General features: G+C 43.1%; 2 protein-coding genes across 8 annotated transcripts; both read left to right on the plus strand.

Moving 5' to 3' along the window:
* The first annotated feature begins 12,292 nt into the window (after positions 1-12,292).
* On the plus strand, positions 12,293-82,109 carry SHOC2 (SHOC2 leucine rich repeat scaffold protein). Of its 7 annotated transcripts, none has more exons than XM_075155046.1 (9): positions 12,293-12,374; positions 38,605-39,542; positions 54,608-54,745; positions 67,479-67,609; positions 71,251-71,439; positions 72,736-72,858; positions 74,831-74,968; positions 75,462-75,579; positions 77,454-82,109. In XM_075155046.1, exons 2-9 carry the CDS (start codon positions 38,840-38,842, stop codon positions 77,660-77,662), a joined length of 1,749 nt encoding a protein of 582 aa, XP_075011147.1. In that variant the 5' UTR covers positions 12,293-12,374; positions 38,605-38,839; the 3' UTR covers positions 77,663-82,109. The 7 variants fall into 7 exon arrangements, with proteins under 7 accessions (XP_075011147.1, XP_075011149.1, XP_075011145.1 ...); XM_075155048.1 differs by having other exon boundaries at positions 12,326-12,343; XM_075155044.1 differs by having other exon boundaries at positions 12,374-12,453.
* A 14,783-nt stretch (positions 82,110-96,892) lies between these two features.
* ADRA2A (adrenoceptor alpha 2A) lies at positions 96,893-100,159 on the plus strand. The gene has a single exon (XM_075155476.1). The coding sequence runs from the start codon at positions 96,893-96,895 to the stop codon at positions 98,225-98,227; it is 1,335 nt and encodes a 444-aa protein (XP_075011577.1). The 3' UTR covers positions 98,228-100,159.
* Positions 100,160-144,179: the final 44,020 nt, after the last annotated feature.

Here is a 144,179-nt window from a genome sequence, read left to right on the forward strand (position 1 = left end):
GCCGCGGGGCCGGGGCCTCGGTGGGGTGGCCGCGGCCTGGCTCGCTCCGGTGGGAGCGCGCAGAGCCGAGGCGGGCCGGGCCGGGCCCGGGCCCCCGCGGCTGCTCCCCGCCTCCCGCCGCTCTTCGGTGGGGCGGCGCCGTGAGACCTGCGCGGGCCCGCCCGGCCCCGCGGCGTGCCGCTGCCTGCCCTCCCGCGCTGGCTGGCGGGGCTCTCCGCGCCTCCCCCGCCCCGCCGGGCCTGCGCTCCTCCTGCTGCGAAACTCGGGCTTTGCGACTCTTTTTGGTTTATTTTTTGTTTTTTAAATAAAACCCCCAGCAGACACCGTCCCACAGAGGGGCTTGGCCAGGGTGTACGTGTTCCGATTTTCATTTTCAGGCAGCGCCTCGGGATTCGCCATGTGAATCACGCTACTGTTTAAAATGTACGCAGTAGCAAAAGCCGGTGTCTTTCTAAACGCTGAGGGCTTAAATGTCACCAAACCTGATCGGCCAGCGCACCTGAGACCCCCCCCACCAACAGGTTCGCGTTTTGGGGGATCATGGCTGCTCGTAGCAGCTTCCCTCAGAAATCCTCCGCCGCCGAGCCGTGGAGTGACCCGGGGTCAGCGGAGAAAGATTCACCTGAGTGTCCCTGTGTCTGTGCGATGCCCCAGCACCGCCCCAATTCCGGGATGTGTTGTAATTTTAGATTTTGCTAATGAGCTTGCCTGTGTGCCCTGTACACATTGTCTGCCTCGGCCTTTGCCTGGGGATTGGCAGTTAAGGCTCGTAATCCTGCTAACTTAGCCTCAGCAGGCGATGACAATTCCTTTAATTGTTCTGAGATTGAGGGCTTGCTGCTTACTACTGCACAGGGACTGGCTGTGGATGAATAAAATGAGGGAGAAAATGATTTTTGCTAATCATTCTGTCCCATTCTGCCTTGATGCTTCCCTCTGCTAGCTCAGGCACCACCCTGTGGACCTGTCAGCTATGGGATCCAAGGCTTCGGTTTGCTGGGAGACCCGTGATAAAACTTTTAACTTCCAGTAAGCGGCACCTCTCTGATAGTTATTTAAAGCCTCTGTCTGCATTGTTCCAGAACTATTTCCTTTTTCCTCTAAGGCAACCTACAGTAGGAAACCGTCGGTCCCTCAGGTAGCCCGCTTCCACCTCACTTGAAGTCTCGCCTGCTCGTTAGGTTGGAGGCCAGCAGAGAACCTGCAGAGGGTGAGAGCGGGTCTCCTACTTCCTGCCTTTTGTGGCGTCAGCCAAAGATAACACTTCTGGTTTGGTCCGGGGCAGCACAGAAGTGGGCCTGTTTCTGTTGTGATTCACATATTCCACTTTCAGGTCAGAAGATTGGCATTGATGAGGCTATAAAATGGTCGTGCTTGCTTGGGACATCCTTCTCTACCCTTTGAAGTGCACAGAAGTGGTTTCAATGGGAAAAGCTGCCTCTTTGGTGTGCTAGTCTGTGTGCCAATTAGTATTTCATACTGATTGGAAGGGAAGAGGACTAGGGACTGATTTACGAAGACTGTGGATGTTTGTAGACCGGCGCATTTTAAACAGTACGTGCAATTTGCAGATCAGTAATTTGGTAGTTGATTGCTTGCTTGCTTGTTTGTTTAAAAAAACCAACTGATCCAGTTAGCATCTTAGCTATGGCTAAAACTGAATGTAAAAGACAGCCAGTTACGACTGAAAATCTTGCCCTGTGAAACCAACGGTTATTCCTGTGGTAACGAATATGGCCTGCAGAGCAACAGAAGATGAACTGAAAGCAAGATGTTGGAATCAAACTGCAGGCTAGGTTTTTTGACAGTGTCCTTCATTGTGCCGATGACCACCTGGAGTCCAGCATTACGTGAGGATTGGCATTTATAGCAACCAGAGCCCATCTCAGTCATGTAGAGAATCACTTTCCAAACGCAGTTTTCCTGCCAACGGGGTTTGTTTGCTTGGTGATTAGAAACAACGGTCAACTCAGTTTGTTACTTGAGCATTTTAGTGATTGAGAAGTGGAATCTGGCATCGTGTGCTAAATCCATTTTCTTAGCTAGTCAAATGCCAACTTGGCAGCCTATCTAGAAAGCTGATAGCACTGGGACATGCGTGATTGTGGGGATTGTTTTCAACAGTCTCTAGTAAGTCTGCTTTTAAGACACCTCTTTCCATTGGGAAAAAACACAGTTACCACCTTCAGGACTGGAAGGACTGGATGAGAGAGAGGAGAGAGGCATGAGCATTGTCTGCAGCTTAATATCGTGCTTTTCAAAGTGCCTTAAAAACAGGAACGGGTTTAGCTTTGAGTAAGGCTGGTATTTATTCACTAGAGTGATGTTAGCCATAGTTGAGGGGAGAGGAAAGTGTGGCACAGAGGACCTAATTCCCCTTGTTTTGTTGAAAGGGGAACAAGAGAAGATGTGACTTTTCCAATTACAGATGAGGGACCCAGTGTTTTCTTCTGTTAAAGAAAGCGTTGTTATACCCCATTTTTTGCCATTTTCTGCCTTTCGGGTCGACATGTGCTCTAACATACACTCATTTCTCTCACGGGCCTTTTCAGTTGCCAGAAATAGCTAAAAAGCTGAAATACTTTGCCAAAACCCTTCAATCTGGGAAAAGCACCATGCACTTGCAGCAGGACTGTGCTGAGTCAGTGCGTTGTCTTGGTGCCACCCCATGTGGCTGAAGAAGTCAGAACAAGGCTGTCCTCACGCACGGTGTAACGATGCCCAGGTCTCGAGTTGTGCCCCCATGGCATGCAGCTTCCTAAAGTCCTGAGACTCGGACCTTCGGATGAAACCCAATGTTGTTTAACAAAGCGTGAGAGTGGTATCCACGGAGAGGACAGTGCGCTCTAGGTTGCATATCCTTATTTTCCTGATGTCACAAACAAGTTATTCTTGTACACTGCAGAAAGCCTCTCAACCACAAAACCAGCAATAATTTTATAAATGATAAGCTTGTTTTCCTCCTCCTCTTCCCAGATACTCTGAGTGCAGCAGACAGCAGAGATGTGCATTGCTGGAATCCAGAGAGTTTCGTAATGTGACAGCCACTTGCTGAAAGCCTTGCAGATAGAAAACAACACTTACTTTAAGTCTTGAGAAACTTCTTCTGCTAAGCAGAAGAAAAAAGCATTTAGGTGAAGCAATGTTGCCAGTCCCATTTCTTTATGAGGCTTGGGTTTTGCCCTTATACATTTTAAATGCTTTTTGTTTTCATTCTGCTTTTTGAGCCTTTCAAGTTCATGTTTTCCATTTTTTTCCATATGACAAGAAAATCTGGAATCAACTCCTTACTTTAAAAACAAAAATCTGGTTGAGAGTCTCATATAATCATGTAGCTCCAGGCATGGGGTGTTTAAAAATAAAGCCACTTTCATGAGAATTACCCATCTTGAAGGTGATTTTCTGTTCTAAGTAAATACTTTGTTGACAGTTCAAGAAGCTTTTAACACCACCTGATCTGTGTTTGCTTTCCAGGCAGATCTCTCTCTCTTTTCTTCTTCTTTTCTAAAAATCTAGAGCTTGTTTCGCCTCTGTATGTGCTGAGAAGGTCAGAGATGTAGTGTACCAGCATGACTATGTCTTATGTTGAATAATGCAGACCAATGCTTTCAAAAATACACGTGCAGATTTCATGCGATTGTCCCCTTAAGCTGCTGAGTGGTACCATGGGATACAGAACCCATCTTCAGAGACAGGAGGAGGAAGGTGGTTTGGGTTTACTGGGTGGGGTAAGGTGGGGAACAGAAAGCCTCGTATGACTCCCTGAGGGAATCACAAATGCCTTCAGAGCCTGAAGCTTGATGTTTAACCTAGTCTTTGTTTTTGGAAGGGAGTTGACAGATGAGTGATTTCTTTTAGTTGAGCTTTCTGAATATACTTATTTTAAATCTGTTGTCGTTTGATGCAGTGGTATCCTCAAGCTGTACGCACAAGGCAAGGAGACATCCTTATTCAGTGTGAAGATTTGCCTTTCACTGCTACATACATGAAAGTGCCTGGAAATGTATTATCCAAGGGAACACAGAAACAGCTTTTTGATGGGCTGCTCTTCCTGCTCTATCTCTAGCCGTAACGTCCACTTAACGCAGAGACCTGACTGCCTGTTTTATTGCTACGTGTAGGTCCCATTCTGGGCTCCCAAGCCAGATGCTCTAAACTGGCATTTCTAGGAGGTTACTGCTCTACTTGTGTGGTTTGAATCACTTAAGTCTTTGGCCTTGTGCCTTAAAGTGCCAGCAGAGGCATGCTGTAATTGCCCGTAAGTGCACCGTCTGTCATATTATTGTTTAATTATTCCAGCTTCTCAACGCCACACACTGCTCAGTGTCTCTCCTGCTATCTTTATTTAATTGAGTGGAAAAAATCTGAGACTTGTGCTTCATTTACGTCACTTTGTATTTACCCAGCATCGCTGGATCCTCCTATGAAGTCCCAGCTTTTGTATGCAGAAGTCAGTCTTCTATACGGAAAAATTAATGTCAATATCTAAAGCATATGTTAGAAAGAGAATCAATATTTTAACACATGGTAAAGTCAGGCCATAAATCTCTTAACACAGTGAAATGATTGTATTATTATCCCTTGAAACACCGCTCCTCCCCCTGAGAAACAAGAGGGGGAAAGAAAACTCTTTATTAACCAAGCCCTTGTCCTCACAATGGAGGACTGTTCTTAGCCTGTTGCTCAGTTTGCGTTGCTTCTTTCTTTTCTGTCTATTAACTCTCTCCTTTCTTGTGTGTCAAACGCCTGCCTCTTCAAGACCTGTCCTTCCCTAGCCCAGCCCAGTTCATCTGTTTCAGAGTATTACCAGGATGTCAGCTCTTTCCTGAGATCAGCTTGTGATGACCAGTTCCACTCCTACTTGTTACCATTTCAAACATCTCTACGCTTCCTCCCAGCCTTGCAACCAACCCCTTATTAATGTGTGTTGAAAAAATCATCTTTCAGAGCTCTCGCCAACACTCTCCTTGACTGTATGGCCTATAAAAAAACTTGGCAGCACGCTGACTGCTTTTCTTTTCTCATGCTCCCTGCGTCTGTGACAAATGTGTGTCATTTTTCTGGTCTTACATTTAGCTTTCAGTCTCTGAATCAGAACACACTTTTTGTACAGCACCCCCCACACAAGATCAAGATCAAGATCAAGGCTCCTGTGCACTACCACAATAATAATAAATATTAGGGTTGCTTGCACTCATTCTGCTCTAGTTTTCATGGCTCTGAGCAGAAGGAGTTTCATGATGTCCTTTTGGAATATCATTCTGCACCTGAAAGATCTAGTTTTCAGGGTTTTTTTTCAGAAATCCTCAACTGAAATTTTCCTTTACAGGTGTACTCCCTGTAACGCCTGGCTCCCTGACTGAGCCAGCATCATTGTTAGGGTTGTTCTTTTCGCTTCCCTTAACTGAAGTGTAAGATTACTCATTTCATACTATTTTCTGATTTGTTTTATTTTTCATCCATCTCTTTCCTGCAGGAAAGAGCAATTTATATAATGATTTCACTGTGGAATTGACTTCAGGCTTTACTGCTATTTGTCACCATTCAGGAAATCCATCCCTGGCTCCAGGAGAACACTCAATCCCTGCTGACAGTCTGGAAGAGGGAGAGAAAATAGATAGCAGAGCTGCAGCTATTAAGACCAACAGGCAAATATTTTATTTCAACTCAATTTTCCCTTCCCAAATTACTTTTAAAGACTTTTTTTCTCTTTGTGAGAATGTGAATGAGAGTTGTTTGTTTGTTTGTTTGTTTTCCTGGGGACTCTCCTGAGTTCAGCTGATCTTCATCTTCTTCCACGTTTCAGACAGCGGAGCTTGCGGCAGTGACAACGTGTATTCCCGAGTAAAACTGCTTCTGCCTGTGGCCTTGATAAGCTGCTGGCAATGATACTTGCTTGGGCATGGGGCAGCTGGCTTTTTTACGCAGCTCAGCATGGATGTGCTGCCACTCCCAGTCACTTTTAGGACACAGTTGAGTTGTTTACAGTAATCTTAAAAAAACTTGTAATAAAATTGTTCTGCCTTCCTGGGGCTACCACTCCCAGAGACCTTTCCCCTTTCTTGGCTGCTGTGGGAGCCTCTTTCCTTCGGCTTCACACCTTTATCAGCTAAAAGTGATAACAGTACAGAACTGGTTGTCTTCAGGCTCTCTCTCTGAAGGACGGGCTACATTGCTACCCGGTTGTGGCTGTTGAGGACTGGAAGATCACAGAAGACAAGAGGGAAGTGGAAGCCTGCTCCCTGTTTTATGCAGAACGGAGGCGGGATATGCCCTTTTATGAAGTTCAGCAGAGAAAAACTTGGGCTGCTTTCACACTCGCATTCCTACATACCATGCCATACCAGTCAGCCTTGTACTAATCTTCACGGACCTTTGAAGGCATGAAACGACATGCAGTATAAATGACATCTAAGCCACACCATACCAGATTATTAGTGCCAGCCAGTTTTAGAAGGCTAACACAAGAGCCAAGTGAAACAGGTACAATGGTAGGAGATGTCTTGTACCACCTGCAGGCATGCAGATCTACGCAGTGTCGGAGTCCAACAGCAATGCGCGGCATGTAAAAAGCTGGTGAACCCACGGCCACTTAGGCTTGAATGCACTTTCCTGGGGAGGAAGTGGCTTTTCCCTTGGAAAGCTCAACTCCCCAGGGTCTGCGTGAGGTCAATGGAAAAAGTGATTTCTTCAGAATATGATTCAGAGTGCCTAAGCACAGGCTTATCTTATTGAGTACATAGGAAGCTTAACCTCTGTAGATTTAAACTAGCTTTTGTGAACAGCCATCCCCTCTTGCCCCTTAGTTTTGGGAGTTATGATAGTCCTGGACATGGTTAGTCCTTGGTAGGCACACTGCCTACCAAAATTCAGGTGCTGCAGACCCAAGCTAAGAAAGCTTATCCACCAGAGCACAGAATGTTTTGTTGGACCCTGCTTTGTCCTTTTGAGTTACCCTGGGATGTCAGAAATGGATTTGCAAGTACCAGAAGAATGAAATGAAGTCAAGAAAGGTTGGTTTCTTTAGGGATGGCCTGACTGGAGCTGGAATAATCAGCATCTGTTTCAGTTTAACTGAGTGTTTCATTCCAGCCTTTCTCCTCTTTCAAAGTACAGACAACTGAAGCCTTTAATTTGCCCTGTCTTTCACTGTAGAGAAAAGTAGGAGTTTCTAACGGCTGGTACTATCCTGTCTAGAATATCTACACTAAAAAAATACAGTTTATTGTCTGTTGTGAATGAAAAAGCTCTTGCTTGTTTCGGTTGTTTGTAGTGTTGACTTTGAAAGATAAATTGTTTGAACTGGTTGACTCTCCGTTTGTATAACTGAAGATCAGCTTGCTTGATAGCCTGCTGGATTTGCAGTTTTCCCTCGCACTAAATAAACTGAAGAACTGCTGGCCCTGGGGCAGTTAGGACACAGTGCATACTTGAAAACGTTTGTGTGCATACAAGTAAATAAGGGAAGATAATTTCATGCATGGCATTCTGGATGTGCTGTTTCAGCGCTGATATGTCCTGTCTTTCCACCTGGAAGAGCTCCTGTAAGACCTAGGAAGTCTGTTCAAAAAATTGCTAACAGCCTTACAGACATAGATAGGCGGCTAATGAGTTGAAAGTTGAAGCTGGCAGGACCAGATTTGTTTTTTACATGATAGTTTTACAACCTTAAATCATGCTACTTGGTTTTGAGAGCATAGGTACCTTAATCAGCCTTGTCCTTTTATCATACATTTGCTTTGTAGAACCAACTGGAGGAAAAAGCAAAAATAATTTCTTGTCACTCAAGTAAGCAGACCTGACTCTGAACACATAAAAGGAACAGACAGTAAAAATAGCAACATCTTACTGTTCTGTAGTCCTTCCACAGAGAACCACATTTTGAGGTTCCCCTTCTTTGTATCCTTCTTTGTATTGCAACAGCATCTCGCACCAAGCAGAAGCTTTCACTCTGGTGGGGCAGTCTCTGTTTTCAATGTGACGGATCTCGTCAGCCACTCCGTTGCAGTATTAGCTTCTAGACATTGACAAGGGCTCTGAATGTCTATGTGCATCCTTCAGGTACGGTTTCTGTGCCTAGCACCCTTCCTTTTCCTCTGAGTTCTGCCAACTCTTCCAGCCTTCCCAGTTTTTGCCATGATAAAGGCAGCAGAGCCAAGATTACATTCCAGGGGAAGATAGAAAAGCAGTGACGAAGGCATACACTGTTTTTGTGATCGGTATGATGCTCACAAAATGAAATGGGCTTCGTCACGCCATCAGTCTTCAGAACATGCTTCTCTCCCCCAGAGCAACTGAACACGCTGCAACCCTTGGCTAGGAGACTGAATCCAAACTTCTGGTAAACCGATGATTCAAGAGAAGGGAAAGGAACAGGACAGGGCAGGAAGGTCTGGGTAGATTGAGGTGTAGATGAGAGGAAGATAAAACCTGGGACTGGGAATTTGGAGGTTTGTGATGTGCTAGAGGGAGATTGAGAGTCACAAAGAAAGTGAAACTGGGAATTAGGGGAGTTTTATGCTGAGACTGGCTGGCAAGGAACTAGCAGCAGGGGAGGGACAAAAGACACAGCAGGATTCAGTTTGCCAGTACAAGGAGATGAGAAGGAAGAGACAGGAATGTCAGGGGGATGGGCAGTGAGATGAAGAATCAGACAAAAGGCTGAACTAGGACATGGCATGAGGAACCAAAGTTGGAGGTCCTGTTGGAGGTTCAGAAAGGAGAGACAGGCTGGGGAAGGAACAGGTGATTGACATCTGAAAGTGGAGGTCAGGAAGGAATGGAATACCAGGGGAGAGCTGCGGGAGGCAGCCCCACACAGTGCAGAGCAGAGGGGCACGCAGGTGGAAGGGGGCGCAATGGGCTGTGCTCGCTGGGACACCCTGACTTCCAGAGCTGGAAGTGGAACAGAGCTTCCCTGAGGTTGGCCTTCGCGTTGGCTCAGCCGGCAAGGAATTTGCCTCTTGTGCTGTCTGCCCCAGTCCGCAGTGCAGAAATGACTAGAATTGAGTGTCCTTGGATGAGGCAGTGGCAGCTGCCTGCCTGGGGGAGGAGAGCGGGCTTTCTGGTAACTAGATGACAAAAATTTTACAGTTGGGAGGAGGTAGTGAAAAGGCCACATGACCAAGAGAGAAAGGGTCAATTCATTAGTCTGGCAGCCACTAAATTAAGAAAAGGCAAGTGGAGCTATTATATCAGAGGTATCTGAATTTAGTCAAAGATGATTCTGAAGTTGCTGGATTGATCTAGTGGTCAGTTTAAGCAAGCTTAACTAATTAATTGCTTTATTTTAGTTCATTGTGTAAGAGCTAGCTCCTAATAGATCACATTGCTTTGTAGAAACATGCTTGAAACAACTGTGTAAATATTAAATAGCCTTAGGAATGGTCTTCTGAATCCACTGAATAATCCAAATTCCAACGCTCATCCCCCTCCGCTGCTGGTCTAGCTGGAGGATAGCAGTCCACTGTTGCTATCTGTTTCTCTTTGAGTAAAAGGGGCAGAGGTCTGCATTGGGCATATAAAGGTACCAGCACAGCTAATAACCCATGGAGGGGCTGTGATGCTGCGTGATCCTGCACGGACAGCTCTCCTTTTCAGGAACACAGGAAATGCTACAGGTGTTATGAAGGTTACAAAGCCAAGTGTTTAAAAGTTAGGCAATGTCCAAATGAAATTGCCAGTGAAACCTTAATTCAGAACCTATATGCAAGTAGGTTATGAAATGCTCATTGATTATATTTCCCCTGCTGTTCACTTCAGTGTGAATGGCAGTAATTCAAGATCTATGGGTTTTCTGGGGCAAGGGAGACGGAGGAACCTCTGACTTACTGTCTGTGGATCTATGTTAAGGAGAGGTACTCAGTCGCAATACCACAAGGTTCAAAATATGGGCTTGTCAGCGTAGTCTCCTGACGCTGCGGCCCTTAACTAATACTTCTAAGGATTGTGATGCTTATACTCACCTTCTACATTGGACCAGGTCTGTGTTGATGAAGATTTGGGGACAAACAGTGCTGATGAAGGCTGGGAGTAAGTTGGAGCTAAGCTCTCCAGCATCCAGTAGGAGGGTATAAAATTAACTACTCCATTTGTGCAGATTAAAAACAAATCTTGCGTGTATGAATTCTGCCTTTGCAAAAATGTCTGTTAGTTCTGATTGTTGGCACAAGTATTATCGTAGCATCAGTTTAATCTCATAGGACATATTTAAGGAATTGCAGCAGAAGGGTGGAGTTACCAGTGTAAGTTTCTTGGCCGATTCAACACCTTGTGACAATTGTCCTGCTATGCTTTATATGAGCTTTTCAGTTTTATGTTTCATCATGAAAAGAGCAAACCAGTTTTTCTGAGTATAAAGTAACATTTTTTTAGATATCAAATCATACTTTTAAAAGCAAAGCAAGTACAAAAAGAAGTGAAATCTCTAACAGAACCAGAGTACACATAGCATGTATCCTTTGTACATACTACTTCAATGCTAAAGCAACTGCGCAGTGGCACTTTGCACACAAAGAGCCTGAGAAGTGTAAAGGTACAGTACAAACAAAACATTCAGATCCTCCCTATGCATGGTGAATACACACTATGGTCTTTAATACAGAAGATTAGTAGTTATATGTAGACATCTGTGTGTGTTCAAATAAGCTACACAAGAAAAAATTCTTTCAGACTCCAAGCTTTTCAGGGCAAAGCGTGTATTTCCGTGACTTTGTAGGGGATTGGTGCAGTGTCTGCACTGGACATCTTACTGAGTAATAACAACAAATAAACATCCAGTCATTGTAAGAAATATTGTCACTAGGAAATTTCACCTGGTTTCTGCCTTGTGACCCATTATGCCGAAAAGCCAATTCTGCTTTTAACGCTGTCCAGCATTTATTAGTAAAAAAGCGTGTAACCACATTGAACTGTCTGGTTTGCCAAAGAATCACACAAAGGAAACTGGCAGAATAATTGTATATGAATAGCCTTGTTTCACTGAAACTAGCCTCCATGTTTGCCAAAAGTTGTAAAAAAATGACGGAAATAGCAGATACTTAGATCTGACTATCTGATGTAGGAAACGACTCCCAAATTTACTCATGGTTTTGATTCTGCTGAGGTGGCTGCTGTTCTTTTCGAACGTGAGCCAGTGGGACCAGTCCAGATCAGCAAGTACTGAGATCAAATAATAGACTCCCACTAGCTTTAACGTGTTTTAGAAATTAGAAAGTTGAGCTACTGCTGCAGTGCAGAATCCATCTAGGCTTGAAAGGGGAACTGATTGCAACTGCCTGAGAATTTAGCATTAAAAAGAAGCTAAACCTTTCTCAGCAAAATACCGAAAGATCTGTTGTAACAGGCCATCAGGGAACTTGCTTTTAAATCTCATCCAAAATCAAATGACGACTAATCGCAGATGCTCTGTCACACTTGAGTGTATTTGTCTACGCAGAGGTATGGTTGCCACCTTCTGAATGGCTACTGCTGTTTCTTGCAGCTCCCAACATATTCCTTGCAAGGGCAGCTTGGTTGTGCTTAGCTTGTGATACCTCCTACAGAAAGAATGGTCAGCACATCGGTGTGAGGTTATAGTAGGTGCCAACTGGGGATGGTCCCAATTTTGTAGGAAAAGGAAACATGGGAACGTCACAGTCCCCTGGTCCATCTTTGTCATAATGTCCCAGTAGCTAACGGTGACCCACAGCGAGAGTGGGGTACAGCACTGAGAAGAGCTATTTCATACGAACTCATTATATTAGAATTTCTGATCCTGTCTGTCGCGGGGGGGACAGGACACAAACTCTCCAGTTAAAGTAGCACTGGTGGGAAAATAATTCCTATTTCTTTTAATACTTTAATGAGCTGCAGTCAGTAACCGACGGAGCTATGGGCTGTCCTCCTCACCCAGGGAAATCTTGACGAAAGTTTCTCCCCGGTGTCGCAGCGGTGACATGACGGAAGGTTTCACCGGGATGTGCGGCCACAGAGGCTCCGGTGTGAGGCACCGCAGGGCCGGTTACTCCCGACAGCCGCAGCGGTGGGCGCTGAGGGGCGGCAGCGGGCCGGCCGGGAGGGCGGCCAGGCCCCGCGGGGCTTACGGACCCCGAGACAAGCGGCAGAGAGAGCGGTGAGCCCTGCCTGAGCGCGCCTTGCCACCGCTCCCGCCCTGGGAGGCCGGCGGGCAGCCCGCACGGCCGGTGCGGAGCCCGCACAGCGCCCCTTCCCGCCCCACCGCCTCGCCGTCGCCAGGGGCAACCGGGCCACTTCCGCCCGCCGCCAAGATGGCGGCGGCGCCGTAACCTGGAAGCGGTCGGTCGCCCCGCGCCTCGGCGGGCCCGCCCCCGTGGTGCCGCGGGAGGTCTGTGGGCGGGGAGTCCCGTGACGGCTCGGTGCGCAGAGACGGTGGCCGGCAGGGGCGGGCGGGGAGGGGGGGCCGAGCGCGCCTCGGGAGGATGGCGGAGCCGCACGGTACGGGGCGGCCGGGCTCGGGGCCGCGGCGGGCCGGGGGGCGTCGGCGGGGCTCGCCGCCGCCGGGGGCGTCGGGGCGCGCTGAGGCGGCGGCTGACAGCGGGCGGGGTGGGCCTGGTGGCGGCCGGGGGCGGCAGCGCCGGCGGGGGAGGCGGGAGGCCGCGGGCACAAAGGCGGGGAGGGCCTGGGCGGCAGGTAACCGCACGGGGGGCGCGCCCCGTGCCGCCCCAGCGCGGGGGGGAGGCGGCGGGGCAGCCCGCCCGGCTCCGCGCACCGGCACCCGGCGAGTGTGTGCCTGCGTGCCCCGGCGGGGTGCAGCCCCGCCCGGCAGCCGCGGGGCCCGGGGCAGGTGGGGCGGGCCGGGGGCCGCCCGCGGCGTGCGGCGGGGCGGAGGCGGCCGATCGCCCCGCTGGGCTCGGCGGCGGGGCTGCCCCGCTCCTCCGCGCTGCCGGGCGATGGCATCGGCCAGCCACCGCCACAACAACAACAAAAAAGAAAGAAAGGAGGAAGCTCCGTTTCACAGCCTCACCTCTCCTCCCCCCCTCCAGCTCCCGGTACCGAGAGCTGGCGAGGAGAAATTTAAGAGACTTCGCGTGTGTGTAGTGGCACTGGCGCTCAGGGTAATGATTACCGGCGTTCAGGGTAATGATTACATCTGCTCCTGTGTGTGCGAGTGCTGTCCCCCACCCTCTCGTATAGGCGTGAGGCTCTTTTCCTGTTTCACCCGATGTATTTATTGTGGCAGTTCTGATGGAGCCGGGCAGGCAGAATCTCGTTTCAAAAGTCGTCGCCTTCTTGTCTAGCCAGGTGATTTTCCCGGTATTTAAAACGGAGAGGTGTCGCAGAGAAAGCGGCGTGACAGCTTCCCACGTCTACTTCTGGCTGTAGAAGGTGCTTTCACCGAGTTGCACGTATCTTTCTCTAGGAAATGGTTAAAAAGCTGTAGTAACCTTAGGTAAGGTGAACGACCGTGAGTGTTGACTAAAATTGCGACTGGGCGTGAGCTATACAGAAATTCAGCAGAACTGAAGTTTGGTGAAATTGTGTCGCTGCTTGACTTTACCGGCTTATTTAGGAGCAGGTATGGAGATGGAATAAAAAATCGCAATGTGAGAAAACAATTACAAAGTACTGCAATAGTACTAGTAATTTTTAACTCATGTATTTGAGATGGGACTATGGAAGCATATGTTTTATTCAGTTCTGCACATGTGCAGACACTTTCGAGGCAGAATATTCATGATCAAGGAGTTGTAATGGTGTGTATTGTCATTGCTGCAGTACTTGGTCTGGATTTTTTTGGCCTATAAAAATAGAAATTAAGATGGTTTTAGTAATTACCTTCAGAGTCTTAATTTTCTACTGTTTCTTGTTTGCATATTTGACTTCCTTATTGTTTCTCCTTTTTATCTTCTAAACTGTTTTTTTTAATCACTAGTCATTATTGGATGCTTCTGTTTATAAAATCAAGGGCTTAAAATAGGTGGTGGTCAAATTAAGTCACACTTATTTACAGCCATATTTCAGGCATATGTTGTATGGTGATCTTGATATAATCCTAGCCTGGTTTTGGGCAAGATTTACTGTATCCTATGAATTTGTTATTACACTGTTGTGCATACATTTTAATTTTAGTAACACTCTTATCCTCTTAATTCCTGTTGAATGATTTGGGTTTGACTATTTTGGTTTTCTATGTAATTATTCTTTGCTCTGGATGAGCAAAATGGGAGATTATTTTAGTAATTTGAAGCTGGATTCCTTTTAATTTAGGATTTCTGTACATGTGGCAAGGCAAAACACGTACATCAGGAAAAACTAATTTTATATATAATTTTGTAATACAGAAAGATGATTCCAGACAAAGCTCTCCTTGTGTCCGCAGCCTGCCTTTGAGGAACAGCAAGGAATCCTCAGAGAGGATGCTGTCTTCTGCCACATCCCTCTATTCTGCTCTTTCTAGAAATGTTAAACAATCCCCAACGTTTTTTCCTAGGGGTGATGGCAAGGGTAGGGTCGATAAACAGTGCTGATTGCGAATAGCTGCTTTTCCCGGTCTAGTTTTTCCTTTCCAGCGTGACATATCTGTAAGGCAGGAGGTGCTGGGAGGGGCGTTCCTTTGTTATGTTGACACTTAAATCGCACCGATGGGTGTATTCTCCGCCAGGAATTCTGTGTGATTGAAGGGATTCCTTCAGACGACGAATATTTTCTCCAGCTGTCTTCCTGCACTCTTAGCCTATGTACAGAAATTAATTACTCGGAAGATCGCTGTGCGTGTGCCTTTTAGGAAACCCTTGGATTGATTGTTACTTGGCTGTGGCTTTCTAGAAAAGAATGTTTCTGCTGAAGCGGTGTGTGTGGGGCGGTCCTGGCTTGTCACCGCGCGAGCTGGCTGCTGCTGACCTGTATACAGCACCTGTGAAATAGGTGGATGTATGTGCTTGCATGTGTGCATGCTGCTCATGCATGTTAATTGAATTGAGGCTGTAAAAGTATCTTCTGTTTGTTATGAATGAGAAGGATCACATTTTGTGATCCCCTCCGGGCAAGGCTGAGAAAGCCCTGCAGATAACCGAACTCTCTTTCGGGAAGGTTTAGTATGATGATAAGGAAATAAAACTGCATTGAGACATCTCAGACGTTTCCAAAATACTATTGTGGAGCATCTGGGTGGGTGCTGAAAAGGAGCCCTTTCTCTCTAGCAGCAGGTTCTCCTTCGTGTCTGAAGAAAGATGAAAACTTGTGTGCGTGGAGGGAGGGGAAGGCAGCGCTCGTCCCTTCCCCTCGCCTGCCACAGCCCCGGGGATGGCTCGCCCCCGATGCCCACCTCACCCCTGCCCTCCTCCGCGGGTGGGTTTTGGGTGGCCCTGTGCTTTGCCTGGGTGCAGGGTAGCTCCCGGCCCGCGGCCCGTAACGTTACCTGCCTCCAGCTGCCGTGCCCTCTCGCTCAGCTTGGCTAGCGGCATTTCCCACCCGAAATGCTTCGAGGCTCGTTGGTTTTTATTTTATTATTTTGTGCGGCATCTTTGTGGATGCTCTTTTAATTGAAGCAAGGCTTGCTTTTGTCTCTGTCATTGTAATACCTTGGATTTATTTTTACTGCATGCAACTGCATCTCAGAGGAGATATTTCTGGTCGCTCTCTCTCTGGTGGGTTTGTGTGTGTATGAGAGGGCTGGGGAGGACACAGTAGTGAAGATTAAACAGCCAGCTGTAACTAGATTGTACAGATAAAAAGAACCCTTGTTTACATTAAAATTGTACCGGCTGATATAGTCTAGTCTGTTTGATACAGTAGTCTTGCTATGTTACAAAATGTACCGGGATAAAATGTAACAGGTTGTATAATAAGCAGGTAATGTTTGCAGTATTAGCCGTTGACCTTAATTTGCCTTTTTTTTGCTGCATTGCTTGGGCTTGACTGTGTTGTGAAATACACATAATGTACTATTAAATCTGGGCATTCTCCGACACCAAATTTGGTTCAATAAAGGCGTTTTCAGTATAGCAAAACAATGGTCTCTGGATAAAAAGGGAATTTTAATTACTAAGAATTTTTCCATCATTAACCTCTAGGTAATAGATATATTTTGTACAGAAATTATGCACTGTTTATAATTTCTTTTAAAAAAGTAATTTTATACCACGTAGTTAATTTAGGCTGTTTTAAGATCGTTGCAGTTTGAGAAGTGCTTTATCTGTATTGCTCTACAAGAGAAATACATGAGAGAACAGAGCCTATCATATAATTGTAGACATGCTGATTAGCGTGAGAATACGTTAAGAGGCTGTGAATTGGTGTAGGTAAATACTAGGATGCTGGTCAAAGAACTTCTTAAACCAATCTGGCATGCCTATATGCTTGGTTCTTTTAGTACTATTTTACCATTAAGATGTACATGTAAAAAAAAAAAATAGGAAAGACTTGAATGTATTTGTTTGCTTTTTGGTTTCTCTACGCAAGGGTAGTCTGTATTCTCAGAGTGGATGTATGTTAGATCCTAATTTGCACGCCTGCCTCCCTTTTTGTTCCAAAAAGTGCTGGAGAGTATTTTTTGCCACAGGAAAGTAGGTAGCTGTTTTTTCATTTATTATTTTTTAGCATAGTTGAAAGTTCCCTACTTTCTGTCAGTGGTGTTGGGGTTTCTGCAGAGAGGAGTGGCCCTGGGGAGGCGAGCTGTGCTCCAGCCTAGTTGTTCATCTTGAGAAACATGCGACTGGTGCTCGCAGTAAATTGGTTGTATCTTGCTCTTACCTTTGCCATGCTAATCCTCTACATGCTTTTGTGTCTTGAAATGCTTCATATTCTATGTATGAGCAAGGTGTATGGAGTGATCCAGCAGATGGTATTTCCATGGAGCCCTGTTGATCCCGTAGGTATCGTATCCGGTTCAGTGGACCTGCCTACCCTGTGGTCGGAGGCTTTTTGTTATGCATGCACCCTAATTGTTCTTTCTGTTGGCATTGTACATAGACTGAAGGGGCTGTGCACCAATGCAAATAGCGTTTCTAATACCTTACGCATTTACATTATAATGGCTGCATAAATATTGCAGCACATTTCAGTTCACTCTCTTGCTGTTTTGATTGCTAGGCTTTAAAATAGGTTCTTTCGGTAGCACAGATCTTGTTCGTGGTTCGTATTGCTTTGGAGAGGGGTTCTGAAGCGCATTTTTATTAAATAGTGAAGCCTGTTTGCAATGAGGTGCAATTTTAACTTATCCATGCTCGAGTCTCCCACTCCTTTCAGCCCACAGGTTGATACAGGCGCTTGGAGGAAAAAAAATTAAAGCTTGAGCAGTTTTTTACCAACTATTTCTAAACTCACTATATTTGGGGTTGGAAAACATGTTTGCTTGAGACTTGGTTTTGCATTTATTTCCAGAAGTCCTATAGATGTCTGTGGGAATATTTTATAAGGAATGTGAAATACTGTGCCACCATTGTTTTGGTGCCAAAACATTCGGTGACTTATGACTAACTTTACCAGAAGCACCCTGAATTTCCTTTGAAGGTGTCGATACAGTGATGTGACGGAAAGCAGACACTCTTTTTGGGAACTGGTGGCAGATTGCCATCACCTATCTGTCAAAAGTTTGCTTTACAAAGTTGTTAAACAGAACAGTGATTAGTATCACTTACTTGACTCTTAGTGATTAGTAGATGCATAGAGACTTTTAAAAATCATCATAGAATGCCATCTTTTAAAGGTTTGAATTCATTTCTTGTAGCTACAGCCTTGTTATTAATGTATTGTGTCAAATTTTGGGAAGGGTAATATATTAAACTATTATTTATATTTTTGGCTAATCAGTTGTAATCCTAGGGTTTGCTCTGTCTTACATGGTTTAGTTTGTGAAAACTGCAGCAAGAAAAGTATGTTTAAATTAAATGTTCATTTTTTTTATATATCTGATGTTAGTAGTTTGTCATTCTTTCACTTGTTTGCACATATTAAAGCTACTACTGTTGTTCAGGTTAAGGATATGATGAATGACCCTGTTGTTGGAACTAAAGTTACAAAAACAGTTTTCTGAAACAGTAAGTGATAGTATTGCAAGAAACCATAAATTTACTTAGACCTTCTATATTATGATTCACTTCATATATGAAGTATTCTGTATAATGCTGCAAACAACATACATATTACTATAATGCAGTATTTTTAACACTTATCCTGTCAAAAACTTGTGTTGTGTCTACTAGAAGTTTAGAATAAGTATTTATAGTGATGGACATGGAAATACAAGGTTAAATAATGTTAAGTGAAAGAATAAAAATAATCTTGAAACCCTGACACCTGAGAACCTTAAGCTGTAATATATTTATACTTTACGTGTACTTGGATTTTAATTATCCATTAGATATTACAGATAATGTTGGTTTAGTACCTCAAAGAATATGGCAAAACCACTTTAGGATTTGCTTTTGTATTTAGATATATGCTTTCGGTGTTTCCATCCTAATAGGAATTAGTATTAAATCAGAAATTGAAGAGGTTGTTCATGACAGTTTGAATGGTCAGAACGATCCATTGGTCTGTCATGTTGTGTTGCCTGGAAAGGAAAATAAATATATATATTACTTTTAGGAAGAAATACCTGACTGGCAGCCAGAAAGACCAGGGCTCGGTATTTTTTGTAGCTGAGGTGCGGCAATGATCGTGGGGAGTCGGGCTTCTCTCTCTCTCTCCTCTGTGTCCCAGTCATCTAGATCTTGGCAAATAGGGGATTTTGCTCTCTATTCGATATGAGGCTTCTCTCCTGTGACTGGCAGTAGTGGTAACCTGTGTAATTGTAGCACGTGAACTGCCCAGTCTTCTGTATAATAAGATTTCTCACTGTTGTTTTTTTTTTGATGCTGAAAGCTAGGTTATAATCTGTTTTGTAATACACAGCATTAATTGTGTTTATTGATAATTGACCTGGGAGGAAACACTCGTGTTGTGTCAAAATACTTAAAGCAAAAAAAATACTCTTTTTTACTGTTTTAACTGTTGCATAGATTTTTTTTTAAACAAAAGAAAGCAATTCAGTATGTCATTGTAACTTAAAGCTTGTATAGCACAGCAGTGAAGATCCTAGTAAATTTGTAGATAATTGGCTAAAGCTATACATACTGTGCAACTGCAGGTGCTGAGTAAAGTGCTTTGTGCTGTGGAAGGGTTCATGTTCTTAGTTTCAGTCTTATTTTTCCTTCGTGTATACCTAATCCAGCAAAATACTGGAGTTTATTCCATCCTTATTAAAAAAAAAAAAAAATCCTATAATCTCTCTAAATGCCTTCCCCCCCGCCCCGCGAATCAACCCTCAGCTGTCCAAGGCAAGGAAATAATTGAGTAATCCTTATTCTCTTCATTAGATGAACTGTTGTATTTCTGAAATTGTAATGGTAGAATTTTGTGCTCTTTTATATTCCCCTTCCCCCTCCTCCTTGAGTCAGCTGCTGCAGAAAAGCAGAACTGTGCGTTTCTTTTAATTCTAAGGGATAACCGCGCAGAGAGGAGTCGTCTTCAGATTTCCGTAAATGCTAAGTCCTGTTTAGAAGCATTTAGCTACATGGAGTCACTACGTGTAGCAGAGAGAAAATGACTTCACTAGCAAACTATATGGCTCCTGGAGGCATCAGGTGGCTTAACATGTAAACAAAAGTCCACAGCAGTCAAAAATAGATCTTTATAAAAAGAAATAGTGCAAAAAAAGTGACCTCCTAAACAAGGAAGTGAAGGGCTACTGGAGAATCCATCTATATAGGCCTGCAAAATGCTGATCATAGCGGAATATGAAGGACTTGTCATGAAAACCCATTTTGCTGTTACTTCTGACATAGCACTTAGAGTACATGACTTTTAAAAATGTTTCTTGTAGAGAAATGATTGTACAATCAAAGGGTTTAAAGCCAAGAAAAATCCTGTAAAATATGCATAATTTGGAGTGATTTGCACAATTTTCTTATTGAAGAGATGGGTGGGTTTAATGAAGCCTCAGTTCAGATGTTCTTGTTTAACATACTAACTCTGTGACAGTTACTTTTCTAATAGATTTTAAAATCTAATGGCTATTGTACAGCATTTGCAAAACCTAAAGTATTTCTTATTAATGTGAATTTTATAATACTGGCAGTTACATGAGTTATATTGAATTTAAGATTTTAGATTATTTCCTTTCATTAAAAGGGAAATTTATGTTAGTAAATAACATGAATTAAGATACCTGGGAACTTGTCTTTGTGCAGCAAATTTCTGGTAAGTCCCTCTAACTCTTCTGAACTCTTGGACAGTGTGCAGATGACGGCAGATTTCAGGTTATGATTTTTTTTTTCATGGTGGGCTACATAATTGCTTTTTGGAATATTCAAACAATTGTTTGGCAGCTTTCTTGATAGCATATTGTGTGTGGCAGGCCTAGTTAGGAAGGAAACAAAAGTTTAAATATTATAGCCATGAGTTGTAATTCACATAATAAATACAACTTGATTTTTTTTTTTCCCCCCATGACTTCATCCATAAATTTATTTTCTGTGTTTTAGGTCATCATTAGGCATGTTTTTACAGTAGTAATTTCTCTTCCCTCTTCCCCATAAGGAGTCTTCGGAGAAATGTTGGTAGTTATTTCTTGCATTTAAACTGTATACTGTCTTGTCTTTTAAAACTGGCTCTTTGCAGTCCAGCTCTTTTGAGAAGCCCTAAGTCATACCCAAACAGATATCGAGGTTTCAGTTACATGCTCTCACTGTGGTATCATGTTTTCTTCTTCTTCTAAACCGAGATGCTGTTTATTGAACCAATTAGCTGTTGGGTGCAAGCCAGAACTTTCTCCTGAAATCAGAATTAATGAATAAACAAATTACACTGGAAAGATTTCTATTCTCAACGGGCAGTGACAGTTAATGTGTGACAAGGACGCGGTTCATATCCTGCAGCCTCGGTGCCCGTGTCTGTGTCTATACTCCGTCCTGCCGAAATCAGTGGGGTAAACTTTTGAGTACGGACCACACGTTTGCATCGTATATTTGATGGTATGTCTGTCTTGGAATGTTTTTGAAACCGTTCCAGCTCTTCTGTAGCCAGCAGATGGGATGCATACGCCTTCATTAACAAGCAGTTAACTCCGCTGGTATGACTGAATTTTCATCACGCTCCGGGTCTCTGACTTGGCTCTTTCTGCGTTCCAGCTCCCACTGTTTGTTCTGCTCTCTCTAAGAAGATATCAGCACTAACATTACATGCTCCTGCCCTCCTGTGGTAACTAAAACCTAAACATTTTTCTCAAAATCAGATTGTGTAAAAATAAAAGAGAAAGAGAGGAGAATAAGGAACTGGTTTTTCTCCTCTGGAGCAGCTGCTCGCATCTCTCAAGATGTACATTTGCTTTTGGTGAAGTGTTCTGCATCAAAAGCCCTGAGAAAATCAAAGTCATTTCTAAACTTGCTGTTACAGTACCAAAAAGACCTTGTAGCCTTTTATAGCTTTGAATTAACCTTCTGGCCTTTTTACATGATATGCACTATCCCTTTTGCATTAGGGTAGAGAAACTAAGGCACAGAAACTACGGTGAAGATTTTTAACAGCAGCAATGGTAATGGGATTGCTCTGCCTTCCCCGCTGTGAGTTGGTGGGAGCTGAAACCCAGTTCCAGCACTTGCCTTGGAGAGCCCGCCTGGCCGGGTGACCCGCACCAAGCTCACCACGGGTAAGGAGCAGAGGTGGATCCCAACCCTGAACTCCTCACTCCTTCTGGAGAAGCGAAAGGTGGAGCGAGGCAAATGGGTGTGAAATGGTTACTGCCGTGAAATTTTTGTGGGTAATGAAAGCCACGCAGAGTAGCGTGTTAGATCTTTGAACATGTGGTGTGATAACAAGTAGTCGTGTTGCCCGAAAGGATCCTGAAGTGGTTGTAGTCTGTATGTGACCTCTCGTTTCTTTAGTGATCCTCTGTATTAATAATACTAAAAGAAGGCCGCTGTCATCTTAGTTTCAAAGCTAATGGTGTATATAAACTATGGACATATAACTTCAGTCTCTTTAGGCAAATGTTTATGCGTTATTCTCAACATGTAAAGTCTTGGAATGAGAAATCTGTGTTTGTCACAGCTTTCACTCCTGTGACTTCCAGTGTCTACTGAAACTACTTAAACGTGCTTCATGTTAGCAGGAACACTTTCACAGTTTGCACACCGTTGATTCTTTGAGCCAGCTTGTTGGCTGTCTTTCATAAATATTTAAGATAAACTGATCAGTTGTATACCATGGTAATCTAAAAGTATGCTCTAGAGCTGCATCTACTGATTTTTCCCATCATTTTGTACTATTGCAATGTAATTTTCGGTCCTTCTTCATTATGAAGCCACTTAATTAACAGTGAAAATACACTACTCAGCGTTCCAACAAAAAGAAATGCTCTAGAATAAGTTTCTGTAATCTTTGCTGTAAATTTCTTATTTTGTGACAGAAACAAGTTAACGCAAGGTAAAATGGTGTGTAGAGCATGAAAGCTACTCACTGCAACTGCTTGTCTGTGTTCCCTTATCCCGGGGTAACGTGAGTTACACTGCCAAGTAACTGATATGCTGGAGCATTTGACTATTGAGTTATTCTGTTCATGAATCTATCTAGAGATACAAAATTTTCAAACAAAGTAGAGGGAGGGAGCATGGAAGGTTTGTATGTGAGTGCTACTTTCAAAACGCTGCTGATTGTTATCTAATGCTTTTGCTAAATAGGAATCTAATAATGGTGTGAACTTTTCTCTTGCACTTTTTCCAGTATCAAAGCCATGACTTGTTTGTCATGTTTGGAGATGATGAGCAAAGGATGATGAGCTGCAGAAAGAGTTCTGCATGGGTTGTGTGTGGTTGTAAAATTTTCAGGTTCTGTTTAAGGACAGAGTGTAAAATGACTGCTCAGACCCTTGTCTCCCTATCAAGAGTAAGTTTTCTTTCCTCTCTGAGCAACTTTCTCAAGCAGCGGAGGGTGAGATAGGTGACAGCCTTGGCTATCCATTTTAATTATGATTTTTATATAAATTCAGTGTTGTATAACTTGGTTTATGGACTAAATAAGAGACTAAGGAACTAGTTAATAAGTTTACACTTGTGGGGTTGTACTTTGATGGCTCTTCTACATGTACTGCAGGTGTGTGTGTATATTCATCCAGTGCAAACGCGTGCTGCTTTTCACCCACCAGAAGTAAATGGGCAGGACTTGATTAATAGAATAGAATTAATGCTCGAAATGTTACTTTTCGTCCAGTTTTTGACCACTTTTCAGATGGCTGCTGTAATACGAGGTTTACATTGATCCATTATGGAGATGATAATTCCAGAACCCCAACACTTAGGATTAATTTGGATTCTGATTTTCCTTGCTGCCAAAACTCTAATTACCAGCTAGCGAGCACTGTAAGTTCTGTTATCAGTCAGATGGGGGGGACTGGTTGTATGGTCCTTTTTCTTCATCTAATGTGACCATTGGTGCTTTACATCTGAGAGCACTGTTTGGTTTTGATTATTATTACCATGCAGCTTTTAGCACTGCCTAGTGCTTGCAGCCTAATGTAAATAAAATATCCTAGTGTGAAAAGCAGTGACAAAGTGAAATGAGTTTTTCTGATGAGAAAGCTTAAACATGTGATCACAGAGCAGACTAATTAGCCAGTGCAAGGAATTTGGTTCTTTTAAGTCAAGTTTTTCATTTGCCTGTAAGGTTCACTTTTCAGTATGAGGTGTTCTGATATACTGACACCATTGTAATTGTACCATTATAAGTGAGATATATAGATATAAAAAAAAGAAGGGGGGGGGGGAGATTATTTTGCACTGTTTGTGAAGTTCACCAAATTCACTTGTGGATCACTCCCAGCTTTATTTTGGTACTTCTGATGGCATGTAGTGGTTCTTGAAGAAGTAATGTGGCTTTTATGCAAGTCTTTCAATATTTGAAACAATATCTAGAAATAATAAATAACAAATTGAGAGCTCCTGATGATAATATAAGTGAGGAAGAAATTTTAACTGGAACAGACCGTATTTTTTTTTCAGCTCAATTTAGATTTGCTGTTTTATCTCTCTACTATTTTTTATTTATTTTAAATAAGACTTCAAGACTTAAGCATGTTCATTGTAACGGTCTTGGTCTCTAGAAATATCTGAGTTTTTTTCCCTGTGTTTAGGGAAATTATTTTCTTTGGGCTTGATGTATCTCTTAAGCTAAGCAGTATTCTGTTGATTTTATTTAAAAGGAAAATCCAGGAGATGCTGGGTTGGTGTTGGGGTATGGCTGTAGCTTCTACTTCTTGTAAAAGTGTTTATGTTAGTTCTCCTAAGAAGACATTTTAGTTGCTAGGTTCTTAATAGTTAAATTTCAGTGAAAGCACAGATTTTAACGGCTCAAAAAAACCACTTAACCAACCATGATCGTATTTTCTTGCAGTAGTCTCGAACTTTAATGTTTTTCTTGAGATATCTATCGTGAACAGCTGGTAGTTTCTTTAGTGGAAAGATTCAGGTGTCCTCTGTTAGCTTCATGCTTGCTTTTTGACTGTAAGGACATGTGCAAGCTTTTGAATCTTCTCGTAAAAGATAAAAGCAAAGCACTGTGTTGCTTAGCTGAAATAGTAAAATTTTACATTCACATTTTACTTTAGCACTACACTAAATAATGATTTTGAAAAATAATCTGATTTCACTGCTGATTGAGTTGCTGTTGTGTTTTGTTGTGGGTTGTGGTTTTTTTTTTTGAGAGTTGCTTCCTAGTTCTATGCCTGTGTTTGGGAACTGTTTATTGATATATGAATACAGATCCCAAAAATAGTGATCAAACGCAATTACTATTTGTAATTATTTCTGATCCCAGAGGGGAAACCCAAATAGGTGCAGCCTGTAGGGATCTTCCTTTGCCCTAGGGGTCTGTAACAGTTCCAGTTTTACAGTATATTGGATTTGTAGTAGTATTAAATTGGTTGCTGATAGCTGATAACTGAATCCCAAATTCGGAGAAAGATCAAACTAATTAACTGATGCTTTTCTTTTTCATAGATGCTCGGTTTTTTTTTTGCTGATCTAATGTAGTGTGGAGAGTGAAACAGCCATTTCCTTCTTGCTTTTTCTGGTCTCTCCCAGATGTTGAAGTGCACATGTGCAGGTATTCAAAGTCTGATTTATGTCACAGGAACTCTATAAGGCTTGTTCTTAAACAAAACCCCAACTTAATTTCCTTGTTTGCATCACGTCTGAATTTGATCCCTGTAGGATGCTGATTTAGTATGAAGTGATTTTACGTGTATCTTCATTTTTAAAAAAAGAAATTTAAAATGCATGTTTATAGCATTTAATTTTACTTTAATACTAAGCCAATACTGATAATTGTCAGACCAGTTATGTTACTCGCTGTCCATGTAAGAATTATGGAAGCTTTTGGTTTGGTAGGAAAACAGACAAGCGATATTCAGCTCTTCAGATTGCAGCTTCTTCTCCACCTTCTGTTTGAAGAATTATTGTCAGAGAATGGAAGAAGGGGGGGAAGGAGGAATTGTGGGGGAGAGAAGCTGCCCCCATTTGCACAACCTTATGTCCAAGAATCACAGGAGCTGGAGGCTGCTGGGGAGGAGAAGGTTTCATCAGACATGTGCTAATCCTTCAGACCCGCATAGGAATAAAAGACTTGATGTAATTTGTCTGTTTCTTGCCTTGCAGCAAAGGGAGGGATGGAGAAATGCTTGGGACAGGATGGAGGAATACAGCACTGGCATGCTGTGCCTTGCTGCAAAGGGAGCGTATGCAAAGGGTGGTGTTGGCCATGCCCGTTGCAGGGGACAGACCAATTTAGGTCCTACTCCCCGCCTCTTCTCTAGCCTGTCTGTCTTCTACTGCTCTCTGGTCATTATTCCTGTATGTTGTCATACTTATAGTTCCTTGCAGTCTGTACTCAGCACTCCTGCTCTCACTTCAAGTAGACGCTGGTGGTTGTCGTCTGTCTTCTACCTGTACCTGTGCTCACGCTCCCTTTCTTGTCCTTTCTGTTTTCCTTGGAAGTGTCACTCCGTGGGTTTTTTTTTTCCTTCCCTTCCCACTATTTTGGGAATGGCTGAATAAAAAAGGAACAAATATGTAGCAAGTATTTGTTAAAATTAGTTGATCAACTTCCTTGTTAAACTAATTTTTATTTATTTATTTTTAGAGGTTCAAGTACCTCTCCAGTGTTTCAGTTTCTTCTTTTTCCTTCTGTTCAGGGGCACTTTTCTCACTTCCTCAGGTATTCTCCTTCTATCCTGATAGTATTCGTATATAAATATAGTACCTTGATTTTGAACATATTGTTCTGGAGCATATTGTCATACTAAAATTTGTTCAGTCCTTCTAGTTGGTTCGTGAGTCTGTATACATTTTCTGAGTGCTTTCTGTATATGCCTAATACTTTTTGGACTCTCTTTCAACGTGGATTACTTCAACCTGTACTAGTGTGAATGTAACTTAGGTGGTTGAAATACTCATCTCCTGCCCTGTGCGTCAAAGGGAAAATGCAGGCGCCATCACTTTGGCGAGCTGTGCAGTGGAGGACTGGTGCGGTACAGGAACGTGCTGTGAGGAGCTCAGAGCAGTCCTCACCTTTGTGTAAGTCAGAGAGGAGCCGATGCGGGCAATCTGAATGCAGTGAATCACCTGTTCTCAGCTTGCACCATCTAGTGCAATCCTCTGGTCCGTTTCTTTAATACGTACAGATTTTGCAAGGTACAAGTATCTGGAGACAGCAGGTCTGGTGAGGCACTATGTTGTGCCTGAGCTAGTGTAAAGGTTGCATTTTTCTTAGTCATTTGTCTTATGATAACTTTGAAATGTTCACAAATAGATCGGATGATTCCTTGCTGAGTTACTTAAACATTTATAAGTGACATCTGTTTTTTGTCTAAAATGAAGGGCAATAAGGTGCAAGAGTGTAATTCATTATAAATAGTCATACAGTACAATTTTTTTTATTTTGCTATGATAGTGGTATGAACTTTCACGTAGCTCTAAGCTAGCCTGCTTTTTCATCAGTTTTTTCAGATTTCCATTATCTTAATTTATTAGAAAGTGGTGAGGTAAAAGGCTTATTGTTGCCTCATATTGGTACAGTGTTGTTTAATTCAGTTTGTGTGTTTAAATTTTTTCCATGACTTTTTTCAGATTAACATTGCTGCTACTTTCTACTTTTACAATACATAAGCCTTTCAAGCGTGCCAGAGAGTATATCATCCAGTTAGTTTTTGGCAAGCAGAAATCATGTTTTTCACTATTTCTAGTAAAAATGTCATTGGAGACCTTTTGTTTTTTTAGAAAAAAAGGATGCCTCATCTGAACAGATTTTGAAGAATCTGCTTGGAAGGGATCACAGTGGTGTTTTTTTTTTTCTTTCTTTTTTTTTTTTTTTAAGGAAAACATCTTGTTCCTGTGAAGATACTCAATTTATCATGCGTTTTCCAGAATTGTTAGTATATGTGAAATAATCTTTTAATCAGGCTCCTAGTTATGAGCTGAACAGTATTCAGTACTGTTTGGAGTCTTTTGCGTGTCGGGCTGGGTCTTAAGGTGTTGTGTGGGTAAGGCTCCTCAACAGCAGGAGTGAGCATCACGAGTATTCATGGCAGGTCTGGACTTTAGGTGGTTCTTCATAGGAAGGTGAACGGAGCTTGCTTTCTCTTCCGTGTTTCAGTTTTATCTTCTATCCTGGGAAAGAAATCTCTGGGATCGTCACTGGAATCCGTAAGAATGTGGATGAACTTGCAAAGCAATTCAAATGTTGTCATTCTTGGTTTTTTTTTGTAATGCTAAAGCATTTAATGTTGATTGGGAAAAAAACCATGTAAAAACTAAATAAAAATACTCTTAAGAAGTTATGAAAATTAAGTTTGCAATATAAAGCAGTCACAAATTAGACAGGTGTGAATAAGACGGCTTCTAGTGCTTTAGGGACCATGCTTGTCAGAATGTGTTTAATACATCTCTGTTGCCAGAGGAATTCCTTGCAGTTTTCTTATTCGAGGTTTCAGAGTGGCCAGGATTGAATATGTGGTGAAATTCACTGTGGCATCAGACATCATCTTAATAGATTTCTAGTCCCTAATCTAAACCAAAACCACCATGGTTGTTACGAAATCAGTGTTATGATTACCTTTGACATGAACAAAGCAATGTGCTTTTACCAGCTCTCAGTCTTATAAACAGCTGAATCAAATAAATTATCTTACCTTTTCCCTCTATTCTCATGTCCCCTCAAGGCCCCTCTCCCCAACCCCAAAACAACCCCAAAAAACCCCAAGGGCTGGCAGGCAGCCGCTGGTAAATGTCAGCTTTGAGGAGTGAAGTCTAAAAAAGTTCAACGTGATTGAAGAAGCCTTTGCTGCAGACTGCTGGCTGTATATAGCTGTATACAGTGCTACCTGAATCACCTATAGTATGCATCGGTTTGCTTAAATAATATTTCACTGCTTTATGTCATTATGTTTAATTCTATTTTGCTCATAGGGGAAAACAGTTGAAAGCTTTGAAAAAGGCTTGGGAGCAATTTTATTCTTCATCACCTTATCAGGGTGTATAATGAGCTTACATTTCTATGGTGCCGTTAATTTACAAAGTTCCCCAAGGTGTTTCTAAGTTGCTTTGCCTTCTCCAGCTGTGGGTAAGCATCGTTTCAAGCAGCGGTGCAGGACGGTGATCTGTCTGGTGGAACATGGAAGCTGTTTAACCATGTGCAGCAACGCAGCACAAGAGGGTAAGGACAGGGAAGAAATAATGCAAAATCCAGTTGAAACTGCAGGGACGATCTGGCTAGGCAGAATGCAATTAACCTTAGAAATGTAGCGGTTAATAATGAGAATCTAGCTGGAGTGAACACACATACTACAGAAAAATACCATTTCTCTTTGGCAGTTTGTAGTTCTTGCATCTGAATAAGAATACTCGGAGGGCAGAAGTGGTCCATCACATCATGTTTAGGCAAATGTTTGCTGGAAAAAAAGAGATGAGAGTATTGTAACTTACACCCGGTTATCTGAAATATAGCAGTTTCTTTATACTTTCGTTCTATCTTTATAGGTTTCATTCTATCTATATACTAACTTGGCCTGAATCAGTTTGCTTTCGCCAGGTAAAATGCATTTATCTGAAAGGGTCAGATTACAAAATCAAACAAAAAAACCTCACTGGAAAAACATTGGTTAAGCAGTAATGGGGGAAGATGTGTAGGTCTTTTTGATTTTTCATTCAGAATATTCTAAATTTGTTTTGGTTTCCTGTAGTATTTAAATATACAATGTAAACTTTTGGGAAAATATGCCACCCCGAAGAAAACAACTTGAGCTGATCATTGCGCAGTTTTCAAATAAATTTTCTTTTTATTTAATTTAGTTGTAATGAAGCGGAAATGTACACTTAAATTGGAGCAAATTTGATTCCAATTATGGTTCTTATCTTTTCTCTGTGAAGAATGCTGATCTGTTCAAGGAGATATTTATTTTCTGAGAGCAGGTTAGATGTAAAATATGTTAATAACTTCTAAAAGTGAGGAGATTTATAATTGGAAACTTGTGGGTAAATATGTGTTTTTTTTACTTTACCAGCCACTTGTGTATCTTCCAAACTCATGTATGTTAGTTGGAAAGTAAATGTTATTGCGTACGTCCTTTTCTATACATTTCTTATATTTAAACTAGGTGTTCAATAAAAAAAAAATCCAAGCTTTTCTCATCTTAGCTGAAGATCAAGAACTGCAAATAGTCTTAGCTAGAAAAAAAATTGATATTGTGCAGTGCTGAGCTGCCACTTGTAGTTAGAATCATAGGATTGTTAAGGTTGGAAAAGACCTCTAAGATCATCGAGTCCAACCGTCAACCCAACATCACCATGCCCACTACACCATGTCCCTAATTATTATGTTTTTGTTATTATCGTTCTTGTCTGCTAGAACATAGAAGGTAAAGAGCCATCGTTCCTTTTCATATTCAGAATTGCGTTGAAAGCGCGTTTTAAGCTGATTTTTAGATAGGCTTTTTTCCTAGCATAGTAACCCTCTGCAAAGGGATCTTGTGACTTACATAGTCACTAATTATGGTCAGAAAATTCAAGAGACTGAGAGTCATCCAGCACTGAACTTCGTGAAATGGTCATAATTATTACATAAAAGCGTGTTGAAGAAGATGAGCAAACTTACTGCACCAAATTCAGAGACAAAGAAACAAAGAGAAATGCTACAATAAACAATATTTTTGGGTTTTTTTGCTAGATAATTCTGTTTTGCTGGTAGGAGCCAGGGTAGGATGCTACCCTAGATAGTAATAGAGCAATGTTTTATTTAGCTGAGATGGGATTTAGCATGTGGTTTGTCCCAATTTCTGTAGGATCAACATAACTTAAGTTGTTGATAATACAGCTAATTAGTAGATAATATATTACTCTATTGTTGCTTTGTGTGTTTACTTTCTCTCCTCCTATCATTCTTGTTTTGTCTCCTGTTTGGTTGGTTTTGTTTTGATATGTTGTTTTTGTTGCTCAGAGGAAACTATGAATAAAAGAAAAATATTTGAGGCTGGTTTAAAGTTTGCATCATCACCTTTGGCGAGACCAATGCCATTTTCTATCAAATCTGTAACAAAGCCGTGTGTGGCAGGCTGCTTCCTTTGTTTGTAGGACTTGGTGAGGGGTCTGAATGGTAGTGCCTGGGTGCTGCGTGGTGGTAATAGCGAAGTTGTTTTATAGTGGAAAGTAAGTTTTTGCTACAACAGGGTGATCTTTGTTCAAAGGAGGGTTCTGGGCAGATTGGAGCACTTGCTCTTGTGGAAGGTTGTATGCTGCTATAGATGCAGAATTTGTATAGTCACAAAAACGAGATAACTGGATTTTCCTAGACTTGTATGTCCATTTAGAATAACCTTTTTTTAGGCATATAGCTATTAGGACCTGTACTAAGACCAGGAAATCTGTTTCATCTAGCAAGTTACGATTTTCAAATTTCATGTATTATGCAGGATTACACAGCCTGCTGATACAACGAGTTACCATGGGAACGGAGACATGCAGCCCAAAAGGTACGTGCTGGGGGACCACACATGCAGAAAGTACCTTTTTACATATTAAAATAAGCTGTTGCGTGGAGTTAGCAGAATTCTTTGTGCTTGCTTTTAGAGTCTATTTCTACAAAAACATGAAATGGTATTTTATAACTTGGCCAAAAAATAGTGGGGTTTTTTCCTGTAAAGGAGAAAAAGAGAAAGTGCTTCGTAAAAATAATGTTGGAGTGCATAGAATGAATCACAGGATGTATATTTTAGTACTTGCTAGATGAGTTCAAAGGCAGGGCACAAAAGATTTTTTCTACCCCCTAGGAGCTTAAGGCGTAGGTGACTTTCTGTCTGCTAGCGTGGAGCCTTTTTGTCATGATAGATCTGGACTTTGGTATGTGACCTGGCATTTAGTGCAATGAAGTACTTCCAGAGAGCAGCAAATCTGGTGACCAGTGAATGAAAAGCTGGATTCGAAAGCTTCAAAACCGTCAGTAATGTCCGTCTGTCTGTGTGTTTGCGGTGGTAGGGCACAGTTGTGTCAGAAGCCGGGATGGGATGTCCTGGGAGATATGCCTGGTTCTCCAAGTACAAAGTAATCAACCTCCAAACACCTCTTGAAACTGATTCGCTTATGTATAGTAACTTCAGCTTTAATTGCACCTGGGTTTGTAATTAGGTGCCTACAGATACAGATGTGTCTGCAGATTTAAGAAACCACAAGTAAAGCGTAAGCAAACCTTCAAAAACGGTCTAGTTGTCCTCGTGGTCTGATGTTTGTGCACTCATTCCCTCGACCTCCAGGTTTTGTTCTAATGCGAGACCGGGTTATACTCAAGTGTTCTGCAGCCATGGAAGCAGCAAGCAGGCAGGGAAGGGTCTTGGCTGCAGCCGTTTGGCAGATGAAGATATCCTAAAGGGCTTAGTGGGCTGTCAGGGTCCAGGCCTCCTCACTGACCCAGCTCCACAGGCTCAGGCTGTGCGTGCAGGGAGGCAACAAGCTGCTCCCTCAGTGGGAGGGGGGATTAGGGGGGAAGGTGGGGTCACATCCAGATATATTGAAATCAGGCTGGATTGGTAGTCTGTAAATTACCATCTGCTGGCCGTTCATTTATAGGACCGAGATGAATTTAATGGTCAGCCTTCTCTGTTGAACAAGCCGGCCGTCGCAGCTGGCACTAAGAACCATTACAGTATTATGCAGCTGGCATCGACCGTCCTGTACTCTGAAATAAAGGAGTTTTCTCCCCAAAGAAGAGAAGGTGTCTAGCTGACGTATTTCAGGAGCGCTACTTTTCTCGAGATAGATTAGGCAACGTTTTTGATCTACGGCGGTGCAGTGGCTGGTTGTTCCCGTGCTGTCTCCGTACCTCTGAATGAGGTTTTGTGTTTAGAGGAGCCGTGCAACCGCCTGGTGACTGATTCAGCAGTTTGCTCCCAGCCGGTCTGTGGTGGCTGCAGCGGCAGAAGCTCAAATGCACTTACGCGGATGAAAACTCTGTAGGTCAGATGTTTGAAGCTAGTAAATTGTAGGAGAGAATGTGCTTTGTTTGCAACTGACTCGTTGGCTTAAGCTATTTGGGTTTTGAAATGAAAGTAGTGACTGTCTTTTTTTTGCATATGTGGTATTGGGAATGGAAGGTCGTCGTAGCCACTTGGGCTAAACTTTAAATTTCATCCGTTGCTTATTGATGTGTTCATGTTTGTGGTGTAGTGGAATATGAAATGTTTTTGATATATCCCGTGCTATTCTAAGTAAAAGGTAAATACTTTTAAGAAGGTAGATTTTTTTTTCCCGTTTGTTGTTTGTTTGTGAACAGGTGTTGCTGCAATTACTAGATAGCATTTGAACTCTGCCTTGTTGTTAAAAGCCACTTAGGTCTGACTAATCAGAATTTCCTAGATCAGAATTGCAATCTCAAAACGTTTTCTTTTTTATTATGTAGTGAAATCATTGTCAGCTTACTCCAGAGTGTCAAGTATGAGCTGATTCCTTATTTCTTTGACGTGTTTAATATTTGGAATGATCCTCTTCTGTTACTTGGGTTGAAAAGCCCAAGCCGTGGTGTGTGCCCTTTGGGTTAAGCTTAGTACAAACACAAAAGGAACAGAAAAATTATTCCTATTCCATGATATAAAATAATACACGTAGTGAGGAATTTTCCTTTCAAATGCAGGCCTGTAGGTTTCCTGCTACATTACAGAAGTAGTAAAATTCTGTTTTATTTGAGTGTAATGTATTAGGCTTTAGTGAAAATGATGCCTTAGATATCACATGGTCAGAATATTAGAAATATTTATGATTTAAAGTGCCTGTTTTGTCCACTGAAACACAGAACAGGAACCAGTAGGTGTTTAAGTGGAGCTGTAAAGTGACCAATTTGTAAGATGATGTGCCACGATGATGTACCTTTGGCAGAAAAGACTGCGGTTCGTTAGCCTCATCGCTTGAGAGGGAAATATTTCAGCGGTGGGAGCATATTTTATTTCAATTAACGATTTCTTCTTCAAGCCATCTCTGTGAACATACAGGAAACTTTCATATACTTGCAAGTCACAAGACACGTAATGTATCCTCTGAGAACTGCGGGATGCTGAGAGTAACTCATGCAGGCACGGCCTCTTCTGCAGGGGTCCCACCGCTCCGGGGCAGGAGCAGCGAGACTTGCAGTGGGTCCCTGATGCTGTCAGCGAGGTGAGCTTTGGCCATTCCTGCTGGCTGGCCTCCTCCGGCACCTGGGGTTTGGTCACCCCGGCACCAGTGCAGCCCTGGTGCCAGTCGCCCGATGCGGCATTTCAGTAGAGAGCTGCATGCAAACTGCTCGAGAGTTTATTCATATAAAATCAAAATTAAAAGATGTAATTGGGGGGAAATCTTTACTAAGCTGGGAAGTAATATTGGCAGTGCATTTTTTTTTGGGGGGGGGGGGGGCGTAGTAAAGTTGCTCTGCAGTAGTGGGTAGGAGAGAGTTAAGTCTTTTACAGTCGTCTTTGAATAGTAGTTGGGTGAAATCCTTTATCTCAAGCCTCATATTGTATTAGATAATGACCAGGAAGCATCCGTGTTTATATTACCAAGTTGTAGGTGATTAGTTTAATACTATTCCTAGAACCACAGACATGATTGTTCCTACATTATCACGTTTTTTTAGAAAACATTTATTGCATAAATTGCATAAATGTTTTGGGTTCTGTTGTTCAGAGTAACTGAAATCTCTTTTCAATTACTTGTACATATGAAAAAAAACCCAACAGTAAAATACACAAGGTCGATGTGTTATTTTTTTCAGGCAGTTAAGGAAGGTGATACAGTTAAGGCTGAGGTTGTTTGTGTTTCTGAAGTTTCGTCAGTTATGGCTGACAGAAAAAAATAAATACATCTGGATTATGTTCACCAGACATCAGGAGGAGTGAATCAAAACTCTGATGGTGGTTATTTATAGCTATTTACAAATATTTTAGTTTTAAAAAAATAATATTTGGAACAGGAAGAGATTATTTTCCTTAACTTCTCTAGAAGTTTTATTTTCCTTCATATGCTGCACCAAGCAAGAGTTTTACTCAGTTTTCCAAATTCTCCAGTACATAATAGTTAAATGTTTTTACGTCAATTAATATTGACAGGAAGTCAGTTTGAACAGCATTGGAAAATGGAAGTAGTTGGCAGAACTGGCTAATTTCACTGAATTTCCTTTTGCTAAAAATATCTCTAAAAGAAGCTCTCCTTTTGAGATACAATGAATGCTTGTTTGACCGTAGCTTAGAATTGATGATGACTCTTGTCCTTTAACCAAAAGGGCTTGAAAAATATGAATAACCTTGTGAAACATATTTAGCTTCCTCTGTAGTATACGTAATTATGCTCATGTCCGCCAAAAGTTTACATACATTTTTAACTTGATATATGTGAGTAACCCCATCAGCTTGAATGATCTGCAATAAAAATGAAAGTTCTGTAGAGATGCTTATGGGAAGTTGAGCGTTTCGTTTGTATACGTGTTGGTAGGATTAAGGAGTTCTGAGTGTTGTTGCCCTGTTCAATTTTGAGACACAACTCTGTCATTAATATAGGAAATGGCGAGATTTTAGTCCTGCTACCTGAAAGCATACAGCATATAGATGAGAATACATATAAATATAAAAATGTATTCTCATCTATATTGCATGCAAATATGTTAAAAATAATTTTAGGTTGCAATGACAGTACTAAAAGTTAAAAAAGACTAGAAATAGGATGAGTTTCATATAGTTATTTAGGTGCTGCGTTATGATAGAAGAACGTCATACTGTACTTACAGGACAGTGTAGGACAGTGATTTCATAGGTTTGGCCAATTTGGGGTGTAAGTCAGCATTATTTAACTAGGAAGAATTCTTGCTTGGACATCTTTCACTTGTGGAAGTTGGCGATGTGGCAACTGAGAGGATTGTAGAAGAGAAGGGGTTGTCTCATGGATTACAGCTCTGCCCTGGCTCTTGTACTTGCTAGGACTTTTTCCCCCTGAAATATAACAAAGAGGAGAAGAAAGGTTGCAGGCATGTCAAGAGTAACGGGAATCACCAGGACACAAATGTTGCCTTGTGGCAGAGGAGTTACTGCTTCATGGAGTAACTGGGTGAAACCTGGCTGGTACCTGCTGTGCACCACCACTCTGCAGGGTGGTGGGACCTTCTGCCGTTGGGAATCCCAGCCCTGGTGAGCGGGCAGGGGAAAGGGGAGATGCCAGTGACTCTGGAGGGGTGAGACTGGTCCAGTTGAGGCATTTTCTTTGATGTGATTCCCCCTGCATTGGGTTTTATCATGTTTCATCTGGAAAAGGTCTCATCATAAGCTTTTTCTTCTTGTAAGTGCTAGTTGTAGTCATTCTAGGTGTTAGAGAATTACTTTATTTGGAAAGAAAGAGGCTAAACCTTCTCAAACTATTTTAAATACATTTTGCAGTCTCAGTCAGTAATTAAAATCCTCAGTAAAGAGATAAAAATGACATAGGTGCAGTACATTTAACTGTTAGCCTTTTGTCACTCTGAATAGGGAGTATATTTTGAAGGCCTGCTGTACTGCGAGCTTGGCTCCAGTTTCTGTGTGTTAGAAAACCACGGCTGCCTGTGGCTTGCTTGCAAGTTGACTGCCTCCTAGCATCATTAACTGTGGGGTGATGTTGAAGTCTCCGGTCGTGACCCTTTGTACTGCTCTGAATTTTCTTTATATGTTTCAGATGATGTTTTTAATGACTTTTCAATTTTTATCCTTTTGTATAGGCAAAAGATTTTTGTTCGTTACCAGAAAATGAAAAGTTAAACTGGCATATTGAAATGGGGAGCCTCCCCCCCACCTTTTTTTTTTTTTTTTAGGTACAATTAAAGTAACTGCTAACGAAGACAGTGAAATGCGTGCAGATTATTTGGAGCATTTGCAGTACCGAGCTGCTTTCAGCAGTGCTGATCTCCAGCCGTCTTTCCTTTCTGAGGCTCTTTCAAAACCTCCTTCAGCTGCAGCGCACATAAGAAATGAAACAAATCTCTTGGCGGGTCCTAAATTTGATTAAATTGAAAGCTCATGAGAGCAGCAGCCCTTTGAGTATTTTGCACTTTAGGGGCTTGATGTGCAGCAGTAGCTGTCTGGCACTGCTACATGGCTGAGTTTTCTGTGTTTTATCAGAATTCAGAAACTGTGTTAGTTCTCGATTCTTTGTGTTACCTTTCATACTGAAAACAAGTTGCCAGGCATTTCAGGCTCCCACCCTTTAGTCAGCTGCGTTTTTGCATGTGGCGTCATTACATTTCCTATTGCTGGAGTTTTACAAGCACGTAGATTATACAGTGCTGAGAACAAGTTTTAAAATATAATGTAGTGAGCTTGTTAATCTTGAGGATAGGTCAGGTTAATGGATGGTGTAAAAGCTGGGTGGAAATCTTAAGGATGCAGTAAGGAACCGGCTTGTGCTGCTTTAGAGAACTCTAAAGTGTTGGAGAAAATTTCCAGGTTAAAAGCTGTTGTTGCTTGCTGCTGTTGCTAGCCAAATGGCCATGCTCCTTTACAACAGAGTTGTCCAGAACACAGTAACTGGAGGCAATAGGGTTTTTTGGTATTATGGGGTTTGTAGCACACACTTTGTGATACTGCCGCAGTAATGAATCAGGGTGAATGACTGGAAGCCACCTCCTGGGGGAGGTTCTCTTTCGAGCTTTGTTACTAAACAGCTTGATTTGTAGCTGAAGTAAAGTGGCTTGCCCTTCTTACTGTCCTTAAATAGATTTTCTTTACTTTTTTTTCTAATGTGAACGAGTATATTGAGCAAAGTGTGCTCCTTTGTGTTCTCTGAACACATGTTTATACTTGAAGGCAAGCATACATAGCATAACTGTGCAATTAAAAATAGTTACTTGAGCTTTGCTAAAAATGTTTTTATTTCTAATACTTGCTGATGGCTTAAGTATGCAAAATATTATTTAACTGATTTTGATTACGAGCTTTATATACTTGTGCAGAAGATGGAACGCCAGGACAGTGACACAGCTCCTGTGGAGGTTTTAAGGGTTTTTTAATGTAGCTCAAGTGGCTGGGGAAACCAGGTGCTTCTCTGAGATACAACCAAACTTTCTTCATCAGTGAATGCTGTATAACAAAGGAAAGTTGATTTTAGGCTAAAAGGTGGACTAACATGGAGACATGAAATTATTGTTGCCATTGATTGACCATTTATTTTCTTCCACAGAGATACGTTCAGAAACCTCTCCAGAGTATTCAGAATCGTGAAGTTCTTGAGCATGTCATGTGTTTTGACTTGAAACATGAAGCAAAGCTACTTTCTGTGACGCATGATGATTTTGTACAAATGTAAATGGGGCTCTATAGGTTTCAGACATCTGTTCACTTATTAGGCTGCGTTATAATCATTGAGGGGGGGAAAATTCAAGATACTGTCTAAAGATGTTATATCCTACTCTCATGAGAAATTCCTTCATAACTTTGCTTGTGTTGAAGCATAATATATTATTTCTTCTGAGCTTTCAGTTGACTTTTTGATAGGTTTATTTTGAAAATCCTCGTGTTTATGTCTTCAAAGCACGTGAAGCTGGTGTCAACGTTCTGCTCCAAGTTAAAAGCAGAGACCTGTGGTTCAGAGCTGGTCAGAAGGGAGATCTCGAGGCAAAGTGTTTGTGTTACAGTAGCATATTAGATTTCACTGTAGATCAAGTTGACACTCTCTTGTGCTGAAAGAATAAGCCTGTACAGATTTGTTTGAAGAGACAGGCACTTAAAATTGTAGCAAATCTTTACTAACTGATTGAGCATGGAGGGGAGAGAGAATATTCATGTTGATGATCAGGGTGTTATGCTAAGAACTAGCTAAGACATAAGGCGGTGATTCAAATATAGTACTGAAGGCAGTATTATGTTTAAGAATTGTAGTTTTTCTTTCCTCGTGTATACTATTTAGTATAGTTCTTCTATCCCGGTGGGTCTTCTGAGCAACGCGTGTAGTATTTTTGGTTTAGCACTGGGTTTTTCATTGACATTTGAAGAGAAGCACAAATCATTAACCTGAGTTAGTGAGCACAAGCTTGATGTAGAAACATTGAACACTAACTTTGGCTTCTCTTCTCTCTGTGTTACAGAAATACTAATACGGAGCATTTGACCTTCTAATCTCTACAGCTGAATCTCCTGATACCAGGAATAGGAAAGAGTGCCTTCAGAACCAATATGTAGCACATGGGTATCACACCTCCGAAGCTCCTCCCTTGGTTCAACGCTTGTGTGTTTTAAGGATCCTTGTCGCCTCAGCAGTGAATTGTTCTTGTGAACTTCAGAAACAGATTTCATGTGGTGCTTGCTAAACGTTGCGTCACCATGAGTAGTAATCTAGGAAAAGAAAAGGACTGTAAAGAGAAGGATCCAAAAGTCCCATCGTCAAAAGAAAGGGAGAAGGAGGCCAAAGCCTCTGGAGGATTTGGGAAAGAGAGCAAAGAAAAGGAGCCTAAGACCAAAGGGAAAGATGCCAAAGATGGAAAGAAGGACTCCAGTAGCACGCAGCCTGGGGTAGCTTTTTCAGTGGACAATACGATAAAAAGACCTAATCCAGCCACAGGTACCCGCAAAAAATCCAGCAACGCTGAAGTGATCAAAGAGCTAAATAAATGCCGGGAAGAGAATTCAATGCGCTTGGACTTGTCCAAGAGGTCTATACACATGCTTCCATCAGCTATCAAAGAGCTAACGCAGTTGACAGAACTTTATTTATACAGTAACAAACTGCAGTCCCTACCAGCAGAGGTGGGCTGTCTTGTGAACCTGATGACACTGGCCCTGAGTGAAAACTCGCTTACCAGTTTGCCTGACTCTCTTGATAACTTGAAGAAACTGCGCATGCTTGACCTGCGGCATAACAAACTTAGAGAAATCCCTTCGGTGGTGTATAGGCTAAGCTCTCTCGCCACTCTTTACCTACGCTTTAATCGTATAACTACTGTGGAAAAGGATATCAAAAACTTGTCAAAACTCACCATGCTTAGCATACGAGAGAACAAAATCAAGCAACTACCTGCTGAAATTGGTAAGCAATTACACTGATTGAAAGTTTAATTCTATGCCTATGTTCATTTTGCAGTTCAGTTAAGTATACGTAAACTGCCCCTTCTCCAGGTGCCCTTCTCCATTTAAAACTTCGTAAAATTATGCTCATGATCATACTGTTGCAATGTTAGCTTATATTGAGAGTAATCAATACCTTGGATATATATTTTTTTAAAACAACAAAAGCCCTTTTTCTTCATCTATCATCTTCAAATCAGATGTATCTTGTTTTCATCTTTGCCTTGTGCGTTCACATATTGTGTCTTCAGAGCCCAGATGGTTTTTTAAAAAAAAAAAAGATACAGGGCATATTTCATTTTAAGATTTCTTTATAAATCATTTATGAACTGTTGCAAGTTATAAACACATTATGGGAATGTTACAGAGGGGTGTGACCATGGTAATACAAGGTAGAATAGCTACATGCTATTACCATGGGCAAGCTGTTGGATGCTGTAACAGTTAATAATGTAGGTTAATGATTCGTGAAAGCCTCTACCTTTTATAAGTCATGAATATATTAGTACATGGACTCTTAATATAAAGTGACCAAATGTTGTATGCATGGCTGATGATTCTTATGACTTTTTAATGAATAATTGTTTTTCCAAACATTGTTACAAAAGTTTGAAAGATCGTGAAATAGTATGAAAGTGGCTTATTAATTTAAATAGTTTATTACAAAAAATATGCTGGAATAGCTGTATATCAAGAACTCCTAGATTGTTCCTAATAGGTTCTGATTCATGCAAAATATCTCTTTATCAAGCAATATTTGAACAAGCAAACTGTGTTCAAGCAATATTTGAACAACGTATGTGCCTCATAAAAGGGAGATTCTATCATCAGTGGTTTTTTTCCTATGTATCACCAGTTTTTAAAATGCAAGCATAGCTTAGTCCCTTTAGGGGAAGGGGGAACATAAACTTCATGCAGTTAAGAAACTGCTTCAACTTTCTTCAAGCGCAGAAAAAAACTTGTAAAAGCCCTTGTAACACTGTGAGTTATAATTCCTGTGCCCTGTTTTTAAAAGCTGATGTGGGACTTCTTCCTGATAATATACTCGTGTACTGGCTTGGTTAAGTGTTACTGAAGTTGACCCCTATGCTCACTAATTTTGCAAAGCTTGGGAAATGCTCTTGTTTGGATCCCTCATAGATCTTTTTCAAATCAGCAGTGTTTGCCTCATTCTCCTGCACCTTGATATGAAAGATACATAAGATAACATTCCTTGATGGCAGGAACTCCTGGGTGTGTCTGAAACTCCTAATCACATTACTAGCAATGTACAGACAGCTACTGTACATGATAGCAGGAGTGAAGAAATGAGTGAGGCTGTCAGGTTTTGGTCTGAGTCTTTGGATCCCTGTAGCAGCTACGGGAATGGATTCTACTAGAGCCACAGAAACGCTTTTTTGCTAGGCAAAAATTAAATGGTTAATGTGGTATGTTTTCTGATCAACATGATTTTTGAGTTGGCATGAGCATCTCAGCAATCCTGGGAATTTCCCCTGGGAGAACTAAGGAATTATAATTTTGACCTATTTTGACACTTCAGTTTAAGTCCAAAATCCTCTTTGAATCTTTTACTAATCAAAGAATCATACTGGAAACCATGAGGCTGATGTTTGCAAAAAAAAACCCCAGCATACTGTGTGTTTCTACATATGTTGAAGAAATTGTGGCCGATTTAGCTGGTTGAGCTGTATTACACAACTGTCAGTACTTTACCTGGGTCTGTTTGTGGCTCAGTTATTAAACGTAATCTAGCAAAGAGTCAGCTTCTGAGGTTCAACTGGGGATAGTACTGCATAAATTTAAATTAATACTAGTGTGTGAAGAAAAAACTTTTGTGAGATGTTGCATTCCAGTGTTTGGTGTTGCCCTTTAGAAACTTTTTGTAGGTGTGTTTGATACTGTTTGATACATTGTTGCTGCTGGAAGCTCTTTGTTTCTTAACTATTTTGTTTGTTGAATTCTTATGGTTAAGTTTACATTAAAGTATATAATTTCTGTATGTGTGTGTTTGCAGTAGTCTTGAAAGAGATCATGTGTAACAGTTTAATGGAGAAATTTAGTAGATACATGTATCATTAAGGAATATATGTGACTTGCTTCTTTCTTTGTTTTTTTTTTAATTCTTGTCTTGGTACGCATATAGGCAGTGTTCTCAGTTCTTTATCGAACTCTAGCTTGAGAACATTAACTATTTTACCTCTGTCTTTGTATCCAGCAGTTAGTCGTGCCCTTATTTGTATTGTGATAATGCCCGTGTTCCTTGTTACGGGTCAGCACCTCATTGTGGGAGGCATTTTAGAAGCACGAATACAAGATGACTGTCACCTTTATGAAGAATTTCGAAGGGAAATCGCTATATTCAACAGCATCCTTTTTTATTCAAAGTAAATTTGTCTGACTAGGTTGCCTGCAATTTAATCAGTTGAAAAATAAATTAATTAAAGGATTTCTAAGTTTAAGTAACACAAATAATTTTAACTGCCAAGACATACAGAACAGGCATTTGAAAACCTTTTTCCTCAAGTATAGTAAAAACAGACAAGATAGTTTCACTTTTGTAATTGATTTCTGCTCACTTGCTTTCATGTATCTTTGTTCTAGAACAAAGATGAAATGGTTGAGTTGGAAACACAGCTGAAAAATGAAACTGCTGAGACATGTATTTCTTGCTTTCCAATGGAATTTCTCTGTTTCTTTAAACACTTGTTATTTCTCTATATTTTAGATGTACACTTTGAAAAAGCCTTGCCTTTTAACTCCCCATAATTTTAATCCCTTGTATGTTTATAATGCAGTTCCTAAATACTATATACAAGCAAACACTTATGTTATCAGCTTGTAAATAACACCGAAATTTTTGTTGCAGCAAAGAGGGAAGTAAAATGAGGCCATTATCTTTTATAAACCAATATCATGCAGAGCATTTCAGATTCTTCTTGAAAATACCCCATTGTTCTAAGGCCTGAGGCTCACATATCTGATGCTAAGCTAGTGTGCTTGTTCATATTTTTAAAAATTCAAAGCTTATGTAACCCGCTGACTTGTCCAGCAAGGAAGAGTTGCAGCAGTTGCTACGACGTGTTCATGTTGCTGATATGGTACGCAACTACGTGAAGAATCCTGGGTTTTCTTTACTTTGTCTTTTGGATGTAGATGTACTACAAAAGGTTGCCCTGGACAAAAAAAAAAAATTAAAACCCTAGACTTCAGCTTGAAGGTAGGATGTTGCTACTGTTCCCTCAAAGAGCCAGCATTGAATGTGATGGAATTAAAGACTACCTCTGACCACAAAATAGCAGTTCTGTATAATTATAAAAGGCTTTCCAACTTTAGGATCTTGCTGCTTTGAAATAAAGGGTCACCTGATTTGTAAGCAATCATCCCATTTAATTACTTTTCTAGGAATCTTTAGTCTCCAGTCTTCTAAAATAAAGTTTGTTTTGCTTCTACTCTCAGTGAAAGAAATTGAAAGTAGGTCCTGGAGTCTTAAGCGCTCTAATGTTTGAGACCTTTCTTCCAACACCCAATATGTCTATGACTGGTTGATTTTTGTGCCAGTGATGTTTCACTGTTCTTAGATGCAGCAGTTTCCCTCTGTTGCTTACATTTGCTCTCCCCCTGTATGTGCTGACTGCACTCGTATCTTCTCCCAGCCATTACTCAGACCACAGTTTTTAATCTTGCATAAAATCTCTATTCCTTCTCTCACCTTGCTATATATTTTCTATGTTGTCTTATGTTTTGAATGCTGAGCATGCTTGATTAGTTTGAATACACCATTCCAGATGAGAGTTTCCCTCTTTGTGCTGGAGATAACTCTGTGCATCTGGATCATTTTGCAACTGTGTTAGACTTATCATACAAACATTCTTATGACCACCTAAGACACCTGCACTCTTTGCCTTCTCTGTTCTCCCTCTCCACCTGAGATCCTAGTAGAAACGTACTCTTTTTTACACTACTAAATTTCATGCAGTTTCCATTATTTTTAGGTACCTGTTTCTTTCAATGCCTCTAGCTTGCTAGAAAACCCTTGCTTTCTGACTAAGCCATTGCTGAAGACACTGTACGAAATTGGTCTTGAGGTGGATTCTTAAGAGTCCTGGAGAGGTAACCTCCATCCAAGCTGATATTTCACTTTTGGTCCTGTTACATCCATAGCAAGTTGTAGTCAATTCCTCAGGTATCTTGACATCTTCTACTAGTCACCTGAGTCTCCTAGTTATTTTCTGCGTGCCACTACATCAGACATGTTTGTGGAGTCTAGGTTGACTAGACTGAATAAACTAGATCTTCCATATTTTTGTAGAAAACTGTTAACTCTTTATGCCAAACTAATTTAATATTTTACTGGTATTTTTTCAAATCACTTTTTATTTGTCTCTGTTTTCATGCCTTTTACTTTCATGCCTTTTGTTAATGTTTCCTGCAAATTCTGTTGGTCTGCATAGTGTTTAGATGACTGTGAGGTCGACAGAATCTCCCCTTGTTATTTCTCCTATCTTAAATTTTGAACTAATAGTCTCCAATCGTCTGGTAATGTTCCTTGTTTGATAGATGACATGTAGAAACTATACTACTGGTCATGTGATTTCAAAATAAGTTTCTAGAAATGCCTATCTAGAACATCTACTGCTTGCTGTGCAAGCTTATACAGTATTAATACTTGTTAGAAATGGATTCCTTTTAGGGAAACCTGAAACTAATGCTAAAACATTTCTTAAGCCTGAGTGAAGGTAAAACATTTAACAAAATGTTTGCAAAGCACATAGCTGATCAGATTTTAAGTTTCCAGGGAAACTGCTTTAAAACAGCTGAGCTGTTACGGTGTGTATTGTCTTGAGGAAAACCTAGAAGAGGTGAACCTACCAGCACGGAGCCGCTGGGAAGTAATCTAAAGTTTGGTTCTATTTTGGGCTTTAAGCTGTCTTTAGTAGTTAAACAACACAGACTTAAATGAGGTGACTCCACTGGGGGAAAAGTTGCTTTGCATTTAAAACAAACATTCTAGTGAGAAAGAGGAAGTGTTATTATCTATAGTTAGTAAACAGATGTGTGTGTTTCTGGTCTTTTTTTCCCCCAGAATGCAGTGCCTCTCATTCCCTTGCCTCCAGTTGCTTTATTATAGATAGGATGATGACAGTAAGGTTTCCTGTCTTTTCAATATTCAGAAGGTTTCTTAATTTTAAATAGTAGTTTACTCAACTGAACTCACTCGGTAAACCAAAAAATGAAGAAAATATTATCTGTATTTTGGAAGAAGGTAGTCTTTTAGTAACTCGGCAAATTCAGGCTCTAGGTACCTAGCAAATCATTGCTACTAGTCATTTATTGGACTTCTCTTAACACTTTTCCAGCAACGTATATATTGCTTCGATATTTTTAATGTGATTGAAATGATTTTAATAGACTGCATAGTAAGCTGAGGTCTTGATATGCATTGTTATGTTTTCAAATATAAATAGATTTGTTTGAATAAGATCTAAAAATACTTAAAAATCCATTTAACTGAAAACATATTCCAAGGTTTGTTTTTTTTTTTAAATCCTTTTTTTTTTCTTTTTTTTTTTTTTGCATGTTTAGCCAAAAGCTTTGTTCAAGAGTAGCTGAATTAGGGAGCTTTCATGAAATGGCTGTGCTGATGTGTAACAGCTTCATGATGCTGAAAGGGCCAGAATCCACTCCCCTCCTCACAGCTTCCCAGCTGCTCACTACTTCTGCCTCTTTCATCTGAACTGTTCCTTGGTGAGCTGATTTATCTCACTAAACTAACAGAAAAATATTAATGGTTTTGCTACTTTTGTTGTTTATTACTTTAGTTAGTTGAAATCAGTGAAGTTTCAGGTAAGACTGGAACTGGTGTAGCAGGAGGAGTGGGAGAGCATGAACTGGAACAGGGAGAGCGGGACCACCACTTTTGCCCGCACTGAGCTGTTAAATCAGCTTGGCTCGCTGCAGCCGACTTGTGAAACCTGACAGGTAGGATTGCTCATGTAGTATAAAAGCACATGAAGTGCACTGCAAGTGGTTTGAAGAAGGATGGATTACTGTCTGCAGAGAGCCATTGGAAATGCATCAGACTGTATTTTCAGAATCTCTTGTTCTTCCTTTTCCTCCTGCTTTATGTGTCTTTTTCCATAAAACCCTGTGTAAGCTTATTGGAGTCATGGTAACATCAGCTCAGCCCCACCTTCCTGAAGCAATTTTTTGTTATGTTTTTATGCATAGTGGTGAGAATTCATTGATGCAAGTTTCTTGATGGCAAAGCTACTCTATGTTGCTCTTTGTGAACCTAGTCTTTCTTACAAATTGCATCCTACCTAACAGCGGTGATAAATTTTCAGAGTGCATCTTGCCTAGTATCCTGCTTCTGACTGTAGCCCTAAGCAAACATCTGCATAAAAACAGGGTAAGTGTATATATGAGGCTTAACCTGACTCCTTCCCCAGATCCAGCTATTTTCATATCAGGGATTTCCTGAGTCTGGTGCAGCTTGTCTTTTTAGTAATTCTCAGTAATTTAGTAATTCTCTTAGTAATTCTCCTCCAAGGGCTTGACTGTTTTTTTCCTTAAAACTCCTATAAACGCTTTGCATCCTTAGCAAGGTCCACAAGTTTGCTTTGAAGGTTGCTCTTGACTAAAAGGTCACTGTTACGCGGATGTTGAATATATCTACATACATAGTGCAACAGCAGAACTTACCTGTTCACTTGGCTGTTGAATCTCTGGTGGCATCCATGAAATAAAACCTTAATGGAAAGGTTTCCTTGTGGAAGCTTTGCCAAAACACAATCTGGAGGGATAATTGTGGAAATGAGTTCACAAGGTGGATTCCAGCTTCATCACCGTATCTGGTAAATTGTCCATTCCACTGAAATCAAAAAGTTGAAGATGAGAATGGAAGAAGGCAAACGCTTTGGTGAGTCAGACAGTCAGCACGAGAAGGATGAAAACGAGAACAACTGTCTTGGGATAGGGCCAAGCAAATGCTTCAATTTGCAGGCTGTTACTTAAGCAAGCCTTTTGCATTTCTTGTATCGAGAGTTTTATTGCATTCCTCCATGTTGTGTTGAAGGAATTGTTTTGCACAAGCAAGTTGATAATATTTTCTTTGCAAAGACAAGGTTGCATCTTATACCAGTTTGGGATATTTTTGTCGTCTCAGCACGCGCAGCTCAAATAGAAATAATATTGTCGACGTGGTTGAAATTACATTTGCATAGTTTCTGCAAGTTTCTTAAGACTCCAAATATTGTGTTTTCTGTCTGTGAATGCAACTCTTATTCTATGGAGAATCTGGTCAGGGCTGTTCTGCAAGGGAAATATTTTTAGATTGTAATTCAGGGAATCTGCCTACACCAGACGTGGAATGTCTCTGAGACTCTCTTCTGTTCTTCCCTTCCCCCATCTACCCAATATTTAGATCATTTGTGGTTTCTTCACTACTTTGAAACTCTTTTTCATAACACTTGCACCTGTTTGGTTTTCAGTAGCATAGACAGCAAACCAGATGTGTGCAGCTGCATTAGTTCATGTCTACTCACTCCATGCTGAATATAGTGCCTCCTTATTAAATGACTTGTTAGTTGCAAAGCTCTTCAGTGATGCTCTGAATTTCATTTCCCCTTTTTTTAGCAGACCTGACAATATAGAGAAATATTTCTTTACATTATTTGTATCTAAGAACCCCTTCTTCTCTTTCAGCAGTTTGAAGAAAACCAAGTTGTGTTCCTGGGCTTAGCTGGCATGCTAATGTCTGCAAACACAGTGGTTGAGAATATTTTAATATTTTTGTATTCTAATGTGATAAAAGCATGAAGTTGTCAACAGAAGTGGAGTAAATATAGGCATTGATATGTGTGTGCTGCTGCCTAGAAGTCAGAGAAAATGACTGCTTATTTGATTCAGTTCTGGTTGCTTTGTTGAGCTGCAGGAAGGGTAAAGAACTTGATTTTGGCCGGCTTCAGCTTTGGTGTCTGAGTTCTGATTCCAGTGAAAGCTCTTGAGGGGACGCAGTTTCGTCTTGTCAGCTAGTCAAATTCCCCCTGATTACATTTTCTTCAGACTGGCTTTAGGATAATGATTAAGTAGTCCTGCCTTTTTGATCTACTTGCAGAGCTTATTGGGATGATGCCCCAAGTGTAATTCCAGTAAATACTGACAGCTTGTTAGAAGTCCAGCTTTTTTTTTTTTTTAAATATCAATGCTGCAATTCTTTTAACTGTTTGAATACTTTCATAAATGCTGAACAGAGGGAAATAATCGCTTCCCTCAGGCTGCCCTTGCTAATGCAGCCTGGTAGGTGGTTAACCTTTATTATTTGAGAGCGAGCACGCTTGTTGCACACTCAAAATGGACAGGATCCAAGATGTGACCCCAGGTTCAGCTTCACCAGGACCTCCTGGTCCTTCCCTGCAGAGCTGTTTCCTCACCAGCTGGTGCAAGAGGCTGTGCTGCTTTACAGGGTTATTCCATGCTAGGTGCAAGATTTTGCCTTTGTCTTGGCATTTCATGAGGTTCCTGTTGGTTTACTCTACTGCCCAGCTCAAATCCTGCCTTGAGCCCTTGCTAAGACTGTTTCTTCTACACGTTTCACGTTTAAAATGTTGTTTGAACAGATTTTAATTTTATTTATATTTGTTACTTTCAGTTATAAACAATAAATACAAAGTGTTTTGCTGTTGTCTTGTTGAAGCTTGTTTTAGACCAGATTTTGAGTCTTCCTTTTCAGTTGACCTTAGCTTCTGTGTTTTTGAGTGGTTCCCATAACTAGATCCTGTTGTGCATTTTGCATATTTAAATATTTTACTGTGCTTATTTCTTACTTATATGAATATTTTAACTTTGGTACATAAGTCACTTGTGACCATATTAAAATTGCATTCTTTCTACTCAGTAACTCTTCTGTGTAAGTTATAGTTGTGCAGTAATAATTCAGAATAGCTCTGACTGCTTAACTGTTCTTTTGGGCGGTTAGTAATGCACAGCAAAAAGTTCAGGCTGTCTGTTACAGTGATGTACTCAAATCTGATAGAGAGGGAAAAGATTCTGAAACTGTAAAATTGTTTTTAATTTTTTTCTAAAATCAAGACACTTATCCTAAAGAGTTTTATAGACAGACTAAAAATTCTTTTTCTTTTTTTTTTTTTTTTTTTTGTGCCAGCAGAGAACCTAGTGAGAGATGAATAACTACTGAAGTTATGGGAACTGTTTGTAACTTGTTCCCAGCATTGCTGATTTTGGATAATTATTCTTTACAAATTAGCTTACTGCCAGTGTTCTGACACACCAGCCTGAAGTCCCACTAATATTTGCATTCTCCTCTTCCTTGTACTTTCCATAAGAGTCTTGATCCTCTCGCTGTGTCATCTGGCCTGGGATTTATCATGTCATGAAGGATTTCATAATTTTCAATCTGCTTAAGCATGGGCAGGCACAGAGTTAATCCAGTGGAAAACAGGCTATATTACAAATTGTTTGCAGTCCAAGAGCGTTGCCCACTGAGTGAATTAGTGGTAGGAGACACTGAAGCCTCTTTGCTATTGACCTATACTCCTTCCCTATATGACTGTTAATTTGTGTGTACTTTTATATTGTATTTTGTTTTTTAAATAGCCAAGAAGAATTTTCAGAATTATGTAAGTCAGGGCATGTAACTTGGTCCTCTTGTCATAACAGGCTTTCAAGGTTGGCCATGTAATGGGACTGTAATTCTGCCTCATTATGCAGAAAATACTAGTCATTTCGTAATGCTGGGGTTTTTCAGCAGGTATATTTAGCTTTGTCATACTATAACATTTAGTCTCCGTGCATATGAGAACAACAGCGAGGTGATTGCGCATCCCATCTTTTTTAAGGATTGTTGAGATGTATACTGAGCTGTATTTTTAACAATGTGTTTAGCTGAAAGGTGGTTGGGAGTCTTCACAAACATGCATGTGAATCGTCTGAAATTTTTATCTTGTAGAACCTTTTAAAATATGAGTTTTTAAAAACTACATAATTGGGTGTAACTAACCGTTTTGTGAAGATTATTTATAGAGAAACTGCTTTATGTATTTCATATGGTCATTACTTCTACTTCAAAACCTTTTATTGTCAAGCCAGCTAGTACATGCAATTTCTGTCTGCTTTCTTGGCAGATTTTGAGCTTCAATTGCTTTTCTCTGCCTTGCAATTACAGTGCAATACAGTATTCGGAAAAAAAAAAAAGAACCCAACTACAAACCCCAGCACCTTCCTAGTGTATTTTTTTAATTGTCCTGAGGATGCTTGTCCCTTCAATGCAGTTGCAAGTAGTCCATAAAGAATCCTTTATTCACTACTGTGAGCTTAAGATTTGTCTATTTTGGCCATTACTTGTGGCAAAAAGAGTTAGTCCATTTTCCCTGTGATTAGTATTGGCCTAAAGTAGTGCTTGCCGTACTCCAGTGACTTAGGGTGTTCGAACAGTCCTGTGGTGAAGTGATGCTGGAGTTGTCCATGTGGTGAACGGGAATGGGTTTTTCTTCAGTAAACTGCTTTCTGGGTAAAGGCTGATTTTGAGTTGCAGCACATTTCTGGCTGGCATATTTCTGTTAAATTGATTAAGATATGAACGTGTTTCAGCAAAGTTTATGTAGTACACCAGAAAAGAGCAAATGTTGATTCTTTCGATATGAATAAGATCATAAGCTCCTTGCTCATTAGCCATTTTTCTTTTTGTACCTGAGCAAATCTTTGTTTTAGGAAAACTTTCTTTTTGATTTTGACATATGCTTCTTACCCTGGCCAAGCAAAAATGACAGACTTCAGTTGTATCTTGGTGAAACTTATTTTCACCTTTTTTTGAGAAGCATTTCCTTCAGTACAGTTGCCACTGATCAGACAATAAGAAGGGCACTTTCCATCACTGAAACAAGCTGGCTTTACATCGGCTCCTAGGAAGGGCATTGTGCAGATGGCCTTAAGTTTGGCCTCTTTGTTCTTGCAGATCATTATTTGTTGTATCAATTGTTTATGCCATGTGTTTATCCTGGCATAATTTTTGAAAGAGCTGCTGTTGTGCAGCAGTGCAATGCACAGTGTGTCCATTCACGGGGTAAATCACTGCCGTCAGTCAGCCGGTGAAAGAGCTGCCCCTGTTCTTTAGCCGCTGGCCTGGCGGCAGCGCGCTCTCCGTGCCCAGAGTGGTTCTGGTCCCACGTACTGGCATGTTTTCAGTAGTGTTGGTCATGTTAACTGCAGTGTTGCTGGTACTCAGACCTCCATGGATGCTGAACAGAGAGCCTTTCACCCAGGAAAATAGTTAGAAATAGAGTTTAAGGAGAAGATGGGGTAGATGGTGCTGATGGGCCACGGGGCGTGACCAGCATTGGTTTGTAAAGGATTGGACCCTTTTATTTCCTTATCCCTCTATTTTCCCACGCTTGTCCTTCTTAAACCACATTGATCATAGAATCATAGAATCATACAGGTTGGAAAAGACCTCTAAGATCATCGTGTCCAACCGTCAACCCAACATACCATGTCCACTAAACCATGTCCCTAAGGGCCTCATCTACACGTCTTTTAAATACTTCCAGGGATGGTGACTCCACCACTTCCCTGGGCAGCCTGTTCCAAGGCCTGACCGCTCTTTCAGTAAAGAAATTTCTCCTAATGTCCAATCTAAACCTCCCCTGGCGCAACTTGAGGCCATTTCCTCTTGTCCTATCGCTAGTTACTTGGCAGAAGAGACCAACACCCACCTCGCTACAACCTCCTTTCAGGTAGTTGTAGAGCGTGATGAGGTCTCCCCTCAGCCTCCTCTTCTCCAGACTAAACAACCCCAGTTCCCTCAGCCGCTCCTCATAAGACTTGTGCTCCAGGCCCTTCACCAGCTTCGTTGCCCTCCTCTGGACACGCTCCAGCACCTCCATGTCCTTCTTGTAGTGAGGGGCCCAAAACTGAACACAGTATTCGAGGTGCGGCCTCACCAGTGCCGAGTACAGGGGCACGATCACCTCCCTACTCCTGCTGGCCACACTATTCCTAATACAGGCCAGGATGCCGTTGGCCTTCTTGGCCACCTGGGCACACTGCCGGCTCATGTTCAGCCGGCTGTCAATCAGCACCCCCAGGTCCTTTTCCTCTGGGCAGCTTTCCAGCCACTCTTCCCCAAGATTCCTCCCTTTCTCCTTCCCTAAAGATCCCATAGCAACTCTTAACATCCCAAGTTGCTCTTCTTGCACCTCATAGTAGGTGTTCAAGCCCGATGTGCAGCAACAGCCCTCGGTCTGCGAGGTGCTCTGGAGAGCCTCTTCGTTTACTCACTGTGATGGGTCTCATGCTGGCCATGGGGCTGATGGCTCTCCTGGGACAGCCGGTATTTGGATTCTTCCACCCACTGCGTGTCCTCTGTGTGCCTTTGCATGTGAAGATGAACCTCTACCACATCATCTCAACATTTTTGACCTTGTTAAGCATATTGGATGTAAGAATTTTTTCCATACATCACGGAGGACAGGAGAAATGTACCTTGCGTGCTTTTTGTTGACTTGCAGACTCTGTGTTGTGTCTCAGCAATCCAAGTTAAAGTATTGAAAGAATTTCAGTGCCAACAGCAGTTCACCTCCCCTCTCCTTCTGCCCTTAGGGGGGAAAAAAGAACATTTTGGTGAGATGCTGTCAAACCATAAGTATTATTACATCCAAGAGCAAGATTACTTACTGAGCAATGTGAACTAAAAGCTGAATATTATAATTTTTCTTGAAATTGCTTTCCTTAAGTCACTATACTTCATGATAGGGCTTTAACTTTCGCTTGGTTTCTGCTCTAAAGTCTAAAATTTGTTCTGCAGTCCTCAATCTATTTTAACATTAAAAATTTTTATTAGATGTTTACCAGTGTCACTTTTAAAAATAATGCCTGCATCTTTAATATAACAATATTAAGTACGGCTGTTCAAATTAAACCAAAGTGTTAGCTTGCCCTTAATTGTCTAAATAAACATAGGCATCTCTTTTTCCTTTTTTTCCCTCCCCAGAATTAGCTAGGAAGATGTTTGTTTCAAACACGTAGCTTGCTGTTGTCAAAGTTTTCAGCAGGTGCAAAAATGAAGTGCAGCAAATGTTGCTGCAAAAACCCAAGCCTTTCTTCGACTTCAGCAGATGTAGAGTGGGAAGAGTCAAGTAAATGAGAAATCAGTGTGATGAAATGAAATTTATGCCATATTTCAAATTTGACATCATTGGTTTAGGTCTGAAGTGAAAACAAATGAAAACAGCAATCATGAAGAAAACTACTGCCCCAAAGTGCATGAAGGTTCTTGAGTTACCTTAGTAAAGATTTGTGGGGTTCTTTTTTTGTTTGTTTGTTTAAAGGGAGGGATTTTTAAGTCTTCCTAAAGCTTTTCTTCCTCCTTCTATTGCCTTCTGCACTTTGCCCACTTGTTTTCATGAATAACAAAAAGACACTCCTACCACAGAACATTAACCCTTGCTCAATTTTTTCTTAAATTTGCTTTCTTCTGCATATTAATGGCATTGAAACGTGTGGTTTATGCAGTGCTGGATACAGCATGTTTGACTGTTGACTCTGGTTACCTGGAATACACTTGAAGGCTGACTTAAGAAAGGGGACACACACAAAGTGATGGAGGAGCTGCTTAAGCACCACTTTTACATTCCATCTGCCTAGTTTCTAGAAAAACATCCCAATTTGGGTTAATAAATGCAGGAAATAAGATCAGTTGTATGTTAACAATCTAAGAAAAACAGAATAGGGAACCTGTTGGGGTTGGCTTTGGTTTTTTGCTGGTCTTTCACAACTGTTTCGTGATATGTAGTAAGTATTGTGGCTATGATACCTGCAACTCAATACCGAGTCTGAATTCATAAATATTTTACAATTTATTAAATCACCATTTGAGATTATCTGCTGATCTAATGGGTAGACACTCCACACGTCTGAACTTGCCCAAGCTAGTCCTGCAGGTCTGTGGGAAAATCCTTAAAGGATTGTGTCAAAGATACAACACTGAAGCTTAAAAATAGACATTCGCTCCTGAAAAGGAATTTGCTACTCTTCCAGATTTGTTACTCACTGAGTCATGCTCACAAATACAGTGACCTCATCTTTACTGGATAGAGTTGAAGCTGTGCAAATAATTTGCATTAATTACACCTGTATTCATGCACACACTTTTTTTTTTTAAACCCAACAAGCTATAGCTCTGAACACAGTATGTTTGTCATTAAAATAGGTGAAACTATTGTACGTAGAGAGTTATGCCTAGCTGTACTTTTAAATTAATGTGTAAATGTCAGGAATGAAGCAGTTCAGTGTAAAGTAGCTCTAAATTCTAAGCAAATCCAATGTTTTTTAAGGCTTAACAGATAAGCCTTTTATTTCAAACTTTTATTTGCTATAGCTCTGCTTGCATATATAAAATATAATACTCTGTGTAAATAGGTTTACAGTTTAATTATCATATGTTGCCTTTTTTGTGATGACTAAAAATGATTAAAAATAACACTCAGGACTTTGGGTGGATTATCTAGGTTGTCAGCCAAATAATTTTGATGTTTCTTAATTGTTGATTTTGTGCCTGAAAGTAATTCATGGTATAAAACCAGATCTCAATTTCTCAAAATTCAATACAATTCACTTATTCCATGATGTTTTAAACTTCTGGTCAGCCTGAAACAAGTGTGAGGTATAGGTTTTGTACTCGTATTCCATACCTTGAACTGGCAGAAGAAAATCAATCAATAAATAAGATTTCTTCAGAGAATCTATAAAAGCTTTATCTGAGTTTTTCAAAATTATTGATCAGGTTTTAGATCTGACTAATGAAATTATGATCCTATAATGCCTTATTTTAATACCATAAAGTTATAGTAGCAATAGCTTTTATTTATGGTAGCAACAGCTTTTTTTTTTTTTTTTCTTCTTCTTCCAGATTATCCCCAAATCTGTCTGATTCTGTTAATCTCTGGGTGGAAGTCATTGTCTAGAGCTGTACATTAAAGAACTTGATGTTTTGGTTTTCTTATGTACTTTTAGGTGAGTTGTGTAACCTCATAACGCTGGATGTAGCGCACAATCAGCTTGAACATCTTCCAGAAGAGATTGGAAGCTGCACACAGATCACCAACCTTGACTTGCAGCACAATGAGCTCTTGGACCTGCCAGAAACCATAGGTATGTGAAGAGGCTGGAGAAAAGAAAATAATTCACTATTTCAAAATGTTCCGTAAGAGGAACAAATTTAAGAATGAGTATTTGGTTGGTGACTGTAGAATGACTGGTGTTCAGCTCAAGGCAGCTTCACACTTGGGATAAAAAGCAAGGTGTGCATGTCACCTTAAATGTAGTTTCTAGCTCTCTGAATTACATTATTAAATCTAGCTGTGCTGCCGAGTGCCGCATCGTCTAAGAATGAGAGTTACAAGGAAAAAAATCCATCACTTCTAACTCTGATTTAAGGTGTTCTGTGGTTATGAGTAAATGTCTACAGCTTGTCTGTCCATTCTGTAATGAAACTGAGCACATAAAGGAATAAAAGGCTAAAAGACTCGTACTTGAAGTATAATGCTTTGGCAGATAGTTTTAACTAACATCTTTGGCTAAAGAAAAATAGAACTGAAAAGATAAATGTTTTAAATGAATTAGATACTTTTTATGCTCTTTGGTAGAATGACTAAAAAAACCTTCCAAGTCCACAAAGTTATCATGCTCTAATGCAATAAAATACAGAGGGTTTGCAAGTTAGATTGGGAATAATGGACTGAAATAAACACTGTCCTGGTTGTTTTCAGAATCTCATACAGGATGAAACAACAAAATATGACTTTTCCTATTTAATTAAATCAGTTTTAAACAGATGGCAGAAAAAGATGCATGCTGTGATTTAAAAAGACAAAAACCAAGGCCATCATGATTTTAAGCTCTTATTTATCACCAGAACATACTCAGAAGCATGTACGTTATTACTTAAACAATATTTAATGTTTTACATTTCATTAATGTACTTTAATGCATAGTAAAGTGAATGAGCAGAAGAGTAAGGAACCACTTAACAACACTCCAGCTTTTCTTCTAGCAGTAAATTGTTGAGTGTGGAGATACTGTGGCTTTTTGTTTAGAAAGTTTGACCTGAACAGAGTTTACATTGATGAAGTATCCACTGGAGCTAAACTTCCTTCCTGGATTGATGATATTTTTAAACTCTGGAGATCCCGTTCCATCTGGAATTTGCATCTAACTTACACAATTCATAAGCACAGCCTTTATTTTTGTAGCTGTTTTGTAAATCTTACTGAAAGTTGTTTTACGTAAAACTTATGTGTAGCGTACATGTCATATTTAGGAAGCAATTCTCTGTATAAACTGTTAATTATGGGAAAAATTCTCTAAGCAAATGTGAGATTTCCATTGTCAGGACTTATAAACCATTATTGTTGATTCTTATGCAGAATAGTAGTATGATTTACTGAGTTGTTTAGTGACTGGCAGTCACTGGGCTTCTCAAAGGACCACAAAAATCTTACTGATAATACGCTGCAAGACTGTGCTTACAGAGAAAGGTCTTTGGGTAGGAGAAGCACAAAGTTTCTTAGGCAGTTAAGTTGTTTGTGATAGATAGGAAATTGCTGACTATGCAATCAGGATCGTTTGGACTCATCTATTTCTTCAGAAAGTTATTGTAAGCTTAGGTGGTTTCTACTGAGTCAGGTTCATACCTGGTTGGACTGGATTTCTGCCTATTTTCTTTGTTTTGTTTTTCCATTGCATTGTCTTTATAGTGTTTTGAAGTTACTTATTTTTAAATGTATATAGCTGTCTCTTTACATGCTTATCTGAGCTGAATATCAATGCTATATAGCTCAAAAAACCACCAAAGACAGATGAATAATGGTAAGAGACAGCAGTGCGCTGTTGTGTCTTTAACCTTACACTGGTTCAGTTTTTGCTCCACTGGAAAATACCTGTTGTTTGTATTGACCAACGTGTAGTAGCTGAGCATTTCTGTTTAGAGTGAAAACTTAAAATCAGAAATTGGTCTCACAAACAGCCAGAATTGAATACTGAAGGGAAAAATGTTAAACTCCAGCTTAAATGATAAAGATCAACCTACATTTATGCATGTTACAGAAAAGGCAGCCGTAGCCAGTTCAGCAACATTGACTTTATTTCTTAGTCATCACAGTTTTGGTTCAACATTAAAGCAAGTTGCAGCTTGATTTTTAGATTACAGCTTGCTTTGTGGTTAGGATTGTTCAGCGAGAGACTTTTGAGTACTGAGAAAAACCCAGCGAGTAAATGGCGCGTGGCTGCCTGGCGTGCATCGCTCGGCGCGGCTGCGGGACAGCCTTTCCAGCCTCGCCATCTCTCGCTCCGGTTTCTGTCTCTTCCCTACTCGCGGTTATCTACCTGGTGTTTGGCACAACTGGCTTTTCTTGCAACATTTACATGCTGCCAGGTTTCAGTATGCTTAATATATAAGTGCTGTTAATGTTTCCCCAGTTCAGTCAAACTCGGGTGGGGGTCACAGACCGGCTACAAAAACGACCAAGCACATTTGCTCATTACACACATTTAATGTACTATGAGCCTATGAGCCTCCTGTTACGGAACAGAATTTCCATTACTGCCATGTTTGTCCTCTCCTCCCCCACTGACACCCTTTTGATGGAGGCCTCTTTTTTTCTTGAGAGGGATGTTTTTGCCAAGCTGCTTTGAAAAACAAACAGCCCCCTTCCTTTTCTATTTCTCCCTCCCCTCAAAAAGGATCCTTTCCCTCTCCCCCCCCCCAAAAAAAACCCTCAAAAACAAAAACCAAAAAACCTTGCAAAATGCTTCATAAATTCACTGCTGTCTAACAGTGGACTATCTAACCAAGCTTTGGTTTTACCACAGAAAGATTTCTCAATCTGCCAATTAAAAAAAAAAAAAGGAAAATGTGTGTTTTCTAACTAACAGTACTGTACTGAAATGCGCCGGAGCTGTGAGGAAGGGATGGAGGGTGACATGCAGGGGAGTGGCAGGGAAGGGATTATGCATCAGCAATGATTACAGAGGTAGCAGAGCCAATATATACCCACTCTTAAAACTACAAAGTTCTTGTTTCAACTAACGCTGTATAAGCATGCTTTCGTGCAGTAACAAATGTCGATTTTAGATATTAGTTGTCAGGAAGTGACCTAATGTCTTGCTTTATAGATATTGGCTTAATACATTCATATCTGTATTTCTGTTGATTGAAAATTGTAAAGTACTTTGTATATTAGATCACTTCCTGTAAGAAAAACGAGCTTTGTGGAACGGCTTAGCACATTCCAAGAGTCTCAAGTCTAGGATGAAAGTCAGAGTGGGATCTTAGCTGCTTAGTGTTTTAATTGCAGATTTTCGCCCCACCCCCCTGTGTTGTTTTTTTTTTTTTTTGGGGGGGGGGCAGGGGTGGTAGAATTATGATCTACTTTTATTTACACAATGTCTTATCTCTGTATACTTAGCTGGCACACTAATGTATCCAAAAGATATATAAAAGAAGGTGAAGAACATAATTTATATTAAAATTAATAATTGGACTTTTGAGACAGAGAGAAAGCAAATTTTGGGTGGAGTAAAGTGTTTCTTTGGATTACAAGCTAGCTTAGAAAATTTTGTGCTGCAAATACCACATTGTGAGTGTTCCCTCTTTGAACTTTTAATTTTAGCATTCTGTACAAATGTGTTCACAATTTCTTATTTAAAAGCACAGAAACACTTATTTGAGAAAGAAATTCAACAGAAACAGAATTAAAGCTTTTTAAAAAATCAGATTCTTCATCTGTTTTGTAATTTTCTAGTTTTGTGTGTTTACGTGTGCAGTTTTGATTATAGTCAAATGTGCCATATTCATGGACATTTAAGGCAACAGACATTTTAATAAGAAAAAGAATAGTCAGTTGTAAATGTTCCAAAATGATGCTTTAAAAGCACAAAAAATTCCGTCACTGGACACACTTTCCAGTGACTGACATGGCACTGTTCCTGAGAGATGGTTAGGAAAATGAGAGGCATATTCAAACCCCTGCACTATATTCCTGCCCTTCGCTGCGTCACACGAGCTCAGAAGCTGAAATCACAACTTTCATGAAAGCAAATATTATGTGGAGTAGCTTTGCCATTTTTGCTGGCTGAAATTGTGCTACAAACTAGGCTTCTAACCCGTTTAGCCCCAGTGTACCTCTGAGAGCACTGTTGTGCTTTTAAAACATATGGTTGTTAAAACATGAAGTATCGTGGCCAGAACCAGGCATATATAATTGGTACAGCTCAGATTATACAAATTGTGGTTAAGAACTTTTAAGTCCCTAGAAGTCCTAGTAAAGATATTTCTGTAGAGAAGTGGAACTACTTTAAAACGGTATTTTAAGTACAGCAGGCTTAGCAAAAACTGGAGAAGTCTTATTCTGAAACGGCTGACAAATGCGCTGGTCCTGAGGAGACCCAGCAGAGCACCTGCAGCTCCCTCAATGCTCAGGGGTGACGTTCATACGTGACTGATGGGTTTGATGTTACTAATTACTTGCTGCCCCGACGGAGCAAAGTGCATAGGCTCCTGCTCCAGCTTTGGCAATATTCATATTCTTAAAATTTAAGCACATGACCCAGTGCTTTGGTCTGTGAGCATTCAGTACTTTGCAGGATCAAGCCTGTTTCCCATCTGATCAGCGTTTAGTGCTTTGTCTAAGGTTTTGTTCTTGGACTGTGCTGTTAATGAAAGATTTTTAATTAGATTCTGCTAGTATTAGGCAATTGCAGTAAGCTCCGCTTCTCTTTATCTGGTGGAAAGCAGGGGCTCCCACTCTTTTATTCTCATTTTCAGGTGGTTATAAGCCTTTGCTAGTTCTCATGGTGGTCTCATAAAGGGAATGAAGCTTCTGCTTCTTGTTGGCTTCAATTCTAGACTTAGTAAATATAAAGCAGTGAAATTGGCTAGAAAATAGTGAGTGGCAGGAGAGGGTAAGTGGGAAGTGGCTGCTCACCGCCTCCTCCAACGGCAGAACGGGAGGGATGAAGCAAAGCTGCGAGGTGTCGACCTCAAACCAGTTAAAAGCAGACTGTACTGCATGCGGTGGGTAGGGAACGCTTGGGTGTCAGTGTTCGCACAGGTTGCTGTAGATGCTAAAAGCTCACAGGGCAACGTGATGATTATGCAGAAGAAAAATGTATCAGTTGCTGCTAAATTCAGGAAGTCGCTGAGCCACAGGCTCTTGAATCTTCCCCCAGCTCTTAGGGAAATTTCAGGGTGTGCTTTCCCTTTTCCTAGGTTCTTCTCTTGGTGTCTGCTGTTGGGCGGTTTTTTCCAGAGAGAAAATACTAGGTAGATCTCTGGCCTGAGTGCAATAATTCTCACATTCCTTAATTAGCTAGAATTATAAATGTATATTCAAGTGTTATACATTTTATATGTTTACTCTACATAGTGGGGCAGACTTAAAAAATTAAACGCATCTATCACTAAGGAAAGGCTAATGCTTTTTTCTGCATTGCCAGTTAGGTATAAACTGTTCGTACAATGCGATTTACATTTATATAAATCTTTAATTTCACAGAAAGATTTTAAATAGTCAATTGAAAAGGAAAATAAGACTACCAATGAAAAATGAAATGAAATAAATTTCAGTTGCTTTGTGTTATTGTATGAAGTATGAATTGAGTAAAATGCCACAGTTTTCATTGATAGCCCAAAATAAGTCCCAACTGTTGCTTTTGACTGTTGCAATGTGAAGTGTTTTTATTTTTGTATCATTTTCAGCTAATTATAACTTCCTTTTTTTATTTTAATAAACAAATCTCCAATGCAAACCTGATATAGTTAAATACATATGTACTGTTTTTCTGTAAAAGTTAGGCCAGCTTCTATTGGCTTATTAATTCTGAGTTTATTGATTTGATGTGTATTTATGAAAATATTTTTTATTTTGTATTTTGGTTGGATATTCTTCCTGGTAAGACTAGGATGGGGACAGTTTATTTTGGTGAATGTACATACCATCACACAGTAATGAGACGTGGAGACCAATACGTACAGATATTATTAGCATTTTCAAAATGATTTGTATACTGCAGAAAGAGAAAACCTGTAGTCTTATTTTCTTCATGTAAGAAGCAGGCACGAGGGAGGAAGGATTCAAAGGAACACATCAGAATCCAGACAAGCAGGTCTATTAGTTACATGCATTTTGATGAACGAATGTTAAATGAAGTTGAATTTTCATAGCTTAGACAGTTTCAGAAACATGGCACTGAGAGTTTGTGCTCCCTAGCCTTATGCAGGTGTTGTGCGTGGTGCGTACTTGAGCCTCTGTCACTCGGGTTTTGCTAGCATCTTGTGTGCATCTTTCACGCATATGCAGTCAGCAATGATTATGATCTTGATTCAGAGTTGAAAAATAAATAACAGCTCTCATGGTCACACTTTAGCCTTAATTTTGAAATAATGAGGGAAAACCTGTCTTTGGTTGATACTGTTAGACTGAAAATAGAGAGGAATCTCTTTGCTCTCTTCAAATGGCATTTAAAGCAGTAAGGGTGGTAGAGATTAATTTTAAATTTAGCTAAGTAGTTAAATAATTTAGTTAAATAGCTTTCTAATAGATAACATCTTTTAGGAGAATTCCTAGACTTTGTGTAAGGAGGATAATGCACTTCGGTTTGAGCAGGACAAAAAATGATGGACCCTGCTGACCTTGTAATTTGTGAGTCTGAATCTGCCTCCTACGTTGGCATGGTATAGCAGGAGGTATTGGTGGCTGGAAAGAAAAATTAAAATACACTAAAAATCACTTATCTGTTAAACCAGTAAAATCCAGAGTTCATAAGTCAAGCTTTGTGTTGTGTTCAACTATACCTTTGATTTTGGAAGAGTATAATTACATTTCACGCTTTGGCTTTGGTAGTTGGTAGCAATGATCAGGAGGGATTCTCTTCTCTTCTGCAGTTTTCCTGCATGGTTGCCCTCCCACCCCCATCACCTTTCGGTCCCCATTCCCAAGTTTCCTAAAACATCAGCCTTTAGCCAGAGCATATTAAACATTAGGGATGTTCTAGCCCTGCAGGTTATAGAAAGGATTTGATCTCTCTCAGGTGATTGATTGTTGACATGATTTACATTCATACAAATCTATAGGCTTTGGTTTAAGAAGGAGTAGCTCCCAGATCAGATGAGTAATGACTATGGGATTTTGTTCTGCTTTCCTCTGCAACATGCTCACTGAGATCACCTTCAGGACGTCTTGCCGGACCAGTCACTTCGCGCTGTCGCAGTGTTTGATGTTGGCAGACATCGTCTTTGCTTGTGGAATGCAATCGAAGGTTAAAACGGTTTACCTGAAGCCTTTCGTTTTACTCTACAGCTATCAGGGGAAATGGTTTGCTTTCTGACAAGAGATTAGATTAAACATGTCGACAGCTCCTTTCACCTAAAAATGTGTGAAACTGTTCAACAACTGTCATGGAGTATGGCCGACATCTGGAAAAACTAATATATAGTAAGTACAAAGTGTGATACAGGCATCTTCTGACTTACGGCTATATTAGGCTAGGGGCACTGTTGAAATATTTGAATGCGGTGTTTAATCTCTATCGATAGCTGGCCATCTCAGCTTGTCTAGTCTCTCCCATACAGTTTTCAACTCTTCTAAGGCCCTTAGGTCCCACCTGCTTTGTGACATACTCATTGAACCTCTTCTGGCTTTTTCTTCCATATTGTCATCTTTGTTATTCTCACTACAAGATTAATGCGATGTGGTGTATTAAGCTTAATTCATGTATGTTTTTTTTAAAAGTGACATCAAGTTTGATTTTTTTTTTTAAATTTTTTATGAATTTTGGATGTACCTTTTGCTTTCTATTTGTTAAAAATGACATCTGGTACCTTTTGTATGCAAACCAGCAATTTCTTTCTTAAAAGAAGATCCTTAGTGAATTAAGTGAACTGTGCTCTATGAAATAACGTGGTCATGTAAAAGATGTTCTTTAATAGGTGGCTACTCATTGTGTGCAAAGTTTAGTCAAATGAAAATCTAAGAACATTTATAGAAGTTAGACCATCAGAAATACTTAATAGTGCCATGTTGTTTGTAGCAAGTTCTTGCAATTATCTATTGCGTACTGAGGTTCATGTATACTTTTGATTACAATCTTACGGGTTTTTGAAGTGCACAGCTTTTGTAAGTCCAATCTGTGTTTTTAATATTATCTGCAGAAGAGTTTTCTCTAGCGAACAGATTTTAAATTGATCTGATGCTTCTGGTTTATTTAGGAGAAAGCAACTGATCCTGATAGCAAATTAGCTTGATGAACTAAATTATATAAAACAGAGTAATTATTTCATCTTTTAGTAATGATGCAGTAATACTTCGCACTAAGTAATGACCCTTCATCTAAGGATAGGGAATTTGAAGGATTATTTTAACTAAGGGAGGGAAAGGAAGAGGTGTGGTATATCTCAGAAGAAGAGAGCATCTGTCGCTCCCTGTAGAAAGCACTGATAGGACTTTGAATTAGGAATTTGGATTTCTTTATATTATTCAACATACCAGATCCTGTTTCTCTTGCTTTTGAAATACTCAAGAAAGAGATATGTTGCTCCTACTTGGAGAACAACTTCAGGTGGTCTTTCTAAAAAGCGTGGTTTTGTAAGCATGGTTTTCTGTTTTATTTCCAGTCTTCTGTTCATTTTGGGATTGGCAAATGCCTGTTTTTTTTCTTTGACTAATATTTTTGAGGTACCTTTAATAAAGAATTTAATTTAAACCATCTATTTAGAGTCCCTTTTATAGTAACAGAGTTTAATTTAATGTTTCTGGATTTGCATGCTTCCAAGTAATTTTTAATTCATTTCTGTGTAAATTAAACAGCTAACCCTGAGAGAGACATGCAGTCACCCCAGTGAAGTGATTATGAATTCTGCACTTACGTTGCTTCAAACCTGAGAGCTGGGCAAAGTGGAGCCCACGGATGGGCGTTCGTACGCTTTGCTGGTGAGAAAATGGACCTGAAACAAGGTGGCTGTGTGAAACCTGGTTCCCAAGAGTGGCTGTTCAGCCAGAAGTTGAACTTAGAGTTCAGAGACTTTCTTAGGCCTGGCGTAAGTTTAGGGCTTAGTCAGGCTTTAGTATCATATTTTTAGAAGTACCAATGGATGGGGCAGTTGAGTTTACAAGGTTTTTTGTAACAGGCTCCGTAAGAAAACAAGTTGGAAGGGGTTTTGCTTGCTGCTTTTCCTGCTAATAGCTGCTTTTCAGTTGAGGTCATCAAACTGTCATGTTCATGAACATCTAGCGCTGCATTTTCTGAGTCACTCTACATGCGAGGGACTGTTTTAGAGGAACTGCTGAGGTATGGTTTCAGTGAGAAAGGTACAGCCGCAGATGATCCTGATGACTGTCTGACTGAGTTGATCATGATCAGTTGTTACCTTCGTCACCTTATTTCTTAGACTTAACCTGACAGCGCGTTAACGGAGTACCCAATATGGTGCCGTCTCAGAAACCAGTAGCTGAACTGGAGAAGGTGGAGATGAGTGCAGGCACTGTAAAGCAGCTCCGAATATGAGTATCAGCTGGGTAATCCTGAGCTCAGGGAGCTGTAAATGGGATCGCTTCCGATCGTGCACTGCGCAAAGTGTGCTATTCAGCAACTTGTAACAGTTTCTGTTATAAACCAGAGTTTGTCACTCGGTGGTCGGAGAGCCGGTGAGGAGGCCTGAGTGTGTTAGCCCGCTGCCCAGCCGCTGGCCCATGGAGGCAAATACTATCATTACTGTACTGAGCATTCCTTTAAAAAACAAAAAAAAAAAAGTCAGTTTTAACACACAGAGCAGAGGGAAGAGCTATAAGGATCACCCTTTTTTGTGAAGATCTAAGATCTGGCTTGTCCCACATGTGAAGGTAAAAGCTGATAAAGGTGTCTCGCTGCGATGTGTTCACAATGAGGTGTGAATATGAACTCTGAGGATGAAAAGATATCCGAGTCTTGTTGACAGAAGATTAAATACGAATAAATTGGTTATAAATAAATTCTGGCTTGAAATGAGAAGACAGCCCATACTGCCTGCATCAGCTGCATGCAGGACAAGCCCTTCCAGGAGCAGTGGGAGAGGTGCTACTGATGAAGCTCCAGCTGAAATCTTGCTGCTTTTGTTCTTAGGAATAACTGTATTTAGTGCTGTGGTGTGTAAAACAGTCACAGGGAACGTGGTACACGCAGGGTGTGTCTTCTGTTATGGCTTTGCACGCCTTTCTCATGGAGGAGGAAGATGATTAGGAGAGAAACAGTGATAAAGTTTTATTGAGAAATGCTACTTATAATAAAAAAAAATTATTGAGAGCTGCTGTTTATGCCTCCTTTCTGATAATGCCATGAGGATAGCTAATGTGTGTCATTCTCTCCTGGAAAATTATGGTACAGTTTGACTCTCTCTCATGGCTGCCTTGTTTCATTTTTCTGAAATGCCACGTTGCTGGTAGGAAGAGAGCCATATACATACAACCTGTGCTCACAATCTGGGAATTGGCGTAGCGACGTTGTATTGCTAAGCAACAGTTGGCATCATGCTGTCTGCTAGAGCTGTTCCCTGTTCGTCCAATTTGCCTAAAAAATTCAAGGTTTAAGTAGTGAAAAGGAACAGTAGATTGATACCTTATTTTGTGTAAAGTTTGTAATTCATTTTGTTAGTAATGCATTAAATAACAATTCAGAGAAACGCAGTCAGGGTGTGCTTTGTTCATCCCTAGAACGGTGAATCCTAATGATCTTGGTGCCTTGCAGGAGGATGTCATCGTGTGAAGTGAGGCCCGTTTCCTATTCAGCCAGCAATGCCAGATGTCACCAAATATAGCATGAAATACTACGTTATGTACAAGTGTGCATCTTTATACTAGTGGATTGTAGGCTCAAAATAGGTCTTAATTATTTTCCTTAGTGTGTACAAGCTCTATAGGATTTAACCTCAAAAGATGAAGATCTGTGCGCTGGAGAGCAATATTGATAGCCCTGGGTTTTAAATGCCCTTTTTTGGTTAAGGGAACACTTACCTTGCTGCTTCTACAAAAGCTAATTGTATACTTGCTCAGAAGGAAAGCACTTTAAAAGTATTAATAAAAATCCCCCCGGGAGATACTACTAGTTAAGCAGCTCTGGGTGACTACCTGTTGTTTTAACTTTTGTTTCGTTATTGACAATACTAAGTGAAATTTATTGCTAAGCTTGTTAGCTATTAGATATGCACTGTGCTAGATAGTGTACTGAAAATTCATCCTCTTTTCTTTCTTGATTTGTAAGACCTGGATAATTTTGTTCTATATAAGTTGTTTTTTTGTGGTTTTGGTTTTTTTGTTTTGTTTGGGTTTTTGTTTGTTTTTTTTTTTTTTTTACTTTCACTGCTCTTGTGAATCTCCATTTTAGTAACTACAATGAATCATACAACATTCCCAATTCCCAGTTTTTATTAGCTACATTTCCAGCTACTCAGTGATGTAGGGTCATTCTTACAGGACATTTTGACCAAGTTTAAGGAAGAGGTACTTTGCCACTTCCTTTCTTGAGACTTTTCCTCTGTCTAGCAGATCCCGTTGTAGCATTTGTATTAATTTTCATTCTCCATTTCTTTTTATTTTGTTTCATCCTTTGCTTCCAAGCATATTTCAGACACATTTGCTTCTTCCTTTGCTGTGATCCAGTAACCTTTGTATAAGTACGTATGCATAGACATTAATATATCCTTCATTTAATGAGTACATATGACCGTACATATTAAACTCCCTTCATCTTTTTAAATTATTTCTGGTTATTCTTGCTGCCTTTTGTTAAATCTGATGTTTCTTTTCTAGTGTGTCTTTCTGGTACTTCAATTTGCAGAGCAAATGTGTTATGCCATGAGTGATTGTAAAAATGAGTGTAAAATAGCGAATGTTTTGCAAGAAACTGATTGATTGTGTGAATCTGTTCACAAGCTCCGCTGATTTGATGTACGCACGTGCACAGACATGTTTTCCGATCGTAGGGATGAGCCAGAAGACTAAGCAGTGTTATTCATACTATTTGCCAGTTGACTTTTCAGTGAAGTTCAAGGTCTTACTACCTGTAGGAGAGTCTAAATGCCCCAGCACCGTATAGTTCAAAGACATCCTTAAGCCGTTGATTTTGGTATTGACTACTTGTTAGATGGTAAAGGTTGGAGCTAAAGGGAGCTTCAAGTGGGAAATTTTCAAGTTGCAAGTTTCTCAAGAATTTTTTTCCTGACAGAAAGAGGTATGAACCAGGACTGTCAGCCTGGCAATATTCAGTAAGAATTTTACATGCACCAATGTCCAGATTTTTGTGGACTTCCTCCAGACTTTTCTTTCAGTATCATTCAAAAAACTTGGAGGTGTTTTTTTTTTCCCTATCACTTTTTGAAGACTTTATAGCTTTTGGAGGATGGTAAAGTGTTTTTTTCCCTGTAGAGGAAGCTGTTTTGCTAGGATCTGAGCTGTGTTATGTATGCCCAAGTTCTGGTAACATGAGTTATGGCATTAAATGATGCTATCTGACTTTTAAAAAGTCATTTTGGGGACATCTGGAAAATGATAGAGGAGTTTGTTGGTAGAAAGATCAGCATAGAAGGACTTCTACAATAGGACATAAGCCTTGCTTGCTTACTGTATTATGCACAACTTAAGAAGAATATTTAATATGCACAATCTATTTCTGCGTGGTTGACTTAGCGTTGGAAAGCACTGTAATCTGTGTATCTCCTGTTTTGGGATGACGACTCCATTTCACTGTATGAAAAGTTTGAAGTGTAGCGTGTGAGACAGCAGAAGAATCAGAAGTCAAACCTTGTTCTGTGCCTTTGTGTTAATCTAACGATATATTAATACCTGTTTCCTACCTGCAGGAAATCTGTCCAGTCTAAGTCGTCTTGGCCTGAGGTACAATAGGCTGTCAGCAATTCCGAAGTCTTTAGCAAAATGCAGTGAACTTGATGAACTGAACCTGGAGAACAACAACATTTCTACTCTACCAGAGGTGAGAATTAGAGGGAGTGGATTTGGGAGGGAATGTTGTTGTAAGACATCGGTGTTTTGCAGAGAGATTGGAACATGTGAAATTATTTTGTCTTGCATCATAGCTCTGAGGAATACCCTTTGTTTTAATCTACATGCGTGTAATGTGAAATACTGCAAATTCTGCAATTCTGAATTCTGAAATACTGCAATTCATATTAGGTGTGTCTAACTAGTATAGAAGAACTGATGTCGTACAACTTCAGTCAAAAGAGGGAGCAATGCATGTGATTGTATTTGCTGCCCTCAGTCTCTTTAGAAAACCTTAAATAAGGAGTCCAGGTTCCCACCATTCAAGCTAGATAAGAGCTGCTCAGTGTTTCTGTTTCATGGAGGTAGGGAAGAAGTAGAAAAATGAAAAATAGAATATCTCCTTCCCATCTAATTGAGGCAAGAATGACCTTTAAGAGAATGGGTAAAGCTTGTCACAGCTACTTGGCCTCAGCATTCTCGTTTCAATGTGGAAAAGCGTGCTGTTGACACCAGTGAGATATCGTCTGGCAACTCATTGACACACCTTCCGTCAGTTATGAAAAACAAAAATTTGCATCATTTTTCAGTTTCCAGTGACTCTCTGAGGATCATGGGAGAGAGAGGAAGAGAAATCCGTTTTCTTTTCATAGCTGCTGCACTTGATTGTCTTACCTTGGTCTCTCTTGCTTCAAGCTTAGAGTGGGACCAAGGAAAACGTCCATAGTTAGAAGTTCTGGAGCCACCTTGTCAGTCTCTTCAAGTAACACGTTCCGTGAACAGGGTGCTTTGCTAGCTCTGGGATGGAGAGGCAGAAGGTCCTAGTCCCCAGTGCATCTGTACGTTTTTCCATACTCCTTCCCTAGAGTTCTCTGAAAGGTGCCCTGTGGACTCCAGTTTCACAGTCCTGGATAGCTGCAGTAGTTGTAAAAAATACAGACCATTTTTTAAATACAGCTTTGATGTCTGCAGACTTTGAAACTATTTCAACTGTTGGTTATACCTTTCATCCTGATTTTCCTTTTCTTAGTTTCTTGAGACTGATTTATCAGGGTAGCAGAGTGTGAGATGCTCGGCTGCATACTGCGTACATTTGGTGCTAGTAAACAATTAGAGAAAATGTTTGACTTGAAGCATTAGTGCCTGGGCAGGATTGCTCCGATGACAGAAAAAAATCTGATGTGATTGATTCTTATTTTGGATAGTTCTTCCATTGCTTTAGAGCTGTTTGGAGACGAAGACTTCAGGACACAACATAGAGTTTTATTTTGTTCTGTTTTAATGATGGTCCAAACTACCTTCCTAAACTGTTATTAAAAAAAAAAAAAAAAAACAAAAACAACTTTAAATTGTTAGTATCAAATAATTCAAAATATATCTACAGAGGTATATAGGAAACTATACACAGAAGAAAAAAAACAAAATGCATTTGGAGTTAGGCAAAGTATTCGTAGTAACAAAGTGCAATAAGTAACTACCTTCCTTCAGATAAGTTTCTAAACTCAGCAATGATAGACTGAAAATAGAGAATTTAATAAATGTTTGGGTAAAACTATCATTTAATAAAATGCTACTGACTGAAAGCCACTAGGCTGCTTTTAAGATGAGAGGTAAGCTAGCCCACCCCACCCAGACATATTATAAAAGCAACTACGGTATAATTACAGAAAGCTAATGGGAGGGATGATTACTTGCTTTAAAATATGTTCAGTCATAATACAAAACTCTTTGTGACTGTGCTGCCTTCTTCACGTATACTTGCCAACAATATGTTAACGCTTAAGCTGCTACCTTGCAGAAGTGTATAGTTTATACTGTAATCTGTTTAAAGTAAAACATTCTGTGCTATAATACAAAGATCTGTATTTGTAGAAGAAACTTCTGAATTTCAAAACATAGCTCAAGCTGCTGACACAATGCCTAATAAATATTTTATCTTAAAATGATGGGCTGGGAGAAGGCAGCACTGCCACAGCTCTGATAGATATAAGAGCATTGTTCTCTTTGTACTGCCAAAGCTCTCTTGCTTCTCTTCAAATGTGTTTAATTACTCTAGGCTATTAGAGTGTATTAGCTAACATTTTTAATATTTTTTGTATGGAAGAAGACTTCAAAAATGGCTTTTTGAAATGCCAAGATCCATTTGAAGCAATAAAGTGTGTTTGTAACAGAGCTCAGGGACTGCCTAACCCTAGGACAAAGAATATCTGTTAATTAAAGTATAGCTAGAAGCAGTATTTCCTAATCAAAGATTATACTATTTAATGATTAAGTTAAATTAATACTGATTTGAAGATCCATTATTTTATCTTTGGGGGGAAAATTGCTTCACTGATATTTGCCGAGATGCCCCTAGAATTGTATTTCAGTGCTTAAAGTTTTAGCCATGACATGTAGACAAGTCCCTATTTAATACTGGTTTATTTACAATAATGTTAATAAACTATTTAGAAAAGTAGCCAAAGCTTTCCTGGTGAAACAGCAAAGCCATGTTCTTAAAGCATTTTCAGTGAATATAGCACTGAAATTGCAATCCAGAAATACTGACATTAGGAATATGGTTGGAATCATTATCTTGTTACTGCTCTTTCCTGATTGCAGATGTTGCATTATTTATGGTATGTAATGCCATGCATAAATCTCCAATTTCTGTAATACTTAAGCAAATAGGGCTGAATTCAAGTTGGCATAGTGATAAGCAAAGGTGACACTTCAGCAGTAATTTGGATCTCATTATTCATCCCCACAGTTCCAGCAACGTGCTTGGCACGTAACTAACAGATAAACTCTGAGATCCGCGCTGCTGATACTTTAGAATCTAATTAGATTGTGAACTGAAATGAGACTCTGGATTCAACGGGCAACGACTGCTACCCAGTTTAACTCCAGACTTCTTGCTTTTTATTTCTTAAGGGAAAAAAAAATGAGAAGTGGAGTAATAACTATTTAGGAATATTTGGAAAACAGGAAAAAAAAGTAGAATTTCCAAAACCGTGTCTTCCCTTTCTTTCTCTCTGTCCTGCCTGGTTGTCTGAAACTGTTACAGCCTAAAAGGAAACTTCTACCAGATGCATTCACCTTATGGATTGTTACTATATTAACAAGATTTGTACTGGAAGTATCAAACACCAGTTTGAAAAATGGTGCAAGCAGTTGATACTTCTCAGTTGTGAGCAGGCATCAGAATTGAGTGAGCTGCAGTTGGGTGGCGTTGGCCGAAGCCGGGACCGCTGTTCAGGATGGACACGCTGCTGACTGCGCCTGCCAGCCACTGCCCCTGCGCTCTTCAGAGCTGCCCAAGGCATAGCAACGTGTTATTAAAAAAATTCCTTTTGGAGGAGAAAAGAGTTACACAACCTCCTAAACTTATGCTTTTAAATGTGATATGTTTGCTTTTTTGTATCTGGCAATATGTGAGGAGAAAGGAGGAAATAAGGTAAAGGCTGACGACTGTGAGCAGAGATTGTTGCTGATGGAAGTTTTATCGAATTTAACACTGGCTTGTGTGTTGCAACACTTACTCAGGGGATGGACATGAGGGGGGAAAACATTTCTAATTAGACCCATGAGGGAAAAGAGATGTATTCAAATAAATCTGTCCTAAGTTCCTGGGTGGTTTTCTTGTCTCTACAGGGTCTTTTATCCAGCCTTGTCAAACTGACCAGTTTAACACTGGCCAGGAACTGCTTCCAGTCCTATCCCGTGGGTGGCCCGTCCCAGTTCTCCACAATCTACTCTCTCAATATGGAGCACAACCGCATCAATAAAATCCCCTTTGGAATTTTCTCTAGAGCTAAAGTATTAAGTAAGCTGAACATGAAGGTGAGGCACAGAATCATGCCACTGTGTGTAAAATCAATGAGGGGCACTGTTTGCTGCTCCATGAATTCTGCCAAACTTAATGATATAAGGAATGATTTTATCATGCTGAAGTGAGCACTGCTGCTGTCACATACAGAAACAATTCTGTATTGGTTTAAAAATGTACTATCAAGATGTTATTGATTTGTCTTTATTTCTGTTAATTAAGCTTTTGTCACATTTGCTGAAGTTTGAACAATGAAAACAAAGTTGGTTGCAAAGTTCTCGAATATTCGAATGAGCATGTAGAGTAGCTTATTTCTTTCCCTCCTCTACTCTTACAGTTTAGATTAAAACCAAAATTATGTAAAATATCTTTTTTTAATATATTATTTAAAAACCTAAGTTTGGAGACTTTTGGCAGTAGTTGTAGAGCTCAGAAAAAGAACCTTTAAGTCTGTGCTATCTATGCTTAGAGTGAAGAGAACTAGGAAAAAGAGATGATGTTTTTCTATGAATGGGTTTGTTTCCGGTACTTAAATTATTTAAAAAAAAAAAAAAAATTGAGTAGTATCTAAGCTCAGCTACTGTTTTAGAATATCTTTTGGCACAAATGGATTCTCAATTTGCATTAAGACAATTTTTTACCACATACCTGTTTGTAACTTTGCATGTTTACCAGGACTTTGCATGACCTGGTTTTTTAGATTTTTTTTTTTTTTAAGTGTCTGGTCTAGATCAAATTTTGTAGCTACATTTTGAGCAGTAAGATGTTAAGGTTAATTTCAGATACTTGTACTCTGAGCCATTAAGGTATATTTCCTTTGTGGTGTGTTTGGTGTTTTTTTTTTCCCCTTGTTTTTTTTTTGTTGGGTGTTTTGGGGGTTGGTTTTGGGGTGTTTTTTTTTTGCTAACTCCGTATATTTTTAGGATTCCAGTGTTGCTGATAGCACCTTTGTAAGTTATGGTGAATTTTCTGTTCTTTTTTTCCCCCCTTCCATTGTCTTCAACAAAGAAAGGATAAAAAATGTTTTAATTACTGGGATGCATGAAATCTCGAGAATTATGTGCTTCTAATTTTTCCACTTCAGTTCATCTTAATAACACAGAACAGTTCCAACCTAGAGTAACAGAATTGACTTCTTATGTTTTGAGGAATTTAACAAATATTTGGCCAATTATCAACATTTTATTCTTCTGATTTAATTATCTACTATTTTGTTAGAAGTATTTTGTAAGCAATTTGTTTAATCTCTCAGATGCCATGCCGACTTCTTGCAAGCGCAGGCCCTAAATGTTTGATATGTTAAATCACAGGACAATCAGCTGACCTCTCTCCCCTTGGACTTCGGGACTTGGACTAGTATGGTAGAACTGAACTTAGCGACTAATCAGCTCACAAAAATCCCTGAGGATGTATCTGGGCTTGTTTCTCTTGAGGTGAGAAGAGTATAAATGAACAGCTAAGTGAATCCCTGCAAATAGGCGTTCTGTACTTCAGGTTTAAGTAATATTACTTTTGGGTCAAATAAAGCCAAATAAATGTGTATATGTGTGCTGTTTAAATGGATGTGTTGCATCTGTTTATGGTTGTTTTCAACAGCTTTTTGAATGTTGTTCTTTAGGCTCTAGATGAGTGTCTGTGCACAAAGAGTTAAGTACATATATATTTTTAACTATGTAGAAGGAAAATTTTTCTCAACAGAAAGTTACTGTTGTAAATGAAATGGCACTGAACTCACTTCGATGCCTGGAGAGACCAGCATGGAAACAGCAGGGGTCAGAAAAATGTAAGGAAATAGTCTACAGCCAGAGGTGGCTTGAATGTGGTACTGTGAACCTTGCAGGCAGCCGGGTGGGAATTCTCAGCCTTTGAAGGAGAACTCCTCGTAGGTTGAGACCATGAACTAAACCTGTTGTGTTTCCTAGTCCTGTTTCCCAAGGTATCATCAGGAGAGAAAAACTTAATTGCCTTGGAGGGACATAAAGATAGAGGTGCTTGTTCGGGCAGTTGAGGGGACTTCATAGCCTCTGTGAGTTGCTGGGATTAGTAACCTCTAACAACTGGATTTGCCGGTGGTCTGCCGGCTGCCGAAGCTGGAGAGCTGCACAGTCCACAGACCCGCTAGTGCTATTTTTCTCTGTAATTAAAGAACCAAATACAAAGAACTATTTGGGCAGTGTTTACACAAAAGTGAAGGTTCCCACAGCAGTCCTAAGTCAGCTGCATTGCATGTAGGTAATATTTTCTGTTCCTGCCTTTGTTTCTTGATACGCGATTAAAACGTTACTATTCTTATCATTCTGTGTATATTGTACAGCATAAAGGAAGGCCACTGAAATACTGCTTGTGCTAATGCTAAGATGTTGGCTTTTATTCATTTTGATTTTCACTTTAATTTTTAGCCTTGTTTTCTATTCTGTTCCTGCACTGAAGGTGCTTCCACGTTACATGAAGCTGGTGGGAGCTGGGATTGGTAGCAGCCAGGCGTTTGCAACCTTGGGTGGCTTAGCAGGGAGCTGTGCACGGCTGGGATGAGGGTCCCCACTGGGTGCTCTTTCACATCCTTGTGTTTCAATGTGCCTTGTTAAATAACTAGACAATAGCATTGTTTAATCGGTAATTAATTACCTTACTGCTTGCTGTGTTGTTCGGAGGCTTGATTACTTCTAAGGACTGTTAGACTTCTCCAGAGGAAAAATGGTATACTAGTGTAACCCGTTAACTTGCTTGTGGTATAATGAATAACTCTGTTAAATGATGTTGCAAATAAGGATACTTTTCTTGAACCTAGGATATTTATAATTCAACTTAGAAAGGAGGAGAAAAAACAAGAGGATAATACTCTAGTAGGGGCGGGTGTGCAATAGGAGACCATTTTGAAAAGCCAGTGGATATCTCTGCAGCCAGTGGATATCTTCTTAGGGGCTCTGATCTGTATGTTTACTTGCTGCTGCTCCTAATCAAAGGGACATAGGGAGTAGAGGGAGTATTAAGCTTTATAAAGAGGACTTGGCAAGCACAGCAAATAATGTAAAACATGGTTATGAGATAGCTATAAAGAAGAATAACAAAATGATAGGGAAGTCAGGAAAAATTGTTTTCTTTGGTCATTTGAAGAAATAAGGTGTTTTTTGTGTTCTTTGTTTTTGTTCTGCATTTATTATTATGTAAAATAATATTTGAAACAATTCTGTCATAAATCTATATATTTGTATCATTAAAGACTTTAAAAAAATGATGTTAATCACTGATTTGATTTTTTTTTTTAATCTTTTCAGTTTGCTTCCGTACTTTGAATGTAGGCTAATCTTGGACTTCATTACTTGAAAATATAAAAAGATCCTGTCTTAATCATTATTTACTAATTGTGTTGCTGAAATTGAGTGTTTGTTGGTTTTTTTTTTTGAGGTTCTTATCTTGTCAAACAATCTACTAAAGAAACTTCCCCATGGAATTGGAAATCTACGGAAACTCCGAGAGCTAGATCTAGAGGAAAACAAACTGGAATCCTTGCCAAATGAAATAGCTTACCTCAAGGATCTGCAGGTGAAACAATAATGGGTTGAGACAAACGTCTTATGTCCTCTATTTACACCATGCTGATTTAATTACAGCTAATTTGATGAGGCAAACTATTTGGGACTGGACGCAGAACCAAAAGTTAAGAATCTTGCGCAACTTCGTCCACAATCTGTCCCCACTAATTCTTCCCCAGATTTATCAGTTAATATTGAACAAACAAATTTGGAAGAGTTTAACTGTTGTACCATGAGTGCAATACTGCCACAGAAATAGCCTCTGACTTCAGTCATGTTCGTGAAAGCTTTTATATTTAGGCACGTATTTTACTATGTACTATTTTATTTTTATGTTTAGTGGTGCTTAATAGAGGTCTGTAATGTTGTTGAAGGGTAGAAATTTTTTTGTTCAAATGCTGGAGAGTAGAACCCATCAATTTATCAGCTATATATCTTGTTACTTGCTGTCATTTGCAGCAGAAGTCATTAAGTTAATTTTTAAAAATGTGTTTTTCCCTTAGAAATTGGTTCTGACTAATAATCAGTTGACCACCCTTCCCAGAGGTATCGGTCACCTTACCAATCTGACGCACCTTGGGCTTGGAGAGAATCTTCTCACACACCTTCCTGAGGAAATTGGTAAGATCCCTTTTTCTGGTTTTATGCAGCGTGTCTGAGCCAAAGCAGTTACTGACACAGAAGATAGGCATCTACTGTACTCATAAGTAGAGGCCACAAAATTCATGTGAAACTTCTAGATATACACAACCTGGTGTGAAGCATGTGCCACAGGAACAGCACATAGAGGGTATGATCATTATCTTGCTGAACTGTAGTGAAACAAATGGTCTAGCTTTTTTCAGTTCTTTTGCAGAAAGCTGCCGAACACACACTAACCTGGAACAGTGAGATTCCTTTTCTCTCCAAGTTCTCCCACAAGTTGTGTATTATCAGTCACTCAACTTCATAAATCTACCCTTGGGGAGAGGTCTGTGTCAGAAAGGAGATGCACTGGTCCTACTGTAATTTCATGGTCTAGACAAAACCTTCTGTAAGGTGTGGACAGCTGAAGCAAATGTTTCTGCTGATAGTCCCTCTGCACACACTTCTGTTTGTAGACCACCATATTATTTTTCACCTTGATGAGATAAGAAAAGGAAGTGAAGAGGAGGAAATCTACAGAAAGAAAGGGAGGAACAGGATTCTTTTTGTCTACTTGAGACATCCAGGGTAAATAAGATTCCAGAGCATGATTCTGAGCACTTAAGTTAAAATCTTAAAATTAGAGGTCATTATGGAGGAAAAAATGATGGGAGAAGCTACACAAAGCAAAATGTGGTCAGAAACAGTGATGTTTCTGGAGAAGGCTGGGACACGGTCTCTCTCTCCCAGCATCTTTAGTGAAGAGCTGTTACAGCTTCTGCTCATCTTGTATGTGCCTCAGTGTGAGAAGGGCCTAAAACAATCTAAATCTACAGCTTTGTAATTTAGTTCGTAAGTTACTGGAGGGAGTTTGGATGCTGTGGAAACAAGCTGCGGAATTAAAGTATGTAAGTAAACTTGAAATACTATTGTAGGAGTACAATTTGGTTATTAAAGCTGGTTGTCTTAACAGATTAGAGAATAGTTAACTATTTTCAGATGTGACTGCTTCATCTAAAGTTATCAGCTATTTCCCATTATTTCTTAGCCTTTCCTTTTTGTTGGCTTTCCATGCCTTGAGCCCTGGCTACTGCTTTCTTTTGTGAAAAATGAAATAGTCTTTTAGGTTATAGGAGATGTTTATGGTATATAAGTTTGGAAAATGCGGAATGTTTTGAGGAGGACTTGTAATACGTTTGGAGTGTATTTCAAAGATGTGGATTAATTTTGATATTTGATTGCTGTGGAGGAATGGAAGTCTTAAGAAAAAAGAAATTATTCCGTTTTCCATCTTCTGGTCAATCTGTATTGCAGTATCTGTAATAGAGTCGGGTTGTAAAATTTGAATTCAGGAGGAATTTTTCGCACAGGTTTGTTCAATTTAATAAATTCACTGCTGTGCAGAGATCTTTCCTGCTTTCTTCCTGTGGCGCATTACAATTATAGCTTCATGTCTTTAATGTATGGGTTCTAATTAAATAAAAGGTATGGCACAGATATTTTTATAGAGATAATACATACTGTATGGTATAAATATTTTCTAGGCCCTTCTAACTAGATAGCTATTCAACGTTGCCTGCAAAGCACTTGGTTGAACAGTTACGGTGAAGTCTCTCTCAGCTCTCTTATTCTGTGTATTCTCAATTCACTTGTTATCTAAAGAAGATGTAGTAATGGATATTTTTACAGGGAAACTCAAGCAAATTGGTTCTTGCTTAGGTTCCTGTGCTTGAAAATAGGAGTTTAGATGAGTCACTGACTCTAGATTCTACATAGTAAAGAATCTTCAAGTGGACTTAGTGCTTCTGTGTAAAAGTTATAAACTGCATGAATCAAAAAAATACTATTTTGTATTATTTTATTTTAACCAGGTACACTGGAGAATCTGGAAGAACTGTATTTGAATGACAACCCCAATCTGCACAGCCTTCCCTTTGAGCTGGCTCTTTGCAGCAAACTGTCAATAATGAGTATTGAGAACTGCCCACTCAGCCACCTTCCACCTCAGATTGTTGCAGGAGGACCCTCCTTCATCATTCAGTTCCTAAAAATGCAGGGACCATATCGTGCCATGGTCTGATGCTAATCGGATTGTCCAATACACTGTACAAAATACAAACTGCATTAATGTTGTAATTGTCTGTATATGTATATATAATATAATATATGTGGTTTATATTATATTATATATATATATAAAATATATAAATAATATAAAAAGGCAAATTTAAGACTGCATCATGTGTTTCTGCTAATAGAGGAATCATAGCCATTTAGATTTTTTTTTTTATTCTGTAAAAACGCTTGTCTAAGTTTTCTTTGCTGAATTTGATGGAAGTTGTCTGAATAATCTGGAAATGCCAGTTCATTTAAAGCAATTGCCAATGAACTCAAAGTTTAAATTTAAGGGACAAAAATAGTTTTGCTTGGATTTACTTTCAGTTAAGAGAAATGTATAACCTTTGTATAATGAACTTTTCTGTTTTCCTCCCTTTTTTTTTTTTTGTGTCAAAACCTGAAAGGGTCATGTGTCCTGAGGTTGGGATTTTCTTTTAACTTATTTTGAGATTTGAAGCAAATGGTGTTTTTATATTGTTTACAGTCAGAGTAAATCACTGGATTTTGTTTTATTCTGATTTGCTCTGTTTTAATCAATCATATCTAGAATTTATATGCCTCTGCTGATGAATTTTTATCAACCGGTTTGTATACTAAAAACATATACTCATCAGAACAACTGGCAGGTGAAAAGGATGCAGTCAAAACAAAAGAAAAAGAAAAGAAAAAAAAAAAGCTTGAATTCCTTAAAGTCTTGCTTCCCTGAGTTATCAGTTGCAGGCATAACATATCTGAACTGAGCCTTTTGCGGTTGGTCTTTTCTAGCACAAGTAAACCTTTTCAGATTGGAAAAACGTTGAGTATACTCAGTGAAGAGCGGTTTTCATTTTGTGAAGTAACAAGTCCATGAGGTCTAACAGTGCAGTTAAGTGGCAAGGAAATAATATATATGTACATTTTTATTACAATGTTGAGTCATAAACTACAACAGGCAATTTTAAGGATTCCTTATAGTCCTTGTACAATAAATGAATGTGTCTTACTTTTAAACACTGCAATATATGTAAGTTTTAAGGTTGGTTAACAATGTACTATGGTTTTATATCTTGACTTGCCTTGTACCTCCTTCCATTATGGAACTTCTGTGTCCAAGCACAATATCTTCACACTGTGCTGTTTTGCTGCTGAACTAAATGCACTTTTCCCCACAGCTGGGGCACTTGCTTCAAAATATTCAGTTCAGTATCTTGATTATTCTTTTTTAACTTCATCCTATCTGTTTCAGTATTAAACCGATCTGTTAAAAAAGAGGCACCTTCTTCATTTGTGCATAGATGTTGGTAGCTCAAGAGAAACACTGTAAGTAGTGCACATTCAGTTTTATCATGACTTTCTTGGTTGTTTAGAAGGCAGAAGATGTTTCAGGGAGATTTACACTATTGCTGCACTTGTAGGGCCAGTTGTCCTTTTTCAGGAGGGTAGGAACTTGAGGCGGTTGCATTCCATGGTTACTCAAGAACTGTCCAGTTTATACTCATTGGAATTGCTGCTGGGGTAGTGTGACTTAGGGGACTGCACCTTTTGAACAAAATCAAATCAACCGATGCCATGGGAAATCTATTCCACATGCAGAAGTTCGGGGAATATTATTTCTGGTTTTCAGGCATGCTTACTAAGATGTATTGCCTTGATCTATTTGCATTCTGTTTTGTCATACGTCTTTTCATTAACAAGGAGTAAGTTTAAATGGAAGGCAGGTGGAGATATAAAACCTTAGAGGGCTTAAACATGCTGTAAAACTTGTAGATGTCACTGGATTTTACTAAGTAATGTTCTTTCTCACACACTCTGTCGCCCCCCCCTCTTTTTTTTTTTTTTTTACATCTACTGTAGCTTTTCAGTTTAGACTTTAGTTTATAAAAGGCTAGTTCCTTACAGTTCTGCCTGAAGTTAATCTTTCTCAGCATTAAGGTGTTAAAATATGAAGATGCTGAAATGCTTAGTATCAAGACTGTAATCTAACTTCTGAATATACTGCTAAATCCGTATTTGTGCCCTCAGGTCTCTAGGGGAAACTGGTTTGATTAATATGGTTCCTTAAAACAAAAGTGGCGACCCCTTGTGTTTTCAAGCATCTTGGTCTCATTCCCTGTCGGCTCCTCAATCCCATTTTTATAAGAGTTGACGGGATTGATTTTGTTTAGTTTGTAAATATGTTGATTATACACCTTGTTAAGGTACATGGTTAATGACTGTATGATTGGAGCTGACCCTCTCTCACATAAATTCTTGTGGAGAAGTTGGCTACCAAAATCGTGCTTGTTACACTCGCTTAAAAACAAACTATTCTTTTCATTACACTTATAGGAATAAATAAAGCTATGTTTTAATTCATTACTATATTAAAAACAGGATATTTTTTCAAACTATCTTTGTACTAGTATGGTTGTTGCGATGCCAGATAATCCTGAGCCCTGTTTTAGGAGTTTAATTTTATACATTCTGAGGTGAACTCTTATTTTTTTCAGTGTCTCGAGAGATTTGAATAAAAGCAGTGTGAGAGAAGTTCTGGTACCAGAGAAATCAACTCGGAAGAATTTGAAAAGTTCTTTAAAATTATCTGAAATTTTAGGTATTAAATGTGTGGCATGGGTTGGGAAGAGATGCATATAAATCCATATAAATACATACGTGGATTTATATCCAAATCTATACACAAATCCGTATAAATCCAGCTGTTTTGAACATTCGAAACAGTCTCACATCCTGACGCAACAGACTTGCATTTCCCAGGATGCTGGATTGTTAACTGGTGCTGTTTCTAAATTGTATTTAATGCCTGATGACATTCAGTTGGACACATGTGCTGGCTTATACATGTTTAAGAATTTTGTTTGGCCTAATGGAAAGAACTTCATCCTGACAAGTGTATGTATACATACATATATATATGTGTATGTGTATCTATATATGTATGAAAGTATAGACAAGGTGGAGAAATTAATTCTTTACGGCATCTTCAAAAGCAAGATGGAGAAAACAGGTGATTCCCAGATACTTGTATTTAATATTTATCCCCCTTGCCATACTGGGGGAAATAATTTAGAAGGGTTATCGAAAAGTGTGACAATCTTTACTTTGGGTGAAAATCATGACCTTGATTCCTTGCCCATAGACAAAATATCAATTTTGTATGTGTCTGTGCCTATGTACATAAGAATATGTACATATACACATGCCCCCTAAAGACACTATGCTGAATCATGCCTTGATTTAACAAGCTAAATTACTATACTATAGACTATATAGTATTATGGAAGTCTGGTAAGGTGTAAAGCAGATTAGGGATTTGTTAAATAATGAAAAGAAGGAATAATTGCCATTGTGACTCGTGTTGGTCACATATTGCATTTGAATTTACTAAATAGAAAGTTGCTTGGTAATTATTTTCTTTCAGTATAAACCCATTAAAGTTCTGTCTCTGGCTGTCCCATATTTAGGTTCGTCACCAAAGCTGTCTAGTATAAATGCAGTGGAAATGCTGCATGTAAATTGGGTCACACAGTTGTGTAATTGGCACTTTTCCGTTTGCCAGATGCTATTGGAAACTTTGAAATTCATACACCCTTTTTAGAAAGAGATTTGGGTTGTAGAATATTTGCTTCAGTGCCTCTCTTGGATTTAAGGTTTCCTCTGCAGTTTTGTCCATCTTTTGCTAATGTGTGAGAAAGTGCATGTTTAGACTTCTTGAAGGTCGTGTTTGCTCATGTACATGATTTAGTAAATTAGTACTGAAACTGTCTAGCTGGTTAGTGCTTAAACCCATTGTGTCACCTGGAATTCAAGTATCATCTTTAATCCTGGGAATTTGAAAAATACCTTTAAATACCTTTTATTTAACAATTAGAAAACTTTGAGAGGTTTTTTTTTTCTTTTTCTTTTTCTTTTTTTTAACCCAAAAATAAATTAAATTTCTCAATCAGTACAAACCCATATCAGGGAAGTCTTCATATCTTGATGCAACTAACAATTTTCATGTAGTCAGTATCACACCTCGGTTGTATCAAATCGACATGCCAGAATAGCTTCTAATTAGAAATTATGAATGTGCAGTTGGCAGTAATTTGCACAACACAAACTTTAAGGCACAGTGAGGACAATTACAAACAAATGATAGTATCTACAAACGGTTTTTGTTTTTACGTTAGCAAAGATCAGAAAATTATCTTTATTATTCTGATGTTAAGGTCTTAACCAGGACTGCACAGGACTTTTGCTGTGGAAAAATACCAGACCACACTAATTTTGTGGTTAAAAGTAAACAAGAGTGTAAACAGTCTACAAAAATGTACTTTTAATCTGAATTATTGTAATGTTGATTGTTATGTCTATATAAAAGATTGCCTTGCTTTTTTATAAGAGTCATTCTGTATCAATGCATTCATTATAAATAGTATATTTGTAAATAAGCTGCCACTGAGTCTTTTGAAAGTTTTCTAGCATTTCTAGTCTAACGTTAACTTGGATGTGAGTTGTACTTTTGCAGTGCCCCAAATTATCAAGAACTGCTTTCTTATTATATACTTGTCACTCTTTAAAAGACTTTTTTTTTCCCCCAAGTAAGATACAGATTTTCATGTATAGCAATTACAGGAAACTTCAAAAGTTGCATGACTAACTGCTTTACTCAGTCATGTAGATTGGACACCTTTTATAAAGCAAATGTTGGTAAAATCTTTTACTTTCATTTTGTTATAGTACAGTAGTACTATATAGAATAGTAAAAAAAAATAAAACCCTTTCTCTCTGAAAGGGAAAATAAATCTTGGATTTTAGTGCAAAATGCATTTCAACAACAACAAAATTGAAGTAGGTATAGAATTCTGGTGCCTATGGAACCAGACACCTGCATTTAAACTTCTGGTTTAATAAAAGACAGTATTGCCAAGCTGACATGACACATCTCTAAACCGATGTCTCTGTAAAGCTCATTACAATAGACACTGTTTCAAGAAGGTCATGCTTACATCATGTCCTACAAACAAAAATTGCTAATATCCTTTGAAATCAGAATAGAAAGGCCTCAGCAGTTCGGATACGATGACGACAATGAGGCACTGGTGTACTTGCTGTGGCTGATTGCTTTAAAAACTGGAACGGGTTCTCATAGTGTGCAGCAGTCACTCCTGCAATAATCTGAGTACCTCTGTCCTTACATCAGATCTCTGCTGGTTAAAATCAGTAGAAGGTCTGATCAAACTGCCTAAAGGTCTGTCTTGGAGTTGAGTCGATGCCTGTTACTGTAAGTGATCCAGCAATCTGAACACAAGCTAAGGAGGTGGCCAGCCTCGTCACGAGAGTGATGTTGGACCACGTACCATCCCTCCCCTGTCCCATAGGGTGGAGTGGCAGACGTGTAGGGAACATAACAGGGACATGCAGTTCCTCCGGCATACTGCTCCAGACCTCACCAACCAGAGCTTGAAGGGCTTGCGAAAAGGGAAGCGGCATCTGCATCACTGCGTTTAGTAGCACTCGATAGATTAGGCAAATTCACAGAAGAAAGTGCTTTCTTTTTTTTTTTTTTTTTTATTCTAAATCTATTTGTATTTCTGGCCTCTGCAACATCCTGTGTCTAATAATTCTACAATATAATTATGTGGTGGGTGAAAAAGTACTTCCTTTTGTTTGTTTCAAACCACACCACCTTATTTCATTTGGTGACTCCTAGTTCTCATATTCCGAGAAATTTATGAACAGTCTTTTTCCTGTTCATCTGCTTTTTACTACTCGAGGGGTGTTTTCATAAAAGGCAGTGTTTTTTCTTCAAGTCATAGAGTTCTAGTTTTTTAGCTTCTCTTCAAACAAAACCTCTTCCATTCTGTGATAATTCTTGTTGCCTTCTCCATAGTTTTCTAGTCCCAGCTCTGACTCTTTTTCCTAATTCATGGCCTTTAGCAAGCTGTTTTGTTCTTTGTGTACTTCTAGTTTGCGAAATAAAAGTACAGCTCTGTTATGAAAATTAAAGTTGAGTGGGCGATAAAGTTTAGTGCTAAACTCCAGTGGGGAATAATCCCACTAGGCAATGATCAGATTGGGGTTTAGGCTTCAGATGCAAGCCACCCACTGCAACAATGAATTGTTTCCTCTGATTAGCTGTAACACCGACTTTCATCATCTCTCGCAACTAGGTGTGAGAAACAAAATTAATATTAAATTTTACATAAGTATGCTGATTTAAATAATGCCAGGATATAAAATACTCTGTTGATGCTAGTAAGAGTGCATAGTCCTGGAAGATGTGACTTTTGAATATTTCAGCTGGCCTTTTTAAACTGTCAAAGCTCAACATTTTCTGAAAATACTGGGAAATTTCTAGTGGTGTTTCTTTGGAAGAGAAGTGGGAGACCCACAGTGCACTGGTTGAGTTTCATTTTCCTTCTTGAAGCCTTTGCAGAAAGCTATCTGAGAAATTCCCTTATTTTTTTTTTTTTTAAAAAAAAAGAAAAGAAAAAGCCATTTCCCCTGGCCCCAGAAACATCCTGCTGCTGATCGGTGTCAGCCAGACACTGCGCGGCAGCCACTGGGACTGGGGGGATCTTGCTGGTCATGCCGATTTTCTGTTCAAATGATTGAAGTGAGCATCCACAGATGAGCCCAGCCTTCAGAAGAAGAGTGCATTTTGGCGCTAATTGAGTGAAAAGTGAAGAAAATACCTCCTTCTGGCACCCTATGTCCTAAAGACTCTATTAAAGGCCTCAAAAATGCGCAGGCGTTGTCTTGCGTGACTCTGACGAGACAAACGTTACATGTTTCTGTAATTAATCCAGCCTAAGTGCTTCAGGATACCGAGTCTCCCAACGCTGCTGTCCAGTGACAGGTCCTACTTTCCACCGGTGGGAAGTTGTGGATTTAGATACCTACTGTATGTTGAAGTGTTTAGTGTGCAAATACTGTATAAAATCTGGACGCTTTGTAGATTATAGCTAGTGCTTTGAACTGTACGTGGTGGCAATGGCAGAAAAAAGGTGTTAAAGGGCTGGAGATGGTTAGCTTTGATACAATTAGAAGAGGCTGAATGCCTTGAAAGCTAATTTGTTTTGTTTTCGCAAGCCATCTCAGTCAAATAAAATACATCATCTCTTGCCTCACTTAGGATTGTACGAGTGGGAGATAATTTGATTACCAAAATCAAATGATGATGTTTTAGAGGAGGAGTCATCTGGAGTATTTGAGTGAGCAGCTGGCAGCCTGGGCTGCACAGTTAATGATCTGACTGTATGCCTTGCAACTGTTTTTTTTTTTTCCACTGCAAAACCTTTTAAGAGTCTTTAGAGATCAATCTACTCTACTGCCTCTGAGTAAGATGCTATCTGCAAAATTGCACACAAGTGTTCCCTTTTAAAAGCTTTCCACAACACCCTCTTTTTCCTTTCTATTGGTAAAGTATTTCTTTGTTAAGACTCATAATGAATCCTTAATTTGCTGTAGCTTGGTAGCTGCTTCGCTTGACCTAGTAATAGCTGGTTTGCTTTTTGTCCTGCATTATTACAGCTGTGCTGCCTGAAGTGATTTCCAAACTTCGTGTGGACAGTTTTAATGGAAATACATTTTTCCATGAAAATCTTAAAACATTGTTTGAAAACAGCCATGGTAAGGACAGCACAGTAAAACTTCTCTCCATATGACCCAGGTTTCTTCGATGCCTTTCAGCTTTTTTTTGGTCCTTGCCAAGTATGTTAACTGAGTGGGAAGTTATAACTGAGAAGTTGGAATCATCTATCCTTGCCAGCATAGCAGAGGGCAAGAAATTCAGTTAAGTAAGGAGCTGCTGGTCAGCGAGGCAGGTCTGATTTCAGGCTTTTTAATCTTCTCCAAGTAAAGTACTACTTTTTAGGTCTGCCGGGGCATTTTCAGCCTCCCAAGAAGCCGCATCAGACAGCACCGTATGCTTCTGGTGTGGGAGACCAGGAGAGATTCCCAGCAGCGCCAGGGAGCCAGAGGTTTGCCTGGAAGGGGTGAAAGGCGCTGGAGGAAATTCCCTAAAAGCAAGTTGAGCAAAGTGGTAAGCGGGTCCCTTGCGGCCAGCGTCTCCTGGTTGGTGCTGTCGAGAGCCCACACCCAGCTGCAGCTCTGGGGACAGCCTGCCAGGCAGGAGAGCACAGCCAAGATTCTTGGGTCTGTGGCTCCACCAGATGGATGGTCCTGGAGCCAGGCCACCGCTTCTTGTGAAGAAGCTTTTGAAATCTGGGGGGGGGTTGATGTTGCATTAAAACAGAACCGTATTTGGAAGTAGCAGAATCCTCCATGAGAAGGAGGGGCTTTTCCAGCAGTGCCTGGGTTTTTTTCGCTGTGAGCTCTTGCAGTGTCACGTCTGATCTCATCCTCTCCACTTGCGCTCTCACCTCCCATCTCTCCTACTTCAGATTTCCCTCTTTTTGCAAACAGCCATTTATCTCACCCCACTGCTTCCCAGTGCTGAGCTGAAGTAAGTGGAGAAGGGCAGGAAGAGCAAAAAGATTATGTCGGACCAGTGGCTTCTGATCCATATACCTGTTGGTGCATCCAGTTCCTCCTCTGAACCTGCTTCGTATGGGTCACAAGCCCCTTTTCTCTAGTTCTGTTGCAGAACGGAGACACCAGGAGAAAAACAGGATTTGGGAACAGATGGCTGGGAGAGGGAAATATAAAAGATGGATCTGCTGCACATGGCACAGCTGTGCGTTGCTCTACAGCTTGTCTGTTGGCTCCTTGGACGCTTGGTTTATAGAGCCCAGCCCGGTTTTTACATGGTGTCTCAGAGTCCCTGTGAGTAATTACCAGATAAATGATTTGGCTTGGGATACTTGTCAAGACTCAGATAGGAATGAATTTTGATTAAATGACAATTCTGTGGCCAGTCTTTGTTCCAAACCATTTAGGAATAAGGATGAATGTCTTGGTTTTTGAAGTGACATGGAGCGCTTGGCAAGTCCGTAAAGAGTTCTGAAATACGTGTAATGCTTAATAATACTCATCGCTTTTGCTTTAGAAAAACCCACATGCTCCCACAATTAAATTGTTAGTGAAATATTAATAAGAAAATGACATTTTCATTTCATACAGACATTTAATTCCCCAGAAACGTTAAAAATTTAGATTTTCTTAAGATACTTGTTAAAGATGCCACGATTGCTTTTTACCACTCTTGCCTCTAGCTCTGAGATGGGACTGTAGTGAGGAATCAATGGTGATCTTCAGTGACTTCAACTCCAGAGGACTTTGCTGGCCTGGTGAGGTGTCCCAGTGCTCGGAGACACTGGGAACCCTCCTCGGTAGCACCTGAGCCTGGTTCCTGGCTGGCTGGGTGGGTGGTTGAGCCCATACACTTTGCCTGCTGGGCAGTGAGGAAGGTCTCCTCAACAAAACAGTTTTGAGGGGCTGTCGATAAAAGCCAGTTGAGATCTGCCATGAGCTGCCTTTCTGAGGATTTGGGGGATATTTTTAGCCTAGCTGAACTGAAAGGGTGCTGTTAAGTCTTGAGATTTCGGTTGTGCTGGTCTCCTCTCGATGTGTCTGATTGCACTGGGACTACGCCTCTGGTACTGCTTGGATGCTGTAGGGCAATTTCCACTTCTTTGCGGTTGTGACCCAGCGAATGGCTTGGCCTCAACAAGTGGAAAGAGGAGTTCAGGGCGGGTTCAACACTCCCCGACTGTAGGGGAGCTCCAGCGTTTCTCACAAAGTTTGCTTTCCCTTTCCATCCTTCTGCCCTTGCGTTTAACTGGTGCTGACAGGCTGAATAGCAGAATTGTACGTGAAATAGCAGGGATATCTCTTTTCCCTCCCCCCAGCCGTAGCTCCCGTCAGTTGCTCTCGGAGTGGCAGAGGGTGTTAAAGACACCAAGCCTTGTGAGGGTGGGGATGGCATCCTGTGCCGACGAGAGCACTGACCTGCAGTATCCTTCATCTGAGTGCAAAGACAAAACTGTGGCAGAAGAATTTGCTGGCCTTGCTCTGCGCAGGGTTGAATATGACTTCTCAGCAAAAAAAAGGAAGAGTTTTGTTTGTAGCAGCAGAGATTAATGCTTGTTGGTATGTGCTTAGTTTTCTGTGTCCCTTCAGGGAGAGACGTGGATTATTTTGCTCTTGAATTTTGTGTGGCAGGAGTTTCCCTTGCTACCTAAGATGTTTCCAGGGAAAAGAAAATCAGAATTGAAAAAGCACAAGTGGAGATGTATTATACCTCTTCTTTCAGCATCTAGTATATCAGCCTGCCTTCTCTAAGTGCTTTGTCCTGATTACACATTACCACCCTCGGTACAGTATTCCCAGATAGGATAAATGTTTCCTGGGGAGAGAGCTATTTTGTATTGCTGAAAAGCAACTGATGGTGCTGAATAAGCAAATAAATCAAAAGCTGGTGTTTAAACTTAATTTGAGCCTCTCGGGGAAAAAAAAAAAAGTCGTACCTTGCAATCTGCATAGGGATAATTGTATTGTAGGCTACGAGGGAATGAGCGCAGTAACGATGATGGATTTCCCTCTGCGGCACATTGCATGCAGGATCTGCAAACCACTGCGAGGATGGAAACCCTGGCTCTGGAGAGAAGAACCCTCCCTCCTGTGCCCACCGGATGACGAACGTTTCTCTTGGCTTTCTGCTCGCCTGGCTATCGTCACACGGGCCGGGAAGGTGTTGGACCATCCGCCAGCCGGAGTTCAAACGCGGGGCAGCCGCTGGCCCTGATGCAAGGGCTGCACGTGCTGTGTGAGCTCTCCTCTCCGGAAAGTTCCCTTCTTCCCTCCAACGGAGCAGATCCACCTGCAAACCTTTCTGCCACGTCCAAGTGGGCAGGTTGTGGCCGGGATGTGGGAAGGGGGCCTGGCCTTGGGGGAAGTGTCCCCTTCCCCATGGCCCGATGGCAAAGGGGCAGCACGGGGAGAAAGCACCTCTAGAGAGCTGGTGAGGGCAAAACCTCCTCAGCACCGCAGGTAACACCAGGCTGAGTCCACAGTGAAGGTTTTTCCTTGAAGGTATTTGCGTGCCTTTCCAACACCCTTACTCCCCCACCCGCCGCAGCCCTGGCAAATGGTTCAGCTGAGGTGGGGAAGGAGAAGCCTCAAGTCGGAAGGACTCTGCTCACCCTGACATCTTGGCTTAGCTCAGCCTGTGCCTTTAGCTAAGCTGGGTTTGATCACTGGGAGACCTGAGTTTGCCCTGGGCTGCTCCTCTGCAGCTGTCTTTGCTTGCTGTCCCCCTGGGCGCTGGGGCTGGTGCCTCCCCAGGGCAAGCCGGGTGGTTTTGGGCAGAGGCTGGGGGGCAGGAGGGTGGGAGGTGGTTACCGGCGCCTGGGGGGAGAAGCTACAGCAGCCTGTGGGTTACAGCTGGGGTGGGGGGACAGCAGGGACACAGCGGCAGCGAGGTGGGCAGAGGGTCCTGGGCTGGGAGTCAGCCTGTGCCGAGGAGTCTTTATACAGGGACTGGGGGATGCTCGCAGGGCACTGGGTGTTCCCCCGTATCCTCCTCTGTGTCTCCAGCCCAGGCAGCTGTGGGGGTAACTGGGAGAAGCTGGTGCAAAGAGAGGTCTCCTTCCAGAGCTGGCTGCAGCTCCTGGATGGCTCCTCAGCGTTATTTGCTTTTGCCACTAGATGGTGAAATAAGAAATAAGGGAAAACACGGAAAGTCTTGCTGTGTTCCCCGGCGGCCTCCCTCCCTGGGAAACCACGCTGACGTGCTCTGCTTTCTGGGAACCTGGCAATTTCAGGCAATTATCCCCTGGCCCTTTTATACAGCTCAGCCTTCAAGAACTGCTGCTGCCACCCTGGCTGTTTGATCTCTTTAACTCTAGTGCTGCCACCCTGGATTCACTTAGACACAAACTGGGTTAAAGGCAGACAGCAAACCTGCCTGGTGCAAGTGTGCATGGAAAGCTGACTCCTGCTGTAGCAGCTTGCTGTGGTCTGGTTTTTGAAGGGGATGTATGATGCAATGCCCCTTTCCCATGATGAACCTGCTGTGAGACCCGCACCTCACCAAGTGGGAATTGCAACCTTCAGTCCTTGCTTGGCTGCTCTCTGTTGTACCCTCTCTTTTCAGAGCTATTTGCTTTGCTGGAAGCTTTGCTCTGGCCGTGCCAAAGGAGCTTGCTGGGGACGTGCAACGAACCAGAGCGTTACAGCTCACCCGGGGCACTTCTGCCTTCGCAAGAGGGATTGAATGAATATTGCTGACTGCAGCCCCTGGCCCTGAGGTAGCGTCACTGTGTCAGTCTCAGACGGAGATGGTGAAGAACGGGGAGGGAAAGGGCAGAGACATGCGCTCGGGCCCTAGGGAGTGAAACTTGAATGAACGAGTTACTTCTCAGCTGAGTAATTGAATGTTAACCTCTCCCAGTTGGGAAATTAAATGCTTTAAAGTGAGGCAGCCTCAATTTTGCCTTAAACGTGGGCCGGCTCTGTTGATGAAAGGTAACTTGTTGAGTGGCAGAAACTTGATTAGTTTCATTTAGGGAAGGTTGCAAGGAAAGTTAGCGGCGCCCAACCTTTCTCCTCTCTAAATGCTGGCCTGGGCACCTCTCCACATGCCCAGGACTACCTGCTCTTCCTCTGAAAAGCTGGTTAGAAAATCCCTTCTGGCCGCTTCCCTACTGCCCCTGCTTGCGGCGCAGGCCTGGACAGCCGTCCCCTTTGTGGCTGGCTGGAGCGGCTGGTGGTGCTGCCCTGCCGGCCCCGGCACCGGGAGCCCGGCAATGCTCCTGCTCGGTTATTGCTCGCTGGGGCATCGCTGCGGGGGGGAGCCGGCTGCCTTTGCGCTGGAGCGGATCAGGGAGCGCCCACCGGAGCAGGGCTGTGTGGGAGGGACCTCCGGCAGGGAGCGGTGCCAGAGGGTGGGGGGTATCGCCTTCCCTGGCTCTGGCCAGGGATGGAAGGACTTGGCTGTGTTTTCACTGTGTTTTGGCTATATGGTTCCATATGTATGGAAAAGCCCATTGCAGTCTGGTAAAGAGTTTTATGGGAGGCAGTGAGTCAGTCCCCTGAGTGAGGGACTGACGGTGAGCGATACAGAAGGTCCCTGTAATATATTAGGGGTGGTGCAGTCTGTTGCGTTTGGTTTTTATGATGTTTCTGCCCTTACTGGCTAATTTCAAGGGGATCCATCTTGTGAGCCAGCAGGACGGGACGCCTGGGGAGTGGGACGGAGCTGCTCCGCTGTGCTGAGGGATGGCCCCACAGGTGTTTAGTTCTGGCCACGTTGCAGGATGCAGCGAGGAGGAAGGATTCCCAGCTAGGGAACTGGATTAAAAAAATTGGACTGTGTAAAAACACACTTGCCTGTGCTCGGCACGGAGGAACACATGCATGTATACTTGTGGACGCTACAGAGAGAAAATCCACATTTCTCGCTCCCCTTCTCCCCTAGCCATGAAGTGCCTGAGAGGCACAAGGCCAGTGACATGCAGACAGCCGGGGAGGTTTCTTGTTGTGCATCATTCCTCCTGCAGAGCTGAAACGAGCCTTTAATGTCGCAGAGGCTACCGTGACACCAGGCAGAAGCAAAAGAGGGAAAATAATGAATAAATAAACCAAAGGCTCGCATGAGTGCAGTGCCCGTCTCTCAGCCTCACCCCCAACTCTGCCACGCTATAATCTGTAGCGCGGAAATGTTTCTTTTGGCTGTTGGTTTAGGGCTGTGCAATCAAACTCAGTAGTTAAAATCCTGCCGAACAGGGCAGGCAACCCGAACGCCAGCTAATGAGGAGACGCAAGCAGAGCTTTCAAGCTGTTTGCAAAAAAAACACCGGAGGAGCAGGTGGTCACATAGGATCCATCTTGTGCTGGTTTGAGCCAGCTCTCTGCAGATGGCGGGTGGTGAAGAGGTGCCACCGTAGGTAATATTCAGCGCGCCTCCTTTCCTTACCCTCTGAACATCTGATACCGTGGCAGCATCCCTGCTCGCAAGGGGATTAGGTGCTAGCACAGGCCGCTGTCGCAGCTACCCGTTTCCTACTGGTTTATTCAAATAACTCGGAAAAGTACATCCAGCAGCTGAGTCCAGACAAACTCTGTTGAAAAACATGGCTCTGCAGAAGCTGTTGCTGTGAGATCTATGAAAAGAGCAAAACCCAAACCCAGTAGGTGCAGCGGCAGATGGGGGAAGGAAGGGCTGTGGGTTTGAATGCGTGTGCAGGAGGAAAAGTGCCTGGGGTCCCAAAGCAGCTGGAGGGGTAGCCAGACCAGCCACACTTTTGATGATTTTTTTTTTTTTTTTTTAGAAATTGATTTTTAAAATAAAAGGAAAATATGAATCACAGCATTTGAAACACCTCCCTGGAAATGGATGGTGTGCTTGCTGTATTGCTTTGTATTACTTTGCAGTGGCACCATCATATACCCAGCGATGTCAGGTTTGCTGCAGGTCTGTGCCTCTTCCCCTGAGAGCTCCTACGGTGTTTTTCCTCCTGGGTTTAATATAGTAAAGGGGAAAAGCATTTTCCATGTGACTTGGGTGCATCTCCGCCAGCTTGTCCTAGGCCTGGAGGAAAACTGGCCAACTCAAAGCTGCCATAAAGGGTTATTCAGTGTTAGGCCATGGGGTGTCACAAGCCGTGGGATTTCACGGAGCTCAGTTACTAAAGCAAATCCACGATCAAAATCCACAGCTACAACAAGGGCTTCCTGCCATGGATGTGCAAACGTTGAGATCAGTGCAAAGGAGCAAACCTCAGCACTCCTCATACAAAGCAAACTGTGACTGCTGTTTACCTCTGGTCGCAGAGCACCCACGGCTCCCAACCCAAGGCTCCCCTCTTTGATGGTTTGTGTCCAGTCGGCTCAGAGCTGCTCTTGAAAGCTGCTGCTGAGAAATAATTTCGGCTCCTTGTTCTAGTGGTTGGCCTTCTGTGTGGTCCCCCCAGGAATCTGTGCTGCAACGCCTTGAGCTAGCCTTAGGTTTGTCCAGCTTCTGTAACGCTGAACCAGACTGTCCAAAAAGCAAGTCTTGGTCCTTCAGCAGCTGGTGCTACTTTTTTTCCTGCCAGAATCTCCCTGCTCTTCTGGAAATAAACAATTCCTGGGTCTGCCTGTTCAAAACACACATTTTGCAGCCTTATTACCATAGCGATTCTTTCCAGAGATTATCTCCCTGTATGTGATTTGCTCCGTGCTGTGAGCAGCCCCGAGACCCCACGAACATTTCTCAGCTTCCTCTCCCCGAGACGCAGCAGGGGAGGGTGGTCCAGGCTCCCCCCGCGCCGCTGGAAGCGATGCTGGAAGCCATGCCGGAGCCGGCGGGCGGAAGAGATGTATATACATGGAAGCAGCGTGCCTAATTAATGACCTGAAACCAGCCATAAAGGTTAGCTTGTTTGCGAGGGACGCGCTCAAGGTACATGTGCTGAACACGAACTTCACCGCCGTGCCTCGGAAAGGGCATCGCCGCCCACCCGGGACGGCGGCTGGCGGAGGGGGAGCTGTCAGAGGAAGATCGATAGCCTTCAGCCTCGCTCATTAGTGCACACGCAGCCTGCCCCCCTCGCCTGGCGAGCCCGGCTCTTCGCGGGGCTCTGCTGAGAAACCAGGCTGCTTTCCCGGGGAAAGGGCAGGCTCCTGCGGCTCTTTGGAGCGCGATGCCGCTGGAGAACAGGCTGTTTTCTGGGCTGTCTCATCAGGCACTTGTTGACTGAGTTCGAAATGCAGAGTCCTGATAACTCGTATCAATGCTGTTAGCAGCACGCATTCAAAAATTGAGAATCCAGATGCAAACGCCAGGGAATTGATATGAAAATTTTATTTACTAGCTGTTTTTTTCCCCCTGAAGCTTTTCTCTACAGTCTTCCAGGGGCTACAAATTCAAATTTCTTGCCTAATCCCAGGACTCTGGGAGTTCAGGTTTTATGAATATTACAAATTATCATCAAGCATGGTATAGAGTAGTAAAGACGGCCGTTCTGTAGGACAGGGTGCGCCACAGGTTGTTGTGTGAGATCTTAAGGGTCCTTGCCAGCCCCAGCAGTTTCCGCCCACCTTTCATCTCAAGAATTGGGCAGAGAAAATGAAGGGGAGACTTGGCGTTACTGAGTCACTTTGCAGACAGCGCTGAGTGCTGCTGGTGTCAATAAAATCACAGATGTCACACGCACAATGATGGTGGCGGTGCAAGGAAAGTGCCTTTGATGAGGCAGGTTTTATCCCTCTCCGAGATGAATACAATGCCATCCCAGCTGTCCCCCGCTTGCAGAGAGCTCTTTTTTCCAGCAGTTTCTGGAACAAACCCTTTTCTTCAGACTTTTGCCCTTGCGTGTCCCCCCTTGTGCTCTTTGTCCCAGCAAAGAGCCCTGATCAAAGCTCTGCTTTGGCGATGTGGTGGCTCGGGAGGGATGTTGTTGGCTGGGTTTAGCTTCAGGCAGACAGAGGGTGTCCAGCCACAAAAAGACAGAAAATCAAGGCAGCTTGTCATGTTCTGTTATTTAAATCTGCTTTCTGCCTGTGTTGGGGAATGCATCTTGGCTTTGCAGAGAGCGTGGGGGCATGCAGGGTGTTTCCAGAAAGGCACCAGCCCAGGTCTGGAGTGAAGCATCTCGGACAGCCCGTGATGGCCTTAGTGCAGGTGTGCTGTTACAGCTGAAGTCAAACTGGTCAGAGAAGGGGTTATCCACATCAGGCAGGGCATGGTCTGCACCGTCCCTCTCTCCGGGTCCTTCCATCCAAGCAGTGACCAAGGAGGCCTCTGCTAGGGGTGATCTCGAGCCTCTGCAGATCCCACATCTGAGGGAAAGGAAGACCCACTGCTGGGCAGAGCTACGCGTCCTCCTGCAGAGCACACGGGTCCCCTGCAATGAGCAGAAGGCAGCAGATCCTCACAAAGTCCAGCATCTCCTCGACCTGGCTTTGCCATAGACTTAGGTGAGTCCCTTCATCCTTTGTGTCTCCACTTGCCCCTTGCAGTGAAGTCTGTGGTTATACATCGCATTTACTCTCAGATAGAGATCTTTTGTGCGTGGATGTCAGTCATCTTGGGTTCGATTTACAGGTTTTGTCACTCCCTGCAGATTGCCCTTTTCCCAGGCAAACAGGCGCAGTGGGTCCTGCGCTCCCTCGCTCAAACAATGGGATTCCCCCTCGTTTTCCCTCGCTTGGCCCCATGCCAGCCCCAGAGGCTGTGCTCTCTGGCTCCCAGACCCTGTCTCTCCCACTCCCGCTCCCTCTCTCCCAGGCGTCATCGCTGCTGGGCCTGGCTTATAACACGGTGTGTGGCACAGGGACAAAGATGACAGGGCTTCCTCCATCTTGCAGAGGAAATACGTTCATTGGCCCAAGCGTTCAGCACGGCGATTAATTGAGAGCTGCCTGAATCTGGAGCACCAAGTGAACATCATTAGAACCATCTGAAAATGAGGGAGAAGAGACCATGAGTGAGAGGATCAGGGCTGGAGTCCGTGTGCTGTACGGGTGAGTAATCTGTACATGCTGAGAGCTGACAGCTTTGGGGGCCGGGCGGGCTCCCAGGTACGTCACTGTTGCTCTTTTGCTATTAAAAAGGTCCTGCGTTGCTTTTGCAGCCGCGCAGGTGAGTGATGCCAGCCCCTCTGCTCCCAGGGGAGCACCGGGGGATGCTCCCCAGGGCTGCGGCACCCTATGGGGCAGGGTGTGGGGGCAGCTGCCCCCCTGGGCCTGCTGCCCACTTCCTTTCCTCCTGCCAGTGGGGCTGAGGAGAGCCGGGGAGCACAGGGGAGGAAACAAGGAGGGCCCAGGAGGAAGTCTGGTGGGTCTGGTGCTGTGGGATGGGAGCCCTCGTGGATGCTTTGAGACAGGAGGGCCTGTGCAGCTGCAGCTGAGCCAGCCTGGGGGGCTGGCCCCATACCTGGTTGCTCTGCCCCATCCTTCCCTTTGTGGGGGCTGCCCCCCCCTACCCTCGGGACCCCTCGGCAGGAGCGATTCCCTGCCTGCGGAGCGGGGTGCTGGGGCTCCTCCTGACCCGCCTCGGGGGGCTGCCCAGCCCTGCGGTGGGGGGGAAGGCTGGGGCCCGGCCGGCGGGCGGCGGGTGCAGTGAGGCGCCGCGGCCAGCAGGTGCCACTGCCCCCCCGCGCTGCCCGGGGCCGCCGCCGCCCGCCACGGCGGCAGCGCGGACGGGGCAGCGCCCCTGCCCGGGGGGGCCGCTGCCTCCTCTCCGCCCCGCTGCGAGCGGCGCGGCAGTGGCCCCCGCGGGGCCGGGAGCCCAGCCCTGCGCAGCCGCCCCGAGCCTGACACGCGGGGCCGTGGGCGAAGCGCTGCCCTCGGGGCTTCCAGCGAGGCCGGCCGCTCACCCAGCACCCGGAGCGGAGCCGCGGCGCCGCGGCGGAGCCCGTCGGTGCCCCCACGCACACGCGGGACGGGGCAGCTTCTTCCATCCGCAGCCGCACCGCGGTGGGTGCCCGGAGTCCCGCGGGCTGCGCAGCGCCTGGACGGCGGGCACACCCCTCCCCACGCACGCCCACCACCGTAAACACGCACTCTGGCCCCGCTGCCTCTGCCCCACCTCCCCCCTGCGCATCCCCCCCCACGGGTGCGACCCGCCGGACTCCGCTCCGCGGGGCCGCTCTCCCCGGGCGGGATGAAGCCGCTTCCCGCCGAGGGCTGGGCGGGGAGCCGGGCTGGGCGAGACCGTGGGCGGGGGCAGCGGGGCTGGGGGTGCGTGTGTAAGGGCTGAGGTGCCGGGGCGTGGGCGGGTGTGCAAATTACAGACAGGGTCGAGCAGAGAGCGTGTGCGTGTGTGCACGCTGAGCGGACGGGCGTGAGCACTGAGGAGGTGAGTGTGCGTGGGGCGGGGTGTGCAGGGGCGAGCGGCGCGGAGGGCGCCTGTGTGTGTGCGTGTCGGAGCGGCGGGGGGAGCGCAGGGCTGGGCGGAGGGTGTGCGGGGTGCGTGTCTGCCTCTGCGTGTGTGTGTGTGTGTGTGTGCGTGTGTGTGTGTGTGCGCGCACCGGGGGCAGCTCCCCACGTGGGGCTGACGCGGCAGCCCCGGCCTGATCCGGGGCTATAAAGCGGCTCGGCGGCGAGCGAGGCAGAGCAGCCGCCGCCGGCTGCAGCCCCGGCCGCGCTCCGCGCCGCGCCCCGCTAAGCAGCTCCCGGCGGGCAGCCCCTCAGCATGAGCCGCGGCCGCCCGCAGCCCCCCGGCGGCCGCCGCGCAGCCCCGCCCCGGCCAGCGGCGCAGTAGGAGCGCGGAGCCCCGCGGAGCCGGGCGCGGCGCGGGTGGGGCAGGGGGCGAAGGGCGGGGGTGTCCACGCAGCCGGGGTTGATGTTTAACCTGGAGCGCCCGTTCACGGAGAGGGGCCACTTCTTCTCCTCCATGGAGTACCAGCGGCAGCTGGAGGAGGAGGAGGGCTACCCGCCTCCGGGCACCAACGGGAGCTTCAACGACAGCAGTGCCGGGCCGGGCTGGGGCACGCCGTACCCGCTGCACACCACCGTCACCCTCATCAGCCTGGCGGGCTTGCTCATGCTCTTCACTGTCTTCGGCAACGTCCTGGTCATCATCGCTGTCTTCACCAGCCGGGCGCTCAAGGCCCCCCAAAACCTCTTCCTGGTCTCCTTAGCCTCGGCTGACATCCTGGTGGCCACGCTGGTCATCCCCTTCTCCCTGGCAAATGAGGTGATGGGGTACTGGTACTTCGGCAAAGTCTGGTGTGAGATCTACCTGGCCTTGGATGTGCTGTTCTGCACCTCCTCCATCGTGCACTTGTGTGCCATCAGCCTGGACCGTTACTGGTCCATCACACAAGCCATCGAGTACAACCTCAAGCGTACCCCGCGCCGGATCAAGTGCATCATCTTCATCGTCTGGGTCATCTCGGCCGTCATCTCCTTCCCGCCACTCATCTCCATCGAGAAGAAGAGCGGGCAGCAGGCTGACCAAGGGGTGGCAGGGTGCAAGATCAACGATGAGAAGTGGTACATCATCTCTTCTAGCATCGGCTCCTTCTTTGCCCCCTGCCTCATCATGATCCTGGTCTACATGCGTATCTACCAGATAGCCAAGAGGCGAACGAGGGTACCGCCAAACAAGCGGGCAGAGCGCCCTGAGAAGAGGCAGAACGGCTTGACCGACAAGGAGGACCTACCAGCCACAGCCCAACTCAATGGAGAGAAGGCAGCAGGAGGAGCCGGCGGGCAGGAGGGAGAGGTCAATGGCATAGACATGGAGGAGACCTCTTCCTCCGAGCACCAGGAGAACAACCAGTGTAAGAAGTCAGAGAGACTGTCAAGGGGAAAGACCAAGACTAAGCTGAGCCAGATTAAGCCTGGGGACAGTTTGCCCAGGAAGACAGAGGAGGAGAGGAACACCAAAGGGTCCCGGTGGAGGGGCAGGCAGAACCGGGAGAAGCGCTTCACCTTTGTGCTGGCAGTGGTGATCGGGGTCTTTGTCATCTGCTGGTTCCCCTTCTTCTTCACCTACACGCTGACGGCCGTCTGCAAGAGCTGCTCTGTGCCCGACACCCTCTTCAAATTCTTCTTCTGGTTCGGTTACTGCAATAGCTCCTTGAACCCCGTCATCTATACCATTTTCAACCACGACTTCAGACGGGCCTTCAAAAGGATCCTCTGCAGGATAGAGAGGAAAAGGATTGTTTGAAGGACCCCTTGCTATGGGCAGGACTAATTCAAGACTTTGTAGAAGAGTAAGGCATGGCTCTCTTGGGCTATGCTTGCATGGGATGGTTTCCTTCAGCTCACAAGTAGGAAGCCTTTAAAACCTGAGATGAGCCTATGGAAACGCCGGGCAGCAGCAGCGAGAAGCAGCAGGCAAGTGGAAGTCTGAGCCGTAGCATTCGGCTTTCCAGGGGAGGATGGCTTTTGACTTGCTTGGTTTATTTTGTAGTTTTTTTTCTTTTGCCAGAATCTCTCAGTGGATGTTTTCATGACTGCTCAGTTTGACTCTTTAAAGACAAGCAATGTGCAGCTCTGTGAGATGAACAAAGAGGGAGTATGCCACCCCAGAGGTGTTGGCTTTTTTATTTTGTTGTATCTTTTTTTTCCTCTTGTATATGTAATTAATTTTAACCCCCATGTAAAATACAGTATTGTATCCCTGAATCTGAATGTCTTAATTTTTGTAAGGCAAGCAGCTTTGAAACTGTGAATGCTTTAATTATCTTTGACACCTTGAAAGTCCTTCTCTTCCCACCCCTGAAGCCTCCCTCACTGGAAACTGCTAGAGCCATTCCCCCTACCTGACAGTTTGATAATATTACCACAATTTCCAATGTCCGGTCATTTTTTTTGGCTATAAAGCCTAGAATTGCAGACCTCGCCAGACTGACTCTTCTTGTTATTTTTTATATCGTACCCGATTTGTTTAATTTCTGTGTTGCCTGTGATATAATACAGCTGAGATGGTGACTGGCCTCTCATTATTCATTAAAGCGGACCCGGACGGAGCGGTGGCTTTGCTGTGCAGGCAGGGACGTCCCGGGCGGTGGAGTGACAGGCTATTTCCCATGCAACGTGAGGCTTGGGACCCGGCCAAGCTCCCCACGAGTTAATCTCGGTTGATATTATACCACACTGCAGCACCGAAATGTGTTCGATGCTAACTCGCTTCCCCCGCCTCCAGCTGTAAATAGATAATATTTCAAAGCAAATAGCAGGGCTCCGTATATCATGTTATCTCATTTGTATTGATTTGTGATGGTTTAACTCCTGCGGGATTTCCTGCAGCAGAGGAGGGGGTTTGTGCGCAGAGGCTGTTCCACCTTTCTGAATTAAGGGAGAAGAGTTCAGTTTTTAATCTGCCAGTCTCATCTTTTCTAGGAAATACAAAAGCATCCCTCTTTCAGTCTTATACAGGGCAAAACTCCGAAATGGGAAACTTAAGTGACAGTTTTTCCAGTATTTTATAATGTAATTAAGCTCTTTTTTTTTTTAAAAAAAAAGAAATGTGTAAATATTGTGAGATTGGAGCAGGAGAGACAGTTAATACTGCTTTTACACTCCTTTCCTGAAATGTCTTTCAGCTCTTTCTGCTAAAAAAAAAAATATACAAAAATGGACAGAAAAAATCTGATGTCCTTGTGCCATGAAGAAACTTCTGGAGAATACTAAAAGGAAAAGCTTTTGATCCATCACAGTAAATGAGTCTGCAAGCCTATTAATGTTATGAAAACAGCTTTATCAAATACTGACAAGTCATAGAAATTGTTGGGAGAAAGCAAAGTTTGTGTCATTCTCGTGTATAAGATGAATTTGCCTTCTCTGGAGTCGTATGGTGCGTAGGAAGAGACTTTTAAAAAAAACTTTTTACTTTTGGGAAGTGTTTTGTTGATTTTGCTCTCTCTTTTGACTTTGTAATTAACTCCAAGGATCCCTGGATGCATCTGGGGACCTGGAGAGCAATGTTTACATTCACTTGCATTTTCAGAATTGAATCCTCAAGAGGTGAGGAAAGCAAATAAACTGTGCTTTACTGTAAAAAAAAAAAAAAACCAACCACGAGCAGAAGTTGCTATAATGGATGATTATTTTTATTAAATAAAAGAGCATTTACAGATCAAGTGTGAAAACCTTCTGGATAATCTGTTAGCTGTTTTATTTTATTTTTCTTTGCCAGCTGTTCACCGATCCTCCAGCAGCTTTGGTCTTGACATTTTTTAAAGAACACATTGGGAAAAGCGCTCGTGTTTTCTGAAAGGCGTTGTTACCCCAGGTAGGGAACAATGGCTCGGTTCATTGCGCAGTGGCATAATAACAAATGAGTCCTTGATGTTTCTTGGGGTTTCCCCCCACCCCCCCTTTCATGCCACAGTAAGAGCATTCACGTGTTTCTTAAAGAAAAGAGCTTAGGGTTTCAGGGTGTGATTTGCTCCCTGGAAAAGCAGCCTGGCACTATTGCTGGGGACGCCTGCCTGGTGCAGCATTTACAGCTATTGAGTTGAGAAGGTTTTTGATAATTAGGTTGCAGATGGGATTAGAAACGATTTGGCTGGAAGGCAATATTTCTTGATACACGCAGGAGTGTCCATCTGAGTGGGGCTTTGTTTCCAGCCCCCGAGAGCCAGCCGGCCGGGCTCGCTTGCTCTTACACCAGTGCTGCCGAGACCCTTCCTGCAGGAGGGTGATGGGGGATGGTTCTCCCACCAAAAGAAGCGCTGCGTCTCTGTTGCTACCTGCCTCCCTGAGGACACCGGGGGCCACTCGCCATCAGCTTCAGCTGGGCTCCTTCTTTGCCACAAGTGCCAGGTAGCTCCGAAGGGGGGGGGACATGAGGCGCTGATCCTAGGTGCTTTAGTGTGTGCTTCGTTTTGCCCAGCAGCACATGTAACCGTTCGGGAGCTCTGGCTCCCGGTCTTCCCACTGTTGGGATGCCTGGAGTCACCCTGCTTCCCTGCTCTGCTTCTTGTTCGGTGAGAAAATAAGTGACCAGAGCCCAGTGCTGGAGCTGCTGGTCTCACGGCCCCACTCTGCCACTGCCACCAAGGCTGCAGTTGGAGGTGCTCAGCAAGCCGGGAGGTGGACCAGGGCTGGCAAGCAGCATCGCTGCTGCGTCTAGGGCACCCGCTGATGGCCCAGAGGTGATCCTCTTGGTCACCTTGTGGTGGCCTTTGCAGGCCAGGAGGGCTTGATCTGGGCAGAGTGTCCTGCTGTCTGTCCTCTGGTCTCGGCTGGCCCTGTTAGCCTTGGAGGCTTTTACAAAGCAGACCCCGGGGGGGCAGGAGGTAGCGCAGCAGCCATCGGTTATGCTTGCCCCATCCCTCTGGCTGTCTGATGTCCCCATGGCCGAACCTCTAGTACAGATAGTAGAGTACTTTGGTGAGTTTGGGGCTGGCGGGCTGGGGCTTTGGTGGGCTTTCAGTTAGTGAAGCTTTGCGCAGCTGAAATGTCCGATTGCTCCCAATTTTCCATCAAAAGTAAAAGTAAGGTGCAAAAAACTGAAATTATGCCTCCAGGGTTGTGTCCCTCCCAAAACCTCGTGCCCTCATGGTTCAGCCCAGTCAAATAAAATACTCAAGGGGCTATTTTACGCGTGGGCAGTGACTCCCTGCGTCTGAGACGGCAAAGCTGCCTGCCCGCCCTTGTGGCCAGTGTCTGAACTTCCACCATCCTGCTGCCTTTGCCACCTTCCGACTCAGGCTTTTATTTCATTTTCCCTGAGCTGTTGGTCATTTTGGTTTCAGCTGTGTCCTGGATCCTCCACACCTGCTGGGGATGGGCACGTCCAAGCCGCAGCGACCTCTGGGCACGCATATGGTGGAGGTGCTGGGGTGAAACCACCGTCACTTTCCCTTTGGTAGGTGAGGACCAGCCCCACTGCCTCTGAGCCAGAGGTCGTGTTGCTGTGGGCTTTGCTGGGATGCTCCCTCCAGCTCTGCCATAACCGTGTCCAGCTCTGCTGCCTCGCTCACCTCCGTGCCTGCCCCATCTCACTGTGGGGCTGAGTCCCACCGCCCTTGCCTAGTCCCGATGCCTGGCTCTTCCCCTTCCCCCTCCCGAATCCCTGCTCAACAGGAGAAAGGTGCCTCATTGCTCCCAGCTCATTCCCATGCAAATAACACCTTAGGGACTGTAATGAACTTTGGTTGTTTTTTATAACCTTTTATTTTGGGGCTGAAAGGTTAATGGTGCAAGGGCGGGGAGGGGGACTTGCCTCCCCAGTGGGTGGGAGCCATCGGGGCTGGCACAGCAAACAGCGGGCAGAGGTGCCGCTGATGGCTCTGCCCGGGGAGGGGTTTCTCCACAGCTTTGTGTCGGGACCCCCGAGGACAGCACAAAGGTGTCAGGAGGGACTGAGGTGAGATGTGGCAAGTGTCCCAAAATGTCCCCAGGGGTGAGCTGCACGAGCAGCTGCACGAGTTGCCCTTGCGGAGACTGGTGACTGCCTGCCCAGGGCTTGTCCCTGATCCCCTCGGCCTGCTGACACATGCATTTATTTCCACGGGGTTTTGGTCCCTGTTCTCCGGGGGACAAGGAGCTGGTCACGCAGAGGAGTCTCTCCAGGATATTCCAGCGAGGAATGGACTTCGCCCGAATCACTCTGCTTGTGCAAAATGAGTTTCCCATGCCTGGGGAAGCCTCCGTGGGTTTCAGCCCGTGTCCGTCAGCTGTCCCATGCCGTAAGTACCCTCATCCCACCCAGCATCCCCTTGCCCAGGGGTTGCTGGACCTGGTGCCCTGCCATGTCCCTCTGTGTTGGGTTGCTGGCTGCCTGTGAGGCTCTCATCAGCTGAAGCTCTTTGTTTTATTTTATTTCTTTATTTCTTTATTTCTTAACATTCCCTGTTCTTTCACCACTGGAAAAGTTCAAAGTCTGCTGAGATCGCTCCTTTATTACAGCCGGTGCCCTGGCAGGCAGCTACACTTGGAGCTGTCTCACCCTTTCTGCTCTACAAACCACTCTCTGCAGCTGGTTTACAGTAACATCTCTGTGACGTGTTAAGTACTTGTAGCTGCGATTGCTCTGCCTTGGCCCAAGCTGTAGAAATGGAGTGAAGAGAGAACAGGGTTAGCGGGGAGCCCACCCCTGCATTAGCCACTAGGACTCAGTCAGCTCACAAATGCTCCAGGACCGGATCCTGACCGCTCTGTGAACAGAAGGGGTCGTAGTCTGAGCCCTGGGAAGTCCGGGTGAAATTCCAGCTGGGGGTCACACTGCAGTAATGCTGCACGAGGCCACAGTGCACCCCCAAATGTCCCCAAGGCTGAGCAGAGGGGGGTGGTGAACAGGGTTGTGGGGGGCACCATAAAACATGCCTGCCGTGGGTCGGACCATGGCTGGTCCCAGGAGGGAGGTTTGTTGCAAGCAGAGGAGAAGGAGACCTGCTGTCATGGGGCAGGGGGTGTTGGGAGATGTTGAATGGAGATGCTGATGCTTGAGCTGGTCATTCAACAATCCTTCCTTCTCAAGGGACCTTCTTGGCCATTTGACTGGTCCTGTAGGAGTGCTCATTTCCCAGAGGGGACCACCAGTGTGTGAGGACAACATCTCACAGCCAGATCTATAGGGATGAGAGGTGGGTCCCAGCACCGAAATCCAACAAAAAGGCATGAGGACAAACCATAAAAGGGAGAAGGAAGGCATCTCCCTCACATGAGCATAGGTATCTATCAGTAAAGGCATAAACTTGCTGGCTTAAACTGGCTTAAAACTGCTTAAGCTGGCTCTGATTTAGTCTGTTAGTGTGATGGTCAACTCCATAACAGCCAAGTTAGGAGAAACCATCCATGCTGACTTGGATCTAAGGTCCTGCTCTCCCTCTGTGGCTCTGAGAGTGGCCTGTAGCAGATTTTCGGGAATAGGGAGGAGCAAGGACCCTTCCCAGGAGGTTTGGGGGTCATTAGGCATATTTCAGGGATTTCCTGGGGCCAGCGGTGCCTTTTGCGCTAATGGAGAAATTCCACCAACATGTGTTTCCTTTCAGCGATGCTTTGCGTTGGGAGGTCTGAATGGCTTGAGTCAAAAGCCAGCAACGGAGCAGGGTTTGTCAGGAGGTGAGACGAGCTTATCTAAACCCCCCTGCTTCCCTGTGTGCAACGCTTGCAATGTTTAGCCCACGTTGGTTTGGGTACAGCCTGGGGCATTACATTTGCAGGAGCAGCCTTGCAGTCCTCCCAAGCTGCTGGTTTTGTCTGGGATAGAGTTAATTTTCTTCATAGTAGCTACTACGGGGCTATATTTTGGACCTGCTGCAGGGTTCGCTCCCAAAGATAAGAAACATTTGTTTTAAATCAGCTGCTACATGAAAGAATTGATTGCTCCTTTGCTGATTGAAACAGCTGTGTTTTGCTGGACCATGACTTTATGGCTTTTTCCTGTTTGTTTTTCAATTGCTCTCCATAGAAAAAAAGAAAAAGCTTCCCACCACTGGACATCTCTGATAAAACAATTCCTGCTGAAGGCTGCTTTGCCTTCATCTGCACATGTGGAGCTGCTGCAAAGCATTCATCTGGAGATTGAAACCTTCAGGTGTTACTGAAAAGTTCCCCGAGTAAAAAAATAAAATAAATGTATAGATAAATATTTAAGACACTGCATCCAACCTTCTGCTTTTCTGAATTGACTGAACTTTTTTAAAGAGTGAAATGCTGAATTCTGGCTTTTTATTACCAGAATAACTTTTGCCATCAGGAAAATTTGGACAAACTATTCCTATTGCGGACCAAAACCCGCAGGGTTAGACCCTGAGCGCGGCAGACCTGCGCAGCTCGGCTGCTGTGATGCTGGTTTAACCCTGGCGGAGCTTCCCCTCTCCTAGCAATTATCCCCGCAATCACGATTCCTGGGTAATCGAGTGATAAGACGTCTCTGTGTAAAACTGAGTTTGTTCTTGGTTTCACGATGCACATATTTGACCTGAAATGGCTCCTTGAACAAGGTTTGCCAGAAAGAGCTTTCTGTTAATTTAGGCATGGCTGTGCCCGGTGCTTTGCAGCCTTGCCGTGGCACAAACGCAGCTCTCCGCGTTCGTCGGCTCTGCTGTGCTGTCACCCAGACAGGGCACATTTCTACAGGGATCCCAAATGCTTTACTAAGTTTTTCTGTTCCCCAGAGGGGTACCCAAAATACAGAGCAGCGACATGACCCAAGTCGACCAAGCGGCCAGTGTGAGAAGAGACTGGAGTCCCCCTGTTTCGCTTGGTTAGGGGTTTGACCTGTAACTTAAGCACGACCCAAAGATTTAAACTTCAGAGACATTAGTTAAAAGTAATCCTACATTTATTATTTTCAAAACATTTAAGCCAGCCTCAAAATTTTGTGGGGCCAGAAGAGTTAAAATGGCCAGTTTAAACTGAATAATGTGACTTGCTTACATTGAAAGGTTTACCGTCATAGGGCCTTTGGCGTTGCTGTCTCGGGATAATGAAGATGCATCCGATACATTTTGAACCGCAGTGTAATTACTTTCATCAACACCGGTCAGCGTTTGGGTGAGATGGCTTTAGAACAGTGGAGCAGAGAGGAAAAGAAAAGCTAAATGCTGCTCTGCTAAATCGGGCAGAGGAAAGCAAGGTAAGTAGTGTTGCATGTAGGGCAATCTTTCATCACTGTTGGCTCTACTGGGGGTAATTAGAAAATGTGTTCTGGCTGGTATGACTGGGATGAATGGGGTTTGGTCCAAATAGGGTTTCCTGTAGTAAAATAAGGCAGTTGTAGTGGCAGATGCAATGGTAGCAGCTGCCTTTATAGCCCAGTGTTAATTGGCTTAAATCCTTTGCAGTGGAAATGATCTGCTCCTATTGTAGCTGTTGCTCATCGTCCCCAGAAATGCCTTTTCCTGGCCGTGCTGCTGGGTGATGGTCCGAGACGTGCAGCTGTGTCAGGAGGGTGGGCCGGGCACTGGGAAATGATTCGCACTGGCCACATCCAGCCATGAGGGGCCTGGGTTTTATTTCCCCTTGGTGAAATAGCTTTTCTCATCACCTTAGCTTCATGGATTCCTACTGCTGAGGATGTAACTGTGCCTGGGAGTGGGATGAGGACACGCACTTGTGGGGATACAAATGAAGTCCATGCAAAATGAGAGACAGCGATGATGCTACTGTACATCCAGCTGCAAAAAGATTCAGCCTAAAAGGCTAGAGGGGGCAAACAACCCACCAGAGCGATTCCAGCAGCTGGGAATATAAAGATAGGATCCCTCCCTTATTAATTACCATCTCAACTGGGATGGCATAAACTGGCATGTTCATGTTATCAGATGTTTGGAGGAAGAGGTGAACTTTTAGCTGTTGTTTATTCAGACCAAGATTTAATTAATATTAAATAGATTAAATATTTGATGAAATAGACTGAAATTAAATATTTAGCTCCCTCTTCCCCCCAGATAGTGGCCCCAGTGGATGTTTGCGTGGGCAGTAAAGCTAGAACATCCTTTGAATGCCAGAGAGTGTTCAAAGGCGAGAGCTACATGGGAGCATCATCGTCAGCAGATAGGAATTAAATTACTCTGGGCCTCTTGTTTTTGTCAGCCCCTACGGGAACGTGGTCCTCCTCCCAGCCACGACCCCCTGGGACTTCAGGTACGGCTTCAGAGCGGGTTGTCACCCCTGCTCTCCTGCCACGTTCATCTTCAACTGGGAAAGAGGCTTCATGGGGAAGGGTTTTCTCCCACGCTTCTCATTTCTCAGGGCAACGGGCAGGCAAACACAAAACGGGAAGCAAACAGCATTGCTTTATACAAAGTAATTACATCCTGCCTCCTGAAGAGGAAGAAAACTTGTAGAAAAATGTCATCTTGCCTGAAGGAGGACAGCTAATTCCCCACCACTTGTGCAGGCTGGTGCCCCCGTGCATCCCTCACCTGGGGTGAGGGTGGGACCGCTGTCCCCAAGCCCTGCTGGGAGGCGGGTCTGGTTTGCTGAGTGTCCACCGGTGCTTTGGGCACCGTAACTTTGTGTGAGCTGCGTGCTGGAGAAGGGCACGGGGCTCGTCCCATGCTCAGGAATTCCACGTTTGTCCCGCTCATTAAAACCATATCGTTTTGAGGCTTTAGGACTTAAATCCTTTTATGTTAGTATCCGTGCCAGTGTCTTTCAACTTGTGCCTCTGTCATGAAGCATTTGCCTTTGCAGTGAGCAGGGAAGGTCTGTGCCTGGCTCGGTGCGCCCCGCAGCTGAAGCCCAGCTGCAGGAAGCCTCCAGGCATGCAGCACGTTGTGCTGAAACGTGAAGTACTTTGTCAACCACAAGAGCAGCCGTGAACTGGAGCTACTGGGAGGCAACCCGGGCTTCCCCAGGGAAAAGTGGACAGCTTTGGGCTGCGAGAGAAGCAGCCAGAGGAGAAAGGTGATGCGATCAGTGGCATGGTGTGGAACATGGAAGTACGATCACAGGTAGCAAAAGACATGAGAAGATGTGATCTCTGTGTGTGGCAGGTGTACCAGATCTTCTCTGGCGTTAGCAATGCCGAGAGGCAATGGCTCCTCCCAGCGCTGTTAGGGGAGCGGGGCTGGGACGCTCGGCTGGGGCTGCTGAGCGGGGCGGTGGCAGATGCTGTTGCAATGAGCAGGTAGGATCCTGTCCTGGCTTTGGCAAGGAAGAAGCGACCTGCCTGCAGGAGCTGCAGGTGCTCAGCCCGGTGCCTTTGCTGGGCTTGTGCCCTGCACGGGTAGTGGTGGCTTAATTGGGGGGGAAAACATAATAAAATTTAATGAAGCTGGCATTTCCCTTTTTGTCAGACCCGAGGAAGAAAGCCGCAGCAAAACCAAGGTCTCAGCCCTCAGCTCTTTGCTTGCAGCACAGTTTGAATAGGCCAGAGATAAACCAGAATCTAGAATTCCACTATGAACGTCAAGTACAGTCTTGTAAATTAGACACGGGCCACTTGGAGCCCTGTCACTTATCACGCGGTCAGTTTGTGCTGGTTGGATTATTTATCATCTATTCTTTCTCTATAAAAATGAGCTTTGCCTCACCCTCCGTGGTTCTCTACAAGTCTCCTTTGGACAGGGCTTGATTTGTTTTGTAGGTGGTTTATCAACTTTGGAAGTATTAAGACCTTGCTCTTTGCCTTTGTCACACCTTCCCCCTGCCCAAGCCTCTGTATGTAGCTGTCAGAAATCAGCTGCTTGGCCTTGGAGGTAGATACTTAACTACAAGTAGTCTCATTTGCCAAAATCCACCTGCTGGTGAGTGGAAACTGAAAAAAGAGTCCTTGGTTTGGTCAAACCAAAGATCTGCTTGGAGCTGAAGGCCCTGCCTGCCTGCATGCTGGCAGGGTTTGATCTAATTCCCTATAGAAGAGAGAGGAATTCATGTTGTATTTATAAACCAAATCCAGATATCTTATCAATATTGCAGTGTCCTGCTTTATCTGACATTGCTTTATAACCTAGAGTGACAAATAAATCCACTCTGTTCCTGCAGGAGTAGATACAGTTTCCTTTGTTAGCACAAGGTTACTTACTTAGTTAAATTATTTAGAATTTTTCATGCAATTTAAAGCACATTCGCAGGATTCGCAGTCGTGGCCTCTCTCCAGCCACTTAAAGCACGAGGGGGTGCTTTGTCCCAGCCAAGGAGGTTTATTGTCCCAAGGGGTCTGCTCCTTCTTTTGCTAGTTGGTGTATCTGACCATGCTTGGTTCCATGCTCAGGGTCGTGCCACCTCCACATGACTGACACGGGGGTAGTACCAGGTCTGTGAGGTCTCATACATCATCACACATCAGACAGAAATGTCCCTGCTCCGAAAATCTTGCATGCCGTAGCAAGTGATAGGCGTTAAAAAGCAAGCAAGGGATAAAAATAATAGGATGTGCCTACCTTGTGAAAGTTGTGTGAGCTCTTAAGAGGACTTTGAATGGCTGGGGCCAGTTCCCCAGCAGGAGTAAATTGATGAAGCCCTGTTGAAGTCTCTGATCTTTAAGCCCAGCATCCACGTTGGATTATCCCACACTTTGCAGAAGGTGGGATAGCAAAGATTTAGGGCTGGTCCATTGGGGCAAGAGGCTGGATTAGATTATTTCCCAAACTCCTTCTCAGCCTCCGTTTTTTGATCCTGTATGTATGTGGAGGGAATTTTGATGGCATAAACCTCATTTAGGTGCTCATGTCTCAAATGTAGATCCTCAAAACAGTCTCAGAGCTGCCTGAGCCCCAAGGTCATAATCTTTGCTCTCCTGGCACCTCTGCTTCTGCCTGGGCACAGATCACTGTCCTGGCACCCATGCAGGGGCTTTCTGCCACGTCCCTTGTTGGTGGGACAGGACTTCAGAGCAGCTTGCACTGCACTTGCGGGACCTGGGGTGTCCTGAGCAGGTGTCTTCGCTCCTGGCAGTGCAGCACTGTGGGAAACCCCAGTCACGTAGCCGGAGGGCTAGCGATGGGTGATGATGGACACTGGAAGGGGCTGGGCTGGGGATATGTTCCCTTCAGTGCCCAATTTTTAGTGCTGGTGTTTGGCCCCTGTACTGGTGCTGGCAGTATTTTAGCTAGTGTTCGCTTGGTTTTGGCTACACTAAGCTTGTTTTAAAAGTATATACAATATCCTAGCAGGAGTTTTCTAAATAAAAGTATTGTCATAACCCAGCAATATGATCTGTATGTTTAGACAAGACCTCCTATTAAGCATGAGGGTAAATCCAGTGCTCTAATTATCCAGCAGACCACTTTGGTCTACTGGCATCTGAAACGCTTCAGAAGCAGTAACAGGGCAGTGGCTTGTACCTCTCATCACCTCCAGCATCATCGGGTGGGGATGAAACTAGTGCAATCCATTCAGAATGGTTAAGTGACTTGCTAGATGTCGAGTGAAAAAAAGCCATGGTGTATTAATAAAAGGTGAATTTAAATAATTCAGCATGGGCCAGTTGATAAAGCTTAACAGGATCAGAAAGCTGATCTCATTCAGTTTGGTATAAAGCAGTGCCTTGCCAGCCTTTTGGCAGAAGGTAAGCCAGACCCGTGCTGAGGACCTCCTGGGGTCATGTTTGCCCACTCCCTTGCTGTGGTTCTCAGGGACCAGTTGGGAATGGAGAGTTTGCTGCCCGCCTGTGGGTTTGGTGTGGTGGCAATCGATCTCTCTATCCCCTGGTGTCTTTAGGGTCAGGCATGGTTTCCCTTTTGGTTTCCTGCCCTTCCCTTTGGCTCCTGCCAGCAGGAACACAGCCCCGGTGCTGGGGAAGGGCACCCTTGGTGTGGGCAGGCTTGTGGGGCCATGCTGTCCCCGACTGCCCAGGAAAGGCCGGTCTGCACCTGCTGGTGGTGGGGAAGGGAGACGGTGACGGTCCTTGCTCGGGGTGGGTGCATCCCCAATGCTCGCAGCATCACCAGAGGGCACCTGCAGACACCTGGGAAGGAGCCAGACCCCGGGGCTCCCTGCCTTACTCTGCTCTCCTGTTCCCGTCGCTGCGGGTTGCCCGCAGCTCAGCGCCAGCCCATCTGCAGGCACCAGCACCCCATGCTCGCCTTGCCTCTGCAACACCTCATGAAAGCCAAGTCCTTTTTCCAGGAATCTGCTACAAAATCCCAAACCAACCTGTCTTTGTTTCTATGGCTCACCTCTGCGCTGCTGAATTGCCTCAAGCTTTGTTGCCAGCAGGCAGCAGAGCCCCCACAGCCATCAGGGGTGTCTTTTCCCTCGCCCTGCCAGGCTTTCAGCAGAGCTGAAAATGTAGCCGAGCAGAGAAAACCGTTCCCAAAGCAGATTTCTGCAGCCAGGCGGGCAGGTCAGCACCTGGCAAAGCCAGCCCATGCTGGTGGCTCTCCTTTCCATTTGATGGATTGCACCAGGCTGTTGATCCGCATTTTTTAACTGAGAGGAAGGGCAGGCTCTCCATGATGGTGGGCAGGTCTTGGGAAGCTCCTCTTGACGCACGGACATCAGTGGCACCATGCAAATGCTGAACGAACCTGCTGTCACGCATATATGGCCCTCAGATTGGGGCTTCCTCTACTGGGGAAGAGAATTCGGTTATGGCTGAGCTGGTTGTATTTTTAACTTGTGACACGGAGAACGGCATATGCAATAGGAGCCCAAAGAGAGTCTGACTAATGCTCTTCTAGAATCAGATTGTTTAATCCAAACAGCTTTAGAGATATGACTAAAGTAGGAAAAGAAACTTGGAAAAGACCCCATCTGGGATAAAAGCAAAGAAGGCTATTTTTTGCAAATACCAGTATAGCTTCTTCTAAAAATATTATCCTGGGTGTCTGTTAGAAAATGAGAACCAAACGTGATTCTGAACGGTCTAATGTGGCCTGTCATTTCAGAGGAGGAGGGGTGCGGGCCTCTCACTGGAGGCAGGAGATGTACTTGCAGGCTCTCAGAGGCACGGCAGAAACAAGGCTGTGCAGAATCCAAAGCCACCAGCTTTGGAGGGAAACATGGATGCAAGTGAGCATCATTTGCCCACGGGCTGCTGAATTGCAGGTTCACACTTTGCCGTGTTGGCAACCATCTTCAGTCATAGTTCTGGGAAGATTTTTGAGAGTATGTAAGGGTTTCTAAGACTCAGGAGAATGGCATGCGGATAGCCATGGTTTCCCATAAGCAGTGGTATTTACATACTCAAGAAAAGGAGTCACGCACTGTTAACTTCTGATTTTTTTTAAAATTTATTTTATTTTTTAAGCAGAAGCAGGAGCAGTATCAAGGGATGGGGAGAAGAAGGAACGGTCCTTGCAAGAGAGGCCATATCAGAGCTGTCTTTCTGTTCAACTATTTAAGGCCCTTTTTTGCCGTCCTTGCCTCTCCAGTGCGCTGTTCCTGAGAATCTCGCAGAAGCAACGAGGTGGGTTTCTCTCCGTTTCACATACGTCTTTGCCTCAGCCTCTCAAGCAGTTTCTTTCTTAAGCCACTAGCTGCAACGGCTGCTGGGAACGCCGTGTTCAACGTGAGTTCAGGTTGCGAACATCGATGCTGGTGCCAAAGCCCTGCGAATGATTGAAAACCTGCAGGGTACCCTTCGGTACTGAGACAGCATACAAGTGGTTTTGGAGTGTTTTCCATCTAAACTTCTCAATAATCTAATATTAAGCTCTGCTCCAACTTTGCCCTTCCCCAGCAATGATCCAGCAGCCCACTGGCCCTCCTGCTAAAAGCTTACAGGGGGATTTTTTTTTCCTTTGGAGCTGACGAAGGTGAGGGTGTTTTATTTGAAATGTACTGATCAGAGCACTCCACCTTGGGCAGCGGTACGGAAACATGCACCCTACAGACTGCACGCTTCTCCAGCCCTGCCTGATGGTTTCACCTCGTCTTTGCAATGTGTGTCAGGAAAAGTCCTACCTGTTACCTTTATGACCAGAATCTGTGGAGAGCACAGTGATGAGACGGCACCAAGGCCACCAGCCTGCAGAGTGTTTGCATCGGATAGCACTGGAGGCTTTTTGAAGTATGAAACAGAGTATGTCTGTAGAGGGAAAATTTTATCTCGGACCTGCTTGATGAGATTCAGTTCATCTGCCTCTGCATGTGTGAAAATGTAGATGATGTCATGATGGGACCGAGAGGTCAAGATCACATCAGGAGTCAGCAATGCATGATCTAATGGAGAAGGTCAGTAGGTGTCAGCTGCATTTCCCGGGGGAGTTTCTAGGGGCCTCAGCTGTTATCTTTGTTAGCCCATTACACAAATCCTTTGGTATGATGCCTAAGACCAAGAGAGCTGGAAGGTGGCACAGGGAGGGCCAGGCAGTCAGACCTACCAAGTCCCTTGGAGGGTGGTGAGCAACGCAAACTTTTCACCTTGCAAGCTCAGAGCATCCTCTTTGCGGTTGCCTGGTGAGCTGGTCTCCAACATGACTTGCCCAGGAACACATAAACCTTCATGGGACTTAAATAGACCCTGTAAGCTGGAACATCCCATGTTCTGCATGCTGGATGGCTTCAAGAGAAGTCTTCAATACTGAAGAGAAGAGCTATTTCAGCCAAAACCATGCCTGATCACTATCATAGGGAGAAAGCTGCAATATTTCTCTGAGCTGTTTTGAACTGATCAAATAACTGATGGGAGCGCTGGGAGCTTTTCACAACCCAACTGGGATGCCCCCCACAAATACAACAAAACAACACCAGAAGGCATTTTTCTTGTGACATGTTTTGGTTCTGTCACTGTGTGTAATTTTTGTGATCACTTTGTTTTGCCCGACTGCGTTGCTCTGGGCATGATGGGGAGGAAAATCCATCTTTCAGTAAATACTCCTCAAGCCACCTGCTGTCACAGCAGATTGTTGCATGTCTCTCTATTCCCAAAGAACAAAACCATTAAAAGTCTGAGATTTTGGGCCATGTTGCATACCTGCTGCTGGCCTGATCCACCTCACAGCACAAACTTTTCAGCAGGTTTTATAGCATTAAACAGGTATAATACAGAATGTGAACTGCCCAAGCAAAGACTTATAAGGATCTGGATTTCCAGGCTGGAGGAAGGAGAACATCCTTCAGCAAAAACACTTCTGCAAGGCCTTGCTTTTGCCTCTCGCAGACACTGCCAGCAGGAGGAGAGACTTTTGCACTTGCCTGGGAAGAACTCGGGCATTGTGTACTAAGTGCTCAGACATGCACTGACATCTTAACCTTTTTGCCGTGGGACATGAAACGTGTGTGTTTCTGCATGCTCAGCTGCATTAAGAGCCTTTGAAGGATTTTTATTTGAACTCTGGGATTCCCCCCTTCTGGGTCCCTACTATCTAGCCTTGCTCTGCAAAGGCAGGGACTAGAAACATGCTCCTGAGCTTCTCAGTGACTGTATCTATGTATGAAGCAGCTGGCTTTGTAGGCAAACGTTTGCCCATCTTTATGCCTGTCGCAGTTTATTAATGTGTGGCACGACCGCGATGCATCTGGAAATAGCCCAACACTAACTGCTTGCTTCCTGGCCTTGTCACTCAATCCTTCCGCCAGGTTGTCTCCACTTCATAGCTGCTTTCTTTTGGATGTAATTTTTTTTAAAGTGACAGTGCCCTCAAGGATTTTGGCCAAAGAAAAGGAAAATGGAACAATCTTCCTGGCAGAACCTATTCTTCTGACGCAGCAGCAGCTGCTGTGGAGGAGAGCCAACAGCAGGGATCCTCTTTGGAGGAGTTTACAGGCTGAGGATCAGAGCTTGTGCTTCTCTCCTCGCTTGGTAGCACAAGCTGCCTCCCTGCAGGGAGTGGTGATGGCCAAATGAAGCCTGAAATGTGACATTCACAGCTCTAAATCAGACATATGCAGTTTCACTTTGTCTCCAGAATCCAGGCCAAGCGGGTGACGGTCTTCCAAGCCTTCTCAAAAGGTGGTCTAGGAACCTCCTCGGTGATGTGTCCAGCCGATCCAGGACTCGATGGATTCAGCCTGTTTTAGACGCCTGCATTAAGGCAATTTGAATCACTCTGAGCACTCACTTTCTCTTGGTTGATGGTGAAGGGAACCTCCTGGCCAGCTCTGAGGGGAATGCTTCCTCTGTAGAGTTGCAAAGTTGGGAGACAGAAATCCAGTCAAGGAGGGAATAATCTGCTTTCCTCCTACCTTTTGTCCTGGTGGGCTCCATCCAAATCTACTGCAATAGGTTGACCATTTGCAGCTCTTCATAAATTAGTAAGCCTTTACTGCATATTTTAATAAGCACAGCCACAACAGAAAAAGAGAAAAGCTTGGCAGGTATTTCTCATGCACCTAATGTTTGGATATGTAAGTTTGGAGTGGAGCTCTGGACAGGGACTGGAATAAGACTGCAGAAGATGACAGCAGTTGCTCATGTACTTGTCTGGATTTCATGAGCTGAGGAAGCTCACTGCTGCAAGTGCAGGATGCTCTCAAGGTTTTGCTCGCTTGCTCTGATAAGCCAAAACCCATGTCTAAGTTTTAAGGAAAGGTCTTTTTCCTTCATCTTCCCATCTCCTTCCCTTCCCCATTTCACACTGTTAATCACACTGGCAGGATGCCCTCCAGGCTGAGACTATTCTGAGAGCAGGGTGAGAGGAGAGTGCTGAGAGGGAACAGTAGGCTGTGCGTTTTCCTTCGCTAGTATGATTTGGCCATGATTAATGCACGTGGAAAATAATCAGCACATTCTGCCTAATTCTGCAGAATTATTAAAGGGATGATAGCAAGGGGAGAGGAGAGATTTTGCTGCTTTTATTCGATTTTTAGGAAGGAGGTCAGGTGTTGTGTGAAGCCGGTCAAGTTACATCAGGCATCTCAAAATTAAGGCAGGGAGCAATTTGTCAATTTTTTTTTTCCTGGAAAAGGCAGTGTTAGTCTGAGCTTTGGAGATCTCCTGTTACTTCCCTAAACGGGATCAAAAGAAGCGCATTCATCACTAAACGAACACAGTCTGTATTAGAGGGAAGAGGAATTGTAAATGAGGAATCTTTGGAAAAATGTGATTATTATGCCTTACCCTGAGCTGGTGATCACCTCTCAATTCCTTCACCCCTCCTTTCCACTGCTGTTCAGCCACTAATGCTGATGGGGACGGGCACAGCAAATTGCTGCTGGTTCCTGGGGAAAATGCACCGTGCAGGAGCTGGGTCAGGCAGATGGTCGGGAGCTGAGCGCGTTGCAACAACGTGGTGCCCATCTTCCTTACACCCATCACCAAAGCTATTTTGTTTAAACCTTGGTCAGATATAGCTACTTGTAATGTGTCCGCATGTTCAGCAAGAGCATCTTGCTGACCATTCCTGATGCTGGCAAGTTCACCACTTACTGGCATGATCTTTCTTTATCCCGTTAGAAAGGAAAACGTTATCTTGTTTTATAAGCTGAAGGTTTTGTAAATCTTCTTCCCCTCATGTCTTTAAAACTAAATAATAAGACATTGGTTTGCTGGAGAGATTGTAATATTTCTCCAGATTTTATAATGCACTAAATAAAACACAAAAATGACTGATATGAAAAATATTTTAAAAGCCTATTTTGTGATTATAATTGCATTCCCTTCTGATACAGGGAAGTTCGTCAGCTACTTCTTTTAATTGTGCTTTTTTATGACTTTGAATTTGCATTTTTATTTATTTTCCATTTTCTTGTAATTCCCATTTACCAACACAAAATTAACACTTCTTGTCCCTGCTGAGCTTACTGCTGTTGAGTTTTTCTTTAGTTCTCTAATTTTGCAAACATCGACTAGGATTTTTTTGCCCAGTAGGTTTCTACAGGTATCCATGCCTGATCAGAGAAATTATTGCCCATAAGTGCTTAATTCCAGATGGTATCCACAGATACCATCTCAGACAGAGACAGGAATCTTTTGATCTCTGAATCAAACTATAAAGAGTAATTGGGTGCCGTGGCATTTAACAGTCAGACTCTTGGATATTGCCCTATCACAGCTGAGTGCAAGGTTGAAGATGCCTCCTGCTTTGCTGGAGAGCTGGTGGTTGCGTGGGAGTTCTCTTGCCTTTTGGGACCATTGGAAGCAGCGGGTGCATGAGACTTCAGTGCACAGCAAAGCCTTGGGAGTGGGACATTGAGGGAATAACACCCCCCCCCTTCCTGCCTCCTGACTTTGAGCAGGTAGCTGGGAATTGGAGGTGGGGCTGACATTGCTGCCTGAGGATGAGGCAGCCCCAGGTGGCTGGGGCACAGTGCAAACCCTGTGGGGTTGGGTTTCTGGGGGCAGCCTGACCGTGTGAGACCACCTGTCATGTCATGGTTGGGTTTCTTCTTTCAGATGCTCTGCAATGATCCCTTTTGACTAGAGGAGGGAAATTTCCCTTTGCTATTGACCCATCCTTGCCAACCAGGGTGCCCAGGCCTCCCTGAGCTGCTGACCCTTGGCTTGTTCCCTCATTGCAGGAACCTAAGGAGAAGGTGGTAACTGTGTTATCTACCTGCTTAGCAGTAGGAACTAGCCTGGAACTCTCTCATTTCATTCCCACAGGCCTGTTCCCATTTCAGGGGGGAGTTTCAGGGCTCAGCTCTGTAAAGGCAATGCCCTGCAGCTCAGGCATGCTGCAGTGGGGAGCCCCTGCCCCTTGGTGAGGGTGGCTGCATGAAGATGGGCCAAAAGTACTCACAGTGGGTGGATGGAGGAAGGGGGGAGAAGGAGGGAGTGAGAAAGAGAGAGTGAGAGGGATCTACACACACTCCCATGCCCCGCAGGACGATGCTCTCTTCCCTTGCAGTTGTGCAGCTCAGATGAGAGACCTCGTGAGCTGCGGCAGTGGGGGGCTCAGCGCTCGATGAGCCACTCAGCACCTTGTGTGGGCATCATGATCTCCATGCTGGATGGAGAGCACCTTGAGTCCTGCCTCAGTGACTGCAACGGCGGAGGCAGGATTTCCCTCTGTGCTGAAGGAAATGGGGGCAGTTCCCAGCCACCCTAAAACCTCGGTGTTGGTGACCCGTGTCCTGCGGAAAAGTCAAAAGAGCTGCAAGGCCACCAGGACCTTTGGAGAGGTACCAGGGCAGGTACACAGCTTAGAAATTGGCTGTGTATTTTCCTCCTGCCAGGCCAGCTTCAAGAATATGCTGTAGGTATGGGAATTGAAATGGAGATTATAGGTAATCATTTTAAGCTTTAGGATGTAAGAACTAAACCTATGCTGGCCAGACCTGAAGAGCCTGGTCTAAGCGAACAGGACAATCCCATGGGCTCTGCCATGTGCTGAGACTTTCTTGGGAAGTCAAAGATCCTCAACAGCTCAGGAACGAGGAGAGAGATGTTTTCAGGGGCTCTGCCCTTGGGGTTATTTTGCTCAGACTGACAGTGATGAGCTACTGGTGGCCCAAATGAAGTAGCTCAGTGCTCCTTGCTGGAGAGGTCTCTGGCCAGTGGTGAGAGCATTCACATGATCCCTGCAAAGAGACCGCATGGAGAGAGACGTGGACTCCTGCTGCAGACTTAGGGCCTCACACACACGAGAACAATCACAGGGGATGTTTGTGCAGCTGTTTTCCAAATGAGTGAATGTCAACTGTCCCTGCAGGGCGTGTTAGTCTGGTACTTGCCCAATGTATTTGAAGGGAGATTTGTTTTTTTATTGGTGTAACCTGCTCTTGCAGAATAAACCCGCTGATTTTTTTTTTCTTTCATGATAAGCACAAGAGCCTGCGGTGGTCACAAGATCACCTCAGCCACATCCTGACTCAAGCAGCTTGTTGCGTTGTTTGTAAAAGTCCAATTTTCTTTTTGAGGAAAATCAATATAGCTCATTACTTAGCTGAGAAAAGATCCCTGTGTCAAGCAGCTACTCATTCCACTGGAAGGCAGCCCCCGAGCAGGGTCAGCCACTTTTCCTAACCCAGACAACAGGCTGATAGCCTTTGCCTTAAATTATCCCTTCTGAACTAAAACTGCCCCACTGAGAAGACCAATCAGCTTCCCACAGACCACCAAAGAGCTGCTCAACAAGTGCAAGCCTTGGGCAAAATATGCACTGGAAAAAAAACCCAACATTTTTTTTTTACAGCTGGTTTAATGACTGTAAGTTCTTATGCTGCTTCTACGTTATATCCTTTCTTCTGGGCTCTGGCTACATCATTAAGCTTTTTGGTTTCAGTGCTGGGATGAGGGAGTTAGTATTATATGAGGCTGATTGATAGCCAAATATTCTTTGTCTAGCCTGTCTGGAATGGTGAGGTGGAGCTCAGGTGCTTGGTGCAAACTTATGATGAGTTTAAGACCTTTCTGCAAGTGCACAAGGTGTTTTATAGCAGCTTTGGAATGCGAGAGGGGTTGAGGCTGTTGGGTGGACAGTGCCTTTGCCTACCATGCGTGTATATGGCCTTGGGGACAGCACTGTTGGTTGCTGTTTGTGCAGGACCTGGCCTGGGGGCATTCTCACCTGCCTTCCCCAGTAAATATTTTTTGAATACTCATATGAATATATAGCTAGTGAAAATTGGTCCTTGCTGCAGCCCAGCTTCAGGATCCAGTACTCCAATCCCTTGTGAGAAGTTGCAAGTTTAGAGGAGGAGAAATTGCTCCCGTATGAAATGGAGAATGGGGAAAAAACGTACATTGTGGCTGCTGGGGAGTAGGATTGGGAAGTAAATAGTCAAGAGAAGGTTATCTAAGGGTTAGAGTACATGCTCAGCTCACCAGGAAGAGCTATAAAGAAGGATGCAAAGCTGGTAAATTCTGTTCAACAAATTCTCTGTCTTGACTGTTCACAGGCTGCTCCGAAACCAGAGTGGATAACAAAAGGAATAGTGAGGAGTATTTTAAGAGAGCCATTGGCCAAGAAATCTGTCTTCTCTCTCCAGATCACTGCTCCAGCCCTTTGCGGTGGTTGCTCCCGAGAGCAGGTTTTGGATGCACAGAGTGCTGATGAGCTTGGCCCTCCCCTTACTACCTCTCCTCTCCATGAGGTGGTAAGGGACTGCTTCCCCCCTCGCAGGGCTGAGGGGATATGTCCTGGCAGCAGGGAGTGGGGCAATGCTTACAACAGCATTTTGCAGTGTGCTGGTCTCGAGACCAGCTCCTGTCTACACACATGCAGGACCAGGTCAGGAAAACCACAGATGAAAGCGATTTACATCCTCGTCACCATATGCTGTCTGTAAAACCTCTTTTGTTTTGAAGTCCATCACTGGTCTGTTTCCAGTTTTCCTCTGTACTGAGACCTTGATTTCATGAGCTGTCTTTAAGAACTTATTCCAGATTGTAAATAATTTCAGTTTGTGGAGACTGTGAGGAGACAACATTGCTTGTATTGCCAGACTCCTCTGGTGTTTGATGATGGCTATGATTGTGGTGCATATAACATTACTATTTGACTGCAATCACAATAGCATGGGTGGTGTTATGCCTGACTAGCTGATTAATCATCTGGAGCAATGAGTAAATCTCCCCCTTTTATGTTAATTAATATGTAGAGCTGGATCGCAGTTGGCTGAGTGAGTGTGGATGTGATCAAGGCAAACAGAGAGGTGTTTGGCAGCTTTAGGCTGCAGGAAGGATAAACACATGGGGCTCTTGGGGCAATTTTTCCCTCCCTAATATGAGGTCTGGCTCGAGCCAGCTCTGATCCACCTCAGGGCGCTGCATTTCAGTGGTAGGTGGCCAAACCGCTAAAGACAGGCTGGTCCAGTCAGAGTTATGAGGAGATACTTTGGTGTGTAGGGATGCTCAGTAATGCATCGTCCTCCCTTTCTCTCTTCAGGTTCCTGCTAGGTGCTGCCTCTGGCTTTCTCCCATCACAACAAATGTATGGCCCATTTTTTGGGGGCCAGACACCAGAAGTAGGAAGCAGTGGAGGCTGGGTGGGTTTACTGGGATTTGGTGTGCTTTCTTGGAGGATTTGCATAGGATAGGCTGCCTTGTGTATGTATATGCTCTTAGTACAGCGGGCATCCTTGTTTCTAGTCTACCTCTTGTTTTTCTGTTTGACCTCGGTCCAGAGCTTCTGTTTACCTTCCCATCTTTTCCTTTCAACACTAAACTTTCTTGAGCAGTAACTGTCTCTTCCCGTGTGTGTGCACATTACTTACACCAGTCATAGCCGAAACCCATGCTGTGCTGTTTAAAACGTCTGGCTTTGAGGATGGAGCCATTTAAGGTTGTGGGATGCGAAGTTCTTTCCTCCTTGCAGTGGTTAACCAGGGAGCCCTGTGCCAGTATGTCTGTAGCTACCCAGGAGTGAAGGGAGGAGAGAAATTCATTAGTACAATTGGATTAAATACCTGCTGTGCTGGGGACCTGCCATGATGGCTTAGTGCCACTGTTGTCTCCAAGCAGGTGGAGTGGCTTTCTGGTTCTCCCTGCAATCTGGGTCACATACATTCAGGCAACAGCAGTACAGATTGTCTGAAAGTAACCCATGGTTTTGCTTGTGGGAATTTACAATTCAAATCAAGAGAAGTTGCAGCCTCTCTTTCCCTCATATGGTGATTTTCTTTACTCTCCTGATATAGCAAAGATCTGGATGAAATATTAAATGTCCTCCACAATGTAATTATATCTGGCTGGTTGCAATCAATTCCCTCTGCCTCACGGAGTTTGCTATTGCTTCTCCCTTTCCTTCCTTTCCTGTAAAAGACAAGGGGCTGATTCTCATCTCCCCCGTGGGCTGGAAAGGAGACACTGCCAGCTCCTACATGGACCCACCAGCTTAACAGGAACAATTTATGGAAATGAATTATTGTCAAAAGCCCCAAGCAGTGCAAAGTTTGTTGCGAAGAGACCGGACTTTAATTTTCATAAAGCCCAAAGCAATGCTTTATCTATTAGGCTGCAATTAAACAATGGTTTCCAAAGCTCAGTCTATTCCAGGCAAGTGCCTCTTTAAGAATACGATGTATTTAAAAATAGCTTTTCTCTTTTCCTGAGCATAGGTTTGGAAAGTCTTTATGAGGCAGAAAGCTTCATGTGAACTTCTCCCTCCCCCGGTGAAGAGATCAAGATTATTAATATATATACTCATCAGCTTTTTCATTCTCTGCCTCTAAACATGTCAAGCAATATCCAAGACAAATCCCTATTATCAGGTGCACAGACTGGTATTATCATTAGCAGGTCTCTTTAGGAAATCAAGGCCATTATTCAACACACCAGTGATCAAGCATCAGAGTCTGCCACTCTTGTTCAAGGGCCAGGGAACCGGCCCCGGTCTCGCCGGTGTGGCTGGGGACAAGCACGCAGTCCCAGGAGCTGCCCCTGCACCTCTGCAGCTGTTAGTGGGGAGGGGAAATCTTGAGCATAGGCAGGATTGATCAACAGCTTATGACCAGACCCACATTTCTATGTTTTGCTGCATCAAGTCCTCATCGCTGTTGAGTAATGGATTCACAGAAAAATCCAGAGGCCATTTTTTGAAAGACTCTTCTTGGTGCTTTTTGAGTGACAATGTGATCTGGGGGTTAATCCTGAGAGACCTGTTTTTTGCTTTCACCACCAATCCACAATATTTAAGCTTCATTTTGCAACATTTTATTTATAAGCACCTCATTGCCTAAGTGCTGTTTAGAGTTCATTTAATATATATGGAGAGTCAGGCACCCAGTCTTGGGAAATTCCCCAGGAAATTGCCCGTGCTATTGTAAACATGACAAAGGGTGAAGTATAGAACCCATCTGCCTTCTCTAGTTTTTGATCTCTTCTTCGTTGGGTTTCAGAGCTTTGAACCTTCTTCTGGTGTAGGATACTGGACTTTTCTTCCCATGCAACAATATAATCAGTGCCTCCTTTTGCACTCAACAGCTCATCATCAAGAGAGATGCGAAGACTTTGATTTCCACCTCTGCCCAAGGAGAGCTGAGCTCCCAAATCTCAATTTGCACAGAATAATTAAAGGTGATGGAGGCAAGAAGACTGAATGGGAACACAATCCTGCAGCTTAGTGGACACTGCAGGACAAGGAAGAGAGGTCGGATGCTGATGCCTGCTACAATGGATGTTAAACCACTTGATAAAAGCAGTGAATGAGTAGCTCTGGACCGCTTCTGCCAGAGACATGGTTTAACCCTGCAGGATACAGCTGTGTTCCCATCTGTGTCAATGTAACTCTGGTTATGTTAAGCTTAGCGTTTCATCACCATGGGCTGAACCTGAGATCATTCCTCTGTGAGCGGAGAGCGTTTGCATCCCATCAGGCAGGAGTGGGAGAAAACCCAGAGCACAGCAGAAATGAGGCACCAAACAGCCCGCGGCTCTCTCCTTCAGTGCCTCTGTCCAGGAGACCTTCCGCCACTCCTGTGATATAGGTGTATTAAGATTACAACACATTTCTTCAAAAATTGATCAGACCTTGCACTACACTTTAGCCTTTGCCTTATCTGTTGGAGCCTTACAGGTTGCTATGCTTACAGCTGCTCCCACTGATGTGCCTTGTTTATGATACAGAAGAAAACATGTCATTTTTTATTTTCTGATTGCTAATATTGCTTCTCTTGTTTTTTCCACATCAATCTAGAAGACCAGAAATAACTCAGATGAAAAGAAGTCAATTATGTGGTGCCTGGGATACTAGAAGTCTGGACTTTATGACCCAGGAAGTTTCTTTCTGCACCATGCTCCCAATTTGTTGGATTTTTTTTCTTCTTTAATATCAACAAATGAAATAACATATCCTGGATACTCTGCAGTCAACAGCACTCGCTTTACTGGCAGTAACTGACTTGGAAGCTATTATATCTCTGTGACTTTTCAGTTTTTATGTGTATATATATATAAGTTTTCCATCAGCTAGGAATATTGTTTTTGCTTTTTGTCAGAAATGGAAAGCTTGCTGACACTAGATTTTTGGACAACTTCTGAAATGAATCCAAGCTAGGAATTTTCCATTGTTTTCCATTTGCATGATGGTATTTTCTGAAGATTTTCTTCCCACTTCATCCCTGATTGGCATGCTACCACTGATAGGGACAGGAGAAGAACTGGGTCAGCACTGAGTCCTTGGGAACTCTCTGCCAGTGGCTGCTAGGAATGTCAAACTAGTAATAGATTAAATTTTCCAATGATGTATTGCTGTTGTCTTCAGGGAGGTCTCCATCTTGGACAAAAATCTCCTGTTAGTGTGACTGCAGTGCTCAAGTCTTCCCTTCTGAACAGCTTTCTGTCTAAAATGGCAAGTGGCCAAGCAATAATGGCTGTGCTTAGGCGACTTTCAAATTTTTATTAGTTTTTTTTTTTAAAGATGAACAGAAGCTTATAAATTTCAGTATTGGAACGTATTGAGAAGCAGAAGGTTTGAAGTAAAGTCACCATCCTTTTTGACTGAGTCTTAGGATGGTAGGTGTGGGGACCTCGTAGGGGCAAGAATGTGCCTCATTGGAAAGTACTGGAAAACTGTTCTTCTGCTGTTGAAGTTTTGTTTCCAGACACTGAAACCCCATTGAAATATCCTATATATCATACAGGGTAAAACTATATATTGTATCATTTCAGTACCAGACAAGATTATACACAAGTATTCTTCACTCTCTTATATTTGAAAAAGGATTGTTTATTCCTCGTTCTTTATAATTTTTTACCTGGCAGAGGGCTCATTTTGAATTTCCCTGCCTGTGTTGAATTGCCCGTATATCTCTGCCCAAGCCTGGCACTGCTGGCAGCGTTGGGACCCAGTCCTGGACCTGGAGGAAGCCCCTCGCCTTCTTTCTAGGGGCTGCACCCTTTGGCAGTCGCCCTTCCTGGGGGACATTTCGGAGTACTAGTTGAGGGAGAGCTGGTCTGCAAATGTCAGCCTGCAGGCTCCAGGGCTGTTACCCAGCAGACTTCACCAGAAGGAAAAATTGCTTAAGAAAAAAATATAAATAATGCGAACACAGGACACAACAGGAGGAGTAGCCTTAAGTACCTTAAATTAAGCGAACTGAAAGTCCTCTCACTGCACCATGACATTTTAAGCAGAGTTATTATAATTAATCTTCTTTTTAATATATAATAATAGTCAAAGAAAGCACAACACAACCCATACTTCTCTTGCTGACATGTATCCAGGAGACAGAGTGGATTTAAAATAAAGTGATCTTTGTAATCTGGTAGAAATAAAATCCTGAAGGCAGGAATTGATCAATATGGAGAGTGGCAGGTAAAAGTGGTACAAATACCTGCTCTAAAAGCATTGGATACAGTAATTCCCACAGGTACCAGGAAGCTGTTAGCTAATCAGACGGCGGTGCACCATATGCTTCACTGTCTAGTAAAAAAAAAAAAAAAAGAGAGAGGAAGAAAGAGAGAAAATCTCTAAGCATACGGTCAGCAAGTGACAAATGTGCATGCTGGGGCTCTCTGGAAGAGGGGAAAGCCGTGGCCCAGGCTGTGACTCATTCCCGAAAGAGCAGGGCTAACGGCAGCAAGGAAGCTGCTGGCAGGGTTTCACGATGCGACCGGCCACGTGGCCATGGCATCCACCCCGGGCCAGCCTGGCGCTGCCAGCCAGCCTGCTCGGCAGTGCGAGCATGTCGAGCAGGTTTTGAAGAGCCAGCCTGTTCTCCTATGGCATCGTCGAGGCAGCTCTCTCCCACTGTCAGTAAGTACGGGAGGGTGTTTGCAGAGGACTCTGCCAGCCAGTCTCCTTGGCAGGCAGGAGACCAGGCTTAGCATGATCCTGCCAGGTGCTAAGCGGGTCCCAGAGAGGCCAGGCATCCTCTGCGAAGGCTGAAGGAGCTCCACGTCCAGCAGACTTGGCTGTAACCAAAGCAGCAGGAAAAGGCAATAGCTTGTAGTTCAGCTAGAGACAACCCACCAGGTGTTAAACAGACTTCTGGGAGAAGCCATGTGCAATCCACAATAAGGGTCACTGGTCCTGCAGGAACCAGGAACTCCTGTACACACCTTTGATCACCACTTTTCACACACATATATATAACCGATATATTGTATAGATTGTATTATACTCCTATATAGAGACTGTATTGTATAGATAATAGATTATACTTTATTCTGGTTGTATTATAAATTCTGTTTTCTACAGATGTAGGTACAGATCAAGAAGTGCACGAAAGTGCTGAAGTACAATCCCTGTCTCACCAGTTTTATGGTCTAAGGGTACCATAAGATGGGGTAAGATCACCTCCTTGCTGACTACTGCTCACTAAGCTTCCTTCCTCTTCAATCCAACCTTGAAGATTCTGCTATTTATCTGTGCAAGCACTGGCACCTGTAGGACCCTCTCTATGCTGATTCAACTCACTAATCTGGCAGAAAAATTAGTACAGCAGAAAAGAAGTGGTTTGTTTTATGCTGAGTTAGTGAGTTGAACTCACCTCTGGTTTTGTTTGCATAGGTAAGCTGGAAATCTCCTTCTGCAATGGAGTGGGGCTAATTCTTATCTCCAATTTTAGCTCATCTCCTGCATCATTCTCTTCTAGATTTCCTTTCGACACAGGTGGGTAACCTGCAAAATCGTCCTCGTGCCTTTTGCCTCCTCTGCCTGGAAACGTTTTGTTGTCACTGCAGGTGGAGCCAGGATTGAACATTTCCTCCCCAGCACCATGTGGAGCTCAGCTTCAGGGATGCAGGCTGCTTGGAAAGTGGATGAAATGCACAGCACAGTAAGTGTTGGGAAGGGCAAAACAGTGGTTAAATAAAGAAATCATTTTTCTGCATCTGATAGCAAGGGACTGACTGACTGTCAGGCTGGGCACCAGTGGTTATTTGTTTTTCCTTAGATTTCCCAGAGCTGGTTTGTTAATTTTTTCTTTAAGCAATTATTTGTCAATGCAGAGTGTTTTAAATACGCCTCCTGCATGAGTGCTGGTCTGGCCTAGTGGCGCAGGGAAAAGCCTTCCCTGTAGGGCAGATCCTCTGCTCCATCCTCTGGGCTGCCCCAGCCTTGTTGGAGGGCTTACGCCCCGCGGAGGGGTCAGGGCTGGGTGTGCTCAAGCAAGACCCCAGCCGGGAAACAGCTCTGTTGGTGCACAGCTACAGCTGCTTCTCTCAGGAGTGTCTTGAGAGCACGGCAAAAGGGACTGGGGCTTGATGCTAGAAGGACGCCTGACTTCTGGGCTGTGGAAATGTTCCTGACGGTGGTTGGTTTCTCTTTGTTCAGCCCTCAGCTGTTCCTCTTCTCTGCTACCAATCCTTTTTCTTCCTTCTGGCTGAAGCCCTTCTGAAAACCCTCCCAGAATTATGTGCCCCTTTTCCCATATTCAGCCTTCATCTCTCTGCAGAGATGCCTGGAGCAAACTGCTTCTCTTGGACTTCAGCCCATGAACCCACCTACGATCTGATTCAAGCGCAATCATTAAAGGCTAATGATGCTCCATTGTCTTGAATTATATCTATATTGCACGATCTAGTGGAAAGCTATCAAACTAACCGTAAATGAATTTAGTCAGCACAGTAAGCAGTTTAGCCAAGCTACCATGGGGCTACTAAAGGGCTAATTTACCCCCTCTAGAAGAAGATCAGCAGAGACAAATTTGGTAAGTGCAATTAAGATGTTCATCAAAACTCAAGCTGAGTTACACTTTCCAGAAGAAACGGGAAAAACAGCCTGGATAAATCTATAGAGTAGGGAAAAAAAGAAAAAGATAAAGTGAAGAGAAGGCTCTTGTTTTCTTGTAAAATTTCAATTTTATTAATCCCAGTGCTAAAAGGATCTGTGTTTAATCAGCAGGTGCTATTCACTGTGGGCACACAGATGTTATAGTTAGAGCCACTGGCAGTGAATGTGTCCAGTCTGATATTGGAAATATGAATCTCGCTTTTAGGGGAGGGGACACCTGAAGCAGCTTTACCCAAGGAAAGGCATATGTGTGTGCGAAGCACTGAGCTGGACAGAGTCAGTGCATGACCAGATTGTGGGAGGAGCTGTCTGTGATCATGGCTGCAAAGCAAGCGACTCCAACAGCCCAAGAGGTACCTGGGGTGAAGGATAACTGAGCGGTCAGGCGTTCCCTGCAGTGAAGGCTCTGATCTTTTCCTATCCCATTTTATTAGTATTCCCCATGGTTCCTCCATCTGTCATAGTCTGCATTAGACATGGAGGGATGAAATCACCCTCATCATTTCCCCTCCCAGTCTAAGTGAGAACTGTTTGTGCTTTGTTTGATTAAAACATGCTGTGGTTGTTTTCAGGACTCACTAATACCAAGATTAATCTGAAGCTACTGTACAAAGTGTGCATTCTGGCACCTCTAACAATAGGCTTACTGTGACACTGGACTCAGTTGGGTGTGACATCCAGGCTGGATGACAAGATGGTAGAACTGCACCCTTCTGCATTATCCTCTCATCAGATAAAACAGTGGCTTGTCCTCATTTAAATGGTCCCTGGAAGAAAGCGAAGCTGAAGCACTGAGCATCTTATGGCTTAGCTTGCAATGAACATTTATGGATTTTAGGAAAGGCTTGTGCAAGACCAGAAGGGTTGGAAAGGAAAGAACCACAAAGCAAGAGACTGACTCACTGCTGCCCAAGAGGCTGAAAGGAGAAGAGCAGAAATACCACAAATACAACAAATCTCCTTTGCCAGGCAGCTTGGCTTCATGAGCAGCAGACAACACAACTTTTCTCCAAATAGATACAAACGGACAGCATGACGAAAGCAGTAGATAAGGGACCATAGGTTAATGCTGTTAGAGCCTATTCTACCCTTGAGCAATGGCAAAGACTATGTTTGGTCATGAAATGTGGAGATGTCACCACATTCCAAGTGCTGAGTGCAATTATGGATGCAGTAGATCTCTTGCTAAGACATGTGCATGGGGAAATGTTTCCCATAGCTAGAGAGATTTCTATGTAAAGATTCCTTCTTGTCTTACATTTTGCGCCAAGGAAAACACACCACTGGGGCAAGGGAATCTCACAGCAGAAAGAAACGAGTCCATGAATGAGTCCACTGTAGCACCCATAATGGGCATGAATGCGTGGTGACCCTTTGCATGGGGGGGGAACTGAAAACAGCTTTGGACATAGCCCTGCCCTGCAGCTGGCTGGTGTTGATGCTGTCTCAAAATAGAAGATGGAGAAAGCTGTAACAACCTGCCAGGCTTGGCAGTACTGGAAGAAAGAAGGGAAAGGAAGGGAGGGTGGAGGGACAAAAGGAGGCAAGTAAGGACATAAGGAGAACACTCTTTAAAGAAAAGCTTACATCAATCCCTGTGTTACTGAACCAAGACAGTCAAGTGAGAAAGTCATGATTAGAGTTCATTCCCCCTAGCAGCCTGTGGCCATTAATTCTCTCTGGCAGCAATACCTAAGGTTGCAGCAACGTCCAGCCTGTGGCTGGGGCTCTTGGTGCTGGAATGTAGAGACACAATAGGGTACAAATACTTGCCTCATAGACGTCAAGGAAGTTGAAGAAGATAAAAACAGTGCCATGGCAAAAAAAGCAGTTAAGTGAGCAAGGTGAAAAACAAATCATTGACAGAGATTGCGCCTCCTGGCACCGAAGTTCCACAGTGCATCCACAGGAGAAAACACCTCTTCCAAGGATGACATGTACTCTCCATCTATTGTTTCATAGCTCTTCATCTTCCCTATGTTGCCACATAAATTCTTAGTCATAAAGCACTTTATTAGCTTAGTCCTTAAATGCTCCAGGAAGGAAATCAACCTGGCTGAGCTCTCCTTCCTATACTGAAAAGGCCCAAGAATTGCTGAGTCTGGTTTGAACCAACTCTAAGCTTATCTGCACTATTGCAAAGCGGGATGGTGCTACTTATGTAACAGCTCAAAAAGGGGACTTTCTCACGAGTTTTCCTTTGCTTTCAGGGCCATTCCAGCTGTCTTCCTGGGAAAAGAAAAAAAAATATCCTGCCACGCACTGATAGTAACCCCAGTCTTTCAGATCCCTTTACCCCCTGGAAGACACTACTGTGTGCCTTGTGGTGCAGGGTTTTCAGACCAAATCGGAGATCAGAATCTAGATTTCAGTAACAAAGGATCTTCAAAGGGAGCGCCTGATCTTTCCCTCTGATATTCATGGAAATCCACTCAAGGCCCCTAGTACTCTCAGCTCTGGCTATGGAGGCTGAGAGAGAGGAATGCTCTCTCATAGAGTGCACCCTTTAGCTACTCTTGATCAAAGCTTGGATCAAAGCCTGGCAGCTAGTATCCATCCAGAAGCAAACAAATAAATGCATAGGTGAAGAAACGAGGATCTGAAATTTGCCCTTGGGTAGCCAACCTTCTATATCAACACTGTGAGTATTCTCAGCTGTTAAGTAAAAGCTGAGAAGATAAATCCCAAATATAAGAAATTAAAATCAATAAACTCACTGACTCGTCCATGTCACAGTTCAGACTCATAAAGAGATACAACCACTAAATCCCTACAGGGCTGCTCTTTCACAATTGCACACATTAAGAAAAGGGAGGAAAGAGTTATATGAAACATTTGGCTGGGTATAGGAATCAGTTATCTTAATGATGCAATATCAGAAGGAAATATTGTCTCATTTAGAGATCTACCAGCTACAGTCACTACAATACTCCCAAAAGGATGGTAACTATTCTCACAGATGCCTAGAAATTAAGAATTATACTCTCACTATGTTTAATATCCTAGCTGTACTTTCAAGGATCATCCATCTTAGTAAAGCTTTGGGGATCTAATTCAATTGCTTTTTGTTTGCCATTGCTTATTTATAAAACACGTGTCCTTCTGGTGATACTGTGTTCCAGTGGATCTCCCAGAAGCTGGAAGAAGAACTGATGAACAAGAAAGATCTGATCTGCTCACCGTGCCTCTAGAACTGCATCCTGTACTCAACTGTCTTGTTTTGCAAAGCAAAGGACATACCTAAAAACATGCATCTGCCTCATGCTGATCAAGCCACATGGTAGGACAGAGATATATCCGCCTTTTGAAAATTTGTGCTGATTGTCATGCTAAAATCAACAGCTAGCTGTGTGGAGCTCTCCTGTGTGGAGACAAAGAATAATTTATAATGGGTTATTTACAAGATCACACCATTATGGACAACTTTACCTGGAGCCCCAGAGTAATACCAAAATTGATAAGCTATGCAAAGACAGCTGAAATGCAGCCATTCCTCAAGCAAGACATTGTAGTGCTTGGGGATGTCACATGCATGTGCTTATGATAAAGACAAAATATCAGTGTAATGCTTGAGGATAAGAAGAAAAGGACTCAATATAAAACTTCCCAGCCAAATTTCTGAGGCTTGGTGGCCACCATGCTTTTTCGAGGGTTATCAACAACTCATCCAATTTGGGTTCCAGTTGTCTCCAGGCAAGCTTCACCAGCTTTGCGGTCACTAAACCCACGGTTCACTATGCCTCTGAGTGGCAATCAACTGAATTCTCTTGCATTTTACTCACATTGATGTCACCCAGGTTTGTGCTCAGTAACTTTACTGTTGGGCGAGGTGTGTGTGCAATGTTGATGTAGAGGTGCGAGTAGAGCATAAAAAGCTAACGTGGGCACTTTCACTTGGGCTTTATACATATCCATTGTCTAGCAGTAAGGAAGCAGTGCCAGGAGCAAGCCCAAGGACACAGTGCTACGAGGAGACTGCAATGTGGGAAGGTAGGATCTTGGAAAGTACTGCAAAGTGGATGGCAGGAACCCAAGAGAGGAGGGAATGTTGGTGGTCCCAGGCGTGGACTCAGTGGGATGCAGAGCAAGGAGGTGGTGGGGAAAGGAGAGGCACTGAACCCACTTCTGCTGTTAAGCTTGTAAGCACGTTGTTACTTCTCTGAGCTGTGTTCCAACACAGCAATTAAAATATTAAAAGTATTAAAAATGGACTCAACTTGAAGGTCACAAGTACTCATCTTGAATTTTATGCCAGTCCTCATATGCTTAAAATTAAGTGTATGCTTAAGCGCTTTCTGGATGGGAATGTTAAGTGATAGGCAGCATTAAATATCAGGCTAACAAATGTGTGTGGGGTCTTATCAGCCTGCTATAGGAAATAACTGGCAGTGCCTTTCAGCCTTGAAAGCTACCTTTCTCAATAGTCTATTGTTCTTCTGATTAACAAACCACAAGATGGATTTCTTTCCAAACATCTGATGCCTTGTGAATAATTTTCTTAATCAAAATGAATAAGCAGGAAGCACATATTTTACCATTGTTGCTATGACACTGTGAATTATTACATTTTTTACTCAACTGCTCTTGTGGTTTTGTACAGTTCTAGGAAATACATGAAGAAATCATTCTGGAGGAGGGTTTAATGTGATGCTATAGAAGTTTGGATTCAGTTGTCTACCAGATGCTGAGTCATAAAGAGAGGGATGTTTCAGAGGTAATGGATTATGGGTAGAGTTTGTAGCATTCGGTATTTATTCTTATTAAAAATCAGTGATTTAAATCAACAGTGATTCTTGCTTATCCAAGATCACTGTCAGTTACAATTTCTGGTCAATATGGGAGAGCATCTGACCCTGGCACAGCACCCGCACCGGCTGTACAGCTGCTGGTGCAGGTCTCGGGGCCAGAGGGAGATAGGCTGAAAAAACAGCCAGTGCATGTAGGGGAAAAAGATGTGCTGTGAGCCTGGAGAATGAATAAGGGAAAGAATGGACAATTTTTTAACATTTATTGATTAAATCCTGCCCAGTCTCTTCACGGAGCACAGCTGTCTGCTATAAAAGTTAAAAGGTAGCACAGATCAACAGCAGAACTGTGCAGGGAGAAGTGCAGCTGTACGGCTTCAACAAATCCAGTGGTAAATGTGTGTGTCAAAGCACAGAGCTCTGGGCCCTCCCAGGTGCTCCCAGGGCTGTGAGCTTGGTCTTTGTCACCGCGCTACAGCCGTTGGTCCTCAGGGGAGCAGCTGCTGCAAGGGGAGATGGAGTGTTTCACTCCACCTCCAATTAGCGTAGGATTCAAGCCATGTCGCTAGGCTGGCTGGATTTCTCTCTCACTCACATGCATGCACACAAACAAAATGATGATGACGGTGAAACACAAGATGGGAAGTGCAGCTGTCAGGAATTTCTTGACTCACACGAGGAAGATGGGGAGCGGCCAAGAGAATTGAGAGGAGGAGGGCAAATCCCTCGTAAAGAAAAGCAAAGTAGAAAAATACAAAAAACAGGAGGTCTTTTAAGGCTTGAGAAAGTGGAAGGAAAAGAAAATGGTGTGGAGTGGAGGGGGAGGAGGAGAAAAAAGAGAGAAAAGCCGGATAAAAGCTGGGGAGTTATTGATGCCGCAGGATCACAGACCTGATGGCTGTGTGTAATTGTGCTAGGTTTATAACAAGCATCAAACTTCAGCTCCAGCTGCATTCAGATGAGCTGAGAGCACGTTCCATAGCACTTGTTAGGGAATGTTGTTTTCCTACCAAGACTTTTAATGATAGATGGGAAATGAACTACTGGTCTCTCTGTCCATCTCCTAACAGAAGTGAGCTGCCACAAAACCAGAAGTCGGGAGGTTTCCCACTGAACTGCTCTGCTCAAGCTCAGTTTTAATTTCTGCTGGAGAGTTGTGAAACCAAGCCGTCAGACGGATAAAGGTGGGAGCGAATGTGGGTAAGGCCACTAGCTGTGGGCAACTGGAGGGATAGGATGGAGAAAATCACTCTGGCTGCTAACTCTGTCTGCACATGCAAAGAGAATCATTTACAACTACAAAGTGTTGTAGTGACCTATAAAATACGTCTGACAAGAAGGCTATTTAAAATAAAAGGCATTTGCTAGTTCTGGAACAAAGTAGCAATGTAAGTTCAGTGACACCTCTGAGGACCACACAAGGTTTCCCTTGCTACGCTTCCATCTGCAGCATACACTCAGGGAAAAGAGGACGGGGGAGTCAGTCACCATTGCCATATGGGGTTCCTGAAGCTGCCTTCCTGAAGGAAGAAAGATGCAGGAGAAGTCAGGAGTGAAAGAGAAGCAGTCTGTCTTGAGCAAGAGGATGAAGAAGGTGCTGGCTTGGAGGAAGCCCCACAGGTCCTCGGAGTGGGGCTGGACCCACCTGGTCTTTGGCTGCAGGGTTGAGCCTGAAGACCAGTCAGCTGCTGGAGGATGCTGAGTTGCCCTTGCAGCTTGACAGCTGAGAAGTGCCTCAGAGACCCCGAAAGTGGGACCACAGGACAGAGGTCAGTGCCAAGCATGTGCTTTTTAATGTGCCTCTGTTTCTGTTTTGTAACTTTTCAATTTGGCAGCTGAGAACTTAATTAACCCTTCAGTGTGTTAGAGTACTTTTTGTCTCTAAGCTTGTCTACGCACGTGCCTGAGCCCAGATCAGTTGAAGGCTGGCTGCTCCTCTGGAAGCAATGAATCCACGTAAGGCAGTGTGTGCAGACTGCACACCCTTTGGGTGCCTGCAAACCAGGATGCATTAGGAAATGGCCACGGTATGGTTACAGCCATTAGAGCACACCAGGACCAACCCACCAGCCTGAAAGAGCCAGCCTGGGGTTAGTACCATCAGTGACAGTTCACAGACAGAAATTCCTCAGGTTTACCCACCTGCCTATCTTGGGTTAGGAATAAGCTGTTGGGAGATAGCTCAGTATGCCTTTTTATCCCAAAATGTCTCACCTAACAGAGACAGCCTCTCAGGCTAAAGCAGATGGCACTGTTGTTAGGAAAAAAAACAACAGGGAGATTTTGAAATGGGACCTGACTCCAGCCTGGTACTTCAAGATCAGTTTTGAAGAGTAAAATATCTGCAAATATGTTCTCTACAAGGTGACCCACTTCTGTCCCTGCCTTTTGCATGAGTATGATAATTGCAGCTCCTTGTCTGTACTGAAATGCACCCATCTCCCTCCCGTCCTCCCTCCCTCTCCTGAGTTCTCATTCCCAGATGCCGAGTTCTTTCAGTCACTTATCTGGCAGGTACATATGAAATGCAGTGTTAGTTCAAGGACACCTACTAGTAAAATAAACATGTCACAAAAGGCACCACCTGGTCAATATGCTTAACATTTTGTGTAACAGATAAACCCAGAAGGAACTGATGAAGCAATAACAATTCTTATGTTTACGGAGTAGTTACACGTTACTGAGCAACTTAGACAAACAGGATTCATCCCTGGTCAGTCCTCCATGGCTATTATATCACTCCAGAGAAGTGTGTTTTATTCAACTGTCCGTGGAACCTGGCTATTAATAGGGGCCTAAAGTGCACCAAATTGGCCATTGGCAGTCCCATTCAGATGCATAAGTGCATATTATTCATTTTATAGTTTGTGTGTAATTTGAGCCTTTCAAATTTCCTTTGGAAGTCTTTGCTTAATTCCATATCATCACCTTAAGCAAAGGTGAAGAAGTTCAGGGAAATTTTGCTGTTGGACTCCCTGCTGTAAGGTGTTGTTGGGGCTGACAGTCTGTGCACTCAGGACACAAACTACCAGAGGCTGTGAAAGTATGCTGGGGAAATACCACGGCTGTTGTCGGTGTCTAACTGTGTTAGATGGACTGTTTGTCCAACCCAGTCTGTGCTGTATCACGGCTGACAGCCCAGGTGAAAGGATATGGCAGCTTTGATTTGTACTTTTAACAGGGCAGTTGGAAAGGACTCCAGGCTAACCTAGGCTATTTTGAGGGTTTGCTGGCAAGCCTCTACCCCATGCTAAAAAATATAGTCCTATCAACCATGGCTCCATCTCATCAAATATTGCTGGTTTAAGAAGGAACCATCAGAAGACAACCTGCCTGGCTGTATTCTGCCTTACCTGAGCACAGTGGGATTGTCCAGACCACTGGGTAGTTGGTTTGAGTCTGGCAGAACACCTTCCCAAGCAGAGGATCTGGGTAAGCCTGTGCTGGCAATATGAAAATCACTCTTCAGAAGAAGACTATCTCTTCAGGAAGGGAAAAGCATGGTCTTTTATGGTGACGTAAGTACGCAAAATATATATACTTGAATCATGATGCTCAGATTGTACATGCTACAACTCTCCTCCCCTCTGGCTGTGCAAATTCTGAGGACTCTTGTCACCTTGGCATGAATTACTGAAAGGAACAGAATGAATGCTTAAAAACATGAAAACGTGTCTGCGGTCCAAGATGCTTTTTAAGCACCTCATTGATTCCTTCTTCACCGTATTGCCTGCTGCCTCCTGAACACTGCGGATAGTCCTTAATTCCATTAGCTCTGTACATGAATGCTTAAGCTGACCACTAGCATCCTGTCACTAGAAACAAACTTCCCTTAAGGGGAATTATTACACAATTATGGAAGTTTTGTAATCTTTTCTGAGGCATCCGGTGTCGGCCACTCAGTGCAGACAGGACTTTGGTTGATAGGGACTATTGGCATGACAACGTGAAGAAGGATCTTAGAGCTGTCTTGAACAGGAAAGTAGTAGTAGTATTAAGTAGAGTTAGTACAGGAACAAAGCCAGAGGTTCCGCTTTTTGTCTTGAAGGAGCTGCGATTTAATTTCAATTGGGATGTAGCACAGGGAGGTAATGAAGAAATCAGAGAGAGCAGTAAGAACTGAACAAGGCTGGAGCAAAGAAGCATTGGACAAATTATCTCTCCTGTTTTCTGGTGAGTGTGTAACATGTCAAAGAACCTGCTTTATGCTTCATAGCAACATTATGATCAATATTACTGATACTATAATCACATATATGATGTGTGGAACCAACAGAAAGAAAATGGGTTTCCTGTAGTGATAGGTATGTTATCAGGCTGGAAAACTTTCAGAAATCAAGAAACATTTTGAGTCTTGCTACCTGTCCTTTTGATCACATTAGTATCTGGGGTTAAAATAGGTCATGGCTCTGCTGTGCGAAGTGCTGTGCAAGCACACCACAGCAGACCTTCATCTAAGTTGTCACGGAGCCATCGTTTTCATTGGAAAATCAATTTCATGCCTCTCTGCCAGGTCTGTGATCCTTTTTTCCTGGGACAGACTTCTCAAACAACTTGAAGTAATGGTTTAGTGGGATGTGGGAGAGGTGACGTGCAACAGATGACGACGCATGGGCATTTTTTACCTTGTGATAGAGTTCACCTCATTAGGAAATGTCATTTCTCCTTGGATTGTGAGGGAGTTGAGAGATTTGGGTATGTTTGTGGGAAGCTAGGCTGGTGACTGGTAGTGGTTTTGCTACAGGAAAAGAGGCAGGTTGTGTATGTATAAATGAAATTGCCATCTCAGATCATTCTGGGTTCATTGACCATCAGTGCTGTTAATATTGACCACTCTTAGCATTGGGAAAAGGGGAGGGAAGGCCAGTGTTTAAAAAAAAAAAAAAAGAATTGATGTTGTAAACTAGTTGCATGCAATTGAGCCTCTCATATGGCATCTGCTGTCACATAAAGTATCACAAAACTCTTCTTTATGGATGTTAAGACATTTAGGAAAGGGACTGACTTGGAAACAGAGGAGAAAGTTGCAGATCATGAAGTCTTGCTGAATTATTGGGGAATATAATCTCGTCTCTATAGCACCTTGTTTTCCCAAAGCACTTCATGGACACTAGTGAAAAATGGCATACTGTTAATATTTTTTCTGTTGGAATCTGGTCTCTGTCAATTAAGTGTGTAAAGAAAATCTGCAAGGATCCTGGTAACACTGGGCAGTATACAGAGTTGCAATTGAAGCAATATAGGTACAAAAGAGAAGGGATGAAGTATTAGTCCTGAATTCCTCCTGCCTGATTTTAAATTACATTTCTGTGTATCATATTCTCCTGTGTACAGGAAATGTGGAAAATAATGCAACCTTCGTTTCTCTTGGACAGCAGCAAAATAGCTCAAAGGGAATCTAGAGCCTGATCTATAGCAGAAACAAAGGACTGCAAATACAAATTAGTAAAATTCAGAATTACGCAGACCTGAATTTGATTTCACTTATGCCATTTCCAAAACAGTATTTTAAGCTCACAGTGTGAAAAGTACAAAAATATTCATACACGTTGCTAATGTGGTTTCATTAATCCACTTCAAAATTTAAAACTCATTAATGTGCTTGGATATTTACATTAGCCCCAAGGAAGTGTAAAAGGATTGCCTGAAGATTTCCTTTTGAATAACTCGACCACCTCAGTTTACCCTGGCATATGGATCAGCTTGAGAATATTGACTTCAACAGAGAGTAGGTATCAATGGATCACTTTGCCAGGCAGCCCTCTGACAACATGGGGGATGCTCAGCAGAGGGAGGAGCAGGAGAGGAAGACCAGGAGAATACTGATGGAAGAAAAGTCCATGAAATAGTGTAACAGGTCTATTTTGGTAAGGAATCTGACCTCACAGATCCTCACATTGGAAGAAACAGAAGTCCTGGACAGTTTTAACCTTTTATTTCAGACAACTGAGGTGCTGTCCCTGCAGCTACTGGCAAATACCCAATGCATTGAGAGGTAGGTCATCCCCTGCTATCAAGCTGGTAATGGAGAAGAAATCTGTATGGGGAACTTCATGGAAGGCAGCCAGTCAGATCTGGTTTGCATTTGTCCAGAGCGAGAATTTCCTTTGCTACTTATTGGCGTCTGCTTAACATGAGCGAGATGAGGGAAAAAGGCTGTCTGCAATGAATCAGACTCACTCTGGACAGATAAAACAGAAAGGCAACAGCAGGGACTTAGTATTGCAATCTGGAAAACTAAATAATAATAAAAAAGGGATTAAAGTGATAATTTTTAGTTGACAGACTTTGTTTGTAAAGCTACAGTCATCTAATGGGGAAACTGAATTTCCTCGATAGCATATATATGTTGCCCTGGAGTTACTTGATTAAATAATTGATGGGAAATGAAAATACAACTCTATGTAGGATGTTAAAGTACATGGACTGTCTCCGGCACCCCCAGTTTTTTTCTGTGAATTACTCCAGTCCCACCAACACACTTCTGAGGGAAGCTTTGCCTCCATTCCTCACTCCTGCAGGAGAGCAGGCCGGTATGTGTGAGTCAGATTTATTCCTTACCTGGTAAGGCAGCTTGGATTAGGGATGGGACAGAAAAAAGCTGTTCCTCCTGGAGCACTGTGTTATCTGGTGGATACAACTAACCAAAAGAGGTATAGCCATTCTGGTCAAGAGTTATATTAACTCTTCATCTTTCCAGGCTTCACCTCATGGAGCTTGTACGAGGGCTGCGCTGGCTTCCCAGGAAGCCTGCTCATGAAGGAACCCAAGAAGGCAGTGACATTTCCTCTCCTGAGGCAGAAGATTCCCCCTCTGAGTCTTACAGCCCAGGTTAGTCCAGAAGGCCGCAAATATGAAAAAGCTTTGTGGACCTCTTCACTGTGTAGGTGTGGAGACCTACAAATGGTAGGCGTGGGCAAACGGGGAGACCATGGTGTACCCCTGAAACCTGGGTTAGAAGCCACATCAGCACGAAGACCACAACCAAGAACAGAGCTTCCCCCTTGCTTGTGTCCCCATTTCTACAGCCTGAGCTGACCCCTTCTTAGCCAGAGTGTTCTGCATCGTGGAAGAAGCAGAACTTTTTGGCATTGGTGATATCCTACAAGCCATACCAAAAGAAAATGATACCAGGATACAGAATAAGCTTCAGCACAGCAGCAGACTTCATCAATCATTATGTTCTTGGCTTTCATTTTGTAGGCAGACCTTCAAAGTCAGCTTTGGTTTATTTGACATAATTACTATAATAGTACTCATCAGCTTATTAATGTAGAAGGCTCAGGTATTTGGCATTCAGGTCAATATGCCATACATAGATATTCCCTATCTTTGCACAGTGCTTGTTAATGTAGTGCTCAGGAATGGACTAATGTTGTGTGAATAATTTCAGCAGGGCAAGATTATTTAGATCTACTCACCCCCAAACTGGTATTATTTTTAAGAGCCATATTTAAATTCATAGGAAGCAGAGAGGACTGCACATATGAAAGGCTGCCTCACAGCGATCTGCAGTTTTAAAGAAATTAACCCTTTGGGAGGGTCTAACTCTGTTTATAATTTCTTTGCCTCCAGCTCAGTGGAGCATGAAAAAGATCCACTCAACCCAAAAAAGATCCCAAACCCAACCCAAATACTTACGTGAAAGCTAACTCAGAGAAAAGCAGCACATAATAGTCTCACAAACCTGGAAGCTGAAAGGCGTGGTCTTATCTTGGTGCCCACATTAATAATCCAATCTTTTCCAAGAATTTAATATATTAGTCAATGCTCATCACAGTTACATTTATAAAGCCATGGGGACATGTAATGGGTCCATAAATACTCTTTCCTAAGTCACCGTTAAAACTGTAATTAGTTAGGAAATTATTTGGCTTTTCTGTTTCAGGCCTCAGTCACTAAACTCATGTAATTTCTGGTTGCCTTTATAAAGGAAAAAATGTGTTCTGTGTAATCATCATCATCATCATCATCATCAATAAACTTACAGAAGGAGAGTTCCTTTTCTCCAGAATATTTTCCATTTTGCCACAAAAGATATTTCTTTTTTTGCATAAACATTTGAGTGGAAGATTTTTCATTATTCTGGAAGAGACACTAATACCATTGCCTTTTTTATGCAAAGGAAAATCAGGCAAGGAAGAGGTTAAATGATTTATTTTGGTTTCTGGTAGAGTAGCGATGAGAGGTGTATGCTGGCAGATGTGACCTTGGAGGCCAATGTTCTAGGCATCCCGCAGCAGCAGAGGAATAGGACCTCGCACGAGCGAACAGGCTGTGCTTTACACAGCTTTGGACTGTCCTGGGGCACGGGATCCCCCATGCCTGCAATGTGCTGTGCACACAAAAATATGCTTAAATGTCCACACATCCCAGATTGCAGAGTAATGTAGCTTTGTAGTGCCTTGATTTCTTCTGTATGAGTTATCATCCCGCTCCGGAAAAATGCCATGAAATTGAATTCACTTACAGTGGGAGGAGACAAGAAGGTGTAGAAGTACAGTCACCTATGTATATCCCAATGTATATCCCAATGATGTCTACAAGATATACACAAACCTGTGCCGAGAGACAATCAAAAGCCATGTTGTTGCTGTTATTATTATTGTTATTATTATTGCTATTATTATGGTTATTACCTAATATTAATTTATTTTACCTAGGAATTTTTTTGCTGGGTTCCTCAATGGGTATTTTTGGACTGTCTCTGTTTCTGTGTAGGTGTGTCCATCAGATCAGGGCATGGATAGAGGACTGCTGTTTGATAGTCCACATGTGTGAAGAGATCAGAAACTTCGAGAGTGGTGAAGAAGCAATAAAAAGTCAAGGTAAACACTTCACTGCCTTTTGAAGGGTCCTTACTGAAAAGTAGCTGAAGATGATGCAAATCTTTCTATTGTGTAGGGTGAGGACTTTATCAAAGAGCAGCTCGTCACCATTATACTTCAATTCAAAATATGGTAGTGCTTAAGTGTTTTCAGCTCCCATTGGTTGAACACGTGATGAGATGATAGCTGACTATTTAAAGCGACTTGAATGATTTTTTGGAGATAATTGGGACTGAAAACTTTACCACTGTTTCCTTCTGATATGGACATGGTTACGGGGCTCCATAGTCTGTCTTATTTCAAGATTTGTCTAATAGCCTCGTATTTACTTTAAATTGGTCAGGAAGAAGACTGAAATAGAGGATACGGAGGCCTGCCCACTGTGCACGATCCTGGACGGGAACCTGACATCATCATTCCAAGGTTGCATTGGTTTCATTGCCTTTTCAATATGGAACAAAGATACTTCTGTATTTTTAATGGTTTTTTTATAGATCTAATTCTATTTGTGTGAGGGGAACTTTTATGATGTGGACATGTTTTATTACCATTTTTATAACAACAGTCTGGTAGGAGTCCAGAGCTATTAACTAGGGTTGTCCAAACACAGTGAGCAAAGGGTAGAAACTGGGGAAAACAACAGATACAGCCATAGTTGCCTACTCTGCTTCAGTCCCTCTATCCCTTCCAAATTTAAGGATCAAACAAAAATTTTTCACATTCCCTGTGATTTGATATAGGCTAAATTCACTTTAGGCTTAGATGCCCATCAGTTTGTAGCAGCTTTTTCATCTCCTCTGCAACAGGAAACTTTCATTTGATTTCCAAGGGACTTGAGTTTGGGTTTCTACTAAATTAAGTTGTTTGAGTATTAGGGCCTCTGCAAATTGTTACTGAACTCTTCCCTCCTCCTCCATTCAATTTCATGCTTCTAATTTCTGTGCTTCTAATGAAAGGGATGTTTACTAGCAGGCATCCAACTTGAGCTGATCTGGCAAATTGCTGAGAAATGTAAGTTGCAAAACATTTGATACGAATGAGGTTTTCTCCATCAAAAAGGTCTTATGTCAAAAGTAAAGACAAGTCTCTGCTTTTGCTCTTCTTAAGTACTGAATGTTAGACATTAATCATTGAACTGGAAATCCAATTACATGATTATTAATCAGATGCATTTTTTTCAACTTGGGGAGAAAAAGGCCAAGTGAAACATAAAAGTCCACTGGGAAACACTGCCAATTAAAGCAATGAAAAGAGGATGAGGAATTCTTAATTCTTACACTTGGCTAGAAAGATGATTGACTGGGCTTGTGTCTCCTGGGAGTGGGTATGCTGGGCAGTTTTTTATTTGCTTCTTAAGATCAAATGCTTCTGTTTCCTTTATGAGGCATAATTAATTTTCTTTGCAGGAAACTTTACTTATTATGATATGGGTAGCTGATCAAGTTTAAAATGTTTGATCAGGTTAAGCGATGCCTGTCATTTAACATTCCCACTCACGGAGAGAAGCACATATTTCTTCAACTCTCATAACATTTTGCAGACGGTCTTTCTGACAGCTGAAGTGTAGCCAGTAAATTTCTTTTCCATTAGTTGCAAATTGTACAATAATATACTAAAGTAATTACACCATAAATCTTCTTGCCATGAAGTTAGGCTCTGCGGTACACACTCATAAAATAGTGCAGTAGCAAATAAAATCACTGCATCTGTATATATTAGTCTTGCAATATCTTTTCTGAGGATGGTCTAAAACATTGACAAGAGTGAATTGGGAGAAACTGGGAGGAATTCAATGTTTCTTGGTTTTTATAAGAGAGGGGCTATAGTTCTTCAATAATTAGGGCTACCTTGTGGCTGTGCATGGGTCAGAGCAAGGATTATTGCCAACAATGTCCTTAGATGTGAACTAGAATATAATATTCCCTGGATCATCCAGGATGCGTTGAGTCTTAGTTGAAGATCTGAGTCCAAGACAGATTGTGTTGAAGCACCTAAGGAGTCTACCCAATCTAGACAGAATACCTCTAGGCTAAATCTAACCATTGCATGGCTCTAAAATGCTTTGAAGATCAGGGAAACACAAATGAGAATATTTGCACTAAAAGAAGCAGCTGCCAATACATCTATTTTTTAGGTCCCTAGAAAAGAACAGACAGGTACTGAATCTAAAACACTCTCTCAGCACCTGAATGCGAAGAGTCATCATTTAGCATTCACCACTGTATTGCAAACTGTGGCAATAAAATTATGGTTTCTAGGCAGTTTTGGTCCCAAAGCCGAGGCCTGCCCTGGAGACAAAGCTGCCTGTAACCCTCCTGATACTCCTTGAATTGTGCAATAGGAAAGTTCCTTCCTTTTTTGGGAGAGGATGGCAGCAGCCATCCCCTTCTATCTCATCGCATCCCATCCCATCGCATCCCATTGCATCCCATCCCATCGCATCCCACCCCACATTTTTTTGCCTTTAGGCCAAAGACTGTAAAGGTCTCTTTATTTCCAGAGAGACCAGGGGCTGATGCAGTCTTCCTTCAAGCTGTGATAGGTGTTTGCACCCAGACAGCCATGGACCTTTCACAGGTCGAGGAGCATGTGCTTAGAACTTCTGTATTGACCCCAAGGAACGGGGATGTGTGTGTGCACGTTGACTGTGCAGCACCTGCTCTGCCTTCCTCCTTCTCCAGGTGGGCTACCAGGTCCCCAGGAAGCCATATATTGCTGAAGAGCAGCTCTGGGTCCAGCTCTTCTATTGCCCAGCTGAATGCCCTGATACAAGAACTGCAGGCTGGATTTATAGCAGCCCATGTCAAGTTTAATTTGCTACGGTGTGTATGGCTCAGCAGTCAGAATGCGTGAGCTTTGCTCTCTCCCCAGAGCAATGTCAGTGCTGCCATTCACTCTTCCCGCATAAGGGGCAGCATTTATAGAGGTCAGGCTATTTCCAGGACCATTTATTTCTTGTGGTTTGGTGGCACAGGTGGAGAGGTGGATTCATGGTAGTGATCAGATTGCTGGAGAAAACAGTGCAGACGCAGGGCAGGAAAAACTTACGCTGAAAAAAGCCAACATTGCAGCTTCTGATTCTGTGTAACACTGCAGCCACGGATCTCTGCCAGGGATCAGCCACGGCGGCAAGAGCACAAATAATTCTCAGTGTGGGAGCATTTCAGGTGAACAGGCTTTGCTATTCTATGAATAATTACCCTCATATAGGCAGCATCTTTGACTGGGTCTTGAGCAACACTAGTGTGAAAAGGGCATTTGACTTTGATTCATCTGGGAACCGGGCATGTACAAGAGCGCTGGAGAGATATTTTCCCTGCACATTAAGGCCCAGGAAGTACATTTGATTACATTCACTGTATTTGGTGTGATTTGCTGCACTCAGATATGCAACTGCAATTAGGTGGTTAGAGACTCATCATTAATCTTCGGCTCTGTGCTGCCTATCACTCTGTTCCCTCACATATCTTAGCTTATGGCATTATTTGAACATTTTGATTAGGAAATATCCCTGCCTTGGAGCTGTTGCTGGTGGCAGGATTTCTGTGTGCATCTCTTGTGAGTATCTAAATCTCTTCTATTCAAGGCTCTTTAGAGCACTTGTCTCTCAAATGACAATTATTATGTCTCCTGTCTGATTCAGAGATCTCTCAAAACCCTACTGAGTTGGTGCTCTGACATTAGACCCCCAAGAA

This window comes from Calonectris borealis, chromosome 7 (genome assembly GCF_964195595.1).
Source record: "Calonectris borealis chromosome 7, bCalBor7.hap1.2, whole genome shotgun sequence".
Classification (NCBI taxonomy): Eukaryota; Metazoa; Chordata; class Aves; order Procellariiformes; family Procellariidae; genus Calonectris; species Calonectris borealis.

Excerpts from the sequence above, each read along its gene's own strand:
- SHOC2 (XM_075155046.1), top strand. The coding sequence starts at position 38,840 with ATGAGTAGTAATCTAGGAAAAGAAAAGGACTGTAAAGAGAAGGATCCA. Across the intron at positions 71,440-72,735 it reads TAAGTAAGCTGAACATGAAG|GACAATCAGCTGACCTCTCT; the intron begins GTGAGGCACAGA and ends GTTAAATCACAG. Across the intron at positions 74,969-75,461 it reads CTTACCTCAAGGATCTGCAG|AAATTGGTTCTGACTAATAA; the intron begins GTGAAACAATAA and ends TTTTTCCCTTAG.
- ADRA2A (XM_075155476.1), top strand. The coding sequence starts at position 96,893 with ATGTTTAACCTGGAGCGCCCGTTCACGGAGAGGGGCCACTTCTTCTCC.